This window comes from Falco rusticolus, chromosome 5, assembly GCF_015220075.1.
Source record: "Falco rusticolus isolate bFalRus1 chromosome 5, bFalRus1.pri, whole genome shotgun sequence".
Classification (NCBI taxonomy): Eukaryota; Metazoa; Chordata; class Aves; order Falconiformes; family Falconidae; genus Falco; species Falco rusticolus.
The window spans coordinates 8,589,548-8,733,726 of NC_051191.1; positions in this window are offsets into that span (position 1 = coordinate 8,589,548).

Here is a 144,179-nt window from a genome sequence, read left to right on the forward strand (position 1 = left end):
AAATGGAAGGCAACCGTCATGAAGCTGGATAGAGAGAACTAGTATTAAGGAGCATGATTTAATATACATATAGGTAAAGCATTCAGCTAAGAGAGAGGATATGTGTTTCTGTTGCTCTGCAAAGTCTGTTCATATTATTGGGGTGAAAAAACTTTTGGAAAAAAACATAAATGACCATTAGAGGGATGGTGAGAGCTTTTCTGTATCACCATAGTGCTTTATTAGACTATAGAGTTTTATCTGCTTAGGGCTTATTTTTCTAGGACATAATGAAGCCTTTTCAGGCATGGAACCACAGCTTAAAGAGTCACTTGTTAGGACAGTCTAATAAAACTGCAGATATGGTTTTGAATCCTTTCAGATGTAAGCAATATTGGGTTTCTAGCATCTCATTGCTAGCAAAAATACAAACAAAAATGAACCCTCTTCAGTGAAGGAACTTGGTAGCCACATGGAGAAAGTCAGAGTTATGGATTCCAAATATACAAAAGTATCTTTATGTATGTCTTCAGACTTGCCTTCGAGCTTTCATTTTCATTAACTGAAGGTGACAGTAGACCTACACTGTCAGGCAGGTATACATCAGGCAGGTCCTTGTTCAGTGTTTCTTGTTTTGACTTCCCTTTGGAGCTGGCTCTGGCCAGCCTACACATGGGAGAAGAGGTGGTCAGGAGCTGTGGTCATCAGAAAGCTCTTCTTGCATTTTGACCCTACCTCAGGAGGAGGCTGGGTTGTGCCTGCACATCTGACTGGCTTTGCTGTCCTTATAAAAGGATCATTAATAGATGAAAAGCATCTACCCAAAAGCAAGTTTGCCACATATATCCTGAATCCAGACCATGCTGTGAGCTGCCGTTGTCCTGGAGTACTGACCTAGTTTAACTCCTCCTCTGCTCCATGCACAAAGGCTCAACTGAAAGGCTCAGCTCCAACAAAATCTTTAGATTTTTATTTCTAAAGTCTTTTATTTCTATACAACAGAATGTGAAGTTAGGAATTTAAATGTGAGTTAAGAGACTGTGTATTTTCAATTTGTACTTAAATGGCAATGTTGCAGTCCTTAACTTTCAAGTACACAAGGCTTTTATTGAACTGATCCATTAGAGTTTGTCTTTATAGCTATCACGCATCTGTTCTGAATTAATTCTGGAATACTCTGAAAAATGAAAATATTTCTCCAAAGACTTTGCAAAAAGGAATCCTTTCATTCTACATATTGATAACTACCAGTAATATTCTCTTTGGATTTTCAAAAATATTTGTGTATGACTGTATAAAGGTCCCTGTAAGTACCACTCAAAATTAACAATTTTAATAAAAAATATCATATTTTTCAGCTTTTTGTACTTTCAAGGATTCTAGAAGGGATCAGTTCAATTTTTTTTTCAACAAGATATATGTCATTTGCAATATGTTTGAGAAAACTAGTGAAAAATTTACCTCTTAAAAAGATTGCCTAATGAATAAAATTTGTGGATAGGAATATCATAGTGCTGTAAAAAATAATGATGGAATTTAAGAACCCATAAACATTGGTGTTAATATTAAAAAAAAAAATTCCTTCCAATAAAGTGTGCCAATGAGTTATTTAAAAAGAGTAACACAGTAAAATACTTCAAATAAAGAATATTCATTACTTTTAGTGTCAGACTGACATATGGGAGGGTTGGTGTGTATTTGGATGCAAGAGTCAAGATGCAGGAAGAAGGGAATTTGAGTATCAAAGCTATTCCAGAGACAAACCAGTAAATTTATTTTTTTCTCCAAATATTTGTTTCATTAAGATAGCACAAAAGTAGTCTTTTCACTCAGTGAGTTTTTTTATAGTCTTAAAAACTTTTTTAGTAGTCAAACTTGTGAGCATTTGCTCTGTCACTGAAACTGAGTTAATAATGTAATTCTTCAATTTAGGCAGCCACCCAACTCCTACTGTTTCATTATTTTTACAAAATTATAGGTCTGAGATAGAGACAAAAACATCTCCCAAATCTAATTTCCCTCTGAACTCATAGATAACTAAGGACTTAGATATTTATATGACTACATCCAAATTTTCAAATGCCTAATCATTATTAATGGAATTTATCCTCAAAACTGCCCTGTGGATAGGAAAGTAATGATCCCTTAGTAAGTAAGGGATCAGGCAAAATAAATTACTTACCCAATGTTACATAGGAAGACAAAGAGGCCTGGGAATTCAAAACCTTTCCATTTAATCCAACACCCTTTCTACAGGTTGCTCTTCCTTTGGAATATTTTGCTGTGTTCCTATCAAAATACAATATAAAAGGATATTTAAGTCCTTGATCTGGTCATTGCACACTAGCTATCATACTTATTTTACCTTTCACCCAGCCACATCTTTGGCTATAAATGCTTCCAGTTTCTGATTATTAAATGTTTGTTAGCTATTAAGTTTCCCTTTTCAACCTTATCAGTTTACAGAATCACTGTGGTATCTCAAAGGTTCTGCCCACCTGACACAGTGAAAAATTTTCTAGGAACTCAGGAGATCTGTTTATTTAGATGTTTGCTTTCTTCAAATCTCACAGTACTCTAGAATTCATGAGTAAAGCTATTTAATTATTCAGAGCATGATGCTTTTGTAAGTGTTACGATTTGTCAATGCCTAATCCGGTGACATGCTCAATCACTATTTATATGAAGGCATGGCTATAACATTAGACTATGTATAGAAATGATGAGGAATGTGTGCAGTTTTCCATTGAGTCAAGTTCACAAAAAATGAGGGCAGATGTATTATTGTAATAAAAATAATAAGTAATTTGATTGACATTGACAATATTCTTAATGGTGGGAATTCCTGAAATTGTAAGTAAATCAAGACATGCTAAGATCCAGCCTGTCATTAGAAATTCAGAAACAATAACTTTTTGAATTACTGACATTAGCCAATTAACTATTTGAACTACTAACTTGGCATGTAGTATTTGCATGTAGTCCCATTGTACTTGGCACTGGTGAGGCCATACCTCAAATACTGTGCTCAGGTTTGGGCCCCTTACTACAACAAAAACACTGAGTGGCTGGAGCGTGTCCAGAGAAGGGCAATGAGTCTGGTGAGGGGTCTAGAGCACAAGTCTTATGAGGAGAAGCTGAGGGAACTGGGGTTACCTCACCTGGAGAGGAGGAGGCTCAGGGGAGACCCTATCAGTCTCTACAACTACCTGAAGGGAGGTTGTAGTGAGGTGGTTGTCAGTCTCTTTTCCCAAACAACAAGTGACAGGTCGAGAGGAAACAGCCTCAAGTTGTGCCAGGGGAGGTTTAGATTCGATATTAGGAAAAATGTCTTCACTGAAAGGGTTTGTTGTCAAGCACTGGAACAGGCTACCCAGGGAAGCGATTGAGTCACCATCCCTGGAGGTATTAAAAAGATGTGTAGATGTGGCACTTAGGGGCATGGTTTAATGTAGACTTGACGTGTTAGGTTTAGGGTTGACACCATGAACTTAACGGTCTTTTCCAACCTAAATGATTCTATGATTCCATGATTTTCTTTGTCAGTGGATGTCTTTTTAAAAGATATGTCCTAGTCATTCACTTGGTATAATTCTGATGACAAAAATGACATGGAGTGTAGAAGAGTGAAGCTGGGTTAATTAGCATTGATAATATACAGCTGTGGGCTGGCTTCAGGGGCGGTGGGTTGGCTGATGTAGATAAGGTGCAGGTGTCACTGGTGAAGTTAAGTGGTTGAGAGTCAATGAAGAGAGAGCAGCTGAGGAGGAAGTGGAGGGAGGAAGTAGCAAGAGGGGAGATAACACATGCCCTGGATGAGGAGAAGGCAGTAGAGGGACTGGTGTGAAGAGTGTGTTGGTATGAGATGGTAAAAGACTTTGTTGCAGCTTGATAGTTTGGAGAATGCTGTGACAACGGTGCCATTTTCTCTATGGTGTTTTTCAAAAAATAATGCTAGGTGATAGCATTATTATCAAATATCAAAGTATCAGTTCTTATTTTTGCTGTGACATTTATCAGCATGAAATATATATGTCACAGGAATAATCAAACAATCAAGGTATGGCTGAATGCCTCATGCTGATATCTGACCTTTATAAATACTGCCACCTGGAAAATAAATCAATCCAACTATCACAGTTGAGGTCCCAATCCATCATTCTTTCTGGTGTGTTATATTCTTAGATTCTGATAAGGTGTCAATTAAATATTGTGCAGATGCACGTGCTCAGAATGAAGTCTTGTTTGGAGATGAACTGAAACACATTAGCGTGGGGTAAGATCTGATCCGAAAGTGACTCTACATAAACTTTCCTGCCTTCTCTATTCACTAGAAAACTCGTGGTTCAGCCTACTAGCCACTTAGAGGAGTTTTCTTTGGCTAAGGACAGTGGAGAGGACTGTTAGACTCCAACATCTTCTCACCACTTTCACCTACCACCTGGTGTAGCTCCCTCCTCCTGCTTTGAAAGAGCAAGATATACAGAAAACCACAGCTGAGTCTCTGTCATGAAAAATTTTGCTTCTGAGAGGTAAAACCTAGTTCTAGACTGGAATTAACAAAGCTGAAGGTCTGAAATCCCAAAGAGCTATGAGGAAGATAACCTACTGCTTTGTAATATTACTATCATTTTCTACATTAACTTCTCCATTCCTTAAATGAGACAAAAGAAATAAAAGAACAAGTATGTTTTGTGATAGTAATAGAAACATGATTTTGAGAAGCAGTTTATAAACAAAAAAACTACATCACAATTGCTTTGTAAAATCTCATGAACCCTTTGGTAACAATGAACTATGTCTTATTTTCAGTTGCTATTTCTATTCCCTATGCTGGCACACTTTTTTATTTAAGATAGCTGTGCTGAAGAAAGGAATCAGAACTAGTGAACATGAAATGAAGTGTCCTGCCTTTGAATAATTGTACAACACAAGCAGTTGTAGATTACACAAACCTACATGTTCAGCCTGATAAAAAGATGACCAGAAGAGAAATATTTAATGGAATAATTTGTTAGAGCAATAAATATCAAAGTGCCAGACATCTCCTGGAAATAAATAACTGAAGGGGTTTACAGTTCTAGACACCACTTTAAGCCATTTACCTGTGTCATTATTAATGGTCAGGAAATTCTAAGCTGAGATGTACTCACTACTATTTAATATTTTATTATTATTTTTGGAGGTTTTTTCTTTTCCTTGACAGAAGACTAGGTCAAAATTCAGGACAGATGAAGGGAGAAGTTCAATATCATTTACAGTGTCAAGAAAAGGAACTATAGGGATGTGGGCACGTTAGGATTTTTTTACTAAGATTTCTCCCTTGTTACTACAGAGTAAGGGCTACTTTACCTGCTCAGTGGGGAAATCCTGACTTCTAATAGCCATGTAGACCGTTGTAATATTATAAGCACTGTAAGTAAACCTTTAAAACCATCTGGTTACTTGAATCAACAAAAGACATAAATTCTGAAATATTATTATACACCCACTAACCTAAGGAAGTCTTCTGATACACTTCTTGAAAGCCTGACGTGCACCAATGCTTTATCCAGTGCTTCCATCCATAAAACTCTATGGGGAGATTGCAGGTTTCTTAGCATAGAAATTATCTGAGCTGTGAATAACTGGATTACTTTCACCAAGTTTGCAACTTGTTCATTGCTTTACAGTGCAAAATAATATACCTTCTGTTTCTATATTACTGTAAAAGTCCAGGCCATGAAAGGGAAAACTCTGAAGCTATCTTTGTGATGGAAAGAAATTGTTTATTTGGGACATCTTCACAACTCCCTTTGGCTAATAGGTATATGGAGGCCTTTCAAAGTTACTATTTTCCATATATTGTCTAGATATCAGTTCATCTACTTACACCTTTAATCCACTGTCTAGCATCTGAGCACAAAGGCCATTGGTTGCATATCAAGCTCTGGACTTGTCCTATCAAAGCTGTAATTTTTTCTCTTATCGTTTTAAAATGAAATTATTTAAGTATGAAAAACACAGAAAAGGGGCAGGGGAAAATGAATGCATCATCCACTGAAATAATACAGTCCACAGTGGTAAAAACCTTGTCATCCACGGTAGGCAAGAGGAACTTTTTTGTGGTTTGATACAAAATGTTATTTCTTTGTGTTTCTGCAGCCACCTGAAAGAGTGGTCACAGAAATGTCATTTGAGGTACAGAATCTTGTGAACTGAGACTAAAATGATTTATGCTATTTGAGAGCAAATTCACTTAAGACTGCTCCACCAAGCACCTGCCTGGTGCTAAACTACATGAAAACCCTGTTGGAGCTGTCTCTGATATAGATGTACCCAAAATAACTTGACAGTACAGTCAGCTTTTGATTATAGACATAATACTTGGTTTGTAAATGGAAAGGGACAAAAGAATGATTTTTCTGGCATGACTTATTAACTCAGACACCATGCTGTACTAACATGCCTACACCATTTCTTGGTCTCAGCCGGCTCCACGCAGCCCCCCAGGGCTGTGGTTGAGTAAATCTTGGTATTTGTGGAACTAGGGTGGTGTTGCTGAGGTGTCTACACTGATTTGGGACAATCTGTGTAGATTGCAAAATAGTAATAGTCTTATTATATAGGCCTTCCATTGTCCAGGGTATCCTGATCATGAATAAGAGAGATGATTATGATTCAGTTGTCAGTGCTGGTTGGCCCCCAGACAGAACAGATCTCTAAGGCTGTTCAGAATTAGGGTAAGCTTTTGAATGTTCAGCTCAGTCTGACTTATGCACAGCTGCAACTAGCTGCTGGAAGTGGTTAGTTTAAAGCAGAGGAGGTACAATACCCCACACCCCAATCAGTTTGGCAGTATATCCATTTCCTATGTTACATGCTCTATTGTCCTAATACAACACCTTGTCCTTTAAATTTCCATGCTCAAGAAAAGGCCAGAAAAATACAGTGGCAGGGGACACAAGAGGAAAAAGATTATTTTACTATGAACTGTGAAGAAAAATCATCTTTCCTTAATGGTTCTCAAGGGACATGTTTATCTCAATGGACATGTTGTTGCTTTTATCTGGTGGTGTGAGTTTCTAAGATAAATTACTCATCATCTCAGAAGAGTCTCAGTTCAGAAAAATACATCATTCTTACAGAGTCAATATTATAGACTATAATAATTATTACAAAATCTGAATATTATATAGTCGGAATACCCACAAGTAGTTGAAGACCGTTCACTGTTTTGAAGACTGTTGCCTATTTTTTAAAACACTCATAATCATCCCAGTCTTTCAGATGGGGGATGGAAGCTTATCCAAATTGAAGTAGATCAGTTTAAATCCTCAAGTAAAATAAACTCAATCCAGACCTCAGAACCAGTTTATCCAGACTGCAGATGTCTTCACCAATGGAGGAAACTGGCGTTAAGACACTGTAGGACAGTTTGAGGTCTTCACCTTGCTGGCAGTTACTCCAACCATCACTAAGTATGCATGTTTTTACAAGTATAAGAATGTCCTCATCAACAAAACTATTTCTAATTTATCCTAGATCACTATATTTGAAGTATGGACTGAATATTTCTATGTGGTCATGATTGTGTCTGAAAGAAAACAGGGCCTTGATCTGTTGTGGAAGTGTTAAATGTTGCTAGTAGGTTATACTAGTACAAAACTGGGCTAAAAAGAAAGCCAGGTCCTGTAAGCATATGACTTGTTGTTCTAAGAAGTGTTTGTGTTTAAGCATTCACAAATTGCCCAGAAATGTTGTATCAATAAAGAAAGAAATCTGCTGCTATAAAAAGCATTATTCTGAGTTTTATCATGCATTACCTCTCTCCATATGCTACACTGGAAGAAAGTGCGGAAGAACTAGCTTATAGTGACTTGCATAAAAGAATTTATTACCAAGGCATTCTTTGCTTCCATTAAAAATATTAGCATTTTTAAACTATCTCATGAAACATTAAAGGGAGTCTCACTCAGAAACTTCAAAATGAAAAGCAAAGGAATGTGGTTACTGTTTCGTATTATGCATGATTGCAAAGCATGGGGTTGATTCTTAAAAAACCCAGTCTGCATAATCAATAATTTACCTCTGAAAACTAAACATATAAATAAGCTACAAAACCGTGATATTTAACTGCTACTGTGCTACCATTGTAACCTGCTTTGCAAAGATCATCTGCCTCTGGTGGTTAGTTACCTATAAAAAGACAAAATTGTTCTCATACAAAAGGAAAGAGAAAATGGAATAGAATCTGTTAAAAGTTTCTTCAGGTTATAGTAAGATGTGCAGCTTTTGGTATAATACAAACAGTATTTTCATAGGACTTTTTTGGGGAAAAATCATTAATAAATTGCCAACATTTCTTTATGACAATCTGAAATGAAATGTTCATTTTTTAGAAAAAAACACCACCAGCAAAAAAAAACAACCAACAAACAAAACCAAGAAACCCACACACACACTTGTTTGTTTGGTTTTTTTGAAAAACATGGAGGGAAGGAATCAAATGAAATTAAAATTTCCATATAATGTAAAATATTTTCTGATTAACACAATTTTGACAGAACATTTTCCAATCATCTCTATTTATGTGGAAGATTAGCTCATTTCATTGCTATTGTTCTGTGCAATCCTCCACGGAAGTTCAGCCAGATTCATGGAGAGGTAATGTTATTGGGATCAGTAATGTAGCTGCCAAAATTATTTTCTCACTTATTAAAACAAAACATAGTCTGTAATTGGCATTCAGTTTCCTGCATAATGGCTACACAGATGCGTCACAGGATAGTAAAGGTGCTTGTAAATATGGTGGTTTAGTCATTTGAAACGTACCTTAAAAATGAAAGCTTTCTAGTAGTGTGGGTATTCAGCCAAAGCCCAACTTTCTTTAGGTCCCATGCTTAAAGTGTTTTCATGGGGTTTCTCCACTTTTTAAATTTTTTAGCCAAAATATTTTAACAGAAAGGTATTTCATAAGAAGGCATGAATGTAATATTTAACCAGCAGTTCCTGGGTATATAATAGAAAGCCATTGCTCGTTCAAATTCATAAACACCATAGAATTATTTACCTCCATTTGTGCTCTTTCTATACTACTACACACAATAGATACAAGCCCTCCTTCCCTTTGTCACTGGCAAACTGGCTGTGACTATACCAGTCTCTTATGGCATCTCCAAACATTTGTTCATTTTTCTGAATTACTAAAATAAAGTATTTCTGCCATTAATTGCTCAATAGTATCCTGTGCATTCCATTTTCCTATTAATGTACTGTAATGGAATACCCGGGGCTTTCATGATAGGAGGAAAACTAAACAGTTTTGGAGTGACAGCCATGCATGCAGGACATTGTTTAATACCCAGACATAAAAGGGCAATTTGCTCACTTTTTAAATTGATCTTGACATTTATAGCACACATATTATCCATAAATAGGGAAATAATTGAATACTCCAGGTAAGTGGGTTAATATGTTTTCATGAATATGGATGATCATATTTTGCTTATTCTTTCACAGTCTACATAGCTTTTGTTGAATGTCTTTTGATTGCAAGCTACTGAAAAGTCGCATTTTCCTGCACCCCATTAGAAAACTATAAATCATTTGCTGGAAGAGACTTCCTCTGCATCTGTATGCCAATATACTGTCAGTGGTAGAGCTGAGACCAGACGTTTCAAATGAAGGTACAATAAGCTCTCCAGCAGAGAGGAATTATGGAAGAACTACACAAAGGGGATTGTCATCAGTTACAGGTTAGCTTCTGCCTTGGAGCCCACTGTATTTATATGGCTTTCAAAACACTTTTTGCAATTTTATTTATTTAACCCTCATTATTGTAACACAGGGTGTTTTTATTATCGAAGTAAATGTCTAAACTTTTAGGGAATGTTATTAACCTCATAATACCTTACAGCTGGCTTTGAAATGTATGCCCATTAGTAACCTAATTTAACGGTCTATTAGAATGACAGGGATCACCAGGACCCCATGGCATTGTAGACACATCCACTTCTCTAGGCACAAAGGCCTCCTTGACATCTTGTGCAGAGAACATATTAGAAAAAGATGACGCCGTTTGGCTTGAGCTTTGGTTTATGTATTAATACTGATGTTTTTGCAGTTAAAGAGAACAATTTAATTTTTTTTTTTTTATCAATAGCCTTTTGGGGTTAGCTTGACAAAGAGTTACTGAAGTTGAAAATTATAGCCTCCTTTATTTTCAGAGTTTTTACATAATTTGGTGTAATTCTGGGGAGGTGAAATAAACATCTTTATGTCCATATTTCCAGCTTTCCTCAGTAGTAACCACAGGAAGAAAATGGCACAACCATGTTCCCTACATTCAAAATTCCAATACAAAATTCCAGTAATCTCCATAGAGACAGGATCCTAGTCAGGAAGCAGAGCCATGTAGGAGATCAGCCTTCACGCAAGTCCGGTACTGCGAAGACTATGGATTGTCCTTTGTTGGCCTGACTTCCTTTTGCTTTTCTCAAGGTTGCCTGAAAAGACTTTTTGTTTTTGTTTTTTCCATTTTAAGATAAATGTTGAGAGAAATGGTATGACTGGGAAAGGAAATAATGTGCACAGAGGAAATAGAAGTTACTGGGTTTGGTGCAGGTGTCCAGATGGAATACTTAATGTGTATTCTTGTGTTAGTATGAAACTGGAAATGCTCCCCTTTACCACAGGATCTCTGCTATAGCTGTCTATATGGCATGCTTTAGAAGGCAGACTAGGAATATCATAGGTTATGGCCTGGGCTCCTAGATTATAGCCTGGTCCAAACAACAGTATCTACAGTTGATCCTCATCACAGAAGATGAATGGAATTTGTCTTGAAGGTACTACTCCATCATGAGTAGCCATGTACATTTCTTCATTTTGTGAGAACCCGTTCCTGTTGGAGACTGAAGTATACACTTCGATTAGTGTCACAAAAGGGATATCAGAACTTACATTGATGGTACATGTTAATTAGACATTAAAAAAATATAGACTATGTTATTTTTCTTTAAGGAAATAATAATAAATGTGAAGGATTAATTGCTTTCTTTCAGCTATTAAATACAGATTATGTGGAGTTTGGTTCCCTGGAGCTATGGGAGTGGGGCTTTGAAATCTTTGTGGCAAGTGATATGCTGTCCGTGTGTGTCTGTGCCACATGTGCTGGTAAAAGAAATTCCCTGCGAATTTTTGTACCAAAAGGTTTGCTTCAGGACATCCTTGCAGGTTTTAATGGGATTCACAAAGGATGTGAATAGGATGCCCAGTGCAGACAGAAACATCCATTAAAACATGGATCTGTGAGTTTATAGAGGTCACGACTTTGAACAAGACATGGAATAGAGAACTCTGAGCACTGCTGAAGATTATCCTCCAAAGCAGACTTATGTTCATGGTGATGTGAGTCAGGTTTACAAAACTCCCATGTATGATCCCCTTCCCCCAGAATCTGGGTCCTGTATTCTATGACTAACAAATTATATATGAATTTTTATTCTTTCAACTGAATTACTGGCTTTTTTTCCCCACTTCTTGCCTTGTACCACATGCTGTATATGCATGATGCCTCCTTAACATAAGGACAAAAGTTTTCTTGCATTTAAGAACTTATCTACAAAAAGGGCTTCCACTGAAACGTTTTTTTCAATGGGCTTATAATACCTAATTCAGGGACACCAGCAAAGAAACAGTGGGTCTTTTCTATCTTTATGTTGCTTATTTAATAGCAACAAAATAATTACTGGGAGTCCTGTGAGTGTCTTTTTATGGCACAGCAGCAATTAGAAACCTTGATAAACTTTAGAAATGTCCTTGTTAAGAACTGTATGTGCACTTAGTAACAACCAGTTGCTATCCTATCCCTTTTTGTAACCTAAAAGTAAATAATTGAAAAAAGGAAGGCGTATGAGGAAACTAAGACACAAAGAGATTGTGGTGCTAAAGTACAGTCTGTCAGTAGCAAAAATAGGCAGTTTATAGCTGTATCTACTTGTTAATCACATGTGAGGTGATGTTTCCTCAACTTTAGACCTTGCAAAATTATGTGTCTACATCCAAACTATGCTTCCTGTGCACCCATTATATTTATACAAAGAAGTTAGACAAGGAGAGCTAAGCACCTCTGGGGACAGTCACCTGGCCTATTTTAGACGTCTCTCTCCTGCACACCATTTTCTTTAGAAGGGGCCCAAGATTAGGTTTAAATTTAGCTTAGATTTAAGAAAAATGCATCCCAATTTTAATTACTACCCATGTCCTTGAAAATGTGGCCTTCCCAGGGTTGGTGGAATTTAAGCAGCTCGCAGTCCAATCCTGCCAGCATTAAAGAAGCCATCCTTTAGGTGCATCTCATAGTCTACAGCACACCAAAGATGATGGCACCTGATCACAAATCAGCTTAATAATATGGATTTTGTGGCCAATACATTGGCTTTTATTCTGCATAGTTCTTTTCGACCACAACAGCTTCCATTTCATCCAGTTCCAGGCTATATTATGGCTGCGTCCATACAATGGAGAAACCATCTTGAGGATGGGCTCAAAGTTGTATTTGTTTGTCATCTGCATTATCTATCTGTGAAGCAGACTGCAGGGCTGGCTTTAGGCTGACCCAGATGGAGTGTCCCTGGAAGAAAACTGGAGATAAGTCAGGAGCTTTAGAGCACACAGGAAAGCAATTTTCTTTCCCATCCAGACATAAATTTGGAACAGATGTGGAGACTGCTGCTGCAGCATTGTGCAGAGGAGACTGCCACAGAGGGCTGTGCAGAAGCATTCTTGACATTCTGTCTGAAAATGCACCAATTCTACTTGGCACAAAGGCAGATGGGATTTACAGTTGACAAATTTCAGGCTGATTGCAAGGTGCCTGTAAATGCAAGATGTGTGGTCTGGAGAGCTCCCCTGATTGTCCAGCCTCTATACAGCTCAGACATAGGTAGTATTTAATCTTTTTCATTCTTTTTTCTTTTCTTCATACATCATAAACATCTCTGAGAATGAAATTACTTTGCCTCTCTTTTTCACTGGAAAAGACAAAGAAGGTTGTCAAGATTTACGTGTTTGATTGAAGTCACTTTGAGACATCTAGACATGGCTGAAACTTTTGCAAAAATCAAAGTGAATTAGCCCATTTCATGCTTAGTCTTGTCACTTCTTGCTTCTAACCCTTAGACTAACTCACGGTGGGAGGAACATCAAAAGTATGTGTCAGGACGTGGTTCTGAATCCAGAATTAGAAGTCCACAAATCTCAGGAGTGGCTGCATTTGGGATGAACCCCTGTTAACACAGAAGAGCCAAAAAGCATAATGGAGGTGAACTAGTTTTTGCTTTGCTGTTGGATAAATTTGTCTGCATCAAGTGAGAAAAGAAGAGCTGACCTCTGCGTCTTTATCTCATCATAACATGAGGGTGCTTGTCTTTGCCCAGCACTCTCATCCTGGGATAGTTTACACTTCTGAGGAGCCCTGAGACAGGAATTCACAGCTCTTTTAACAAGACAAACCTGGAAGTTGGTATACAAGTGTGCTCTCCTTTCAGGACTTCAGAACACACTTTGTGACTAATGTGGCAGCAGAAGAGTCTCCTTGCTGTCATTTTGTATCAACGAGGATGGCTGCAGACAAGGGACACGTGCTTTCTGTTTACATCAGCCTGTTGATCGACAGCTTTCCCAGCAAAACTCCTACCACCTTCCATTTCCTGTTTTTCCTCACCTCATGTATAAGCAATATTTTCCTTTCTGTGGCATTTTCCTTCAGTTTCAAGTTAAAGGCCAAAGACATTTCAAATTGTTTCCTTTTCAATTAAAATTGTAAAGAACTTTGGCCAAAGGATGTGATTGCTGATATCTCTTTTTGAAGAAAGATCAGCAAAGCATCCCTGGATTTTACAGATGTGCTTGTATCCAGGTCAATGCTTGAGAGCAGTTTCATGTCTTTGCAAATATTGATTCTTTAGAATTTCCAAAGCCATTGAAATTCAAGGTGACCTGGTGTACCAAAGATGCAGGTCAATAAATTTCAAAATGCTTGAGTAGAGTGCCTTGTGTAACTCCTCTGTTTGTAAAATTCCTCTCCTATCTTTTAATGTCTCCATGGGTCAGATGCAAGTTTATTCTCTAGAAGTCTATTGAGAAGGATGATAAAAAGGTCTGTGTTATTTGGAAGTATTGGTGTGTGCTGAAGGGTTAAACATACTTTATGGTAAAGAAAAAAATACGTTTAGCCACCTATTGGCTGAATTCAGTACACAAAGTGCTAGAGGAATTTAATATGACTTATCCAACTATTATTCTGTGTCACGTTCTGTAAATTCTGGCACCTTCTTTTCCTTCTGTGTTCTCTGAGATTATCTAACAGTCACACTCATGAGTGAGGAAGTAGCACCCATTTGATCACCCTTGCAGCCACATATATTCAATTTGGCCTCCATGGTAGCTGTAGTTGGGAAACTTTCTGCTGAAATCTTTTTTCAAGATACTCCTTTAAAAAAATAATCACAGGAAGTGTCTGCTTACTGATAATTTGGGGTGGGGTGGGTGTTGTTTTATATTTTCCAGCACAAACCCAGACACTAGCTCTTAATTTCTATTATAAAAAACACCACACGATACTGTACTCTCTGCCAAATTGGAGAATTATTTTATAGGGGCGAAAAAATTTGACTGGCAGTGTTATTTATTCTCATTCAGTAAATGTGCTTGGGAATCTATCCTAATGAAAACATCTTATCAAGCAACCAGACAACAGTGTCTATCAACAGAGAAAAGTGTAATTTAGATTATTCTGAGTTTAATTCACACCTTCTTATACTTTCCAGCACTTTAGTTATATACCTAATGGCTTAGGGTTTCAAAAGTGATCCCACCCATCTATCTTTCTGTGTTGTCTGGTTAAATGTAGACAAGTACCTGGAACACTCTCATCTCAATGGTGTTCATAATAGAAGTCCACATGCCAACTGCGTAGCAGTAGCACTCCAGGACCATAAAGGTAATTAAGTGTTCTGCTGCTGGTAGTGTACGCAGAAAGAAGAGTCATTTTTAGAAAGACTGCTAAAAAGATTAATCATTATGTATTCTGGATTCAGCCAAGTATAGCCAAGACTACACTGATCTGCAACATAACAGTGAGCTAGTCTTTAACAAAGATCTTCTGTGGTAGTTCCTGGTACATTAATATATGTATTGAACAATAAGTCAAAAGTTAATTATTTTTTGTCTCTAGAAATATACAAGGTCTTTTTCCTTTTTAAATGACATTACAACGAACCACTTATCCACTTACTCTTTCTTAGAACTGTAGCAGAAAAAGCTGGATGAACAGAAGTGACAAAGACTGCCTTTGAACACCTTATTTTTACATGGAGTATACGATTAATAAGAAATGAAAAGAATGAATGCTCTGACTACAGTAACAAAAGTGGAACTGCATTTTTCGTTATATGGGTAAAGACAAAAACTGTGTAGAATACATGTTTACTATTGATTTTTGATCCAGTCATATGTGTACCTACAATCTTACATGTGCAGGATCAACTTGCGCTAGTTAAATACCCTAACTCCTGAATGAACATCACGGAAATGGACATCCATGTGATGTAAATAGTGCCCCAAATATTTCAATCAAGAATAGCAATATTAAAAATTCTGTTTCTAGTTCTCAGAGAACACAAAATCAGACCAGAATGTTTAGTTTATTCTTGGATTTCCTGATCTAATACAATGTTTTGAAGTTTAAAAGTTCCCTGGTGCCAATCGAGGAAACTGGATCTCAGTTATTCATGAAACATCTTTTAACCTGCCCTGATTGCAATGAGCAATCTGTTGAAAATAATTCAGGCACAGCTTTTGTAGAACAGTAATTTGAACGCTTTCACTTCTGAATTGGGAATCCAGACTACTGATGCATCCCCAAGGAATACACATCTGTGTCTGAAGCTGTAATGTGCTATAGGTTGTCATTCTTACTCAGTTTAAATAAGGCTGAATTGTAAAAGGTAAAATTTACCCTGGGGTAACGTCTTTGCAGGCAAAGGCGATGAATTTGGCCCTTGGTTCCTGGCTGTAGGGAATGGCTAGCAATTCAGCATATTTCATCATAATTACAGGCACATAAAGTAAACAATTGCTTTGACCTAAATGCCTAACAGAGGCAGAATACACTTAAAAGGATGACTTGATCTGTCTTGACTAGGCAGAAAAGGAAAAGAATTCTGAACATTCATAATCCTCTTGCTTTGTGATTCCATTAGGAAATTAATCTTTTAGCTAAATAATTAAATGTATTGTATGCCAAATCCTGCATAAGTTATGACAGCAAATAGGCCAGTAAACCATTTATGCTCTTAGTTACACTGATATAATTGTAGTAATAGATTGGTATCCTGGGCTCGTACACTATGGTATATGTGGGATAGTTTGTGCTTTCACAGGCTGTACGGTGATAGAAACACTGCCCATTGGCAAAGATTTCCACCACTGTAAGCAGGAATAAATCATTAATTTGAATACTAATGCTTGTGGATGTGCAAGGACAAAAAAAACCCATAAACAAAGAAACCCAGCCCGAACAGACAGGAGTATCTGATCCAGCCAAGTTGCAAGAATAGGCAAAGTAAGCACTTGCCTTGGGCAGCAGTGTGTAAAGAGTCTGTGTTCTGCATTATTTGTTCTATGGGAGTTCTGCTGCTGGTGGAGGTGAAAGGAATATGGGTGAACCTGTTCCTTACATAGCTGCTCTCTGCCTCATAACTATTTGTTGCACTGCATTAAGCTTGCAATATCAGCTCACCAGGCCTGCCCCCTTGTCTCTCTGATACTGTTCTGCTCCATACCTCTACTGTATCTTTTCCCCTGGCAGGAGTAATCTAGTGACCTGACTCCTCCACCTAGGGCAGAAAATTCAATTTTGTAACACTCCTGGGAACAACTGAGCTATCTCCAAGGAGTTCCAAAATACAGTGTAGTTGTTGAAGTTATGTTTGTTCACAGGATGCCCCAGAAACCTCTGAAAGAAGTAGTAAGAGCTGAATAGCCAAATAATTTTTAAGAGGCAACAAAACCCTTTCCAACACTTCAGCCAATCCATCTACATTAAACTGGAGATTTAATCACTTTAAAATGTTGTTTATAATGCAAAAATTGCCTAGGAATTTAACAGCTGAGAAACTTTACATGTACTAAGGACTTTGACACTCATCCCAATTATGATGCAATGATTAAAACAGTATAAGAATATTTCAGAGTGTCTATTTAACACTTTGCTGATACAGCAAAACACTGTAAGGCCTGAAAAGAAGTAAACTTAATCCGGGCTGCTCAGCTTTCCCTTTCATCATCCCTTGAACAGAATTCAGCAAAGTACAGTGGAGTAATTCTAGGTGCCAATAAAATAGTGTTCCATTGTTTTTCATGGAAATTAGTGATGCATAATAATGTGTGTCATTACTGCTAGTGAAAGCCATAGGAGAAATTATTATTGAATTTTAATGAATTAGTTAACTGCTTAGGATTTTCAGACACATAATTAGTGGAGAAAAATTAATTCTGGCATTCTGTATTTACTACTTCTATTATTGCAAGATTTCACTGAAAGGACAATCTAAAATAATTCCTCTAAAAAAACTAAAGGACATACTAGAAAACACTTTATATATGGAGGATGTTTGATTGTAATAGTGTGGATGTGATGGAAGCATAGTACAGAAACACACTCTGAAAATAAACATTCACCTTCTTACATCTGCTTCTTACATTTTCTAACATAGTATGAGCAAATACAGGCAAATTCGGCGGGGGGATTTCTTAACATCACTTCTTACTGCTCCAAAACTGCTGTTATCCTTAAGGAACTCTGATCTTATTGTTGATACAACCCTTTGCAGGCTAAATTCCACTCCAGAATTTCCTTACATACACACTTCTGTTAATTCAAAGATATATTAATAGTTTGCCTGGTCCTAAAGCCTAAGTGTGTTTAGAGTATGCTCCAGCTTGCAGTGAGGTCAGCAGGGGGAAGAGAGGCAGCAGGGCCAGCCTAGGAGGAGCAGGCAGCAGTACGGGGTGGCGCAATGGCGCCCAGCCCAGCTGCCTGCTCGGCCTGAGCCAGAGCCCCGTGGTGTGGTACTCTGACAGCGGAGGAAGGTTTTGCCAAGATGCTCTGCACTGGCTCGTGTTGTACTATTACTTTAGAAACATCAAGCCATCATGTTATCTTAGAAGCCTAGTACCACAATACCTGGCAAAGGTAACTCCACGTGTGCTACTCAGGCATCAAGAAGAGGCCTTGCCAAAAGTGGGCCAAAAAAGCAGTGGAAACTGTTTCTAACATAATCACTGCAGAAGGGGCTATTTCTCCCCAGGCATAAGAAAGGAGAAAATCTGTGTGACAGAATATGTGTTGTCTTCGGAGGCGTGGCGACCTGGTTCAGGAACGGCACGGTGACCAACCCCAGGCCGCTCAGGCCATCAGCTCACAGACACCAATGTGGTGGATGGCAAATGGCATTTATTGATAAGTGGTGCGGCCTTATATAGCTTGGGTTTACAACGTCACTTCCATCTGCTTACGTCGTAAGCTAAAAGCTATTGGCTATCCGGAGAGGGGCCCTATATTTCTGTACAGCGTGACATCTTCTGGCCGCCAAGCCCTAACTACCTACAAATATGGGCCAAAGGTACGTACTTGCAAAACGCACTGCCTCCCCTGGCAGGCCTAGCTGGAGTAGTGCTGTGAGCTTCTTAGAGACGTGCTGCACAGGACCGCACAAAGCGCCTCAAGTTCGGCAGGTGCCCGAGAACGCTGGCAATCTCATCACACATCCACGATCTCCTCTTTTGGAAGGTGTACAAACTTGCAAAATCACAAGCTTTTTTTTTTTTTTTTTTTTTTTCCCACTAGATCCATCAGCTTTCCACTAGAAAGGAAGACTTTCACGCCTATAGCTGTTTCCTTCTGATGTGCCATGATAGTGCTGTGTTTGTGGTCATCTTAGCCCAGAGGTCTTCAATGTGATGCTGTGACCGTGGCCTTTTAGGGCACTCTCATCTCCTGCTGGCTGCTTTTCTTGCATTTCTTTATGAACACCACAATACAGCTGATGGCCTGGAGTCTGATTAAGTAGAAAATGCAAAGCCAAAAAGGGAGACAATCCGCTTTAGGACACTTCTACACTCTCTTTATTGTCAGGCACCTTAAACCGGTTATGTATCTAAAAATACTTAAGCACTGCTGGAGGATGTGGGTTTAGGATGGTGTCCTGCAAACAAGAAAAAAGGATTTGGCTCTTGAAGACATCTTTCTTTGCAGTGGATAGGTCTTTGGATTTGAATTTATGACCAGAATTGGGCATCTTCAAACTTCATTACATATAAATAAAATGTTTTCTTTTGGAAAAAATCAGTTTCTGTTTGAATTGAATTGTTGGTCTCATGTTGCTTTTAGATGTTTCATCTGTCCTATTTAAAATTTGAGAAAAGCAACTGAAAATTAAACAAGTTTCTAGGGAAAATCCATCACAAATAACTGATATAACTAGGAGAAATGAGATTTATGAAGCAGCAAAAGGAGAAAAGCCTCTCTCCCTCAATGTAATTTTTTGGGTCAGATTATGGTCTCAGTTTCAGATCAGAATATGTTGAGTACCTTCTTTAAAGTAACGTATATTTCTGTGAAGGTGATATCAATACTGTAATAAGGTCCTCTGTAGCTATAAGTGTGGTCATTAAAGCTCATTACGTTTTTTACACCTGTATTACTGCACTCTGGGTTTTGATCTGGTGATATGTGTGACTGTAAAGAGTTAACAGGAAAATGCAGATTTATACATAGCATGAAACTGGTGATCCAGATGTAAGAAGACAATGTTACCCTTTGTTAAAGAAACTGCCATCTCATTACTTTATTCCCACGTATTTCTAGTGACATATCAGTAATTGGATGCATAAGCTGTCAGACACCAGTGTTCCCAAGTTCCTTTTCAACTTGGTGTTTCATAGAATGTCAAGCTTTTTTTCTCTGTTTTAATAAAATAGATGTTATATATGACACCATTTCGTTGCATTCAGAGTCATGCTAATATTAATCACTGAATCTGTATTGAAAGTGAGTAAAGCCACCTTATTATTTTGAAGTAATAATGAGCTCAGTTTATATTCTCCTTAGTGCCAAATAACAATATTCAGATGTTTATAATTTGGAAAATATTAGAAAAACAGACTTGAAAATAACAAAATTGCAGAACAGCCCTGAAAATACTATAATCCCATAAAATTGTCCTATTAAACAAAGTATCAATTAAAGCAAATGGATTCTAAAAAATCTGAGTTCTTATATTGTGCCACCGCATATGAGAAAAGCAGTGCTTTCTTTACAAATTAGATAAGAATTAAGGCCTTTTGAAAGAAAAGCTGACTGTGTTTTCAAACCATGGAGCTTTCACATAGAATTGCTCTCAGAAGATGGGTATTCACAGCTGATCTAAAATGACCTCAACTTTTTGCTTATTCATTTATCTTGAAGTTTGTTTTGCAGCATGAATACTCAAATGTGAAAAGTGATAGTCTCAGAAAGAGATTCTCATTTCAGTGTAATACACTATCAGTGTTTTTCTATCAGCTTAGAAATTGTCGGTTTGGTGAGTACTGGGACACTTGTGAATTTGGAGCATTATCTGAAAGCTCTGATTCACAGATCACTCCAAAAATTCCTTGGAGAAATCTTGCCCTGCACTGTCCCAAGGTAGGGAATGGAAGCTGTAATTCACCACAGATCACACAGTGTTCAATCTTACTGTGTTCGGACCAATCCTTGTGCTTGTCTAACTCATAACCTCAAAAAAAAGCAGCTATATTCTACATCCCCTTGTTTAATGTTTTCAGAAATTTAGCACACTTTTCTTTAGCCTTTCTAAGTAAAAGCAGACTAGCACTTCTGTGGAAAATTTGGAGAAGCTTGACATAAAACAAGAAACCCCCCTTTTTTTCTTGGTCTCAATTAAATCCACTCAGAACTTTTCAGTTTTAAAGAGAAACTGTGATTCTGCTCATGGAAATCCTATACAATGGATAAAATATTTTTCCTGAACTGAAACATTAGGGATAGATGCTTTCATCCGATATCTTTGTTTGTAGTTTAGGAATACACAGGATAAGTGAGAAGTGGGGGGGCAAGGAAGTTTTCAGGCCCCTCAGTAGTCCTTGAATCTTCACGAGTGAGTGAGTCAGGACTCTATCTGCTTGAAAAACACTTCAGAATATCTTGCCTTCCAACATGAGTTTCAAATGAATAGTTCCTTTTTAATTTGCTTAAAAAGCATGAATGAAATACCAGAGCACTTAAGATTTACCTTACCAGCTTTGAACTTTGATGGAGGATTTCGCCCAAATAAACTTCACCTAGCTAAGAGGGTGGATGAGAAATAACAATTACACAGGTCTTCCCTTTTGAAAAAAACACTGTCTCACTTTTACTCTAAGGAAAAAGGAAGCTTAAAGCACTGTTCCAGCAATTGCGGTACTGTCTGATTGCAACAGCCCCCCAAACCAAGGGTGACCTAACTATGGCAATCAATGGTTTGGAGCCCATAAATTGATTTATGTAGTTATACAATAAGTAATGCAGGAGTAGCAGGTGCCTTCAGCTTTCTCAATCCTCACCAAAAGAGCATCTTCAGAGCAAGAATACTGGCTTGTCCCTGTATCTGTGTGTACTTGGCACTGGTGAGGCTGCACCTCAAATACTGTGTTCAGTTCAAAAGGGACAAAATGGAGCATGTCCAGAGAAGGGCAATGAATGTAGTGCAGAGTCTGAAGCACAAGTCGTACGGAGAGCAGCTGAGGGAACTGGGGTTGTTTAGTCTGGAGAAGAGGAGACTTGGGAGATCTTATCACTCTCTAGAATTACCTGAAAGGAAGCTGTAGTCAGGTGTGGGTAGGTCTCTTCTTCCAGATAAATAGCAGACAGGACAAGAGGAAACAGCCTCAAGTTGTGCCAGGGGAGGTTTAGATTGGAAATTAGGAAAAAGTATCTTCACTGAAATGGTGGTCAAGCATTGGCAAAGGTTGCCCAGGGACCTAGTTGAGTCACCATCTTTGGAGGTACCTAAAGGATTTGTAGATGTAATGCTTTGGTGTGGACTTGGCAGTGCTAGGTTAATGGTTGGACTTGATGATTTCAAAGGTCTTTTGCAACCTAAATGATTCTACGATTTTATGTGACAGCCCTCTTGTTCCTCTGCCAGCAGCGCACTGGGTACCTTCCAGCATGCCCATTTCACTACAGATACAGTATTATACACCCAGGAAAGAAGAACTTGTGTTCTTTTATCCAGTCAACATCAACTTTATTAGGACTGAAAACAGACATGGAAGTGAAATGGTCTAGGAGCATATTAGTGATGTCATTTGCCATTATTGTGACAGGACAGTTATTTATTTATTGATGAGGCTTTGGGTACAGCTCAGCAAATTGTATACAAAACCATGTACTTCTGGGGCAAATATTTCATTCCAATACACAGCTTCAGCTACAAGAAAACACCAAGGTCTTAACTGTAGCGTTATCCTCATCTGTCACAGCTGATAGTAATGACTATATGAGACCTTGTAACTGTGGTGATTCTAACCAATTAATTTCACACCATCATTCTTTTTTACACAACTGTTAAGTTTTCGCCTTTTTGTCACAAATTGTCTTCCAGCTGTTCAACAAGCATCTACTTCTCTTCTGCAAATTCCCTCCCCCTGCCAGCCTCAGCAATCCAGCTTGACAGCTCTATTTTTATAACAGGGTGCAATTTTAAACATAACCCTAGTTCTTCTTTATGTATTATTTACTAACCACACATCACTGACAGAAAAAATGGAAAGGATTCTATTCTGTGCTAGAAAATTTGTGGCTTTCAGTGCTGATTCAGCAAATTGCCTCTCACCATTTCCCGTGTGAGCAGATTACTGAAGAATTTTTCCTTTATTAAATCTTAAGATTAGAGTGTTCATTAAATCAAGCATGAAACTCCCATTCAAACGCTGAAATACTGGTGTTGTTGAACGGAGCCTGTGGGTTTGGCCAACACTCATTTTATGGATTTGCTTAACCTTAAACATTGAAATCATGTATAAAACCATGTAAGTATCTTGCATTAGAAGCTGTCCTAGTTTTACTGAATGTCATCCCTCTTACAACAATATAATAATACACAATACAAAGAAGTTCTGGCTTCTCTTCTTGTCAAAGAAATCAGCTGTGGAGGCAAAAAGCTAGATGATTTGGGGAGTATCTCCTACATCCCTTTAGAGGATGTGACAGGAGAGAGGCAGTGGTAAGAAATGTTTCGCTCTTACTCTTTCCCTCCGCTGATCCTCCACCCCCAGTTTAATTTTAGATACAGGGATATTTTTAAGGAGAACTATTAAATCCTCCATGTTTGCTTCCGGTAATGATGATTAATGCAGAGGTGAGCTATGGGATGGGAAGTGCAACCTGTAGCTATTTTATGCCATTTGATAAATGCAGGAACAAAGGGGAGAGATCAATTCCCACCCTCCTGCTGCCTCAACACAGCACCCCCTCACAACCAAGTCCTGTTCTGTCCTCCCTTTTTTGTTCTTCTTTGCCATAAGATATCCAAAACGGAGACGCAGAGTACTTTTTGTCCTCTTTCAGGGGACTTTGTTAGGTGAAAGATGGCTTTGTGCAGTGAGAGTAGCGGAAGGCAGCATTGCACACAAGTGACCTGGAATGCCAGTGCAGAAGCTATGATACTTTTAGTGTGATCGCCTGTAGAAAATTGGTCAGTGATCTACAGAAAAATTTTGTAAGAGATGCTATCAAAACCCTGTGCACCTGGGTCACTGCTGATTGGCTGAAAGACAGGATGGAGAAGGAAATGAAATTAAATACTAGACTACGCAAATCTGTACAGCACTCTGCAGCATCCACAAGCCAGTTACCTGGTGCCAACCAGCCAACCCATGCTGCAGCTGTAGATTAACATCCCAGTTCCTTCATGGTGCTCTCTGTCTGACCTAGTGCTGTCTTCCTGACCTAGACTGACCTTGCCCCAGGGGATTGTCATGGCCACTAAAAGAAAGGGAAAAGATAAACCAAGGTGTCTCAAATGAATGTCAATGGTTTGCAGTTGCCCTGATTCCCTCATGTTCTTGAAGGAGACGAGGGTTCTGCTTAGTGGGTCCTTGCATACAAATATGGTACTATTGACACAGAAAAGTTTGGGAGTTAATATCTTTAATTATTTCAGATTCTGGGGAAAGAACATTTTTTTATTATTATTATTATCTCTTGATAACAACATGGACACTTTGACAAGAAACCAAATTCCGTCTCGTAATGTGTATTATATAGCTCCCAGCAGCATCGCTACAGCATTTGAAAAGGAAGATGCATTCTTCTCAGTCTCACTGGAAAAGGAGTAAGAAAATATTTATCATTCTGAAGATTTTTCTTACAGTGTAAGCTCTTTTGAAAACATGTTCAGGCATTTACCTGAGGACAGAATTTGACCTGATGAGTTTTAATATTTTGGGGCTGATTTAGATCCAGCAAACTAATGCCTTCCAGTGTAAAGCAAAATGTGCTTTTGTAAAAGCATTTATGACAGCTGAATATGCATCCAAGCCAAGAAACTTAACAATCACAGATTCATTGGTTGTTTAATTTGTTTCTTAGAAGTACTTTAAAATAAATTTAAAATTGTTTGCTACACTGGTTATGATTCTGATTATTCTGGACCATGAGGCTTTTCTTCTTTTCACTCCTTTCAAGATCTCCAGTGTTTTTTCCCATCTTTTAGCATTTTACATTAACATTTTTATTCCAAAATAAACATCTCCAGACTTCTACTTCATCACTTTCAATTATGCCATGGTATTACAGGGTTAGCTTGTTTTTTTAAGGCATTATGAATTATTTAGGAATACCACCACATTTTTATATAAATTGAAAACAAATATGGTGCCAGGTAATTAGTAATTTAACATGGATTCCTTTGTTATTCTTTAATACTCCCATGTTCCTGGCTTACATCCTCCAAACTGGAAGTTGTTAAAAACAGATGATATGTCTACTACTGTGTTTAAAACAGAAATAAATATAATACTGTGCTGAAGAATTATGCACCAGGACTTAAACATGTCACCTCTCTTAGTAAGTCAGGAGTTACAAAATGACCACTGAGGGTTACAGCTAGTATTACTTCACAGAATTGCAGGACCACAGAATGTTTGGGGTTGGAAGGGACCTCTGGAGATCATCTAGTCCAACCCCCAGCTAAAACAGCTTCACCAGCAGCAGGTTGCACAGGATGGCACGTTCAGGTAGATTTTGAATATCTCCAGAGAAGGAGACTCCACAGCCTCTCTGGGCAGCCTGTTCCAGTGCTCTGTCACCTCAAGGCAAAGAAGGTCTTCCTCATATTCAGAAGGAACTTCTTGTGTTGCTCCTTGTCCTGTCACTGGGCACCACTGGAAAAAAGCCTGGCCCCATCTTGACACTTGCCCTTAAGATCTTTGTAGGCATTGATAAGATGCACTCTCAGTCTTCTCCAGGCTAAACAGGCCCAGCTCTCTCAGCCTTTCCTCATAAGGGAGATGCTCCAGTCCCTTCATCATCCTTGTAGTCCTCCGCTGGATCCTTTCCTGTAGTTCCCTGTCTCTCTTGAAATGGGGAGCCCAGAACTGGACACAGAGCTCCAGATGTGGCCTCACCAGGGCCGAGTAGAAGCGCAGGACCACCTCCTTTGGCCTACTGGCCACATTCCTCCTAATTCCTCCAACCTCGTCTTGAACACTTCCAAGTATGGGACAGCCACAGCTGCTCTGGGCAACCTATTCTAGTGCCTCATCACCCTCACAGTAAAGAATTTCTTCCTAATATCCAATCTAAATCTACCTGCCTTCAGTTTAATGCCATTACTGCTTCTCCTATCCTTATATGCCCTTGTCAGAAGTCCCTCTCCAGCTTTCTTGCAGGCCTCCAATAGGCCCTGGAAGGCTGCAATAAGGTCTCCCTGAAGCCTTTTCCAGGCTGAAGAACCCCAAGTCTCTCATCTCTTCTCATAGGAGAGGTACTCTATCCCTTTGATCATCTTTGTGGCCCTCCTTTGGACTTGCTCCAACAGGTCCCTGTCCTTCTTTTGTTGGGGGCCCCACAGCTGAACACAGTACTCCAGGTGGGGTCTCACAAGAGCAGAGTAGACAGCAAGAGTCATCTCCCTCGACCTGCTGGACATGGTTTTTTGATGCATCCCAGGCTACGGTTGGTTTTCCAGGCTGTAAATGCACATTGCTGGGTCATGTTGAGCTTCTCATCCACTAACACCCCCAAATCTTTCTTCTCAGGGCTGCCCTTAATCCATCCTCTGCCCAGCCTCTGTTTGTGTTTGGGATTGCCCTAATCCAGGTGCAGGACCTTGCACTTGGCCTTGTTGAACTTCATGATATTTGCACAGGTCCATCTCTCAAGCCTGTCAAGTTCCCTCTGGATGGCCTCCCTTCCCTACAGTGTGTTGATTGCACCACACAGCTTGGTATCATCAGCAAACTTGCTGAGATTGCACTCGATCCCAGTGCCCATGTCACTGACAAAGATATTAAACACTGCCAGTCCCAATACTGACCCCTGATGAGTAGCACTCGTCATAGTATGCTTATAAAAATTCTCTAATACACTGGTGAGGCCAGTGTGGTCATAATTCTCAATTTTGTGAGAAAAAACATTCAAAGATTTATGCTGATAGTGTGTAAAAACAGAATCCCTTAGGTTAGTCTGCATCCTGATTTTATTCCAAATTCCCTGACCCTAACTCATCCAGATTTTATTCCTCCATTTAAACAGCAGGGAGTGAACCTTTTAGATGCGTGCTATTGGACTTTTCTACCAGCTTTGATTTTTAACATTCACACCATTGGGTGACAAAGGCTTTGACTGAGTAGGTCTGTGGTCTCTACACAGCTGAATGTTGTGTTTCAGCATAGAGGGAGAAGTCACACAGTTCTCTGCAGTCACCAGTAAAGCCACCTGTGTTCCCTTAGTCTGAGTTCACTCCCCCTAACTTTAGGTTCATAACTAAGGCACTTGCACTAGAATCCATGCCTCTCAGTCTTCTGCTACAGGTAGCATGGAGAAGGCGAGATGGTGCAGAAGGCAATACAACTCACTTGACTGCCAGATTGTTTCTATTTGTTATCAAAGAAGCTGAGGACTACTTGGTTCCTAACTTTATTACTTTGCTGAGTAACTAGAATCAAGTAAGATAATTCCAAGGTTTCTAAATGCACAAAGCATGACTGAAAATGAGCCTGCATGAGAAAATATGAAGTCAAAACTAACTGTAAGTCACATTCTGACTCCTTGCTGTTATTTCTTAACCACTCTACTGTAACATCGCTTTCTGGCCTGTTCATTTTCTTCATTCACTCCTACAGAATAAATCCATTATACTCACATCATGCAGGAGCAAAACCAAACTATTTCCCAATCATTGAAAGGAATTCTGAAGAGAGCTCAGAATATTCCAAGAAAGGAGGTTGATAGATATATGAATAATATCATCTGGTCCTCATCTTTCCATACAACATCTTGCCTTTGCCTCCTCCTTTCTCTTTGATGTAAAAGGTTCTTATCTTCCCTCCATCAAGAAAACCCCCTCTGCCATCTCCCTTCATATCCTTTGATCTCATCCTCCCACTTATCCCACTACATTCTTCTCACATCCATAATCTGCCACACATCCTCTGATGTCTTGTCTCTCGCATGTCTTTTTTTGCCACACTTCTCAGGACAAGCAAGCCTTTTTTCCTCCTAACATCCTGATGTACTGTTACGCATCTCCATTCCCTAGCATTTCCAGCAGCTTTCATTCTTTGCCTGTGTTAAATTCAAATCATTTCTTCATTCTTAAGACTCAGCACAGGCTGTCAAGGTTTCACGTGCAAGGCTCTACCTTGCTTACCTTTCTTACAATCTTTTGTTGTATTTCATATTCTTGCATAAAGATTAATTTCCCTATCATATATCAATTAGATGTTTCCAGAACACCGTGCAGCATAGCACTTTTCCTTCAAGTCGATCTTTCTTTGGGGTCTTTCACAGAACATATTGCTCCCTGCCCTCTTGTTCTGTTCCTCAGAGGGAAACTTACCTCACGAGGCTGAAGCTAGATTTTATTAAATCTTCCACCCACCCAAAGTGGCTACAAAAACTTTTTCATTGTAAATGAGCTCTGCTAAATTAATCAATTCTTGCTGACAGTAATCTCAGGTACCTCAGATGTAACATTAAGATGAATTCAGCTCTGTTTCAGAACAGCTTCTGATGAGGAAAGCAAGATGGCCCTTCTGTAACAGGAGTCAAGGAGCACTGGAAGGCCCTATAACCTCCTTCTAGAAGTTTAGCTGTTTGTTCAAGGCCAGCTGCATTGACAAGGGCTGCTGTGAAGAAAGATCAAAGCCTCAGTAGGCAGTCCTCCTTCCCTTGGGAGCTGCTTTTAAGCTCTTGACCTGGACCCCAGCTAAACTACAGCCCCAGCCACTCTGCAGCCTTGTGGTCCTGGGTGAACTCCATATTACCTGACTGTAGCCACCTAAAATTGTCGTGAGTTGATCTAAATAATTGCCCCATTCCCTTCACAATCAGTGGGCATTTGTGAAAAGAGACCCCAGCTGTATGACCACATGAACCACCCTTAGGAAGGGCCACTCTGTTGTCCCTGTTGTCTGCAGATGGATCCTGATTTAAACTTGTGGCTTACCAAGTACATGCTGGAAACTAGGTGAGACACGTCCCACCTTCAGTGACAGTTAGGTGACCAAGCAATTCAGTAGTTCCTTCTCTGTGTTTTTGCATTCTGCCATTTGCATTTCTATTAAAATCTTTCTACACAATACAAAGATTCATAAAGAAGGTTACTTGTTTTTCCACACACAGGGAGAAATGTTTTTTTAAAGTGTGAACAAGTGCTTTTGCATACTCAAGATTCTTGTATTTGTTTTTGCAACAACATAGGCTATTAACCTCACACTTTGTGCATTTGGTTGTATCTTTTCACCTGTGATTTTTCAGTCTGCTTAAGTGTATGAGAGAGCTATCAGTGACTCACTGTCTACAGCTGTGAATTTTGCACTATACATTTAATATAACTATGCTAATATTTTCTGATCTTGTTTTCTAATTTAGCTTGAGTTGCAATTTATTTTCAGTGATTTCTCCTTGCAGAACACCCTTCATCCATTCATTCATTTACTACATCCATTATACATGGCAAGCCAACAGTTTAAACCTAAGTGGGCAAGTAGTTTACAGTGTTTAAGAAGATATAAGCATTAGCACATTGCACTGTGACTTGTGTAATACTGATTTTCTCTTGGGAAGCAAGAGGATGGAAAGGCAGCACATTCACAGCTACGCACTGCAAACCATACTCAGATTGTCAAAAAAGCACAGACCAAAGGGCAGCTAATGGATTTCATAATTTATTTATTTTTTCCCGAAAAATATGCTGAAACCTTTAAGGAACTCAAAGTTATGATATGTGCACTTCTTAAATTAATTACTTGAGGTCAAGATTCTTTTTAAACTGTTAAATACTTAGACCTTTAAAAATTACAATTCATTGAAAGAATTATGCAGGGCTTTAGCTCATGTTTCAGCACAATAAAGTGGATGTTGCATAGTGCCAGTACTCTCTGATGGGAATAACGTCTTAGGAGGTCGCTAACATCCAACCTTTTTAAACTTTTTTCTTAAAAGTTGAAGGTGAGGAGATACTGAAGAGCTTTTTATGAGTTACTGCACTGGCACCACCCAGAACTACCTCACAAAAGGTTAGGAAGTTCAGCATAGCATCAGAACTGAGACACATGTGGCTTTTCTGCCCAAACTCTGGTGGTGCAGTCATGATTAAAGGTTCTTTTAGAAACTCAGAACATTCCCCAAGCAAAATGGAAGATAACACAGAAAACGGCCCCAAGGGATAATAAAGGCAGATGAACACTGACAAATGTTGCCAATCTGTTGCTTCTCACAGCTATTCTTCAAAGAGGAATAACTTAGCAGAGAAAAGAATTTGTTCCTTTGTGATAAAGAAAGCAATGAAAGAAACTGGAAACACAGTGTTATGAAAAAAAAAAAGAAAAAATACAATTATCTAAATGCTTATTCGAATATAAATCTTTTCAAAGAAACATGACTGAGCCAAATTCTGAGCCTCTGTTAACTGATGTAATTCGCTTGAAACCAGTAACGATTGTCATAGTTTAACCCCAGCTGGCAACTAAGCACCATACAGCCATTCACTCACTCCCCCCTGCAGGGCGACTGGAGAGAATTTCAAGAGTAAAAGCGAGAAAACTTGTGGGCTGGAATAAAGACAGTTTAATAGGGAAACCAAAAGCCATGCACTCAAAAAAAGCAAACAAGGAATTCATTCACCACTTCCCCTCAGTTGCAGGTGTTCGGCCATCCCCAGGACAGCCGGGCTCCATCACATGTAACAGTTATGTGGGAAGACAAACACCATCACTCCAAACATCCCCCCCTCTTCTTTCTTCTTCCCCCAGCTTTATATGCCGAGCATGACATCCCATGGTCTGGAATATCCCTTTGGTCAGCTGGGGCCAGCTGTGCCAGCTGTGTCCCCTCCCAGCTCCCTGTGCCCCCCCAGCCCACCCGCTGGTGGGGTGGGGTGAGAGGCAGAAAGGGCCTTGGCTCTGTGCAAGCGCTGCTCGGCGGTAACGAAAACATCCCTGCGTTATCGACACTGCTTCCAGCGCAAATCCAAAGCACAGCCCCAGCCTAGATACTATGAAGAAAACTACCTCTACCCCAGCCAAAACCAGCACATTAGTTAAATTAGCAGTACCTCTGGCCTCAGACATTTTTTTCCTTTTCCTATTATCAGAGAAGACATTTTACTTGAACAATTTTGTCTGTCCTCCTGCACCCCTTCACACACCTCCCCTGCTTCTCATTTTCTTGTAATTCCAAAAACTGGAAAGAAAATGTGTCTTAAGTTTTTTCTCTGAATTCTCCTTAGCTTCCTTTCTTTATAGAAAGGCTTTTATGCCGTTCACCTGCTCCTTCAAAAGCTAACTTGGTGACTTATTTTGGAAACTTCAAGCACTGAAGGGAGATGGTGATGGTTCATATGCATATTCAAGGACTCAGGTGCTTGGTTCCTTGCTAGGTCAGGTCCTCTGCTTCTGTGTCTTCTGTCCTGTTTTCTATGGTTTCTCTCAAGTTTTTTGTTTGGTTGGTTGGGGTTTTTTTAAACCATATAATAAAAATATCTGCAACTGGGTAATATTTTTGTGTACAATATGGCATCCAGCACATAATTCAGTACTTAATGGTTCAATGCCTTACTAGAAAGAAAACAATGCAGCCAGGTAAAGCTAATTTTTTCCTTTTCCTCCATACTTTCTCTGCTTTACATGCAAATTCACAGAAAGAGTAGCAAGAATATAGCCTTTTTTTCCTTTTGGAAATACATTGTGGAGAACTTTCTTCTCCCTAGTCTCCGTTTTCTCTGCCAAGCTCAGACTTCTCATACAATACCCAAATGATATCAGATATAAGAAATGCTGAACTGAACTGAAATCTAACCTTTCTCATTGATTTTTGGAATCGCCCTGCAATGTGGTGTTACTGGGAGCTTTTTTAAAGACTTTTCCTTCAGCTTTTGGGTAGAAATAACTGCTTCATTCCTTCCTTGTAAATTTTTAAACAGAAGTAGGACTCAGGTTTTATATAAATGCTCACGCTGTCACCAATGTCCCTCCTTTCTCAGAACAGTGCCATAGCACACCAGGCTTTTAAACCAGGTAGAAGTGGGGGAGAGAGAGGAAGGAAAGGGAAAATGAGCAGCTGACTTGCACAGCTCATGTGAAAGCCAGGCACTTCACAACAGAGAATGAAAGATTTTTAGGGTCAGAGAAAGAGCTCACAAACAAGGAAGGGCATAAATCTGTGGCTTAAGCATTAACTCCCTCTCAAAACCCATTGATTCCCAGAAACCAATTTGTCTTGGATGCCTTATGCATTTTTCATTAGACATTCATTGAATGAAATGTAAAACTAATCAAAGAGTGGGCTGTAGTCACCTCTGCCAGGGACTGCCTTGCTCTGCAGGTTTTGCTCTCTGATTTGCACCACTCTCGTGTTCCCTCACTTTGACCCTCTGAGTTTTTTGTGTTTTCTGATGCCCAGTTTCAACAGGCACATAAGGACCACAGCCCAGCCCTGCCTCTATACAAGTAATTGCAGCACTCACCTGTGAAAGTCAGCTGTGAGATACCCTGAGTCAACCACACAAAATGGTAAAGAGAGGATCTGAAATCATCTGAGTTTTGTACCGAGTTAAAGCTATAAGTGCCTCTTGAACTGGCACAGGGATAACTCATTGGTATGACCTGGATGAATTAAGTGGGAGTTAAGCACTGAGAGGAGGCTCTGCTTTTTCAAACTGGGGACTGTTCTTGGCAATATCAGTAACCTGGCAGTACTTTGTAATAACAGCAACCTAACCGCAACCCAGGCAACCTGAGAACATTAGTAGCCCACTAATTAGTAAATATTAAGCAGTCGTAGCCTTTCAGGAGTCTCAGAGTGGTAAATCAGGGCATTCATGAATAAAAAAATCATCTCCTAGTCTTAAACTTCAGGTTTTGGTAAAAGTGACCTTTAGGGCTTGTCTATTGGGAGACTTGTCCACAGAAAGACAGGGTGGGTTACAGATGCTGTTCTGGCTAGCCTACATTGATGTGCCCTGTAAATGCTTCCACTGTGCTCTGCATCCCAGACTGGTTCTGCCCAGCGTTTGGTGCCTGGTGGAAGTGCCCACAGCAGGAGCCTGCTCAAACTTAGCTCTTCCAGGTTCAGCAGAGAGAGATGGACACCATCAGATGGACCATGAGGACACTTCCAAATGGGAAATGATTAATAAATAAGTTATAAGTGAAAGAAAAAATACTGCTGGTAGTTTTAAATGAGTACAAATAACTGAGTTACAGTCTAATTATTCCGTATCTATTTCTTCTTTTGTCTTGTTTCCCAGTATTTGGAAGAAAAGCTATCATGTGACTCAATAACTTGAGTAAGGACTAATAAATTTGGTCTTATGAACTTCTCTTAATCAAGTTCAAATCAATACTTCTTAAAGGAATTATAGTGTAATTTGTGTAGGATTTGCCTCTCCCCTGCTCTCTAGAACATACCTGAATGCTTTGACTAGGTAACCTACAGTGAATGGCTTAGAATTTTCCTCTGGTGCTTAAAATATTCTGGCTTGGTTTGGTTTGCTTGTTGTTTTTGTTTTCCAAATAATGTTTATGTCATAGAAATACTCCTACTGTACTCTACTAAGTACAGTCTTTATGTTTTCTGGTGTTTCTGCTCTTTTAAAGGTACTGGGGGAAAATATCTCTCCAAATCAAGAAAGCTCCCATTTTCTGTTTTGTTTGGGGTTTTTTTTTGTTTTGCTGGTTTGCTTTTTTGTTTTGTTTTGTGGCTACTGTGTTGTAATGCAATTACTTCAGACAAGGGACAACAAGGCTGTTTCTCTGAGATGTTGGTAAACTGATGATGTCAAGTGAATATTAAATGGTCACTGAAGCATAACTCTTTAATTGCCTCATGGACACTATGGCAATCCTGTAATAATCCTGATCATAAATGGCAAAGGAGGGTGTGGTATCTGCTTCCTCTCTTGTTATTCTTTTTATTGTCTCTTTTGTCCCTTTGCCACTTCCAAGTAATTTCTTGGAGCTGAGCAGAAGATATATAGATAGTAAGCAGCAACTAACATTTGGGCTCTCTTCACTGCAATTATTGTGTGGGTGTTTGTTTTGTTTGTTTGTTTCCAATTGCCTTGTTAATGAGGCAGTGACCAAGCTGTGTCACTCACAAATGAGGGTTTGCTCCTGGCAGCTGTTTTGCCAAGTCCTTGTGCTTACTTAAGTCACTGTTGCATTTGTTGCCTGTGCTTTAGAGCTTCTTTTCCCAGACTATACACTGCATCTTTTGTACACCTTAGATAATCTTTTGTGCCTGTGAATATAAAACACTCTTAAACCAAATTAACTCTAAAATGCCACTTGCACTAGTAGCAGCATTTCCTCAGCTTCCTTCACTTCTACCCTATCTGTCATAAAATTAAATGACCTTAATAATAACCAGAACAGTAAAGAACCACCTCTAAGTTCTTTCTTCATGGTAGTGTTGGCTATTAATATATCGGGGGTAGAAACAACACAGGATGTATACATCTGTGAGTTCAGGATTGATTGTGGGGCAGGATTCAGAAGACAGCTTGAGGAGGGCTGGAGAAAACCCCTAGAAAACAGAACATTCTCTCTAGGACCTGTACAAACAAATCAGAGTTGTAAGCAGTCATATTTCCAATTGGAAAGTTTATCTCAGTATCTTTGTCTGCTGGTGCATTGATTTTTATGAAAAAGGAAAGCAGGACCCATCATTCTGGAGGTGGTAGGTCAGCTTTTAACATAATACTGTCTGACTAGAGCGAGCACCTCAGCAAAAACAGAAAACCATGCTTCAGACATTTTTTCACAGTGAAGGCCTACAACCTGTAACCACTAAATTATGGGACATGAAGACGCAACTCACAGATTCTGTCAAAAATGCAAGACTTAAGGAGCCAAACAGCAAGCAGAAGCCCTCAGCAGGAGTCTGGATTCTGCTCCCAGTACTGCTTCTGTGCTCGGTCAATTACTCAATATAATTTACCTGCATATTTTTGAAAGCAGAGTCTAGAACTCCCTTCTGTAAATGCACTACAGATATAATGAAGCTACTATGCACTGCTACTGTTTGCTGCTTATCTCTGTGGCCACACAACTTCTGTGCTGTAACTCAGCTCCAACAAAAATAGGGCAATTCCTTAGCATACTTCAGATTACAGCAGGTGGCTAGAGCACTCTCCTGCTCTCCTGAGAAGAGTTTAGTTCAAATCCCTTTGGCTGACATGGGTATAAATTCCCAGACTTTTACACTCTACATACTTGGCTGTATCGCTGATTTGCTATGAAATATGCAGGTAGGTGCATCACCTTTTCCAGACCTACTTTTATTTCTGCTATATTTTTTACACAGTCCATTACTTTTTGAAAAGACCAATGTGAGTATGCATAATATATAAACAGTCATCTTTAACTGTTATTATTTTGGCTGCTTTTCTCCTGACATAATTTTCTAGTTGATAAAAACTTACTATTTACTGAATTGTTTTTTTTTCTATATGTTTGATCATTCATATTCAGGAATCAAGGTTATTAAATGTAGTGGTCAGAAGTCCGAGATAAACTTGCTTAAGGAGAGTACCTCAACTGACAATATGCTTAACCGCAGTCCAGCTATCACATTATTAATGTTTTAATAGATTTTAATATTAAAATGTGATGGATCTTGTTTGGAAATTTTATCATGACATTCCTGATATGGAAGTTCATGTAAATATTTCTACTTTAAGTTCATTTAACTTGCATCATATAAAAGTGCTGTTATAAAGAGCTATGGGCCAAACAAATAACTAAGAAAGGAGTTTTGTGTAATATGGGGTCTGCAGGCTTAAAGTTCTAGAAAGGCGTTTTTATACACAGATAATTTTTTTTCATCTTGGAAAAGGAAGAACTGAAAAGTTCTAGAAAAAGTAGAAAAGATTCAAGGTCACAAGCTAACTAGTTTTCCTGTGTTTTTTCTTGTTCTTGTGTAGCTGCATGCTAGAACATTACAGGTCTCTCCTGCACATGTGACTCATAGGATTTCTATGAGCTATTCTAGCCACCAGTGTAACTAAGCAAAGTACCAGGACTCAAGTTATCCAGTTTGATAGCACCTCCGCACAGCTCCAACAACAGCTTGAAGTCCAAGTGTAGTCTGGACTGCTCCAGTACCACCAGAGGTTGAACTTCCTAATTCCTATTTCCAAGCGCCCTGTTTGAATGTCATGGCCACACCAATAATGCAAAGTAAACTTCAGGTCAGAGTCCTCATAGCTTAGGTGGCAAGTCATTTGCTAAAGCACAATGTAACCGAAAACCTAACAGCATGTGCTGAGGCAGTCGTTTACATTAGTCTGTCATTTCCAGTGGAATTCTATAACAACGTGGGTGTTCCAGAGTATAAGAAGAACAAAACAGAGAAAATTAAAAATTCCATCCTTCAGGAGATAACAGTGTTTGTAGTTGTTAAGAAGCCTGCAAGATCTCAGGTAGCTGCAACTTATGCCACACAACAAAATATACCATTATTCGAAAAATTTTGAATGGCTCCTGAATAATTTTAACTTCTGACTGCTTGTTACAAGCAATGAGAAAGCAGTAACAATCCATTCACAAGGTCATTCTTATGGAAAAAATGCACAGAGAATCAGATGTCCATCAGAACATTTGACTTGTGTACTAAATAGTTTGTGAGATATTTCTAATGCAAATAAACCCTACTTCCCCCCCCCCCTTACTATAATTGTTGTAGAAGCCAGATCATTATCCATTCTTTGTAAAGCTGCTGTAGCAGATGTGTACAAAAGCCAGTGACCTACCTAATCCACCCACAGGATCTAAGATATCACACCAAATTTCAGAATGGTGTGGTTTGCAATTACTGTTGCACTTTGTCATTTTATCATCATAACTCTTTAAAGGACAAATTATATCAGACATGCTTTATGAGTCTGTTCTAGTGAATTAGCAATTGGTGTGATTCCCCATGGGCATTAAAAATAGCAAAATGTACTTACCATCTCAGCAAACAAGCCTGGCATATTGTAGAATGGGGCCTTCAAACTCTATGCATCCTCACTGCAAATATTTTTTTAGATTTAATTTATGCATTTTATACTGGTTTTGCACATGATGTTCCACAGAAGAGACATATTATCATATTGTCTTCCAATGTAATTTTTTTAAACAGTAGTTTAATAAATCATTGAAGGATGTAAAAAGAGATACTGTAACTTCTCCATTAGTTTCACTCTTTAAATTGGGATTGTGTCAAATCCACAGTTTTTCAACATCTTTATATGGAAAAAAAGATATGTAAAAAATATGTGCAAACAGTTGTAATATTATATGTATGGTCTCAAAAATTTATTCTGGAAATATTGCTTTCCTTTGCTTTCTTGTTTTTCTTAAAAGCAATACTATTTCACAGGTTTCCCTACTGGACTTTCTGGGTTTCCTGTATTTTGAAGAAGGAAAGGGACCCCCACAAGTTAAGAAAACTTCAACAGAATGTTGTCGCTCAGCTTAGTCAAATCCATGGTTCAGACTCCTTGGATTTTTTTATGTATGACGCAAGAGCTAACAGCAGTGTCCTTCTAGAGTTTTAATGTGTGAAGCTTCTCTGAAAGATCTGGACAGTCCAGGAAACTCAGGTTTACTGCTTACCATGCCAGCTTTCAAGTTCCTTTATAGAAAGAAAGTAGCAAAGGTTTGTGTTTCTTCCACAGTAATCAAGTACGGTTGTAAAGATGGAAACAATTGACAGGGTTGGTTAGCTGCTTTAAGAAAGGATCAGTTAGATTCAGCATCATATCACCTCATTGTAATTAAACCCAGCTGGAACCAGTAATTATGTGTATCGAAATTACACAATGCTGAACTCAATTTGTTTTTTAGTTGTTTCACAAAACCACTCCAGCAGACTGTGTCCAGGTCTGGATGTAATAACATTGTTGACAGATCTGAAGGGAAAAATTCACATACCCATAAATGGAATTACCCTCTGTTTATAAATGCAACAGTAAAGATTGAGAACATATTTGGTTTTGAGTCAGTCTTGTTAGTTGGGAGTAACACTGAACCAAAATATTTTCCTGTCTTTAGAAATCTGTGAATAAACGTTTTTCCTGATAAGCACGTGTCCTGCCCTCCACCTCAACTATATATTTTTAAAAAATCTGTTCATCTTGTCTTCATCTGATGCTTACTGCCTCACTACTTACTTTGCATGCAGGCTCTATAGATGTGATAGAAGTCAAGCAATACCCACTGAAATCAGTGGAGTGACTGTCACAGGGGACACAGTTGCCCAAGCACAGACCCCTGTGGCAGGTGAGATGCTGTAGGATGCCCTGCAAGCCTCCAGCCCCAGCAGAGTAGGAGTCTCCAGTGGATTCATTGTCTTACTGCACCCCATACCTCAACCTTCAGGCATGAGGTTGACACTACCTGCCAGTCTTTAGACTACTGACTCCACCTTCTTTGATCAGTGAGAGGTTTTGGGGGGAAGAATGTAAATATCATTTGCTCTATGTGTGAGTCTTCTGCACACCTTTTTTTGAACACTGCTGAATTGAGTGGAGTTTACGTATCTTTGCAGCAGAACAGAATTTGTTTCACTGCATTAAAATTGGTGTAAATCCACAGAATCTCTTTGGCACAGTTTGTGAAGCTGTACGTCTCAGAGAATTGCTTCAGATCTGTGTCAAGGCTTCTGACTCAGAAACCCTCATATAATCACAAAACTCTCTAAATTTCAGATAAAATAATGCATTCTGTCTCTGGAGGGTTTTTTTTACCAAAATCATGTGTTTGTGAATGCAATTTTACAAGTCAGCAACCTTGATATGCCTTTGAAAGTTTTCTGAAACTTGCAATCCTAAGTCTTGGCCAGCAAGAACTTCATCATTCAGTCATTTTTACTTTCATGTTTTTTCTTAATGTTTTCCCCATTCCAGATGCTCGCTGGTGTCCAGTTTTGTATTTCAAAAGAGGACCAGAGAGATTGATGATGCAACCATTTTTGTAGATGTTGATGTTCTTGGCAGACTTTAGCTGAGTTTCTGCTGCAGATACAAGTAGGTGGGACACGTCTCAGAATGACCCCCAAAGCAGACATGTGGGAGACAGAGATACTTTCCAAGGTGAAAAGAAGAAGTGACACAGTTGTATTCACAACTCTAAACATCAGCAGGAAAGGCAGTTAATGTTCCCTCAGAGGCTGTCTATAGGGACATTCCAGAAAGTTCAGAAAGATTAACTAGCACTATAAAGTTAAATCTTGTAAGTAGAATACAGAAATTAAGGGCAGGTTTGTTGAGTTGAAAGAGCACATGGGAAGGCAGGAGACTTGGCTTCTGTTTCTGCCTCTGGCACTGACCTGCATTGACCACCAAAGCTGGATGTTGTCACACTTCTCTCAGCAAAAATGTAATAAGGGTATTTGCCTACTCTGAGAACAGTTTAAGAACCATCTAATATTATTATTGAGTTTTTATTTTATGGATGCTGTAATTCAGAAATAGTTGTGCTTTGGATCTTTATGAGACGCTTTTGAGTCATACAAGCAGGAAGGACAGCAAACTAAAGGCTGTCCTGTTTCTGAAGGAGGTGTTTACTTCTGTGTTTGTTGCCTGGGTTTGTGTTAGAGGTAATGAAGTCTTCTGTGGTTCAGATTATGTTCTCTGAAAGTAGATGCCTTAAAAACATCACGTCAGTCATGTCTAAAATTGGGGTTTTTTTCCTTTCTGTTAACTATGAAGAGCACCTAGAATGACCAGCTTCAGCTGACATTGGACATTAGGTGAAATGAGTTCCACCTTCTGAATTAACACCAAGCATGCTAAGACACTAACAGTTCACATAGCAACACAATTAATCTATTTTCCAGGAAAAAATTTTGCTACCTTCTCTATTAACTCCCTAATTATGTCCAAAAAATGTTGGGAGATGATGGGTAGTTGTTAATCTTAACCATTTTAAAGCTGAACAGCGTTTGCCTTTTGAAATTTGTTTAATTATATGATCAACCTATTCTTCCTTCTGATCCCATGTAAATATATTAGTTTACCCACTCTGATAGACTTCTACAAGTTTCATTTCTCCTTAAACCCAGGTAATGATGGATTATGTAGACATCAGAGGTAACATGGAAAGACTATCAGAAAAAAAAGTATATTTCATTTCTTCTTTAGCTTGATTGGACACTAGTAAAATGGATCCTTTATTGTTAGTTAGTTACAGCTTTTATAAGTTTATACTCTGTACACGTGCTGCTAAAAGCTTTATTATTGGTCAAACTCTACTGTCCACGCTCCCAGCTGCTGTTCACTATAGGCTACTCTTGGCTGTTCATGCTGTTTCCTTGTCTTCTAGAGGTGAGATCACATTCCTATTTTATTTCTCTTTCACCCAGGTTTCCTCTCATGCTCCCTCAAAGATATTTACTTTGCTGCAGGATTACAGCTGCACATCATGAAAACAAGGTCACAGCTGCATGTTATCAATGTCAAACCCACTGTCTCCATCCTATATAGTGCTGCATTATTGTGCCCAAGACATACAGGTGAGAGGCCCCTATAGTGTTTAACATGATAGTGCATATTGCAAAGATGTTGACAATGCTGGTTGAGGAGGTACTTTCAAGGCTATCAAATCTCCTGGTGCTGGAGAAGGAAAATGCATGTTCTTAACAGTGGATTGTGGACAGATAAGTCATCTTATTCTCTGTAGTCTTTTGTCCTCCTGCTGTCGTGGCATTTGCCTGGGGGTTGCTAGCAATGCTTTTGGCTGCAGTGTAGGACTCATGGTCACATGTCTGCAAACACATTTTCCCCTAATGGTTTTGTGCCTTTATTCCCTTGTTCTGACATCTCAAATCTCAACTTTCAATGGAAAGTGGAGGCTCATCCTATGTATTTTACCTATCACTTCTATTGTGTTGTCTCCTCACTGGAAAGAATTAGAGATATTGCCAGAGGGACATGTCAATTTCTACCCTGGACAATCAGGCAAACTGCAAAAGCAAAGCAACATCCACAGAACTGTTAAAAATGTTTTTAATGTTCTGTGGTTCATCAGAATCTGATAATTATGCCACTAGTGTAAATCCAGTGTGGTTTTTTTTTATGCTGTTTGAAATGAGGTCATAGAGCTGGCTTCTTATATTGGTTGTGATGTCACTTTTCTTTTTATAGATACTGAGATATAACAGTTTTTAAAAAGACCACTAACAATGCATTTGCAGCATATGCTATTGAAAAGGTTGCATTGCAGAGGTTCAGAAACATGAAAAGAGCAAAACCAACAGTGAAGCTCTCCAAAGAGAAAAGGTTAGCTAAAATTGCAAGTACTTCACATTGCAATATCTTGCCAAAAAGTCACAGATGTACAACACACGAGCAAGCGAAAAAGTGATTATGAGGGTTATAACAGCAGCCCTGAATCCATAATGCATAATGCATTCATCCCAAGGTACATTTCTGCATCTGTTAAGGTATTTTTACTAGTATTGTAAAAGCTTTTAAAACCATTTTCTGCACTGTTTAGATCATTTACAGTGTTTAATTGATATTTTATATTTTTGTCCTTATTACTTTCTGACATTAAGCCATGACGCAATGCATGAATGTATTATAGTGACAGTTGTTCCAGCTTCCGTTTGTGATTCACCCCTTTGAGCCCTGTCATCATTTTTACGTATTTCTTTGTGCCCTCTTCTTCTTTTGCAGAGTCCCTGCGACACTAAGTTGCCCCGGCTAGGCATGGTAGTGTGTCTGAGTCTGGGCTTGTTTCCCTAGAGGCTCATATAAGACAGAACATGGCCTAATGTCCTTTGCTGAGAAATAAAGTAATTTCTGTTCATTTCTGTTCTTCCTCTTGTCATACGAGCAGCATTCTGCTGCAATTTGTCTTTGATCTTTCTGACATTCAAGTAACACCCAGACAGTTCCTCACTGAGCTTATTTCTTCCTTTACCAATTTTGTACAAAATAAAAACTGAGATTATTCTTGATCTACAGCAGTGGGGGTGGGAAGACATTCTGGCCCAGTGATCCATTTCCACCCTCAGATATTATCTAGGTGCTGCTCATGCTGATTTAAGTGATGGCTGAGGCTGGTCTTTTGCCATTTGAATTCTAATTGCTCTTCCAACCCACCACACCTCCCTGCTGTATTTACAGAGACAACCAAGCCCTACCTACAGCTGCTGGCCATGAGGCCTAAAACTTATCTCATATTGTTAAATGAGTCTTTTTCTTTGTGTTTTTTTTTTTCTTTTTCTTTTCTTTTTTTTTTTTTTTTAAGTACAATAATCCCAAATTGCCAGATGCCTCATACAGCCATCTATACCAATGACACACAAGAATAAAGTGGACGGGAAAAAGCCTGAGTTATTAAAGTGACACTTGCTTGGCTCCAGTATAAGGTACTCTATATACACTGGAAGTTAGTGGAGATCCTGTCAGCATGATTAAGTCATTTGTAAGTGGACAGAGAAATACAGCTATATAATTCTCTATTTTTCATCTCCTTGAGCTGTTTCCTCCCACAGCGGTGATATCACCAGCACAAAGCCCTTCAGGCAGATTTTCATCCTGACCAGAACAATGCTCCCTGAGCTTGTTGCTGACCCCTTGTTCCAGTCTCCTCTGAGCTACAGGGTTGGGTTTTTTACTAGTCAATATAGATTATGTTCACTGTTTCACACCTCTCAGCTTTATGAATTATTTTCTTTAAAAATAACTCTAGCAGGTATGTCAGCTGTGACTTTTTCTGTATGATAGTACAAAAAATGTCTTGCATGAGCTGATACTTTGCCAATCATTTTGTGGCCTCCAGGCCCGAGTCACTCTGTGTTCACCACAGTGTAAAGGGAATACCACTGAATTCACTACTGATGAGCACAAGGGTAAAACCAGCACCTTTGGAAATAGAAAAAGGTCTTAAACTACCTTTTTGAAAGGTGATAAGTGATTTGGGGAATAAAATTTGAGAATGAATGAAATGCAACTTAAAGGAGTCACGGTATGACAAAGCACAAAAGGCCAAGTGTGGATTTATTTGGTGGACTAATGAAATATTAGCCTGTCCATCATTTAAGTTATCCAGTGAAGGATGTGGTACTACATCAGAGAGATACTGGAGAATATGACTGCAAAATCCCCTTGCTGTTCCTGGATGTTAGCACTACAGAGCCCCCACCTCTGCTCCTTTTCCATCAGTGGAACTCCTGCTGACCTTGACAGGAGCAGGTTTGTACTTTGGCAAGAGCTGCTCTGAACTGTTTGAGTCTAATTTACCTTCTTTATTCTATTGCATTGGAAGGCAATTAAGTACTTAAAGATCTAGATAAAACTATACTTACTTACCAGCATAATAAAAATGATTGATAGATCGATAGATAGACAGATAGATAAATTAATTAGGACCTAGTAGCCAGAGGAGTTGTGGAGAGTTGTGCAGGCTGGAAGAGATCAGTTTAAGTGTTAAACACACAAGATAGAAGGATGAAGTATAGTAGCAGTTTATTGGAAAAAACATATTGTGATAAACAAGAACAGTGAGCAGAAAGGTGGATGAATGTCTTGAAGCAAGTGCACAAACACACATTTAAAAATTAGAGTTAAGCCACATGTTTTTCTGAGGCTCTGAAATGTGGGATCTATAAAGAAGGCACAGGACTAGGACAGAACTTGCAGTTCCCTTCAGTGTCTGGAGGTTTTGCATCTCAAAGCAAAGAACACCCACACAGCCGGTGGCATGGGCACATATAACTGACAGCCCCTGCAGAGAATGCCTTCAAATTTATTGTGCAGCAAGGTAAGGTCTTTGCATCGGGTGGTGTGTGGGCCATGACTGCATGATCATGGTGCCATAATGCACCTTCCAAGTAACCTCAGCAACCTGTCTGGTCGTCTTTGCTACTGAGGGAACACAAAAGGAGTTGGTGAAGGGAAGAGTGTGAGAGTTAATGGGATGACAGAAGACTCCCTTGGCATACCTCATAAGTTTGTTCCTCCTCTGGAAGCTCTTAGCTGCCAGAATGAATATTAAGATTACCCATCTGAGACAGCCTGAGACCTACCTGAGGCAGTAATGTGTTTTTTCTGCTGTATAGGGTGGAGGGATGGCAGAAGGACTAGGAGTCTGATTGCATCAAGTTATTTCTACCTTTAGAAACCTGTATTTTGCACTAACAAGTTACTGGGCAAAACACAGAAATAAGGATCAAACTGTTTCTTAAACATCTTTAAACACATAGTCATTAGTATCTGTCTTTCTTCTGTCTTTTATCACTGTTTAAATGATGCTTTCAGATCTCAAGGTATAGAATATATTTTTAAACAAACTGCAAGTTTGCTCCTCATTATATCTTTATACAATATACAGTAACCTTATTGCTTGAAAATTGCCCTATTAAAATACAATGAATAACCTGAGTAACCTCTGTGTGAACCCTGATCCTTATTATCTTGCATTTGCAGTTGCTCCAGCGTACTTCTCCTATCATCTCTGTGACTAACAGCCATTTCCTTTGAAACCTGCCTAGTTGCTTCTCCTTTATTCCAGCAGAAAATGCATCTGTCCCCTACCATTTGCACAAAGAGTGTGGAGCTGCTGTCTGTGTGCTGCCTGTGCTGTGACTGAGGGATAAGTGTGGTCCTCCCTACTCTGGCCTCTGTTTCAGGAGTTGCTATCTCTAGTCCCATGACCTTTCTCAGCTCCACAGCTGGGAAGTGGAGAATGTGTCAGAGTGTTCTCTGAGGTGCTGGCAAAGGAACCCACTAATTTTACACCACCAGCACCTCCCCCGTAATGCTAGAAAATTGTTTCAAGAAAAAAACATTGCCAGAAGAGCTTTTGAAGTAAAAGACAGGCAGAATCTTATCCATCCATCAAGGTGGTTTGGAGGGGTCATTTCTTAGTAAGCTAACACTCTCTGTGTAAACATGTCTTTGCTTCAACAGTTTTACCCCTCTTTTCTTCTACCCTTATACCCCTTTTCTGCCTGAATCTTTGTTCTAGGACATCTATACAGAATCTTTCCACCTTTTCTCCCTGGAATATTTAAACTGATGTCCACTGGCCTACTATTATATGTCACTATTTATCATGAGGAGTACCTTTCCTCCTGTATCTCTTGATTGAAAGAACGAAAAATAGTTGGAATGAGAAGTGTGGAGGCCCAGAGCAACAGGGGAAGTCAAGTTGATTCCACTGTTTCAAAACACAGGAAAAGAGTTGTGCCAAGTCACAGTAAGACTGTTATTTTGATGGGTATTGGTGGAGCACAACGTACTGATGTTAATAGGTGGAAACAAACCCCATCTTACAAAGCTCATTTTGCTTTAAGCAGGAGCTGAGGAATTGGCCCCTTCTCTCTATGCAGCTTTCATGAGTCTGGAATTGGCACAGCCTCAAGCTCCACTTCTAGTCCCATAACAAGATTTTGAAAGCAGCATAGCCTTTTGGTTTTTCATCGTCAAGGAGACTGGGCCATTTCAAGACCCATTCCATAATAAATTACTACTAACTGCCAGCTGTTAACAAACTCAACATTGTCTCCATTCTGTATAAACAGCTGTGTTACAAGAACGAAAGAAAAAGGGAGAGAGGAAAGGGCTTGTTACAGCCCCATGGTGCCAGTGAACTTTGCATGCTCTGATTTGTGAAGAATTCAGTGATTGTGTTTGAATGGAACATGAAAGTATTGGAATAGGAAAGTGAGCAAGCATTAGATGACCCTTAATATTATGATATGATTTCTTGCAGCACAGCAGATCTTGGGCACCAAGCTATGCAGAAAAAACTCCTTGCATCCCCAAAGTACATATAGACTGTGGCAGAGTGCACTGCTCACTGGAATAACTCATTTGTCCTTTTGGTACTGAGTTTACAAGCTTGATAATGAAGCCTCTGGGAACAGTATCAATACAATCAATATACACAGTACTACTGAAACTTTGCAGCAACAATCCATCAACATACTAGAGAGAAAAAAGGTTCACTAAGTTGCCTGTATACTTCAGTAACTCAGAATTGCTCAGCTCTAATGCAACATTTGGTTGCCAGGTCAAACTGGTAATAGTCATTGTGACAAAATACATTTACATATGTGCATCAGTGAACAAATTTAATGATGCTGGATAGCACAGTAATAAGAAGTTGTGCAAAATGTTTTGCTGGAGACTACAATGAAATGGGCTAGGGATAAAGTATGAAAAAATAAGTATTGAAATTGGGCTTTGAAAAAGGGGTTTGAGAATACAGACCTCTTTTGTGCCACTAGAAATGTACTCTGCTGGCAAATCCAGAAACAAAGCAAAGCATTTTGAGGCACCATCAAGGGTTTGTTAAAATATGGCTGGACACTGAAGCAAAGCCAATTTACACAGTACCAGTTGGCAAGCACAGGGGTGTTTATTCTGCTTGATAAGCATCTCCTTAGTAACTCTCTGAGTCAATAAATTGGGTTGATGAGCAGCATGTGGGGGAAAAAACTTGAGTGCGATAATAGTAGAAGGTAGAGAATGTTAACCAAATGGTAGGGACAGTAAATTAAAAGCAAGGCTGCAGAGGTTACTTTTTGCATGGGGATTCAGGGTAAATACATGAAAAGAGTAACAAGGGGTATGCAAGGGAAGATACTGGGCCAAATTAGCCTGCAGCTCATAATCATGCTTATTTGCCTCTGCTTGCTCAACTTAGATACCGCATCGATTTTCCCTATTTGACAGTCCTTTATTTGAATTGCTATTGACTGAGTGCCAATAACTGTGCGTGGTACATAAGAGAAAATGAGGTCTTTGTTCAGGTGGCATACATCTGACCCATAGACAAGCTAACATTTGCAATTGTAGCTTAAAGTACTTCTTTACATCCTAAGGCTAGTTTGGTTCCTCTCACCTAACAACTGCTGTATTTGATGCCATTTACCAAGGGAGAGGTAAGAGAAAGATTAATCAGTGGAAATTCCCATTCCTGAGATGAAATTGCATAGGAATCCCTAACGCTACCAGGCCAGGCCTTCATCACTGATCACAGATCTATAAAAACGTTGATTCTTGTTATGTATCTCCCCTTTTCCAGCCCTTAACTTTTAGGCTAGCCTCTCTGGGGAAATTTCAGATGAGGTAACACTGCCTGAAATGATCAGCAATAGTAATAGCATAGAGAATGGAATTTTAAATCCTGGCCATATATTTAATAATCTCCATTGCTGTCTAAGGGAACCAAGCCTATTTAAAATCAAAAGCAGAAGGCCTAATGCGTAAGATGAATAGCCTATGAGGTCACAAAGAATCGTTATGATTATCTAGTCCGACCTTTTGAATAACTCAGATCCTGCAGTTTTACCTAATCATCCCTACACTAAACCCATAACTTTTGATTACACTATGACAGATATTTCAGCAGCACATCCAGAACAGATTTAAAGATTTAAAGTGACAGAGAATCAATTATATCATTGCTAGGTTGTTCCTGTGGTCAATTCCTAATTCTGATTCACAAAAAATGTTGACAGAATCATTCTCCCAAAGTGCTCTCTGATGAAATCAAAGCACTTCACAAAACACTGTAGAGTGGTGTGGGTTTGCTGTAGGTAAAAAAGAGCTTCAGGGAGGCACATTTAAAGTCTTCATGTTTTGAAATGGCTTCCCTAGAAATTCTATTATCATATTATACTGTAATTAAGTGAAATAAAAGCATTCAAACTTCTTGATTTTTCCTTAAGTAAGAAATTTTAGGCTTCATTCAGACAAAATACAGGAATATATAAAACCCAGATATTTCATATTCTAGTTTTTCAAGCCATTTTATTAATTACCCTGAAAATTAAACTATCTTAAAATCCAGGTTGAACTTGAGCTGTGATGTGACTTCAGCACTAGACAAAGGATTTTTTTTTTTTTATATAGTAACATGCCTGATGACCAGCTACTACAAATTCCTTTATTTCTCTTTTGTGAACAAGTCAATTTTTCTACTTTCTCCTCAAAAGCAGGATAGATTGATGTTCTCAACTCTCACCATAAAGTGGGTTTTGTACACTTTTAATCCTAATGGTGGCTTTTCAAAATTTCTTTCTGTTTTTTAGCATCCCTTCTAAACATGTGATTACATTCTTACAACAACCACTGAATTACTGGCACTTTTCCTTTCAGCGTACAGTCACCGCCACAAATTTCTAATAAGCCTTTTAGTCCTCTTCAGTAATGTATTAAGATTTATGTGATCAAACTTAGGGAGCATTGCATCTCATCCTAAAGATGCCTAAAATACAGTGGATGAATCATGCCCTAAAAATGCTGACTTCTTTTCATTGACTACCAGTGGAGTCTTGATGACAGCTCAAATGCAGACATCAGCACTGTAGATATTGAAAGGTAGGAGGAATTAATTCCCCTGCAAGAAACCAACAGTCTGAATCAGTTATTGGCTTGGAGACATGCAGTTTCTAAATCTTTTTTGTATTGTACTCACAACAGTTTTCTTGCCTTTGTATAAATGGAAAACGTAGTCCAAGGTGAAAATGCTGACTCATTTACCTATGAGTTTCTATCACTGATTTAAAATATTTTTGTTCTATGTTCAGCACTGTTTATACAGTCATTCAGGCTAAACAGAGGTTAAATGGTGAAATTAGTATGGGAATTATATTTTAAATTCAAGTCTCACCAAAAAAGGAAAAGCAATGGCAGGAGGGTAAGTTTATGTATCACTGCAAATTGTAAAGACACCTTTAAGTTGCACCTCAACAGTGAATGGGCATAACAATGTCCTTGTCTTACTGTTCCTGCTGCTTCCCACTACCACAGTATTTCACTTCCTACATGTGGACACAGTATTTCTGCTTCACAGAAAAGACAGACTCATTTCCCTGAACTCATCAGACTTTAAAGCTTTGTCCTTAAAAGGTGTTTTATCCACTCCACACCAAAAGGTCTCTCTAACAAGGCAGTCGGTAAGCATCCAGGCTGGATGATGACTCAGGAAATTTGTGATTTGTTCTTGTAGAATCATTGCATAGTTTGGGTTGAAAGGGACCTTAAAGATCACCTAGTTCCATCCCCCCTGCCGTGGGCAGGGACACCTTCCACTAGACCAGGTTGCTCAAACTCCCATCCAACCTGGTCTTGAACACTTCCAGGGATGGGGCAGCCACAGCTTCTCTGGGCAACCTGTTCCCGTCTCACCACCCTCATTGTAAAAGAATGTCTTCCTTATGTTCAATTTAAATCTACACTCTTTAAGTTTAAAACCATTGCTTCTTGTCCTGTCACTACAGGCCTTAGTAAAAAGTCTTTCTCCTTTAGCTCCCTTTAAGTATTGAAAGGCCACAATAAGGTCTCCCCGGAGCCTTCTCTTCTCCAGGCTGAACAACTCCAACTCCCTCAGCCTTTTCTCATATGACAGATGTTCCAGTCCTGATCATTTTTGTGGCCCTCCTCTGGACTTTCTCCAACAGGTCCATGTCTTTCCTGTGCTGAGGACCCCAGAGCTGAACACAGTACTCCATGTGGGGTCTTACCAGAGCAGAGTAGAGGGGGAGAATCACCTCACTCGACCTGCTGGTGTCTGTTCTTTTTTATGCAGCCCAGATGCAATTGGCTTTCTGGGCTGTAAGTGCACTTTGCCCACTCATGTCCAATATTTCATTCACCTGTATACCCAAGCCCTTCTCTGCAGGGCTCCTCTCAATCCATTTCTCCCTGAGTCTGTATTGATACCGTGAAATGTCCTGATCTAGGTGCAGGACCTTGCACTTGGCCTTGTAGGACTTCATGATGTTCACATGGGCCCACTCCTGAAGCCTGTCAAGGTCCCTATGGACAGTGTCCCTTCCCTGAAGCGAATCAACTGCACCACTCAGCTTGGTGTCATCTGTAAACTCGCTGAGGGTGCACTCAATCCCACTGTCGATGTCATTGATGAAGATATTAAATAGTATTGGTCTCAGTACACAGCATTGAGGGATGTCACTTGCTATTGGTTGCCACTCCAGCGTTGAGCCATTGACTCTAACTCTCTGAATGTGGTCATCCAGCCAATAAACTTCTAATTTTCTCAACTACAGCATTGTCTTATGGAAGTCTCTGAGTAAAACAATAAGTATTTACCTTCTCACCTTTTGTCTCTCACTATAAAGCCTGGAAAGTGGGTGTGTTTCTTAATATGCAAGTGCCTAAAGCAGTGGGACTTTTCTCTGGGGCTTCTAAATTTATTAGGATGAATAAATAGGTAAATAGTGTTAACAGTTGACTGAGAACTCACTTTACAGTCATAATGCTATTAACTGTCAATACAGGAAATCTTGAGATCCCAGCATGAGTAACTTCTGTGGAGAGAATTCCTCATGGCTTTAGCAGGACTTTTCCATACATAAAGGAATTAGAAGACCAGATGTTTGGGCAGGATCTGAGCTGGCATTAAAAGGGTAAAAAGCTGTACAACTCACAGTCATTTGTACTATACAGTAAGCTTGTCTCCATCACAATTAAAGCCTGTTTATCTTTCATCACAAGAGAATTATTGCTTTGTTCCATTCAAAAAGGGCTATATTGTGTAGTAATAATAGGAATACCTTAAAAATATTTTAAATGTTTTAAAATTTCAAGTATGGAGAAGAATTTAAAATCTTCTATTAACTTATTTTCATGGGGTTTTATTGTATTAAACATAAAAAATATAGAATGAAATCATCAGATCATTTGCTTTAGTCTATTGTGATCTTCAGCAGCTATTTCACCCTAAGGCATGGATTAAATGGTGTTCCATTATAATATTTTTTTCCTTCTTTGTTTATATCATTTATTATGGTATTTTCTAAATCTACCATTCTTGTTAGACCAGTATATTACTCTATTTTAGACAGAGAAGTTAATATTTTCCAATTTCTTGTGATACTATATCTTGATAAATGAAATAAAAAATGTATTTTTTTTTCCCTCTTTAATGAAAGACTGACTTTTTTCCAAACTATATTATGCTAAAATAAATCTATAGCTGAAGTCCAGATTTTGCTACACTTCAGCAGATATTTCATGGAGAGCACTGTAAGAAATAGGCATCAAGAGCAGGATTTCAAGATCCTGTTTGAAGTACCCTACAGTATTAAAGAATATAACATATGCAAATCTGGCAGGTATAACTTCCAGAAAAGTCAGACGTTGCATGAGGTGGAACTGAATGTGATGTCTTAGAGCATCTCAGAAGGCAGCAATATTTACATAAGTGCTGGGCCTCTGCTTTAGGATGAGCTGAGTTGCTCTCTATGGTCCATTGACTGTGTTAACTGAAAGTTCATTAACTTTGACAAGAGACTAGACACCTAATGGACAAGGAGACATCTACATTTAAATGACTTAATCTGCAAACTGAATCCTATACTCAGCCAAAAACAGTTGTTTAGGTTTCCAGTGTTGCCAATAAAGTGGCATCTTCTTAGGTAATTCATTCAGTCTAGACCCCATGACTCACCTCCTACAGGTGCCTCATTTACTTATACCTACTTTAGTTTATGTGCCATAGAAGCAATATATAGTCATGCCAGTAGAAAAACAACCTTTGACAAGAAATACTGTGTCTACCTTAGAGAATTTTCATTGCAGCTGTGCCCAGTGGGTGATCAGCCATATAGACATGCACTAAGATTTCCTAACAGCTGTAATTCCACCCTTCTGTGACTCTGAATTATGATGCTGCCTTTTAATTAAGTAATCACATTTCAGAGGAGTCCTGTATATTTTGGTGTGTTCTAATGGACAGACACAAACAGAGCCTGGTTCTTCAGGGCAGTGGATGGATGTCTTCATTAAAAGACCATGGTTTCTTTTCAGGCAATTCCCTACTCTTATTTTCCACATTGCCTCTACATTTCCTCATAAATGAAACAAAAGATTTGTGAACAAATACTCTTGAATGTGCCACCTTATTGTTCTTGAAAAGGATTTATTTATTTTATTTGTAAATTTACCCCTTTAAAAAGTAATAAAACATAAATGTTTTAAACTTTTTATCAAGAATTGTGAGGACTGATTCTTTCAGATCTACAGCACAGAGCTTTACTGCCTAAGTTAGCTGCAACTAGAAAGCCACAGGACTTTAACTTCCCCTTTGTGGGACATCCTCTAGCTAGAAAGAATATCTGCTGCAGGATGTCACAGTAGCAAACAACTGAAAGGAGAAATCAGTGGAAAATAGCTCAGTCCTTGCTTTTGTGAATTGGAGTAAGCTTATTTTAATTAATATGTAAGAACTATGAGAGGACAGAGCATATGCAGTATTGTTCAGTGTGTGGCCCTATCAGGCACAAAAAACCACTTTTATGCATGAGTAAGTTATGGTTCCCAGAGGTTTAGAGTTAGGCCAAATTTAGTTTTGTTTTATTTCTTAATAGCAGGGATAGCAAAAGGCTATTATTATTCTGGCAGTTTCCAGCCAAAATTTCAAATCTTTGTGGGCACCTCTTTAGGTGATTATAATAATTCGTGAGCCAGAGAAAACCACAATATTACCCTCTAACTTATCATTGGAAATGACTACACTACTGTTATTTAAACATTTTAGGTAGAAGGTCCATCTGTGGATGACGCCAAGTTGGGAGAATGATGGATTTTGGGTTAAATTATTAAGAAAATGAAAAAAAAAAAGCATTAATAGTTTGTGTTAAAAAGTTGTAGGTGCTGATATCTGTGCTGTTTATTGCAGTTTCAGTCCTGGTGTTATCATATGAGATGCCTGCCATTCTAGCACAACTCTTTTGAAGACAACAGGGTAGATGGATTACATACGTTTTGAAATTGGTTTTCACTCCTGAATCTAAGAAGCCTGAAGCTAGAATTGAATCACACTGAAATGTGCCTAACATACAATATTTCAACTGTAGAAATATAACCATAGCCTTTTTAGCATCTGCCGTGTATGAGTAACAGAATTTGTAAATTTGGTACTAAGGGGTAGCAGTGCATACTGAATGAATGCTATATAGTCTCATTGCATAGCAAATCTTGGAGTATTAACTTCTTTCCAACTGCTGCATCCTTATTTAAATCCACTGCTGCACACTGGGATTTTACACTCTCTAAGTGTTGCTGTTCTGTTATAGAAACCATCACAGCAGTGTTGGATGCTGAGGACTGGTCCTATAGGGCAACAAGTCAGTCATGCAAATTCTTAAAGTTAAAAGCTACAATACAGTTTTCTGGAAAAGAGTGTTTCATTTCCCCATATTGCTTTTTGGGTGATTTGCTGAGCCACTTTGCTGATGTCACATTGCTCTCTAAATCACCCAAGAAACTTCCACGTGATGTCACCATTTGATCTTGGTAAGAGACATCCACTTGCTATGAGAATGAAGAATTAAGGAATGGCATGGGGAAAGGGGAAGAAAATAGCACAACAGCAGTTTGGAATTTTGGAATATCCAATCATTCTAACATATACAATACATACTTTAAAACAATCATGCTTCAAAGTTGGGGGTTTTTATATACCAAATCAATCCTTGTTCCTCTGAAACCAGCTCCTCCTCTTGTCCCAGCTGTCTGCTTGGGCCATCTATTATCTGTCATAAAAGGTCTTTTAAAAAACTGTTCCTAAATGGGGAAATGCACAACAATCTTGATTTAATATTCTTAGTGAACTAAATGTTATTTGCCTATGGGCATGAGACTGCTGACTCCTGACAAAGGTCATGCTGGAACTGGACAAGCTACTCTGTATAAAGGATTGACAAAATAAAAGCATCACTGAGGAATTATATATTTCATTTTTTTACAGACACAAATAATTGTGTATTCAAAAGAGGAAATCTACAATTAAAAGTAACCTTGAGACATATGTAAACCTTCCGTTATGTTAGTAATAAAATTCATAAATATAAAGCTCTAAAATTAGTTTTAAAATTAAAAAGCTGTCTTGTAATAACATTTTATTGCTCTAGGGTTATAACAGCATTCCATCAAACTATACAATAGCTGGCTTAGAATGGACTCCTGAACAACAGCGTGCTATCAGTGAATACTACTATTTCTTAGAAATTATGGTCTTTAATAATAATTGATTTTCCTAGCTCCTCCTTATGTCTTTCATCAGCTCTGGAAAGATCTTGCTATTTATACAGTGAAATTCTCTTTGGAAGAGCTTCCTAGAACTTAATAAAGTGTTTTTAACCTGATGTAGGAGTCTTTTAGAAATGAAAACAAATATTTTAAGTATTGAAAAAAATGAATTCTCTGAGAACATATTTGTGTTTTACTTTGAATGTGGCTTTAAAAATTATTACCTGTGAAAGCCTGATGATTCTGTCCTACTAAAGTCCAAAATCCTGCCTCATAAAGCTAATGTTAACTTAGCCCAAAACCAAATACTTTCTATGAACAAAGGGGCACTACAAAAGGCTAAGTAGGTACCGGCTAAAAAATAAGCAAAAGTATATCAAGAAAAATAATCTTATCTCTTAATGGGATGGAAGTGTTATTGTTGATTTCTGTTCTCTGAAATAATTTATATTTTCAGCACAATGGAAATGCAAGTTAACAGTGAAGACTTCTAACTCCCTTTGGAAATGTATGTTGTTGCACACCTTTGATTTGTTGCTGGTTTGCTGTCATGTGAAGTGTTTTATTGAGTAAGTATTTTACCAATAAATATTTTCAGTAGTGCTCTGCCATGGTTGACTGGATGGCCCGAGACCAGATCACATTTGAAGAAGCTTCCTCTGTCCATTTCTTTCTGGATGGCTGCCTCGGGGAGACATTGCATTTGTAACCATGTTGAGTTATATTGTTGGGCTAAAATGTCTAAAAAGATAACGTATTTGTGAAATTAAGGCTGGCAAGGAGTGAAAAACTGACTGCAGTAGTCAACCTCCACATGGATTCCTCACAAACTTTAATTACAGATTACAACTTCTCTGTTTTAAATGCGGGTCTTTAGATCATTGCTTGGTGAATGTTTAATATTCACTTTATGCTGTCTCAGTAGCAGCCTTCCCGAGTTACTGGCAAAATTAAATTGCTTTTGTTGGCAAAAAAATTTCCAGTCTATGCAAAGAAATGAATCCTAGGAAACCCACTGACATTTATCTGACTTGCTAAAGAAATTTTTTTGAAGTATGAAGATACATTTTCCTGAAAAATGCCAAATCTAAGTTTCTGTTACTTAAATAAAAGCATTAAAAGGATAAAACCAGTGTGAAAAAGCTAAAAGTGCTTTGAAGAAAAGTAACACAGACCTACAAAGGAGTATTTCATCAGCGGGGAAGCACTGTGTCTGCTTTGTTCAGCTCACCTTTACCCAGTGCTGGGCCATATCATATCGTACACATCACAGGACATCAGACACCAGGATACAGTGGTGAGCACTGGCAAGGGCTCTGCCTGCGTTCCTCTGCATCCCTGTATGGGAGCACCCCAAGGGACCTTTACGGTGCAATTTAATTCTCCAGCATTTATTCAGAAGCAGAATCTTCCTCCCCAAACCCTGCTGAGGTTAGTGCCTGCTCCCTGCATGGTCCCATCCCACAGCCACATACTACAAGTAGCAGCCCCCACCCCAGCCTGCTCACACTTCAGCTGCATCTGCTGCTGCTGCTGCCCTTGTGCCCACGGGAGAGCTGCCTTCTTCCCTTGCTGAATCCTTTCCTTCTCCTGCCCATAAAGTTACAGTAAAAACATCTCTTGGGTTTTTTTTTTTTCTGAGCACTGTCTAGTTTTGGGTGACCCTAAGCAGAAAGACAGAAAAGGAAGCTTCCTGACTAGCTGTGGAAGGGATAAGCAAATTCTGGCCCTCAGCCTATGAATCTGACTTATGTCTTACTAGATCATTTTAATTACTTGGCATGAAAATACATGCTAGAAAGGAAGTACAGCCTGAGCCTGTGTAATAAAATAAGATTCAAGTGAGGAAAAAACCTTACTAAATAGGTCCTGATTTTGTTACTACTAGGGTTCAGTGGATGACGGTTTTCTAGAAGTCTTTTTGTCATTGTTGGAAACAGAAATAATTTTTGAGAGAATCTTGTGTATGGATATATGGATATACAATGTATATATCTATTTCTATGTACTATATATACATAAATATTTTTATACACATTGTGTATGTATATGTATATACCTATATACACTTTGTCATATGGCCCACATGAAAACTTCAAGAAGTGAAAAACATCTAGAGAACTTGGCTTGACTTCCCTGTAGTAAGGGGCTTTTTTAAATCACAAAAACTCTCTTTCTCACTGTTAACCACAGCACCTCTGCATGTATATACTTGAAAAATGTAATTCCGTGACTATGCAATGGCATAGCTTCCAAAACAAAGGTAATAATCTACATCCAGACAGGATTTTTCAATAACTGCTTTATATAAGCTATAGATGCACTTGGGTACATTATAGTATCATCTTCAGAAATGGTTTTCATTTAAATTATATCACACAGGGCAAAAGCTAATAAAATAAAAATGTGTTGGAGTCCAAATGACTTCCCACCTGTTTCTATCTGTGTAATAAAAAATAACTTGGTCTCAATCATGTTTAATTCTCCACCCCTCTACCAAACTAGGCATTTATTTCAGGTGCATTACATGTTTCTTCCTGGCTCTGCAATATTGCCACCAGTAAACTCAACAACCAGACGATAAGGGAACAGAAAAGAATAACATGCTGAACTCAAGGTTGTTTGATTCAGTATTTTCTTAGTGTATGGCAAACAAAGGAAATACTCAAAAAGCAGAATAAGACAGCCATGCTTGAGAGACAAAATATTTAATTTAGCATTGTGTGTAAGTGGATGCTCATAAATGACAGGTTTGCATTTACAATTCATTGATATATCTGGCAGCCTGATTCACAAAATATACAGAAGTGCATTTTGATCTTCCTTTTTCCACTGAAAATCTCTAGTGATATCGATTAATTTCCATGAAGTTACTCTAAAATTAGGACCTGAAGTTACATGACTTCAATGGACAGTTGGATCAGACTCCTTTAGCAATGAAACAGAGCAAAATTGAAGATTGCAGTGAAAATACTTTAGTTACTGTGCTCTTTGGATTGTGCATCTTACTGGATGTTCTTCAGTCATTGGACTAGGTGTTGCAAGATCATTTCCCATCCAACTTTATTTCAGTTGGTCATTTTAGCTTACCCTATGAGAAAGATGAAAGAAGGTTCATATACCTTTAAAGGCTTTGTGAACTCTTTGGGGAAAATCAAATCACTCAGAATTCTTCATATTGCACAGATTTCTTCAGCTAGTGGGGAAAAAACTACTGCAGCACAGAAAAGCAAGCTGAGTATGAATGGCAAGTACTAAGCAGATCTATGACTGCAGCTAAAAGGACACAACTGTTGCTAGCCACAGCTGCTTTCTTATTTTCAATTTTTTAAAACCTCTTTTAAGATTCATAGTTGGTTCTTGTCAAGGAAGTGTTCTTCCTTAATTGCAATACTCAGTTACTGATTTGCTAGTCTGGAAATAAGAGCTTTCCTGTATAGTGCATTTGATTATTTTCCCTCTCATAAGCTAATGGAGCTAAAAGTCATGTTTGCACTGCATTTGCTTCCTTACTGATGCTGCCTGTTGTCTTTGCCCAGTCCCCTTTCTAGATTTATTTGTTTATCACCAGCAAATCTATTTTTGGGTACTCTCCTTGAGAAAGGAGAGTGAGGAGAAAAAAGAAAAAGTAACATGGATGATCTTATTTAGGAAATTCAGCGCTGCATGAAAGTGTGGAATGAGGTGAAATAAGAGGGGAAAGGGAAGAGTACACCCAGCTGTCAGTGGTGTTGGGGAGGCTGTAAACTTCACCTTCTTTGTCTCACCAGTAAATCTGTTTGAAAAGCATTTGTAAACCTTTGATGTTCAGGGTAGAAAAGGTTTCCTATTGACTTTTGCTGTTTATCTTCTTACAATATGAAGACTCAGAGTAGAACTGCAGTGGGTGCCACAGACATACAGACTCCCTAGCAGAGCTAAGCAGGAACATTTTTCTTCCTCAGGCACTTTCTTTGTTTTCTCCTGACACAAACTTTCAGATATAAATACAGTAGAAGAACTCCAAAAACTAATTGTTTGCATCAAAACTGGCAAAGAAGCATGCTAGCCTCAGGACAATAGATTAAACATGCTAGAGAAACTCAATAGAAACCCTTCAAAGGTTAATTAAACATTTTTTGAAAATACGCTAGTCCCTGTGGACTTGAATGAGGAGTGCTGGTTACTCAAAGGCAGAGCCAAAGCCATGTAAGGTGCTCTCAGTATCATACCTGCCCTAATCAGCTGCCAGAAGGCTTGGGGATCTGGGGAGATCTGGTGCCTCTTCGCCAGCAGGGCATTCTCAAAAGGAAAAAAGTAGTTCAAATCACCTGAAAAGGCAGGTGATTCAGTTATGCAAAGTTGTCTTATAACACCCTTTTTCCTTGGTAGTGCCAGATAGAAGTAAATATGGTTAAATCTCTTTAACCTCTTAACGTTAAAGAATATTTCACCGCTTTTTGGAAAAAAAAAATGTTCTGATTATCTGATGGAATGTATTATTTAGGCAAGAAGTATTTTTAATTACTGAATTATTAAATTCCACTCGTTACAAACATTTGTGGTTCCAACTTCTTCCTTCTTGTCCCAATTGGACAACAAGGTCTTCATTTCTTACAGAAACGTCACACAAGATTCTTTGAGCAGAGGTAGGAGTAGCTGTTGCTACAAGAGAAGAGAACATTCTCAACTGAAGCTGTAGTTGTCCATCAGCAGATAGAAACCTATCCTGTGAAAGTTCTTCTTCACTTGCAGGTCCCTTCCTCATACATACATAGCCAACTTGTTTAATTAATGATTTTCTTTAGCCATAGTGGAAGAACTGTAGAAAAAGTTTTCTTTTTTTCTTTCCTTATTCACTCCCAAATTTCAAAATGTGTGGATTTCCAAAAAGAATTTCATCAACCCTTCTGATCGTTATCTCCACTGTTCTCTCAGTCAACACACAAACATTTCAAAGAGGCAAAAAACCAGCTCTTGTACCTCTATACTGTATCATCAGTTTAAGTCTCTCATTGTCTCCCATGATCAGGTTTTTTCCTCTCTTTAACATGTTCACGGTTAGTATCCATTCTACAAGGTATGAACTGTTTTGTCATCACCCTGGTCTTCTCTCCTGGCTGCAGGCCTGCACCACCACTACTCTCTCAAGCATTTCCTAGAGGAATTTCCTACCTGCTTTCAAATAACTTTTTTTGGCACTCTCAATGTACTGAACCCTAATGCCCTCCACACTACTCCAGCTAACTCTGCTCTGTAACTGTCGTTCTGTGTGACAGCCTAGAGCCCCCATTTCCTCTGGTCTTTCCTTACTGTGTGCTGTGGTAGTCCTGCTAAAACTGGATCTCATTACCTAGGGGTTGAAAGAACTCGTAACAGACTCAGAACATAACAATCCTACTGTTCAGAAAGCTTTTCCCAGCATTTAAATACATTGTTGGTGATTAATAACTGCCTTCTTGATCGAGCTCTTTCCTTGCATTATGGTAAATTTCAGATTTTTGTAGGAAACTGAAAAATTCGTCGTTTGCAGGGAGGAAAGACTTTACAGATAAATCTAACTGCAGCAATCTATACTCCCTGGGGTAATGTTTTCCATGAGAAAATTATTCCTATTATTTGTAATAGGTATTATGCAACTTATAACATTGCCAGAAATGTGATCCAATATGAACAAGGAAGTCTTTATTATGCATTGAAACTAAAGCAAGTTGCAGAGATATGGAAATTCCCCATCAGGAAAGCTACTGTAAAATAATCTGGCTGAAGTTTGAGGTTAGTGAGGAATTTCAGAGTCTGATATAAGTTTGACTATTTACACACCCACAGAGTCCATCAAGATAGTTTCACACTATCACAAATTTTAGTTTCATCCATCCATATTTTTACAGAGCTTAGTTGCTGTTCTTTTATGATTATATTTAAAATGTCATGAAAGATTGTTCTTAGGCATGTTTGCAGAGAAAAAATCTGCATGTTTTGTCTTTATTGTATATCCACCCTGTGACATTTTTTTCCCACAGTGCCAGCTGCCCAAGTTGACAGAAGCACACTGAACTTTTCTCCACCTGACACTTCTTGCAGCGGTCTCTATGGAAAAAATGGACTGAAATGTAATACATATATAACTTAACTTATCAGTCTTGTATACAGTCTGTCACAAGGTTTATCCACCATTAGAATAAAACTGCAGGACCAGGCTAAATCTCCTCTCTTAAGGGTTTTTCCATGTGACTTTACAACTCACAGCCATTTTGCTTTATCAGAGTGAACTCATGAATTCTCTGTAAGACAGTTCTGGCTTTTTTCAGATTTATTTTCAAATAAATCCAATGCCAAAGATACCTATTATACTCCTGGAGCTCCACAGAAGAAGCTATGTTGGCTTCCTGGAGCTCCACAGAAGAAGCTATGTTAGCTTCCAGCTCAAGGCCAAACATGACAACTGTACAACAGCCATTTTTATTGAGTGCCGTTGCAGAAGCCACCAAAAGGCACACGTTATGCCAATCCTTTCTAATTCTACAAAAGTAACCAGAAGAAGTTCTTCACCTTCCATCTTGGTGCTGTAGGGTTTGTTGATCCCCACTGACTCACTCACTTGCCAAAAACTTGTGAACATGTAAGATTTTTTTCCCTGTGATTTGTGTAAGTCTCAAGGTCTTGGCTGGGAAAGGTATTAATAATCCCTGCTGGAGCCACAGTTCACTCATTTCTTGGTGAATGGTCCTTGGACTTGATGTTAGTCCACAGCTTAGACTGAGTTCCAGCTTTTGACCCGGGCACAGGCTTAAATGCATCCACTGTGATGTATGCTTTCAGTGTCCTGAAGGGATATTAATATGTCTTACCAATAAAGGTGCTACTAGGCATCATTTACCAGAATACTATCTTTTTTTAATATAACAAATTTTATCGAAGCAGTTAGGATGTTATTAACTCCAAAAACATCCAGTGAGTTTAGAATCATCGTTCTGTCAGAACCTTTAACGTTTCTAATGCATTAAGCTGGTACTTGTGACTGCTTCATCTCCACCGTAGTAGAGTATTTCTTCTTTACTCTCTGATATTTTTCTACACGTAGCTGGGGAAATATTTACTATGGCATTGTGAAGGGTAGTCATGTATTTTCCAGTGGATTTTTTTAGTGCTTCTATTTTGATATCAGATTGCTCTGAACCAACGTTTATTTAGATTGTCATAATGGAAATGGAGAAAAATGTACTGATATCATTTGAGAAAAGACATGATAGCCCTTTGCTCTGAACCACCAGAGTAAAAAGTTGATCATCCAGTTACAATTTTGCAAACAGGGAGATTTTTATACACCTTACTCTGATACCAGCAGAATTAATGAAAATCAGCCACATTGCCACAACATTCCTCAGTTTTTCCATTATGGGCTACAGCTTTTAGTCGCTAAGGCCACTGAAGATCAATATAAAAAATTAAAGGAATCTCTGCTGATTCAAGACTGACCGATGAAGTTTAAATCCCATGTTCACAGATTTAACAAGAGGAATTGTGAACTGATTTTTTGTGTGTTTTTTCCACCAAAATAATTCCTTGATTATGCTCAGTAAATTAATCTCCTTCTCTGTGCCCAGCTTCTAAAATCCATTTATTCTTCATTTGTGGTGTAACTGAAGGCAGAAACTTCTGCAGCAGCTCATTCAGGAAAAAAAAAATCATAAAAGCAACATCCCGAGGTGAAGTAAATAACTTCATCAACTGTAAAGTCTATGGTGACATAATGATTTATGCCAAACAGAAATATGTGTCTAAAATGGACAAAATTGACAAACACCTAAGTTTCTAACACCACCTGCATACATGTATTCTACCTCATACAGACATATAAATGAGAGAAATATTTTTCTGAGGTGTTGAAATTAAAGGCAAGAGTAATCTGTAAATACATATGATGTAAATACATAATGCTGTAAGGATTGCAAAAAGTGTGTATTTACAGAAAAATGCAAATAAGCAAATAAATATATTGAAAATGGAAGCTACTCCTAATGTATAGCATTGTGGTGGACATTATATCTAATGAAGTGACCAGACAATCTGTTGTCTCTATGGTTTTGCTTTTTATCATCTCTTGAGTTCTGCTGGTTGAGCAGTTCAATTTCAATTGTATATAGAACATGATTTTTTTTAACAAAGTGCTTGAATGGAACAGCAGAAAAATGAACAGTGACGGTTGCTGACTTCATCTATGAATCATACTGGTCTGAGATTTGCATGCAGAAAGGCCTGGCACAAGTTTTTGAGAAAGCCGTAGCAGACTGACAAGGAGAGATTCAGCATTCTCCTATTCCTCAAAAGAAGATATTAAGTTAAAAAACCCCAAATGTTCTTGTTTATCAACTTGCAGCCATCGTCTGGTAGGAAAATGACATTAACTGTTTGAATTTGCTAGGATACTTTGCCTTAACATCATCATCAACAAAAAAAGCTTAGGGATGCCTGAAAAAATAAGACAATATGTAATTGAATTGGGAGGAAAGTCCATCCATGGGCACAATAACATGTAATTGTAAAAGTCTATTGTACCTTGCTGTGAAAGACTTGATATTTGTAACTGATTGATAGGGAGCCTGAGCAGGTGGGTTTCTCATTTCATTTGGAAAAGCATGTTCATGATAAAAGAAGAGAAGAAATTTTCAAGAAGATGAAGCCATAGTGTCACCAACATTTCTTTTCAAGCTTTGCACCGATACACCACAGATTTTACTTAATACTAATGGAGGAAAGATGTAGTATTATGCTATCAATCCTACCTGCCCTCCAATCACTTTGTCGCCTGAATATCTCTTCTTTGTTCCCTTAATTTTAAAGCTCTTGTATAATCAAGTCACTTCTGTGTATGCAGAGAATGATTCTACATACATTGTATTCTATGAACAAATAGTACTTTCAGGAGGATCAGGGTATGACTATCGAGAGAATAGAGACACGCGCATACAGCCTAAAATTGATGTCAGACCAGAGTACTTGGTTTACCTAACTTTAAATGTTTAAGCAAAGCATGCACATCAGGCCTGTAGTCTTCTCACGGAGTCTATGGGAAGAGCTAGATATATCCTATAACCACTCACTTCACCGAAGGTCTAGATCACTCTCTGTAAATAAACTGTTCTCTGCTCACCCTAGCTAATGTTAGGTGTTCTGAAGTCCATGTCCGACTTGTCAGTGCCTAAAGCTGGGTGAAATAAAATTTGGTCGATGTGATTTTATCTGAATTTCTTATATTTCGGTTTTACACCTAAAAATAGATTAGAAGTCCTTCAGCATGAGAATTACTCATTCATTATTTATGATAATTCTTTAAAATAACATGCAGCATTTGTGGAGGGACAGCGAGGAAGGGAGGCAAAGACAACACACGAACACATGAAGTTAGGCCAGGTTATGCACTGCTACTGGATTTTATAGACTCCATTCCATTTCTTAATAGGTTTGATTCTATCTTTTCTTTTGGCTACTGTGCTAATTGTATGCACAATTTTTACACCATTTGACTGACAGTTCTAGAAGTAAAAGTTGTATTTCCATTATATTTAATTAGATTCATTTGCTGCTTATCAAACCAAGGACCTATAACATACCCAAGAGACTTTATCATTTACTCACAGAAATTTTTGTTTTTATTTTCATAAGGAATGGCTTAGACAGTGCTTTTTAACTATAGGTCTTCTGCTTCAGGCTTTTTAACTACAAATCATTATAGCTCCTAACCCAAGTAGATTTAAAGAGGGATATTACAAATACTCTGCTGACAAAAAATGCACTAAACTGAAAACCTCATGCATAGTTGTTTATGATTTATTTGCCTTGAAAATGTATTACATCTCAAACAGAAGAACAACTTTTGGCTTCGGTAAGGTGAACAGAAACGATATCCAGGATAATTGGCACAAGGAGGACACCGATAGCTCAGTCTGGTATGACTGATGATGAGTAATAAATGTGGCTTTCTCTTTGCTGTTCAGCTGAGAAGCAACCACAGAAGTTTGGCCCGAGGCACAGTCTCAGAGGTGGCAGCCTGCACTGTCTTAACAGAAGGCCATTACAGTCGTGGGTTTTATCACAGCATACTGATGTCTCACCACACTCCTGCCCAGTCCACGTGCCCAGTGTATGAGCAGAGGAGGCACACCGGGGCAGCCAGGGTTTCCTACGTGACAGCAGCAACCTCTAAGTGCATCTCCTGCCAGACATGGTGTCTCTTCACAGCCCGTGACCACCATCAGAGGTGAGAGCAGGGGTCATCCCTGGTGCCACAGTGGAGACCCCAAACCCTGACATCTTACTAGGGTCACTGCTAGCGATCTGAATTTTCTGAAAAGTCAACATTATTTCCAAAGACTCTTGCATTAAAACCCAAATTTGAATCAAGGATTTGGTATAACCCCTGACACAATGTGAGGGGTATCACGGATCTAATACTGTCTTCCTCTCAGTCAAGCGAAGTGCTGACACAAATGTAACAAGGGGTAGAATGCGATAACGTGATCCTGTAATACTGTGTGCTTCCTCATTCAGAAAATGCTATGGCAAATCCCCCACAGTGGCAGATCACAATGAATTAAGGAGTTACAAACCTGACACCGCGCAAGTGCTGCTGCAGGCTTCCACCCCACACAAGCGCCATGCTCAGCATCCTGGCAGCAGCACAGCAGATTTTCTTGCTTTTGCAAAAGTGCATTCCTTGATAAAGAGGCAGAGCTGATTATTTGAACTGACAATTTCTAAAGCACATTTACCAACACTTTTTTTCCCAATAAATATTTAAAATAAATGTTTCACAGTTCACAGCACAGAATGCCAGCATTCAGTTAAAAGTATTCTGCTAAAATACTGCCATTTTACAATGAAATCTGAAGGTAAATGGACCGTTATGAACTAATCTAGTGCATTATAATTTTGTTCTACAACTTTGTGCTACTTTTATTAGATCTTTCTTTTTGGCTATTGAGGGAAAGGTGTACTCGTGAATACAAAGATATACAGTGAGTTGATACATTCATTTTCTTTTCATAGCATCCCTTCTTCCCTTGAAAATGTGACTTCAACTCCTATCAGCCTTCAGGACTGATTTACCATGACTAGTTCAAGCTAGCAATAGCTTAATAGCCAAAGGTTTAGAACTTCAGGCCAGAGAGTGGGGAATGGCTGTCTGAACTGGTATCCGTATGTCCTTGATTCATATTGGCCTTGAAGAATTTTGAAAATCCAGGTGTTTCACGATTTTACAAGGAATAAGTGGCAATGAATGCTCTGCATTTCTGCTTCACATCCTATCCAAAATTTGGCATGCAAACTTTATGAACTATTGTTAAAATGACTGTATTTTTTTTAAAAAATGACAGATCTTTAACTCTAGTTTGTTTGCAAGATATAGTTCAGCCCTGTTGCTGTGTAAGTATTCGCAAAATACTGCACATACATATTTTAGATGAGCTTCCATTATTAGCTTTTGTAAATGTCAGTGAAATCCCGAAGTTCAAGAGGCATTCAAGAACCCAGGCTAACAAGCAGCTCTTGGGCTGTTCTCTACTGTCCTATCTTTGCGAACAAAGATTTTTTTCCCTGTTTGCTGAAGAAAGTTATCTCCCCCTTCTAGAAAGTCTTAAGGAGTAACCGTCTTAGATACTCCTGTACTGGACAGATGGGAACGAGGTACGATGTCCCTGTAGCCAGTTCTTCTCCACTGGGCACAAGAAGCAAAGTTTTATGGATATTTAGTGATATTTTATTCCCAGTTAACACTTTATGTTTTATATGTGATATTATACGTGTGGGATCCTACAGCTATAACCTCAGAAAAGGGAATCACATTTCTGTGTAGCAAAAAGAGGGAGGTATCTGAATGAGGATCTTGAAATCTACTACCACAGCAATGCAAATTTCTTATTTCATAAGATCATTTCCTGGAGACATTTTCAATCTTTAGCAGCCACAGAAGACAAATACAGAAAAAAACATCATTAAAACAATTTAGTAAGGTTGTGGGGCATAAGAGTTTCAAATGTTTTCCTGTTTTGGTACTGGTGTATTTTGTTGAGCAAATTTTGTAAATCAATGATTTGAGTGTAAGAAGTCTAATTTTCACAAGTAAACAGCAAAAGAAACAAATCAAAACTAAACAGAGTAATAGGTACTGTCAAAAAATTCCCATCAAAATAAAATAAATACCAATGGGATGCTAAGCAGTTTCTTTTTGTTTTCCAAGAGTCTCACAAAAAGGAATGAAATATATTCAAAACACAGAGCAGAAGCAGTATCAAGTAAAACAACAACATGTAGCAACACTCAGGTAACTGACTTTTTGTACAAACACAATAATGAAGACAGCATGTCAAAACCTCTTAACAAATGAGTCTGTGGTTTTGCTTTTCTTTATATTGCTATTTATCAGTTTTTATCCCCTCTGCTGGTCTAGGTGGGCTTGCTAGTGAGCAATGCACTCATAAAACAACTACAGAGCAATTCTGTCCTAGTTCCTTCTTTCTGGTCAAATTCAGTGCTGTTTGGATTTTTCTGAGTAAGTCTCAGCCAGCAGAGTCTATATATATATATGTCTCAGAGTATGCCTACTAGCTAGTGTTGTCCAAATGGATCAGGTTACTAAAATGCAATGCAAAAATCAGGCTTAATAAATAGGTGATGTTTTATATTACAAGCAATGTTACTTACACTTGAAAACCCTCCCGTGCTTTGCAAGTGTAGACTACTACAGCTTTGGTTTTCTCTCTCTCCTTCCCCACCCCCCCACCCCCCCCGTCAGTGAGAATAAAATTAAAATTAGCCTGCACAGTTAGGAATTCCCCACTTCATACAATAATAATACAGATGGAAGAGGAAAATACTCTCTGTTCTCATACAAACACATACGTTCATCAGAATTTATGCAAAGAAGCACCAAATGGCAAAAATAGAAATATCAACATCAGGTAATGCTGATAAATAAATGATCATTTTAGCACATAGATTAGGTTGGGATAGCTGGAGGAAATCTTTGTGATCACCTAGAGGAAATTCCATCACCTGTATTACCAAATTGTATTTAGTCAATCCTGCTCTGAGCTCATTTCAGCCGGTTTTTATCTGGAGATCCTATGCACGGCCAGAACAAATGACATCTGTAGTGGTGCCTAAGCAAGCTTGGGCATAGACCAAAAAAAGTGCTATATCATTTCAGACAAATTTGAAAGTAAAGTGTTTAAAACCTCATTGGGTGGCATTGGATTGATGGGTATAGCTCTAGCAATCACCATGCCCTCTGACTTCACACTACATCCATCTCCATCCTGCCTCAGTCAACACTGGATATTGAAACCATCACAGCATACCTGTCTTTAATTAATCTGGACTAAAGGTGTCTGTGGCAAATTATTTTCAGTCTTTGGGTCAGCTGCCTTATACATGCATATTAAAACTTGAAAGTATGCCCTCCAGTAAGAAACTTGCACAACCTTCCAGAATAAGCAAGATTAATCAGACATGATAATATGATAATAAATGTAATACTAACTTATCACACCATACAAATGCAGTTAAATGAGCTCTGCAGCAATAGCAGTTAAGAATTAAGAGGAAAGGCAACGACAATCTACATTATTGAAAATAAACCCTTCAGAGGCTGAATCAAAGCCATTTTTCACAGTCCGTATACAGCTCATCTTATCTATATGCTCCACAAGTCTGGAGGCAGCAGAAATATGTGAACCTAAGGCCCTGGCAAGTTAACCTTAACAAGTTAAACTTTGACACAGCATAGAAAAGTGTAAGGTAGGGAATTGTTCTTGTTCTGGCTTTCTTAGAGTTGGATATGGGCTTTCCCTGACAAAATGGTATTAAATGCTCAATTAGAGCTCTGTTGACTGGATTCTGGTGCAGCCAATAGGCCTCAATTTGTCATTTCACCATTTCAAATGGCTCAAAACTCTGCTATTTCTAATTTCAGCTTCCTATGTGCATTTTAATGTTTAGTTTGTCTACTGGAGTCTGGAAGAGGCACATCGTACAAATACCATGTCAGTGTGTCGTGTACTGGATGGCACTACAGCTATAAGAGGCAATGTATGGCATACATTAAAAAAAACCTGGAAGATATACACTTTCTGGCCCTTGTAATCCTCTCAGCAAAGATTAGCTCAGCTTCTCCAGCCCTCACACCTGATATTTCTTACTCTAACCTTATTTTCCAGGTGATCAATTCCATTTCACAGCATTCTACAGTCTTCTTTGGTATTCTCAGTTGGAACAGACTCTGTCCATCAATTGTTATCTCCATGTCTTCAATTTCTATCTCCACTTCATTCAATTTTGCAGTGAAGCTTTCAAAATTCTTATCAGTTGTAGCTTGTCCAGCATTTTATTAATCTCTGTCATGTCTTTAATAAATGAAGTCTGACATTGCACTATAACTCAAATTCATAGACTGAAAACTATTAAAACTGAAAAAAACAAGACAAAATTTAAACCCTCAACTATTGGAATGTTGAATGTAAACTCCATCGAGCAGCCATTTTTATTTATTCAGACTATCAGTATCCAATAAAAATAAATTCAAAAATACCAAAAGCAAACACTAAATCTTACCAAATAAATTCAATGTTGTCAAAGATGTTCTCTTAATCTGACTAACTTCATCACGTAGATTTAGTTAACAGAAACAATATAGTATAAAAGTAATTAGGCCACAATTTTAGTTTGCCTGATTAACAGAGTCCCTCCTATAGAAAAAAAAATATAATTGTTGATTCAAAAAATGTTTTCCAAATGAAAGATTTGAATTAAATTAATTTGTATTTATTCTCCCTAACTTGCTGTCAGCAAACTAGATTAAAATATTTTGAATAGACTGTTTAGCATGTTATTTCAATGTCATTTTATTTGAGAAATTAATATTTACATTGTCAAGATTCAAAGTTCTGTGCAAGATAAAAAATACATTTTCATCACTTGTTTTACACCGTCAAAAGTTTTGGATAGTGGTTTTTTTCCTTCCAATTACATGAAAATTAAACCACAAATCCACAGCAAGGCATAAGTTAACTGAGGATGAAACAGAGCAAACTGAGAACAGATCTGCTGTAGCTACAATGACCAAAAACTGAAGACCGTAGTTCTGTTCACCACTGCCTCTAAAACAAGAAGAGGTTTGTGGGTCCCCTCTTGCTGTACCCCCTTGCCCTCCACTCCAGTAGCAGGGAAGTGATTGAACAGAAGCGTGGCTGGGCTGCTCCCCCATCTCTGTCTTCACAGGTTATGCCAAACCTTCAAATGCCCTCTGCCCCATCCCAGCAGAGACACGATGCCGTGCAGCAAGGAAGCAGACATTTCTCTCTACTGAAGGGGGTGGTAAGCATGTTCATAATGTGTCAAACGTGCATCATCAAAACCTATTATTCTCAGGCTAAGTGCAGCTACTCTATATGGGAGCACTGCATATTAGCATGCTTGATTGATCCATCTATAGATTGCACGTTGGCACTGTAAATGACTCCATGGCCAGACATAATATGTCAACCACTTGAGAAAGCTGTGGAAAGGTCTTTACTTTCATTAATATAATAAGGCAATATCTACATACCATTACATATACCAGTGAACCATAAATGTCAATATCAATGTTTTCAAAATTCAATACATCAAAAGGATGTCACATATCAACATGTTTTATAAAAGGGGCATTATATACTGAACAAAATTAAGATTATGCTGTGAAGCTACAGAAAAACCCAACAGCAGCAGTGTTCTTTCATACAGCTTGCACTTCTTTGGAGCAACTCATCATCCTCCTTGATTTAAGCAGAATGTTTTACAGTGTGATCAAGGTGGTGCAGTTCTCCTTCACCCTGAAACTAGCAAATTAAAAAAGGTACCAAAATATTATCCTGGGAAAAATCACATGATATATTTACCTGTGTTCTTGTTTTTTATGTTATGCCATCTATGTGTCTGCTTCTAGCATTAAAATTTTGGGGATGCAGAGTGTATATTTTTGCTATACTTCCTACCTCTTAAGTAGGCTGTGACTTTAAATTGAAAATAATCTAGTGAGATAGAAAACCCCAGCCAATATCCAATACAGGAAGTATTTCTATTTTTATTAAAATACCTCTGAAAAAATATTTTTATTATTAATTTCTAACATCAGCATTACCATTTGGATGGAACAAAAAAACAGATCAGTTTTTCTTCTCCAATATGTAATTTCAAAAACTTTGTCAAACTAGGAAACATCAGGGATTTTTGCCCTATGAGTTCTGTTTTGCTCTAGGAGAGTGAAAACCCTACATAACTGTCCAAATTCTCTTGGTTTGATATTTCCCACTTTAAAAGCATTCAGTATTTCAAAATAAAACAGCTTCTTAATGTTTTACATTCACTAATGCATTTGTTTTAAAGCTCTCAGGGTTTAATAAATAATTATACACAGATGAGAACTGTCCCTGCTCAACAGAGCTGGTGGAGCAGGCATGGACAGCTGCAAACTGATGGAGCCATGCAAGGAAACAAGGAGACAGTGGTAGTCAGCCAAAAAATTCATATGGTCTCTCACTTCTTGTAGACAAGAAATCCATTTCTCCAGAGAAGGACCATCCCTCCTCTCACACAAAGAAAGCACCGGTGTGAGGTGTCCTACTTCTAAGCTCCCCCAGCCCCAGGCATCTCCCACTGCCATGGCAGACAAGAGGGGAAGCAACAGAGAGCAGTCTTCATCAAGCTGCCAATATCAAAACAACTGTGAAGGCTTCACAGCCAGGGGAATAGCTCCAGATTCAGGGATGTCATGCTTACTTTTGAAAAGCAAAATGATACAGATCTTGGGGACTAGAGAGGTGCCTGAAGCTAGAAATTCAGTGAGAGAGGAATTACAGCTAGCTGCTGGGAGCTAGAGAGAAGACTAAGCCAAAATAGAACAGTGACAGCTTTTATACAATTAATACAGGCTCTTTTCCAACAAAATAACCTTTTCTGCTTTATTTAATCATCCAAATGAAGTGAATAATGAAGGGTGGGGGTGGGAATTGCCTTTGTTAAAGAACATCCTGGACGATGGAAATTTGCTGGACTTGGTTGCTGCTTTTTTCATTGTAATTTTTCTCCTCTGAGGCAAGGATGAAAGAAGAAAAGGGAAAGAATCAAAATCAAGCGACCTTAGGAGTGGACAGTTACTTGCTGTTGGGACATTTTTGTGTCTGCGTGGTCAAGAGAATGAAAGAGTCACATTGAGCACCAAGGGGGAAGCAGGGGAGGGACCCGATAGCCATTAGGGCCATTATTTCCACCTTCATGATGAATAGTCAGGGTCAGGAAAAAGGAAAATAATATGAAACCCTCATTGTTGTGCAAGAGCAAGGCAGCAAGATAGATGAGCTGGCGACAGCACACTGACCCTGCTATCGGACAAAGGAAGTGGTATGCAAGTGTTCACAGCTGCTCAAAAATATCACGGCAGCAGCAACAAAAACAGGACTTACCCCTTCCATCTCTTCTGCCTTATCTACTGAGTGTAAGGACTGAAATAACACTGAAAAATATGTGTAAAGGTAAAGAAAAATAATCATCTCCTGCAAAGAACGTATGGAAGAGTCAGCGTATACCAAAATGTATGCTCTGTTCATATGAATATTTTTAGTGGCAAGTTCTGATGCTGTTGCTCCTACTTTGTCTTGCAGATTGTTGTGTGACCTAAATAACTCTTGAAAAGACAGTATAGATACATTGGACTATCACAACTATGCATGTAAAAAACGTGTTATCATGGAATCACGGTTTCTTGCACTTGAAATTGTTATAAGCAGAAAATTTGAGGCATAAAATGGGAAAATGTGTAAAAAAAGAAAATAAAAATACTTTTTAGGCCCTAAGGAGGGATTCATCTCACTTAAATTTAGATGTCTGAAAGACTGAAATATTGAATCCCCCTATTCTGTCTCCAGGTGCCTCTGGAGGCAATAATTTCATCATAGGATAAATGTCTTAAATACCTTAGATCAATTGTCTCCTGGAATTGCTTATGTTTATCCAGTGAAACCAGAGGGAGACCACACAACTAACTTTGAAAGGCATAAAGTTATGCGAAATTACTCCATCATGAGGGTCAGCTGATTTATGTGCAATGGCACATCTCAGAATCTTATTATTATTAACATATATTTCATCTTCTGCTTCACATAGAAATGACAATACGCTAGTTCTATATATAAATATTGTAAAAGGGAAGGACTGGAAACAATCATTGGCTTTACAAGAATAGAAATGAGAAAATGAGAAAATAGTGTTAGTACAACAAACACTAAGTAAAATATTAAAATAAGATACTTCCATAAGTGTTATCTAATATTTACTGTGCAGCTTTCCAGGGCAAAAGTCATTGCCTTGAGGATAAAATTACAGAGTACTGCCTAACTCAACTCTAAATTATCCGAACATATAAGCAAAAAGTACTGTAGGGGTTTCTGGGCATGGCAGCATACAGTACAATACTATGACAAAAGTGGCATATAAACTTGTTTTCTACCTGTTTTGAAATAATATTATTGCTTCAGCTTAGTAAAATTTAGTAGAGGAGACTTTTGATTGCATTCTTCCTTAGTAAGACCCCCTCTGTTCCTTTTACAGCCAAAATAACATGATTCATCTGTACCATTGAATTATTTCTAGCTCACTAAACAAAGTCACTGCTTTTTTTCATGTTTATACACTCTTCAAAAGCCCCTGCAGACCATTAAGAGCCTTCTTCTTGAGTCTCACAGTAGCCAATATGTCTTTTGTTTGAACAAAAACACACAGTCCTGATTGTCAGTTTGGGAACAGGCATTTCTTTCTTTATCGTTGTGCCCAGATATTATTGCTCATCTTTTCCAAAGCATTTCTATCCAAAGTACCATGTGGGAAGAAATAAAAAGGCTCAGCAGGAGACGGATGTTAAGGATGGAGTTTCAGACTTTGAATTTGCTGCCTTTTATAAATTAAAATAAGATTATTTATACAGAGCGATCAAATGATGGTCAAACATGGAAGCACTCAGAAGTTCAGTTAGGGTCAGCTCCTAGGATTTGCTTAACCAAATGGATAATAATTCTTCCCTCCCATGTGCACTCCCATGACTCCTTTCTGAAATACCGTACCAGCTCTTTCACTCTTAGCTTCAAAACCATTTTTTACTTCAAGGGGACCCTTTAAAGGTTTCTGTTAAAGCTTGTAACTGCTCCGATTCCAGTCGTGACATCCTTCATGGTCATGGTTCCTAGCTCAATACTGCGGACAGGCAGGCTTTGTGTGTGACTACACCCCTTCTTCGCTGCGGTCACTACAGCCCTGCTCCCTCCATGAGTCCCAGCAGTGGGAACTGATCCCTGCGCTGGCAGCTCCCAACCCGCTCTCTGTTTCAATTGCAGCAGACACGCGCCTTTCTTATTTCTTCTTCAGTAGGGATCTGAACCTGCCTCAGTAACTCCCAGAGTCACTATGCTGTGTAGATTCATCTGAAAAAAAATAGAATAGGAAAGGAGCTGGGGATGAGAACTGAGGTGAGAGATGTTCTTGACCACAGTCATTTTTTATAGAGCCTAAACACGTAGCACAGTTCAACAGCAAAGATCTGCCTTGGTTATTCAGAAAAACATCTTGATATATGTATTCACTACTCTGCCCATTTGAAAACTCTAATGATTTAGCAGCAATGCAAGCAGCATGCAGACAATAAAAGGAAAATTTTACTTTTCTTCTGTTCCCTGGTAGTTTCCTCATTTGTTCTGCCTGCCTCTGCCCTCATCTGCACCTTCTTCCTCAGGACCCTTTGTCTTCTGTCTGCCTCTGATATCCTGAGCTTGCCTCTCTGATTTTGTGTTGATAACAAACATAAGAGTTACCTGAGCACTTATCTCCAAGGAGCAGTACTTCTGAAGGAATGCAAGTTACCTGAGGTGCAAATTATATATGTGAAAAATCTAACCATTCCATCAATCTAGAATGCCCACCTGCAGTTTTTAAAACTTATGTGTCTGAGCAACCTCACCTAAACTCAAACTTAGGCACCCTTTGAGCAAGATGTTGGACTAAATGATCTCCAGAGGTCCCTTCCAGCCTAATTTTTGTCTATAATTCTAGAAATAGGGCTTATCACTTTAATAAGTAGTTGCCCAGCAATATAATGAGAACTGAAACTACACCATTCTGTCAGTAACGTGCGTAACTTTGGAGATATTACCCTAGCTTTACTTTTTGGAAAGATTGGCCTGCATAGCAGTTTCAAAATAGAAAAAAAAATATACATTTGTCATTGTAGAAAAAAGCAGTGATTCTCTTACTTCACTGTCCCAGTTATGAGAGTGGCTACTAAGTATACAGTATTGTGACCGCATGAGAAGTGACTTCCTAGCTCTATTTAAGGGTTGTGCTTTTCAGTTTGAATTTATACCCCTAAGACACTTTTCTTCAGCCTCACATAAATGAATATTACCAATTATCTATGTAAAAACATATAAATTTCAGTGGAAGACCTATGTTTACCTACATTAAAATAACCCGTTTATGGCAAAAGCCAAGACAAGATCTAATAAACTACTGAATAATTCAACAGTACATCGCACAGATCCACCATGCAGATTATGAAAGTCTCAAATCCAGCAAAAAGTATCCCCAAAGCCCAGGATAAGCTCAGCAACACAATTTAAGCAATTTTCTCCAAAAGCACTTGTATGCACTTTTGTGTGCAAGTGTGAAGGCAGGCAACCATACTAACACTTCTTCAAAAGCTGCCACCACAAATGTCAGACTCCGATTCATGCAGCTGAATGAAGGTAACTAATGAAAAGTAAACTTCAGGTGATTTTACAATGAAGGGCTCATTGGATTTGCCCAACAAACCTCATCAGATAAGCTCAGCTCATTTTAAGATGATGAGGCTTCATTTATCACTTAGTCAGGTAGCAGATGCTTTGCTATCTGAAGAGATCCTGAACATGATCTCAGAATTAAAAATGTAATAGACTGAGAGTGGAGAAGACAATACTGCTGTAGCCCCACCATGGAAAAATGATTTTAGGGCAATCGTTTGTAATCCATATAACATGCTGAAGTAATTCCTCCTTCTCTATGTGTATTAGATAATACTTTCTGCCTTTTATTTTGATTTAACCAGTCCTTAGATTTTGGTAGTCGTTCCTTGGTGCCCTTTTCACACAGCCTGCTAGCTTCCTTTAGTGTGGGCAGGCTCCCTTTTTCATAGAGATTAATCTCTCCTCACAGCAGCTGTGAAAAAAGTATTCTTTCCCAGGAGCAAAGTTGATGACCTTGTCCCAAGAGATTCAACCCTTAGAAATTAGGTCAGATTGGTGTGAAAGCTTAGAATTTACTGAGGAGACACTTGTAGTGCTTGTGCTGCTAAGGACATGTTATTGAAATGACTGTTAGGATATAGTATTGGCCCCTCCAGGCTCCTCTTCTGTCGTCACATCAAGAGGGATCTTCACAGCCAGCACATCCAAACTGCCTGCTTTGACCACTTCTGCTGAATTGTCTTCAGTCTTTTCCACACTGTCAACAAGTGCCTACTTTACCCTGTGACAACGTGTCCCAGAATACTCTCCAAATCCTTCTTCAGGCTGCTTCCATACATAGACATTTCTGCTCAGACAGCTCGAGTTCCTTATTACTCGTTTCCTTTTCATAACCCATCTGAACGCCCACTTTTGCCATAACCTCCAGAAACATCCAGCACTGCATGAACCCAAGAACTTAATACAAAAGTTTAAGGTTTTGAATCAACAGAAAGCATAACATAGTGTAAACACACAAAAATTTGTAAACTTCATTAGCCTGCAGACAACAATACAAAATAATTTGGCTGATGGGGCTGACATCAGATTTTGTTCTCCCTGCAAGTTGCAGGAGCCTCTGTTAATTTTTTTTTTATTTACTGTGTCCTTCAGCATCATTGCAAACCCCTCAAAAGTGGAGGTTTCTGCTACTTTTCTGTGAGGTTTAATAGAATATTTTATTTCCCCCCCCCAGGGATCTTTACTGAATTATGGCATCTTTTTGTTTTTACATTTTTTCCTTTTTACTGCATGCCTTATTGAACAACCCTAAACAACAAGTAGGCACTAGATTTTACACCAATGAAACATTAACAGCCAATACCAGTACACTATAGACTTGCATAGTCACAGTACCTAATGCAACATGAAAGACAGCTGTCCAAATATTCAAGCCTTATATACCATTATACTTCTGAAGAAGTGTGTTAGGGGTATTTCACTTCTTGGCTTTCTAAGCATCTCCCTTTGAAACTTTTGACAAAACATTTGCTTTCCTTATAACACTCTAAGTACGTTATCTTTCAAAATGATTTTTTTTATGTACAATCAAACTCTTAATGGATTTCTACAGGACCTAGCTCAAGGAAACCAGTCTTGATTCCATTCACTAGGTATAATCTGTACAATAAAAATATGAATATTTTAATGCCTAAAAGTTAGTCTCTACTTTCACTTTTTTGCAGTTTTCCTTCCTCTGTTTCTCTATCAAGATATTTAACTCCCCCTAAAGTTTCCACAATTTTAGATATGGGGCTGCAGGCATCTACCTTGACCTGGAGCTGAGCAGCTGTGTCTAAACCTCACCAAGTGCTGCACTGTGTTAGAGGAGGTTGGGTAGGCACATGGCATGCTCCGACATGGCTTTCTACACTCTTTCTTCTCTAGTGTCTTCAATTAGATTTTCATGTTTGTTCTGCCTCTCCTCTGCTTCTTTTCCGATGCACTACACTCTTTGTAGCTCAGCAAGTCTCTCACAATGCCTTCCACGGTGAAGCGGGCAGTGGATGTAACCTCTGTCTGGGGCAATGCACAAGCAGGAACCAGCTACCAACCTGCTCCTTGTCCTTGTGTGGAAAGCAGAAAGGAATGCAGAAGCACAGACAGTTTTTAAAGAGGGGTAGCCACCTTTCCCTGGCAGATGATCTGTTTCCTGTGGGTGATTTCAGATGCTTAGAGTTTACAACCAAGCAGGGACTGGAGAAGGTAACAGGTTGCAAAGTTTGCCCTTGGCACCAAAAAAGCATCTGTGTTTAAACCTTTTGCTTTTATTTTTCCTCATCAACAGTGACAATGTATTTTTGTACCCAGGGGATTCCAACTGATAGAAGTGAAGCCTGCTGGGGAGGCTGGCTAAGCCTTACATGCTCTCTGTAAGAGATGACAAGAGTTTTGGAATATCTGGAGATACTATAAAATCGTAATTGGGGTTAGAAAATTAGTGGGTTTGGGTTTTTTTTTTAAAAAAGGAAAAGGTCTCTAGACAGAGACAATATGGATGGCCTTAATAAGCAATTCAAAATGTTTCCCATTATTGTGAAACTATGATGACTGTAGATACTAATCCAAACCTTGTCATGATAGCATCTGAACAACTTACAGCCTGAAGCAGTGTTTCTAAAGGCAATAGTAAAACTTGATAAAACAATAGAAAACAGCTTTCATAACTGGAAACCAACCCATTTCTATGATTACCAGGAACACTGTTTATCTGTCCATCTGTCTGTTAGAGTCTTAGAGGGCCATAATGTTGCCAAGGTAAAGGCAAAATGTAAATGGTGAAGCTGGTGCGGTTGCCTATTTCTGTTATGTTTTGTGATGTGTGAATGAATCACGATGTTATTTTCTCCTTTTTTTGTCACATGAATGGGTTTTTAGAACCCCACACAGCCTGTGAAGTACAGAAACGTATTGACTTCTTTGACCTTTTACTTATTCTAGACTTTGATTGACTGGTCTCCTCTCTTCTTGCAGCACTGGCAGCTGCCAGGAAGAACCACAGCCTCAGTCAGATTCCTGAATATTGAAAAGGTGAAAGCAGCACAGCTTAGTTATGCTATGATATCTCATAAGCCTATGTAAGCCATTGAAATTCAGATGTCTTGTTCTTGTAACATCAATAAGTGTGAGAATAGGGAGATGAACAAGAATATTAGAAGAATGAATATTCTTTCAATAAAGACATTAACAAAACACTCCAATGGTAAAAATTTTAAATCGCTTGTTACAAGAGTGTGTCAACTGATCTCTCTCAGATACACATCCAAATTCTCACTTTTCATCACTGTATAACAATGGTATTTTGTGCAGTTCTTATGTAAACTCATATATTGATTGAGTCAATATTTACATATTTTAGGAAGACTTCTTTAACAAATATAGCACCTTGCTAACTAATAGTAGACTATAATGAGTGAGACCTATCCCTTCTTCTGCTAAATACTCAATTTAGTTACACTCCAAGGTAATAAAATATTATGAAATACATGTGTTGCCTGAAAATCAAACTAGTAGGCCACAACAAGACTTACCATAGGTCAGATTCTACTATCAATACTGTATCTCCTCCCTCCAGAGGCCAAACCACACTGCCCTACCATCCTCAGGGCTATTTAACCACTTAGCAGGAACGAGCTACAGCTGCACATCGTCCATGTCAACCAACCCACTGCCTTCGAGGCAAGGCCACAGCTGCATGTTATCAATGCTGATCAACCCACTGCCTTCATTCCTACATACATGGAAATGTCTCTTTCCTTTGAAATGTGTAGAGTTCCAAGTGTGATACTATCTTCTGCAACAATTGCATTGTTGTAGTTCTTGATACCATCTTCACCCACACAGCAGCCAGACAGCATTGACCCTAACTTGGGATTCACTAGCAGAAACATCTCCCCCATGTGAAGACAGTATAATTAAGTCCATGCAGATGATCCCATTGTTAGTTCTCAGAAGGCAGTTTGCAGTGTACTTCAGGATAACATACAAGACCATAGGAATGATCAAATGTCTGAAGACGATATGTAGTCTGTAATATATGAAAAGCCTCTAGAAAACTGAGCAGAAGACAGATGTCCCAGAAAAGACAATTTTTGTAGGATTCCAATAATGAATCCCAAAAGATTGGTTCTAGTAACATGGGCAAGCAAGTCTGAACTATATCAACACCACAAGTAATATATTAATAAAATAAAAAGAGGTTAAACCCCATTGACTGATACAATTGCACAAAATTGCATTGTATTCTTCAACTTGATTAATAGATAACGCTTTAAATTACATCATCCTACTTAAGTAAATGAAGCATGTGAAAAAGGAACAGTAATCTCCAGTCCAAGAACAGCTAAAGGTAGTTGGTTTGACATTGGGGTGTAGGAAGCAGTGATAGATGTAATCATGGCACTTCCATGACTTCCTGAGAGGGACTTCTGCTGATTGAATTAACCCATGAGCAGGCTGGAGCTTGATGTTGATCCCCAGTGAACATTATACAATAGAAGACCAATTCACAAGTGGCAAGAAAACCTTGAGAATATTTTTAGTTCACATAGGTCTATACTTACTTTTATTTTGTCACCAGTTACTGATCGCTGTTTGGCATCTCAGAGACAATGATCTGCTCTCAGCTCCTCTGTTCCCTCATCCTTTTCTGCTAAAAGGAAGCTGTTTATTAAATACTTCCTAGCATGCTTTGCCAGCTTTTGAGTCTCTGCATGTTCTTTCTGCTCAAGTCCTCCAAGTAAAAAGCTTGATCAGGAGGAACTCTTAAAAGGCAAAATGCCTCCTGACAGCTTCCAAGAAATATTTTTCATACAACAGAGTATGAGTGAAAAGTTCAGAAGGTTTGACTGCTGACACAAGTTTTCCACATGTACATAAACCCCGAACAAGGCCTGTGGTTTAGTCTTTGAGGATCAAGTTGTTGAAGCAAGAGCTTCAAAATAACAGGCAGTCTTCCTGAACTTACAGACTTCATAACTGAAGCTCCTATCATCAATGAAAAAAAAGTTGTGTGTGAGTGCTTCAGTGTGAAGATGTTATAAAATAACTTAGAAGCTACAGGGGTTTGCAGCCTTCTTTACTGATAAACTGAAGGAGGTGAAAATCATTAAATAAATATTTTTTAATGACTCATCCCATGATAAAACTTGGCTACCTTCTTACTGTACTTTGACATCTGTGAATAAAAGTATTTTGCATAAAATTATTAACAGTAGTAACAGTAATAATACACCGAGCTATTAGGATGAAGAAGAGGCATTTCCTTGACAACATCTCTAGGAGTAGATTGAGTACTCTTTCTAACTGACTTTCAATGACTCTCAAGAAAAAGCTGGATATGAAGAACGTGGGCCATGGATACTCTTTGGATCAGGCTTCAGCTGGGCTTTAGCCAAATATAATATAACAGCACTAAGGTAAAAGTCATCCCTTATTTCTGTGAAAAAATAGGAATCGGTATATATATATATACACAGTGTCAAAGAAATTAATGCTTACTTTATCCCTTGTGTTTTGGCTGATGAAGTCTGTTGAAGTACAAGTAAAGATAGATAGTTGCAATACAACTAAGAAAAGAAAAATATCTACATGGATGTTCACTAATATGTATTTCTTTGTCTGCATTTCTTATCTGACAGCTTCATTTTGGAGATTTTTAGTAAAGGCATTAGGGGTGGGTTTCAGCTATCAGAGGAAGAAAACTGCTTTTCCTTAACTACAGGTATGTGAGGGTGCTTAAGTTACCATTACGATCACTGAAGATATGGTCAATATAGCCATGGTATGTAGAAAAATGACTGATCACTTGGTGGATTAGGCACCATCTTTGGTCAGCTAAGTGCCTTCACAGATTTCATTGGCTTTGCTGTTGATAAACTTGATTCAGTTGCCGGCAGGTAGGCATCTAGTATAGGGCATCCTGCCTGGACTGCAGCTGATTCTACAGAAGGAAACATACCTCCCACTGGTCCTTGGCCATATTTATCAGCAATGTATCATGTCATTGATACTCCACAGTGTCTCAAATGGCTCTAGAGACCTGAGTGTGAGCACCTTCATAGAGCAGAAGTTCACCACTCAGTATAGGCACCTCAGCTTAGATGTGTGATACTGTGAGATGAACCCCATCCCAGATGGGGTTCTTTAATAGCTACATGTTGTAAAGCAACAGCATAAAGACATGAACTACCAAGATGATTTTACATTCTGTTGAGAAATGAACTGCCTTTCTTATTATAAGGTTAAGACCAAGAAACTGTGCCAAGAAGGCTGGGAAACTGCAGAGACTTCTTCAGCAGGAGGGAAAGTTCTTCAATTCTTAGAATCCAGATACTGAAGAAAAAACTAATAATTTATTGCAACCAAGGCTGGATTATACCATAATTTATGTTTAATGTCTTTCATTGTAAAGGGCTCCTACATCAAAAGAAATACATGCCTTACAACTGTAACACAATTATCTCTCTACAGGGACAATCTCAATCAAGTAGCATTTAGGCCATTGCAAAAGAATCTTGGAAGAAAGCAAAGTTTGACAGAGGACACTAGGATATACTCTTATTTTTATCAAAAAATGTGCCTTGAGGCTGAATTTTCAAATAGAAGTAGTTGAACAATTCTCATAACCGCACGAGATACAGTGATTTGAAATGCCAATCAGGTAATTTCACATACAAATGCAGAGCTCAGTGCTGTCTGCATATGTATAAGCTGCTTTCCCTGCATAACTGTGGAGAGTGCATGGCATCCATGAATAAACATTTGTAGGCACTTTCAAAAAACACTTCAGCCTTGTCATCTGTCACTTGAAAGTTGTCTTTAAGTGTTCATGCAGTGAAAAGAAGAACCTAATTTTTCAAGAGTTGGTGGCCTTTTTTTTTTATTTATTACACGACTGGTCCATAGCTCTTGGTCCTCAGAAGGGCCACATATTCCTGTAATTATTTCAGTAGATACAGCTTCTTTCTTTAATGTGCATAGGTAGATCACCCTACCCTGAAGCAGTCACAGGTGCAAGTATTTCCAAGAAGCTGCATAAGCTTGACACCCAAGTTCTGATTATCCTCCTTTCAATTTCCCCATTCTGTGTCCTCTTAAGACATTTATTCTGTGAAAAGGAATAAAAATTGGTACCTCCATTAAAAAAAAGGATTTTTTACACTTCTTTCTATAATGTCAGGTTTCAAGTATGAAACAGTCCTAAGAGACTGACATTGAGAACTTGCAACATTATATTATCTTGTATGCTTAAGAATGGAAAACAGGTGAATATTCACTGAGTTAAAAGGTTGGTTGTGTGAGAGAATAAACAGGTAAACGGTAGGGCTAATTCATGGTTTGTTTCAGAATCAGACTTTCAAGGCTGCTTAAATAAGATGTAGGCATTCACCAGTCAGCGTGTATCACAATCCTTAAATCCAGGAGCCAATTTACACAGTTCTTCAAAATCTCCATGGAAAATCTAGTTAGAATAGTGAGGCTGAAACAAAATGGTCAATTAAGAACACAGACAATCTCTCATATCTTTCTACCTTTGCATTTATTGAACTTCAGCATACTGTTGATTTTTAGTTAAAATTCAAAGAGTGTATGAAAAATGGAACAGGTTTTGTCACTGGATTTCTCAAAACCTCACTACTAAAAGGCATTTTTATTATTTATTTTCCCCTGAGAGTTTTAGAACTGTACTGCAGCGAATAGCTTTTTCTGGTTTTATAATTTGTTAATTTATCATTCCCACAAAGAATCTAAGAATTATAAAATCAACTGCCTGTAGTAGCAACTAAAAAACCTAAACAAAAATACAATAGGAGACAATTTTGTGCATATACCAATATATCACAAGAGAGTGAATTTGAATATTCACACTTAGGTGTATATTTGAACAGACACATTTTGTCTCTCTTTTCCAGAGAATACCCTAATTTTCCAGCGACTTTTTAAGTGCATGATTACTTATTTAGAGCAGAACTTTAAATGTCTCTTCAGCGAACCTTCATCCTCCTCTTGAGTTCTCGATCTATAACAGATATGATATTCTTTCTATCTGCAGCATAGTACATATTTCCTCAGCTGGGCATGAATTATGGTATTAAGAGGGTGAAGACAGTGCAGTAGCTCCTGCTATGAGCCAAAGTTCTACACAGACTCTCTGCAAAAAGCTTCATCAAATCCTATGCCAACCCCACAGCTTATATTACACTCTCTTGTAACAGGGGCAGCTTAGATGAACTAAAAGTTAGGGTTTGTTCAGTTGAATGTGTACATGAGTAATACAATCAGAAAACAGTTGAGCAAAATAATCACATGGAAATATTTTGAGACAAAAAAAACATGTGCTTTGTTTTGGAACAACTCTGGTTGGAAGGATCCATCTGCTTTTTTTTTTTTTTTGATGTTGAATGAAATGTTAAAAACAAATGTAGTTCTTCTCTGCTGGAAGACCTTCCCTGCTATCTATGGGCAAAGAAAAAGGGAGGCAATGCCATTTATTGGTAAGTTTTGTGCCTTTCTTAAAATGCCAGAGAGCCAGAGTCCAGCTTGCTTTCAGAAAGGGCAGTGTGGTGAGGGGTGGGGTGGATAAATCTTGATGAAAATATACTCTTCTTTCAACCAGCCTAAGCTGCAGGTAGTAGCATGACATACATTTAATAATTTCCCATCAATATGCTTCCAAAGTAGAAACAACATAATAATGCCTCAAACCTTTCTTTTTATCCTCCTAGGCAAGATGCCTGTCAAGCTTTGTCAGAACTTGTTTATAGAAGTTTCTTTTCTTCTAAGTACAGTTGGTCAAGAGTACCAAACATCATCATATCTATCCTCTGGACGAGGCATTGCCACATTCAAGCCACTGTAAGGAAAATTAAAAATCAAGTACTTTCTCCTGCACGCACATCGACTATGTCTCCGTTGTAAAATAGATGTGCCTGAGGCACACCTCTGGCACCAAGGTGCGGCAGGGACTGCCCCAGTTCCATACTGTTGAACGCGCTCTCCAAAACTGGATGGCTTCATTCAACCTGTCTATGGAGAATGGCTTGTGACCTGTTACTTCAAAAAGATGAGGTGACCATTGCTCAGGACGTACTGCTATAGGACAAGCAATAACATTGCTTGCTACCTGTGAAAGCTTAAACTGTGGTACCTGAGCAGCTGTTTCCTAGTGAAAGTCTTTAGGTCCAAGGTGTGTGACATACTGCTGAACTATGTCAGGCACAAATGATCTTGCTCCAAGGAATTAATGCATACATACAACAGTGCTGCTCAGCTCTGTGCGGAGATACTGGCTGGGCTTTCAGAAATACCATAGCTGCATCAGTGCGGGAAGCTATCTCAAACATTATCATGCAGGGAAGAGAGGTATGAAAATCTTTGAAAATCTACCAGCCTATGACCAGTTTGACCCTCAGTGTAGTAAGGACATGATCTCTTCTGCTTTTTTCCCAGACAGAGGCCTCTGACAAAGAACTCTGGGGAGCTTCAGATGCATGCCTCTATTTTGTGCAGTGCTCTCTCTCGGACACATGCCCAGCTTCAAATATTCCCAAGTTCAAAATGAAAAATAAAGATAAAGCCACTGAATGTGCTGCCAGTAAATACACATACAATAGTAAAGGAACTTCATAGACTTTCTTTTCCTGCAGGCATGGGGCAATTGTATTCTTCATGAGATTTCCTGAGAGCATCATTTTCTCTCCTTTCTCCAGCATTCATCTATCATATTAACTGCTGCTTGGAGAAAAATGATGAAAAATATTATACTAGGCACAATCAGTTCATACTGAGAGGGAAAGTTCTTTTTCGAAGCCCTAGAAATAAAAGGAGATTTCAGTGTCACTTTTGGATTTCATTAATTTAAGTAAAAAATCAGATATTGCTGTCTTTTCTTCTGTCAGTTAAGCAGATGTCTGTAACAAGTGAATAGCACTTTTCCCTTTGGTTACACAATATTTACATCTGTTTCAAAAACAAGTGAATTTTTTTTTTCTGTATTATCAGATTAGGATAACACAGGGAGGAAAAAGAGGTCCAAGATTTCTAAAGAAGGAAAGATATATCAAGGAAATGCAAAGTTATTAACCCATTCTTACCCTTGTTCCTCTGTGTCCTGAAAAAAACAAATAATTTGAACTTTTGCCTGGGGAAAAAAAATGTTTAAAGCAGAAACCCTATCTTTTTCTGTAAGCTAAAGAAATTGGTATGATGTCAAGGACTGGCAGATATCAAATTAACTTATAAAAGAGATTTTACTCATCTTTTAAAGTCTCAGTGTAGGGTTCATGTCACCCAGGTTTATATGTCTGCTCTGTTGGCTTGCAAGTTATTCATCAAGGTTCCCTTAAAGGCATTGAAAAGAATTGGATTCACTGGTCTAATTCAGTGCTTTATGGAGGTAACTGGTACTTCACCTGTTTGGATTTGGTTGGAGATTTTATTAACTGCTAGTAGATGATGATTTCTTTGCCACTTTATTCCTGAATTTCTGAAGACATTGTCAGGGATTTGTTGCTGTGAAAGAATTAAGATGTCTTTCCCCTACTCTTATGTGGAAATAGTGGCAATGATGGATAAGGAGAGAGTCTTCTTTTTATGAAGGCTTATTATCTTTCTGACTGCCTGTCTAGAGTACATCTCTATATTAACCTTGCAATGCAGCCAAGGTACAGCAAATGCAATTGTGGTTTACAAAATAAGAAAGGCATTTTAATACTTCTCAATTAAAAAAAAAAAAAAAAAAGGGGGGGGGAGGGAAAAAGGCGACTGCAACGCTAGCTTCTCCAGTTATTGATTTCTGGACTTTACGTTTGTGGTATAGAATATTTTTTTAATTTATTTTTTTTAGGGAATGATTTCTCTGGCTGAGAGAGTTCTGTTCAGGTATCCAAGAGCTGTGATCTCACTTGTAGGGATGGATATTTGGTGTCTTTCCAATCTGCAGATTAGTAGCTCTTACACTAAGCTATAAGCTACAATGCAGCTCTCTTTTTGTGCATGCCTGTCAAAGAATTGGCTTTTCTCCTATATGAGGCAATATGCTTGACAGGAATTATGCTGGGCAGAGTGGCTCCTTCACTTTTGTTTTCTGTTGTTTTGACAAGTTGTGGTAACCCTGGAAACCACCTTGCTGCATTGTCCGTGCCCGTGTACAACTGCGGGTGCACGTGCCTGAAGGCTGCTGGGTGTTGTGAAAGAGTACTTGAAACACTGCCTTGGATTTTCTCTCCTGCCCTGTGCTGTCCAAGGGAGCTGCAGAAGTTTAGCAGCAAAACACTTTTTATTTAACAGTGGGAAGCCTTTTCACCTCCCAGTGGATGAAGCACAAGGATTTTGCCGTTTCAGTCGAGACACCTTATTTTATGGAAGTAAATTTTCACCCTCTGCAGAAGGCTACAGGACAGAAGTACCTATCCCCAGTCTCTGCAGTTATCCTGCCCAAGTTGTATTGTTGACATTGTTACCAAGCAGTTATTGCTTTCCCATTTTGGGATGCTGTGAGACAAGCTACCCCCACTCTGCCCAGAAAGGCCATACTAGGAACAAGGCCACCGCTGAAATTGCAGACCTGTGGGTCCTTCCAGTAGCCTGGAGACCTTACAGAACTGGAGGGGTGGAGGGAGAGAGCAAAGCATTTAACAGTCAAAGCAAATTTAGGCTTACTGTTGTGAGTTTTATTATTACTACTATATATTTGAAGAATGATGGCTTTATTGTGCATAGTTTCTTATCTACTGTTCTGTTTGGAAAGGGATTCCATGAGCCCCAACTATCTGTCTTCTCTCATGACAACGAATGCAATAAAGAACAAAATGGGGTATTTTTCTCAGAGCGGGGGAGGGGGGAGAGGGGCAGGCTAAAGGCAGAAACAAGGTTTTGTTTTCACTTATAGCCTGAATGAGTAAGACTGTCCATCTTCAGAAAACTTCATTAATTGTGAGGGGTAGCTATAGCAACACATCTACAAAACCCCAAACCATGGCTTCCCAAGAGACAACAATATACTGTTGTTTTCTTATGAGAATATGGATGCAGGTCATCACTGTAATGTGTACTTGGGGAGCAATTAAAATGTTTATGGTCATGGTCTCATTGTTCTTGCTTGGCAGGACAGTGGTATATTGAACAAGAGGTACCTCCTTTTTTTCCCTTCTCCACTAGTTAACTTTCCAAAACTGCATGGGTTTTGTGTTTTGAATGCCTAACTGTTTCATTATGGTTTATTTCTATAGAAAACAAAATGAATGTCTAACTACCGTGTTTTTGAGTTCCTTCTTTTCCCTAGCTAGACAACTTGTTATTCAATCTGATTTAGGCTTAACATCTCTACAGCACATTATGCATAGGAAGAAATCTTAAAACAGACTTGCCATTAAAGCCAGCACAAGATTCACTAAAACATTTAATGACAAGTGAACCTTATGATTGACTTTTTAATACAGAAATTCAAGATTATTGAGATGCAGAACGAAATTCATCTCAGAGGGAGGAGAGGTTTTGACATGTGTTTAACATCAAATTGAAGTTTGCTATGATCAGTACTGATCAACTTATTTCCATAACCAAAATTACTTGGATAAAGCATGATCATTTTCTGAAAATTAAGATAAATGAAAGTTTTATCTTCCTAAGGGTATCATTTTGTTGCACAACCAAACCCAGTACATAACAGGACTGTGCAGAGGTGCCTTGCACAACAGAGATAACAGGTAAAAGAGGCAGAAGTTAATGCTTAATGGATTGCCTGAACATACAGAAAAATGATGCTGCTGTTCCTGCCCCAGCTTACTGAGTATCTATCTTGTCAGATCAGACCAAGTCTATTGGCATACACAGGGAAAGCAGAGCTGCAACCCTGCCTCCTTGTCATGGCAGCCAGGAAGATGACAGTAAGGAAGCATAATTCTGCTTTGGCTGTGGACTGTTTGAGGGGCTGGAGGAGCAGGCATATAATAAACACTACAACTCTATTCACATTATGGCCATGCTAAAAGCAAGACTTCAGTATATGTCTGCAACCATAAACAAACAAACAAACAAAAAAAAGAAACACAGGGAAAATAACCCTAACAAATAAATAAAAAACTTGTTCCATTAAAAATAAAATTTGTGTTTGAATTTATGTGTATCTAGCATTCTCATTCAGGTGGGTCAACCAGTTACAGAATTTTAGCCAGCTTTGTATTTTGATTCCAATATAGTAGAAGAATTCAGTGCCAAAATATTATTGAAATTCATAAATTCCTTTCTCCTTAACACCCTAATATCAGTCAAATGTGCACATGGGAATGTGTCTGCTTTGATTAAAAGAAGAGAAAAAAGGCATCAAGGCACTCTCATAACTGGTTTGGTAAGAAAACCTTGGCTATGTGCACACAAAAAAAATCAGAAAAGAGACTAACTATGAGACAAATCTAAAAATGTATGCCTTAAAATTCATATTTTTGAAATACTTTCAGTGTAAGGGAAAGGGCAATCACATCAGCTTTTTAAGCACAGTGGTGCATTACATTGTTGATACAGGAGTGAAACTGGGAAAGCCAAAACTTGGCTGTAGTTGAAATTGTCACAGGTTGTGAAAGGGCAACAAAATGAGCTTCTGTGGTTACAACAGCGGCAAAAGGAAAACCAAGGAAAGAATAAGCCTGCAGGTGAGCTGGACAGGCAACCCACTGATGAGGAACACAGGAGCAGATAAGGTACCTGATGCAATTCTTACCTCATTATTTACTGGAAAGGTCTGTTTTGAGGCCTGCCACGACTCCTAGCTTTGTGGCAGGATCTGGAGGAGAAAAGTACACTTGACCGAGGAGGCTGAAACTAGTGCCTGCTTAGGTAAGACCAGTTAGAGAAATACATTAGATGATTAAACCATGATGTGGTGGACAAATGAGTGGACAGACACGCTCAGATCAATGGTTCAAAGTCTAACCAGCAGCATGTTACGTATTATCCTTCAGGAATGATACTAGCAGCATTGTCACAAACACCAGGATGGTAGGGAGGAATGCTCCTGCACAGAAGCCCACTCACTCAGTGACCTCAGTTCATGTCTGAGGACTCTTCCAGTGGATAGGAATGCCAGCATTCATAATCCACTGCCCAAGTCTCACAGTATAAAACTCTAGGTCTTTCCTTGCCCTTCTCCAGACCTCGCTGACTATCTCTGGTTTGAGTGTAGCACAAACAGTTCCTACTTAAACCATTCTTTCAACATGATCTCGAAGCACGCTGTAAAACTGTTTCCATCTAGAAATGTACATAGAAAACAGGCAGGTGCTGCATTTGAGTTTTGCACCTTTATTAGAAAACCTGTTAAAGGATTGGGTAACAAATTATTTTTAATTATCTTAACACTTCTAGAGACTCTGATAGTGACAGTCATTGTACATACATATAATAAGAAGCTAATACCTGGGAGATTGAATATTCCCTCTGATAGATGCATTGAACAAGTTCATAAACGTATATTAAGGGGATGAGACAGGGACATACTCTCGAAAGTCCTTAATCCAATGATTGTGGAAGCTGGGAAGGTACAAGTAAAGGCTACCACAGGCTGTGGCCAGTTACACATGCTCTCCCTAGGTAGCATCTTGTATTAGCACTGATACAGAGATGCTACAGGGCTAGGTGGACCATTGGTCTTACTCTTTTGGGTTTTTCTAATGAAAGTTAAATTAACAGTGTTTTTCTAGTGAAAGTTAAATTAACAAAGGATCATAAGAAGTCCCACCTAACAAGTAAGTCTAGAATCTACAGCTAAGACCCTTTGTGTCTTCTCATGCCCTGAATTTTTCTCTGAAAAAATGGTGTGGCCAGGCTCTGAACAAGTTCTTTGCAAGAACTGAGTCACACACAGAAAGAGCAGCAACCAAAGCTGTAAGTCTTTGTAGAAACTGCTGAACAGATTAATGTTATACTTTCTTTGTCACGAAATTTCATGACAAATCCAATGATGAAGATGTTAGCTGCCAGTGATTATCACTCACTGATTATCCCAATCTTAAAGCCTAGAAAATGAAATAATTAAATTATAATTGAAAAAAAAAAGAATATTTGTTGTTTGATTTGTCAGGCTAATATTGATATTTCTTCACCTATAGGTTTAATTCCTGCATCGCAAATCTCTTAGAAATATGCAGTCAGTCCTTGTTCAATGGAAGTCTTCCAATGATTGTGGCACATGGCTAGAGAAGGGCCAGTAACCAAGGAACTGCTGAGAGGCATGGACAGCATTTGGAGATGATACGTTGAGAACAGTCTTGAATGCCTGAGATCCTTCGTCTTTGGAGATCCAACGTACAAGGCATGCCCAGACTTGTTTGATCTAGCATGCAATGTAAGAAGTAAGGTCAAAGTGTACTATCCTCAAAACCACAAGAACCCTGCTACGTTATGGGCTGAAGGGAGAGATTGCTTAATTTTCTGTTTCAGACATTTCATAGACTCTGAACAGGTTGGTCCTTTCCTATGTGGGCTCCAGCTCAGAAAGGTAGTTGAGAAAATATTGAGAATACAGTGTTGCATCACCACCAGGTGAAATGATCAAATAGAAAGTTTCTGAGAAAAAAAAAAAGTCAGAAAGTATTTTTCTGACTTTCCTCACATTCTCACACCTTCAATTGCATGCCCATGACAGGTCCCCAAGAGCACTGCAAACACACCAATAATCAGTAATAGTTCTAAAGAGCCTTTGAACTCAACAAAATTATTCACCTGCAGAAATGAATTCTCTCTTCCAAAAAGGTGGCTGTATCAGGGCAGAGGTCAAGACACTGGCATTCGTTATAACCTTCCACATTAAGAGGCTGCCATCTTCCATAGAATGTAAATAATTTCATGCATTTCATTGAGAAACTACTAGTAAGTATGAGAAGGGTAGATGATCAATAGAATTTAATCTATGCATACAGCAAACCTTCTTTGAACATAGCTTTCCACAAATCACCGCTTGCTAGAATTTGTGTATATAGTATATTTTAAGGATACAATTTTCCAAATATATGTTTCACTTTTTCTACAGCAAAAAAATGAAACATGGATAGAACTATCATTTCAGCTTTGGAAACCTGCCCAAAAGGCATTCACAACATGTCAGTGTCATTATAATCATAGCAGACAAAAATTTCAACCTTTTTGCCCCATTTCAATCGTAGTGATCCTGAACTAAAAGAGAGTATAACAAGTATTTTGTGTGAAATTAGACTTTTACCAGAAAAATATTATAAGATATATTTATCTTAGAATATTGTGTCACCCTTTGAATAGAGTTTAATGTAAAATCTTGCCAGTGATACAATGCCTAGTTTTTTTAACTGACAGTGAAAGAAAGCATGCACAACAGGTATATTTTTTGCAGTATTGACATAATGATGAATACCATAGCTGTCAAGACTTTGGAGGTTTCATATGACATTCCTACACACACGAACAGCTGTTTCCTTCATGTCCTCCTTTCTATTTAGCATTCAGGATCCTGAATTTCCCAAGTCTGCTAAGAAGGCTTGGAGTTTATTAAAGCTCCACTGCCTTGGAGAATAGTGTTTTAAATACTGTGTCACCAAGCACTGCAGTACACTGATCTTCATTGCCTCCAGCTAGTCCCAGCTACTCACCACTGGCATATTCTCCCAGATTTGCTAGGGGAAATGGCTCTTAGTAGCAGAAAATATCCTTTTTTGATTGTGTGTTTCTTTCCTGTTCTGGTACAAACTGAAACAATGGAAGAAATGAAGTGTTAAGGAAAGGGGAGAAGGAGGGGGGTGGGGGGATGTGGGGAAGGGGTGCCCAGGTTTAAGATAGAGTAAATCTCCCAGGCTTGAATGCAGATTCAAAATTTAGATTGGGATGCATTTTAAAAATATAACCTGGGCTTGAAATACAAGAGCATAGTATGGTATTTACAGAGTTACAGACAGCTGCTTCAACTATCTGTTTGGGAAAATTCAGGAGTGCATTCTAGTCACTTGTTCTAGCGAAAGGAAGCTTCTGGGTGACTGAGAGGTGTTCAGTCATATTTTCCAGTACCAGACAGAGTATCTCTGCCTTTGGAAGTGCTTCCTGTTCCCCAAGCCAGAGGAATTACTCCCTGGTCTGTTACATGCAGCATAGTTGACTCCAAGTCAGGTCTTGATAGCCAGTCTTAATCACATCACCCGACTAACGGTGGGAATACGGGCATTCAATCTTCAAACATTGTCAGAAAACAAAGACAGGAAAACTGGTAAATAAATCCTTTTTTGTTCCATATTTTCATCTGTATAGGAATAAAGGAAGAGATTTTCAAGTACACAAATGGAAATTAGGTATCCAAAGCATCAGGTTTTGATGGAAGGCAAATGCTTAACTGTTCTTATATTCTCCCCCCTCCCCCCTTTAAATAGCATCCCCTAACCTAAATTAATAATCTCTTCAGTCTACATTTGGCTACATGGCACAATGACTGAGTGTATCCAACCATTTCTCCACTGCTTTCCATGACACAAAAAAAAAAAAAACCAAACAAAAAACCACCACAACAAAAAACCACCCCAAAAAATATTAGCTAAAGGCATCGGAACCAGGACTCTCACTTTTCTACCTTTACAACCGTGCAACTTTAATTGCTGTACTGCCTGAGTGATCAGTGTCATTAAAACAGGGTTTAGTCTAAAAATTTCCCTGTAGCTGAGGCATGAAAGGCCATTATATAGAAAGCAAAATGTTAAAGTTCACACAGGTGTCTGAGTGCATCAAAATCTCCTGTCTCACAGCTTGGAGCTCCATACATTATATTCTTTTCTCCCCACCAAAAAAAACTTTCCAGGCATCAGTATTTCCGTCTTCTACTCTTTGGGAGAAGGCATCTGTATTGCTTATCAAACTAGGCTTTTAATTATGTTTGGCATAAAATGTTCAGCAGTCACAGCCACTCCTTGCTTTGCCATCAGCAGAACTTCAGCATCACGCCAGGCTCCCCAGGGTCCTGCGCTGCAGCCTTCCCTCATACCCACACAGGGTCCCTCACAGCACAGCTCACCCCCTCACTGCCACCCCAGACAATGCTCCCACACCAACCAAGGTACACCATCCCACCCTCTGCGTGCCACAGCACTCCCTAGACCCCAACACCGATCTCTCCTACCCCTAACCTGCACACACCTCCCTAAACAGCCCCACCAGGCTGGCATATCCCAGTCCCCACATCCTAAGAAAGCTCCTCCTGGCCCCTTTGGTGAACCTCTCCCTCTGACTGCGCGTCTCCTGGCATGCAATAGCATCACCACAGTGTCTACAAACACTGTCTTCTTCCCATGAGAGCACGGAGCTGGAAGGAATGGTACAGTGTGAAATTACATGGAGCAAAGAAGCTCAGGCTGAAAGATCATGGAGAAGTGCATGGAAACGTGGGGTCTGACAGCATGGGGGGCACTGGCACAGGGAAGAAGAGGGAGAAAAGAGGACTGCAAATGGACACAGGAATACTGGAGGAAGAAGGTGGGGTTAGCATGGTAGGTTTGTATGGCCAAAAGCTATGCCTGGCTCACTAAGGCTAATTCTATTTGCTGATTCTTCCATCTTATTTCTCTTTTTCTTAATAAATTCTGGCTTTACTTGCCACACCCCTTTGGTGTATTTTCCTACCCATTTTACTTTCCTTTCTGTAGTTTTTAAAGTCTTCACCTCTCTTTCACCTAGTCCTGGACTTCCTCCACTCCCCCCTCCCTCTCTTTCCATTATAACCTTCCCCTTTCTCCCTGTTAAGGATCCCTGTCCTTATCCCTGTGCCGCTCCTTCCTACCCACCACATTTTCTTCATCCTGCTAAACTTCCAGCTGCCACAAACATCTCTCCTGGTCTTTCATGAATCATGTGTGATGATTAATTCCCATCCCTGCTGTTGAAGCAAACATGCCTCTCAGAAGCCATTCTTTCTATAGCAACCTGATTTGGGAAGTGATAGAGACAGGCTCAGCTGCTGCGGTGCCTGGATGGGGGTGCTGAGTCACCCCGGGGGAGCAGGAGCAGCTGGGAGGTGGTGTTTGTGCTGCTGACTGAAGGAGCTGGGAGGTGGTGTTGAGCACCAGCTGAGTTGGTGGAGAACTATGTCATTTGAGAGACGTGTTCCACCAAAGCGGCTTGCCTCAGGCCAGTCGAGCAGGTATGTCTCCACACAGATGTGCCAGAGAGGGAACTGTGGACTCATTTTCTGAAATTAATGATTAACAGATTAAAGGCTGCATTTCAGCCTTCTCCTGTCACTTCGGGGAGATAATGCCTGACATTTTAATGGGCTCACTGGCTGATGTCTTAATTCTTCTCGGCCATGTCTTTGAGCCAATTATTTTCCTCAATCCTCTAATAGAGCTTTGAGGCAAGAAGGGGTCTTGGAGCAGACCCTTCTTGAGTTGGGAAGCTCGTGGAAAATAAAAGAAGTCACAACCTGGGCGAAAACAGAAAATCTAGGGCAGGCTTGTTAGGGAGAGAATACCTGTCTCTGCTTTTATGAAAAATCACCTTTGAGGTATTGATTTATTTAAATGTATTTAAAATATTTAACCAAGGATTGTCTGCTGAACATGGGCTACCACATTTTCAAAGCCAGGAAAGCTGGTATAAAATGTGCCATGATTTTGGGTTGCAAGAAAAGAATCACACAGCTGCTGACTGGAGCAACAAAAAATTGTGCAGTTCTCTGGAGCCTGAACCCAAACACAGACAAACCCTGGGGAAGTCTAATTTCAGAAGAGGAAAAAATATCCTTTTATGCTTCCCTGCAAAGTATAATATTGTAGGTATAGATCACAGTGTGTGAGTCTTTTTATCTAATCAAAAAGCTCCTTAGCTGCTCAGCACCGGTCACAGATCACAAGTAGCAAAACAGGAAGACATTATAGTAGAGGCTGAGTCCCATAATCCATCACATTTTGTATGACCAGGCTGCTTTCAAATGCAACATTAAGCTTACAACAAAATCTTTCACCACTGTTCTTTTTTTATAGCCTTTCATTTTCTAAAATTTACTTTCTGGAGTTCACATTTCCTTTCTCTGATTTAAAAGACAAAGAGTTTTGTCAGATTTCTTTGATTAATGAACATTTAGCTCTCTTGCTTAACACACAAATCCCAGCCACTTATTTCTGTACCATGAGCACTGCGAGAAAAATCTAGGACATGTATAAATAGTTAGTACAGATAGAATACTATTTCAAAGGAATACCCCCAAACTGTTTAAAACTTCATAGCTGGGATAAATCTGAAGGAAATCATGCAGTTACTTCACTTCAGATAACACTTCTTTCACAACAGCATGTTGCTAGATAGACTGGGCATGAGCAGTAGAAAATCATATTATGAATTTACTACTGACTGCACATTTAACTCAAAATTCTTTCCTTCTCTTGTACAAGAGGGCTAAGAGCATACAAGGTTTGATTACACTTCTGTTGATAGTGTAGGACAGCTGACTAGCTTGTTCAATCATCATAAAAAACAAATAAATAAAACTGCTGATGAATTTGTTGAAGCTAAATCCTGAAATCCACATACTTCAATAGGCAGATGAGAACAAATACTCTGTAAAAAAACCTTATTTCCCCTAGATTTCACAGGATAAAGGGTCCTGCACTTCTGCTTCTACTAGAAAAAAAGATGATTAAATTAAAATACTTAATTGTACATACATACTGTTTTGTAGTTAGGTGACGCAATACTCAAAATTAAGACAAGCGATTAAACTAGCCAATTCTTCTTCCACTCTGATTTTTTTGATAAAAGTAAGCTTGTATGTGTTATTTGCCATTTTCATTGAAAGCTATAAAATATTCCAGGTATGCTGTGTGATTGTTGATAAGCAAGGAGAAAGGAATTCTATTTCATGAATTTTTAAACAAATGAACTGAGAACAGTCACAAATACTTTTGTACATGGCATGATTTTTGAAGTACTGCATAAAAGACTCTTAATCTTGAAAAACTAGCCACCTCTTCGAACTCAATCTTTACTAAATTATTTTTTAAAATAAAAATCATATTTGAAACAATGCATTACAGGTGTTTTCTACTTTTTAATATATATTGCTACAGATAGAGATTATTTCCTAACTGTCATTGATCAATGGTAAAGAGATTAGGAAACTGACCTGAACTTAATTAATAAATGATGTTGTCTTGATCTACTGAATTACATTAAAAAATGTTTTTTTCCTTAGCACTTCAGCAAGGTCCAAGAGAGCTTGCCTGCCAGTGCCCATAACATTGTTGTACCTCTGATGTGAGTTATTTCTGATTGATTCTGCCCTGAATGGGAAGGTTGCTCGTTAATTTCTACAGCATCCCAGTGCCAGAGCTCACCGCTCGCAGGGCAGGTGAGCATGTATGTTCATGCCTCAGTTACGTTCAGAGCCTGGTGAGTAATTTAAGGTAAATGTGTACAAAAATATTGGAGGGGTGTGGACTCCGCAGAGAGGACAGCAACAAAAATGGGAAAATGGTAACACCCTGGGCACGGCTCAGCCAAAGCAAGTCAGGTCTCTAATAATGAAGGGCCCTAAGCATCAAGGACTGGCAAAAGCACACCAAGGGCTGTACAGAATAAAGTTATTGAAACATACTGCTGGATGTAGAAGCTTTATTTCAGAAGAGCCCTGAAAATTATGGAACGTTTTCATATCCTCCCTGGGTAAGAGAGTCTCTTGCTGTCTCTGTCAGAAAGCCTGGACCATGATGACTGTATTCTCAGCCTGCCTACATCAGGCAACAATCTCAGTATTAACTGAGTAAAAACGTGGGTAAAATATGCTCCAAGCAGCACATTTTTGTTAGACCAGATCTGTCAGTAATTCTTATCAAGGTTTCTGAATTCTTTCCTGCTCAACTTTTTGGGGGGATATGTGGCACAGCCCCAATCCTGAAGACACCTATTTCTTATTCTAGCCTAATTTAGTTTTTCATTTTAAGGATCTATGCAAATTGTTGCCGTGGGCTACTGAAGTCTACTCATGAGATAGACTAGGGTGGGATGCTTATGTGTAAGTCCTCTTAAGAATTTGTTGACTAAATAGAGGAGTAAAACATTATTTACATGACCCTTTCCTCAGCGCCATAGTGATTGGCTTAAAAAATCCCTGTGTGTGACTGCTTCCTTTGCCCCCCTGCTGGTAGCTGAGCAGACCACTTTGAAATTTCTTTGTGGGGGTTCTTAGAGGAGCTAAATCATATAATTTCTAAGTGTCATAGAGAAAAACATGAAGAATACCAAATAATTTCATGAATCATGTCCTTGATCTACTCCAGGACTCTTACTCCTCTTGACATAGGCAAAGCAATGATCCACAAATGAAAGAAAATCCTTCTTTGAGACAGAGCCAAAGACATGTTTTGGTCATCAGCCAAAACATGTCTTCAAATTGTTTAATACAAGGCTCTCGTGGTGTCATTTCTGATCACTTAAACACTAGAAACAAGTCACAACTGACTACTGAGAAGAAATATTAATATAGTGCATATGTATGCCCCAACTGCACCAGCCTATTTAGGAATATTAGTTTACTGTTTAAGTTTCCCCCATAATGACCATTTTCATATGGTTACATAATCCCTTGTGATCTGAGTTAGTAGGAACAGTTTTAACAGAATTAAATATATTTTAACTCACCTCCTGAGAAAGCCATGTATGATTCAAAAAGCAAACTCTTTCAAAGTACATAATGGGCTTAGTGTTGAAATCTACTAAAGCTGATGTCCAAGAGAATTCTGTGATCCCTACTGATCTGTGTAGCTGGGAAATGCCAGTTTGTAGTAGTTATTTTTATCTCTTCAACAGCTGAACCCTGCCTCCACAAGGGCAATGTATTTTTAATGCATATGATGTTATTATGTAAATTGGTTTAGCTGTGTAATCTACTAAAGGTGATTTCTCTGTCCCATGTGAACAACAAAGCCAATGATCGCATAATATTCATTAAAGATAAAATTGCCTTACTTTCCATAACCAATTCCCAAGCACATTGCTCTGACAACTTCAATTTCTGTTCGATAGTGAACCTGATGCTCATTTGCAAAACTCTAATGAATGTACCAAAGAAGAGGTAATGCATTTTTCCAGCCTGCAGTCCCAAGCAGACTATAAATTATTTCCCAAGGAGCAACAGACACAGTAATTAAAGAACAAGTAAGGTCCCATCGAAAGTTCCATCCATATTTTTTTTTCTGCATCAACCTATAAATCTATGCCAATAGTGTACCAAAAAAACCTGCTTTGATACATTTCTGAAATTAGGTAGACATCAACCTCATTTCCATCTATAAATGGAAGTACAAGGTCATGTCCATGCAAGTGAACCTACCAAAGCAACCCCCTTGAACAACTGTACAGCTAGGCTCCCAAATAAACTTTTATGATCTGCATGCATGGACCTACATGGACTCCTGCAATTAATTCATTTAAGAGGGCACTAAACATAATTCTATGCAAAATTAAATTACAATAATTTCTTTGTTAGCAAAAAATCAGATAATACCAGTGGCTATTACAGTTTTATATGTAACTACTGTTGTCTGTATACAGAAATGAACAGGTGCAAAGTAAATGCCTGGGTAAGCCCTCTTAAAATACAGTGTTTTGGGTTAAACTCTTAATTGCATCTCCACCCCCAGGGGAGCAAAGAGGTTCCTAAAAATAATTAAATGTATTTACATAGGGGTTTATATCTTGGGCTCTATACACCTTTTAAAAATGCAAACAAAATCTTGTGAATAAACCTTTGAAAAGACCTCTGAAATATAAGTAGTATCTAAGATAACATTAGATAGTAATAAAATATTTTTCAGCGAAGACAGATCAACTTAGAAGTTCATTGTTTCAATAAATATTTAAAGGCCAGGGAACAATGTTCTCTGAATAGTAAAAATGTATTTTCCAAAATAGTTGTGCAAGAGTAGGTTCCCTCCCTGCATGACACATGTAATTTAAAAAGGAAAGCATGATTTATTCTGAATAGGAGGTGACTTAAAATTTTGAAATTCAAAACAAGTTCTTGGCATTTTTTCTGTTCTGAAAACTGCAGTTTTGCAGTGACAGAATGTGAACATAAACATTTTTATGGAAGGTTATTTATATAATTTCTTTAACCACTGTCATAAAACTGCAATATAGCCATTCTCAGAAATGGATATCCAGCGAGAATTTCATTCAGCTTCCAGTGATTGATTCTGGACCAGTTTTTTTAATTTGAAAGACAAGAATTAATGCTTTTCTTTGATTTCAAGAAATTCTGAGGTTTTGCTTTGGTGAAAGTATTTGTGAGGATGCGCTCCATGTGAGATGCATGTGTGGACCATATTAGCGAGTACTTCATTCTTATGTTTCTGGGTTTTTTATCCTTTTGTTGATAAATTTTGGTATAATATTCAGTGATGTATAAGATAGAAAATGAGAATACAATCACATATATTATTAGAATATAATCACATATACCACATTTTATTGGGTCTGGCTGAGGTGGAGTTGATTTTCCCCACAGCAGCCCTGACAGTGCCATGCTTGTACTGGTAGGTAGAAAGGCGGTGACAACGCACCTCGCACAGCACCCAGGCTGTCTCTCCAGCATTCCTGCCCCCATCAGTAGGCTGAGGGTGGGCAAGATCTTGGGAGGGGACACAGCCAGGACAGCTGACCCAAGGTGACCAGGGGGATATTCCATACCATATGACGTCTGCTCAGGTATAAAAGCTAAGAGAAAGGAGGAGGAAGGGGGGGCATTTGTTATTTATGACATCTGTCTTCCAGAGCAACTGCTACATGAACCGAAGCCCTGCTTCCTGGGAAGTGGCCGAACATTGCCTGCTGATGGGAACTAGAGAAGAGCATCTCTTATTTTCCTTCTCTTCCACCCACATGACTTTTGCTATTGTTTCATTAAAGTGGCTTTATATTGACCCATTATTTTTTTCCATCTTATCTTCTCCCCTGCGACTCTGTTGAGGAGGGGAGTGATAGAGCAGCTAGGTGGGCACCTGGCATCCAGCCAAGGTCAGCCCACCAGACAAATATATATATATTACATAGCATAAAAAGCAGATGAGAAGCTTTTTTTAATTGCAGCCCCCCCGGCTCACTATCATGACTAATGCAGAAGATGCAATACTTTGGAAGGATTCAAATACTTGTGGACCTATGATTATATGGAAAGAAGTAGAGAGATAATAACAGGGAAAAAAGGGACAGTTTTTGCCTTTTTTCTTTGAGACTGGAATATTCTGTCCTACCAAAGGAAAATATTGCAATACAGAATTGATTAATAGGGACTTACTGATATTGGTTGTAACAGGTCCACTTGTTCAGCACTGAATTAATCAATCATGTAATTTAGTGTTTGCATCATATAGCCCTCATTAGACTGTTGAAAAACTGGGAAACTAAGGTGCTCACTGTTTGTTGAAAGTCTTTATGATTTTATACTGATTGTGCTTTATTTTATACACTTTTTCTGAGCTTTTCTTCATCTCAAGCATTATAAGGATAGTCTTAATTTGTTAAATTGAAAGGAATAAATATTGTTTAATTGGGTAACTTTTTACTATTTAAACCACCTGTATAATGTCCTGCGTGAATGAAACTCATCACAGCGTAATAAAGTCTGTGTATCAGCCTGAGCCGCCTTTAAATTCAAAAGGTGAAGTCAAGTTCTTGGCTTTAATTTCTGGGCTGCAGAAAATGGAGAAGAGATGCTATTGCAGACAAAAAGCAAGGAAGAATCCTCCTTCCATGCCCCATGAGCAGAGAGGATGTCTTTTCTTACACATGCTGGATCTTTTAGCTGCTGAAAACAGCATCTCTCTTGCAACAGATCAGCTGATCACCATTGCCTGGTGACCTGGCACAACATGGGCACTCATCAGAAGTCTTCCTCTTCTTCTCTTCAGGTTTGTTGGTTCCATGCTTCCTCTTCTTGAAAGTGAAGACTGTAGCTTTTATTTTCTTTCTAAGACTTTGAGATCTGAGATCTGGATTTTGGTATCATTCATGAGGTGTTTATTATCTAACTGGCCTGTCATAAGGAGCTTGCTGGAATTTCCTGCTGTTCAAGACCGAATTCTGAATTTTACATTCCCAATGATGGCTGTCACGTCCTCTTTTTGAGCCTGCTTTAGGCAAAGCCATCATTTTCTTCTTCCAGAATGGGGTAACATCACTTCCTTGTGTGTGTCGTCTCATGAGATGTAAATTCTTGAATAGATTAATATTAAGCTATTGGTCCATCCACAAATCATGTCTTCTCCAGCCGCTTAATGAAACAGTGCAGTTCAAGAACGCAGGATCTGCATTTTAATTTCCATTTGTATTCCTCCTGTTTCTTTCCCCTCATTATTTGGTTACCACTCCTATGCTGAGTTGTAAACATTACAGACAATGGATATAAATTGTCAAAGAACTTAGATGTAAATAAAATGGAGGGTGGAAAAAACAACTAAAATTAATAAAATTAAACTCTGAGGCTTCATACTCCTGGTTTACTTTTAATATCTTCAGGAGAGAACAAGATGTGAAAAGAATATTAAAGCAAATCACTTAACTATGAAAGTATTTTACCTTGTCAAACTGGAAAAGACTTCTCCACTTTCTGGCTAAACATAATCCTGTAAGTATGATGTAATTAAAAATATATGGAACCATCCTTTTCTCTCTGGATCTACATGTTGTTACTGGATGGTGCTATAAGAAAAGAAAAATGTGTTTAAAAAGATCTTCAGGAGATGGATAACTACAAAAAATCTACATATAACTAAAAGTCATGGATAGAGTTCTAACTGAAACATTTCTTGGTATCTATTTTCCTAAACATAGGCATTAGAGATCCTCAGGTAGCCCTCCTGGCCTCTGGCTGTCTCTTCACAAGGACACAGTTTTCCTGTATGTGCTATGTGCTATCCACAAGTATCCTGAACATCTAAGACTATCTGAAAACATTACCAAATATATTTATTTAGACATCTAAGTGGGGTTTTTTTCTGTCCTGTACTGGTCACTCTGAAAGCCTTTTTACACAAGTTCATTTTCAGCGCCCCAAATTATACTGAATTGCTTGACAACAGTCTCTGAATGTTTTCAGGGTCAGTTGTACACAACTGCGAGGATCTTGTGTCCAATACTCATGTACGTAACATAAGCCATTTGTGACCCCAAATCAGGTAGAAACACAATATATTGAGATATTACTGGGAAAAATCAGGGCTACATGGAGTTAGTCTGGGAAAGATGTACACCATTCTGGATGGAAAATCCAAGAAATGTTCAACAGGATCATTGTGAAGATCATCCTTTGTTCCAAATCTTTTCTATTTTAGTTTAACCTCTTTTTCTTGTTTTATATATATTTTATTTAATTTTAATTCTCCTGTAAGGGAAAGAATTTCCAAATTATTTTTACTTCTTATATTTTTTCCTTACTTAAAGCAAGGATCCTGAAAGAAATTGTATTCGGCTGCTGTGAAAATTAGTGTAATGAGGCAGAGGCAGCTTCTGTTTAGGTACAGTGAGATAGGGTTTGAGTTGCTTACTTACGGTGACAGGGCTTTTGTTCACCGGAGGCTCCCTGTGTTACCCTGTATAAAACAGAGCCTTTTAGCTATTTATGCATAGATAACAAAACTTTGATTTCCACCTTAACTTTAAGCCAAAGTTTTAAGCACCCAGATACATTGCTGAATCTTCAGATGCATGCTAAAAACCCGCAGTCTGGTTTTTGAATGCATTGGGAACCCGACAGTAAGAGCTGGCCAGTGCTGGCTGATCCAGATCCACATGCTGGAGGAAATCTGTGGGCTGTTCTTAACAGCCTACAGCTCAAATAATGTAACTTGGAGCTTTCTTTCTCAAGAACGTCAAGGAGTTTTGCACATTATATACAGATACCTAGACATTCAGATACTGCAGATATTTAAGTTTTGGAAATAGATAGCTTATCTCCAACTTCTAGCCTTTAAGTATCAGTAGGACATTAGCTTGAAAAGTAGATTTGCTGTCCTCAGGTTGCAGTTTCATTTCTGACTCAAGCAAAACACACAGGAAAGTACAGGCACTGGGCTCTTGGTTGATTTGGGGCTTTTTTCTTCCAGTAAGGTAACAGGAATACAGAACCTGCATGACTGATTTTTCTCTATTGAATTACAACACTACCTACATGACGGGAGTCTTTTTGTGCTCAGTATGTTTGTGTCTCAGCACGGTGACAGTGACTAGGCTGCTGGATCAGCTGAAGCCAGGAATCAGTCACCATGGGCTGCAGGTTTCCTGGGAAACATATGGAGTATTTGTCCTGCAACCACAAGAAAGCAAATAATGCTCAGGGCATCATTAACTTTCAGCCCGTGACTTCTGCCTCCCAAAGGGCTCAATTCAACAACTCTCTCTCTGAGTAGCACTTATTCATATGAGTAGGTCGATTACTTTCTAGCCTTCCATTGAGCACTTCTCAGCCAGACCACACAGCCGAGGATACAGGTACTTAAGACAGGTTTTCATACATGCCAGGTATCAATGATATATAAATCATAAAAACTTGCAGGTCCTCAAACTGTTCTCAAAGACAGATGTCTTCCCAGCTGCATGACCAAGAACCCTTCCTTCCCAGCTTCTCCCTCCCATAAACAGGAACACCAGAACTCTGGGGCAGGCACTTACCAGCATTTACTGGTTTCAATACATGGATTTTTTTTAAGCTGAGTTTTAATCCTATAATTAACATTTATAATAAACATATTATAGTAAACAGTATTTCTGCACTACTCCGTGTAAATCCAGTACTGCATGGAACAAGAAATAATCTGACAGACACCCTACAAAACCCAACCTTATTCATAAATTAACAGGATTCATTTTCAAAGTAATTAGGGTCCTCTCCCACTCCCATTATTCCTACTGGAACACGGAGCTAGAATTTTGGCGGATGATTAGACTTCTCTTCAAGTAGTTTGTCTTAGGTTTTTTCCCAACCATCATGTTCATTTTAAGTCATACGGCATTTGCAAATGCTTCTTACATTACTTCAAGAGGTGGGCTATTAGCTGAAATCTCAAGCTCAATTAAAAATAAAGAGGAGTTTTTAATATACAGTCTCAAGGGCAAAAAAGAGCTCAAATATATTACAGGAATTAACTTTAAAGACTCAGACCCATAAAATAATAAAAAAGAACGCAACCTTACGTTATTATTAGAACCTAATTGGAATATTTCTTAGGGCATGACTTATAATTTTACATGGTCATGAATAGTCTACTTTATTATGGCCTTCAAAATTGCTGCAGGGGATAACTGTATGAAATACAAGCATTTTAGGCTTTTCTCCTCAAACCACAGAGCTGCTTAGACTAAACCAGGATTCAAGATGTGGTACATTCCCTAAGCCTGTGACAAGAACATCTGAAACAGCCACTATGCTCGAGTGCATATATCCTGACACCTCATATTTTGTGTTGAATGATGAATAACACTTGCTAATTAAGCTAGAGTGGTGTCAGGGGAATATTGGGGTACCAGAAGGTGTCAGAATCCACCCCCCTCCAGGAGCAGGTTGCATTCATGATGCTGATAGGGAAGAAAAGGTCACCAACCACTTCAAGATCAGCTTCTCTTTCCTCTCCTCATTAGACAAAATGTGCTCCACATCAGGTTGTGTAAATGGGGGAGAACATTCACCTCCCCTAGCCTGTCTCCCTCCTTATTCAGTACATTCCGGCTCCTAACAATTCATCTCTTTTTTGGAGAACTGCTCCACTGAGACAGTATGTCAGTAAACATTTAGAGTAGCTCTAAAGAATTAACACTAAATATCTAGCTCAGAAAAGCAGCTACAGGCCTGGTTAGTCATGGAAGTATAAATTACATTTTTAGAAATACTCTTCCTCCTTTTTCTGGCCTCTCTCGGTCATTGAGATCATAAGGATTTTCAGAAGCATAAGCAAATGTCACCCCCCAATTAAGTTCAAGAAATTAAACTTTTACATGGTAAAGTCAGCTTCCTATTGAATTAAAGTCTCTCCTTGCTGTGGAACATCTAAAAAACAAGCACCGTTTCCTTCCAGAACTGTACTTCAAATACTTAAGCATTACGTAGGAGTCTGAGAAACATACTGGCATGAGCATGTAACTAATTAAATAATGAAAGGGAGAAGGACAAATCTTATCATTTTCAGACTTGGAGAAATGCCAAATGCATTCCCAATTAAAGAAGAAAAAAGCCTATTGGTAACTTAAACTGAAATTTATGCCTGTAAGCACTGATGGCAGGGTACACAGACTTGCCTGTTTATCTTGTGCTGTTTGTCAAGCCATGTCTGGTAACCACGGGGATGTTTTGAGATTCCTGTTCAGGAGTGGGAATCCTTGGCACTGAATTCTCTGAGCCTTCCACCACTGGGGTCATGATTCCTGCATTCAGAAAGACACATTCTTTGAAAAGATATGACTGCAAAAGGTTGACCGCAGTCAGTCAGTTCAATGAACTTTCATTCCAGCTCCTCCCTTTGCTCTCTTCTTGCATAGTTTGAAATGATCTCTTTCCTGGTTGCTACAACTATTTTCCATTATCAATGAGTCTTGCTTAACATAAGGCACAAAGAATCCCACTTCATCTATCATGGCACTAGGTCACTTGCCTGCTCAGCCACCTGAGCCTCTCTTTATCCCAGATCAGTACAGTCACTTTTCCCAACATAAATTACACCTTTACATTTTACAGTAGCTCCTAAGCAACTGTGTTAACCCTTCTCTAATTTGAAGAGACAGGCTTTTAGGAGGTGTAGCACTATTTATATAGAGAGGAACATGACTTTTAAAAATCCTTTACATGCACCGTAATCTATCTCTGAAGAACTTAGCAGTGATTTCTTCATTTATCATATATCCCCAGAAATAAAAGTTCAGAAGAACAAGAAAAACATATCAAGAGAGAAAAAAAAAAAAAAAAAGAAAGAAAAAATTTATTTTCCCTTCTGCTTCAGGAGCAATGAAAAATTAAGTGTAACCGGCCTTTAGGTGGAGAGAAATAATCCTCTGTTGTTTAACCTTCTGCAGAGTAAAGATTGTGGAAGAAAAAGATCTGGGTAATCAGAATGTTTTAGTTATAGAGGGTGATTTGTAGCCTCTAAAAGTTCTGTTGCTCACATTGTATTTTTTATTTCTTGGAAACTTTGGGGTAAAGGGTGTGGGGTTCAAAATATTGTAAGACCATATCAAATCACTATTATGTACCCTTGCATTACAGGTAAAAAGGGGTATACATATAAGCTTGCTGGAAGGTGCTGTGTTCAGCAGGCACACTGCAAATATGCAAGCACAATAAGAACAAGAATCAAGTTAAAGCTTCATTACTGCTTATGCTGTCTTGATAAACTTGATCTGCACTGTCCCAGTACCTGTTTCTTACAGTCAAAAAGGAAAGTATGGGACAAATTCCTCAACAACAACAAAAAACCACACCAAATTGTTAATGAATTCCCTCCTCACTGTAAGGATTTGTTTCTTAAAAAAAGCCAACACAATAACAAATATATATTTATTTTTAGGACAACATAAACAGAAAAATAGAATAGAAATCTATTGCAAAGTCATCAGGAGGCACTGCATTCATTTCTATTCATATCGTTACCTGAAGACAGAGAAAGAAGGAATAAAGGTTTGTGGTAAATAAATATTGCCTGAGCCTACAAACAATTAATTTCAATGGGAAGGCTTTTATATGTGTGGATGACTCAAAAACAAAAGCTAGCACAGTCAGGCTGAAACTGAATGCTAATGTTCCCTGGAAAAAAATCTAAGACTTAACTCCATTTCATGCTGCATTCCTTTGTGTAGTAGCCAAAGCCACCAGTGAATTGCATGAAGAGTTCAGGTATGTAAGAAACACATATCATGTAGTGCATGTCAGAAAACTCCTGACAAATGGAAAGTGCCATTTCATCAAAATCTAAACTCTCTATGTTAACACATGTTCTGCCTTCAACAAGGACAGAAATGAAGGTCAAAGTGGAGACAGACAATCCTTCCCTTGGCCTGGAGCAGTCAAGAGCTCCGGAGTTAGGACTATTTACTTAACTTAGATGTGATAAAGTGAATTTCAAATCTCTGCGTCAATGAAATAAATCAGGAAAATGTATTTCAAGAAACAGATCCAAGCATTCATGAGACAGACACCTGTCCCCAAAGGAATCAGTTAGATTTAATATGAGAAACGATCACATTTCATTCAACACAGCCTGCTGATTAGGTTTCCAATGATATACAAATGCTATTGATTAAAATAGTAAAATGTGAGATTTTGATTTTAGAGAACTCCAATTTCAGCTAAACTACACTTTCCTGAAGATCTTCCAGCTTGCACATGTGTATACTATAGTGACATTTCAAGTAGATCGGGGGAAAAGAGCAAGCAAATCAGAATTTAATATACAGTCAAAAATCTCCCTTGCACACTTGCAACACTCTAATCCTGCGTATCCATACACATATCTGTGTATGTTTACTTCTACATTACTGGGTACTCAAGTTTCATTAGTTTCCTATTAACTCCCTGGTGCATGCAAGATCAGGTTGTAAATGTGTCTCAAATAACATGAACAGTCATTAGAGGTATTAAGCTGCCTGGGATGTTGGACTGTAGTCTTAAATGACAGCTAGTGCTCTCAGCTTATGTTGGAGTAAACATGAGTGAGATGCCAGAGCCCTCAAAGTTGAGTCCACAGTAGTCCACATTAAGATAATTGTTTGCCTTCCCCTGTACCTGTAATTTTATTTTAAAGTCCAGAGTTCTAGAAATAGACTTCAGTTAAGGAAGCAAAAAAAGACAACTTAAGAAGTAAATAAAGACATAATTTTGGATTAGTGTAGCTGTTCTCAAAGGTGACTTGGTACAGGACTTCATATTCACAGTCACTTAAGAAATTACCATTTGTGCAGAAAAAAAAAATCATGTAGATGAGAATTTTTAAGAGCAGGCAGAAAGTTAGCAATGTGCTATATTGATTCCCAAGATCCTTATGATAGAGAAGATACAGAAATTTAATGGCTGCAAAAAACATATAAAATCAAAGAGGGGGAAAAAATTACACAGAAGGCCACAAACATTCACCTTGGCAACCATCAAGTCCACAGACTAGAGTCTTGAAAGGAAATTGGAAGGGGGAGGTGTCTGCATACATTTCTTTGTCATTATGAGCATTTTAAGGTACTATATATAATGTATTCTTTTTATTTGAATTTTCATAAACAAGTAAATAAATTGGTTGAATTTTTGACACTTTTGCCAGAGCCTTCTGCAAAGTTCTCTTCATGTCAAAGAAAGGAGGGGGGGTGGGAAGAAGAAACATAAGAAAGAACAGATTTAATGATCTCCACATAACAGGCTGACTTTCCATTAAAACTGAAAAAGCAGACAGTTAAAAAGAAGCTGATTGGCAAAGCAGAAAGCACTTGTCAGAAAAAGAGGTAAACAAGGTTAGAAAAGGGCATATATGCCATTGGCAGTTGGAAGAGATGGGAAAACCAGTAGGTTTCATTAAAATGAAATTTAAAGATTCCCTCTTCCCCATTAGTTCCTTTTTCATACTTTATACACATGACAAAACATAAAGGCAGAAATATGAACTGCACTTGTCAACAAAAGGGTATGACTGGTAAGCTTGGGGAGAGAGAGATCTCAAGTTTTGAAAGAAATTCCTATTCTTATAAGATTTCTTATGAAAGAACAGATCTGAAGACATACAGGGAATGCAAGAAATGCAAATCTGAAGACATACATAGGAAGCAAGAGACTAGGTGTTCATTCAGTCCCTTCAGAAGCATAAATCGGGGCCTAGGCCTGGTTAGTGAGGGCAGAATGGAGCCTTTGATGGTCTACAGCTAACTAGGTTACCTGCAAACAAGCTCTTTATTGGGAATCACTTCATTTCTCTTTTTTTTTTTTTTTGTTTTGTTTGTTTCATATTACAAGTTTCTGCATCTGTGTGCTGTTTTTTCTCTAGACATTCTGCCACTTAACCTCAAAAACCTTGAATTTCTTGCATAACATCTTTCCTAAACATCCATCTTCTCCAAAGAGCTTTTAGAACCAGATATAGGAGACCAGCTGTGCCCAACAGCACATGCAGCGCCTAAAAATAAGTTGGGAGTCTTGAACTGGTCTCTTGTCAGCTGGATAAATAAGCTCCCTTTCAGCCAGTGTAGAAAAATCAGGTGACTCTGAACTATAAACCAGCAGGTAACACCAAGCACAGGGTTAAAAAGTTGCAGTACCCAGAGCTCAGGTCCCCAGCTCTGCACTGAATCCCTAAGGTGTGTGTGCATGCGGTGCAGAATATCAAGACATGTAATGATTTTGTACCTTTATTTTTATAAGACAGAAACTGTAGACAGTACTAGTACTGCTCACGTTTCCCATAAATGCCAACTGGCTGGAGCATCTCATGAGTAAGTGAACTTCTTGCCTGGAGGGATTCAAACCCATGTAGGACATGACCCGTTTTCTATTGAAATTGGTCTACTGTCAGCCAGAAACATAAAACCACTGCAGCTAGAAGAGCAAGCAAGGAGAATGACTCCAGCTCAGAGGTTGAAAATCTCATCTGGAGAAATGGCAAAGGTGCATTACCATCCTAAGCATAGGGACAAGGCTGTAAAATCTACTGTACTTAGAGCATTATTTAAAGTAAGGATAAATCAGAAAAAAAACAGCTTCTAACCATTTTTATTAACACCATCAAGAGGGGAACTTCTCTCAAATAATTAGCCCTAAGGCACCCACCTAACTTTAAAGATTACCTCTTAACAGTATCAAGGGGGAAAGATAGGCAAAACGGACAGTCCATCAAACAAAAACAGGCACAGCAATGGGGGTAGGAGGGAGATCCTAGGAAAGTTGCCAAAATGCAAGCATCATTACAGATATAAGACTAATAATAATAAAATTCTACAATAAAAATACCTTTCAGAGAAAGTGAGGATGGTGATCTCCTGTGGCAATGGCAAGTCACACCACCGTGGTATCTCATCATGTACCAGTGGCTTATTTAACAGTAAGGAAAGAAGAATGTGCTTACAAATGTCGCTTTCTGAAAGGAAGCTGTTTACATTTTTGTGTAGGGAGGGCACAGAATTAATTTAAGACCTTTGCCTTTAGTCATCAGTCTCCAAACCTCTCTTCCTGCACTGGTTCAAAAGCTGATGAGCAGATGCATCAAATTAACTCCTCCCCCCCACCTTTTCTCTCTTTTCCTCCTTGGTTACCTATGAAATTTGATTTGCTTTATCCCTCCCCTTAAAAAGCAATTCCTTTGGCATTTTTTCACCATGCTTTGCTCTGTCTCTTCTTTGTACAAGTCTAGAAGCAGTAAAAAGAAACCATTCAGATGTCAATAAACCACTCACTTGTGTCTAAAGCCAAACTCTTGCTGTGGTGCCTCCTAACTACAATTAACTGGGAAGGGAAACCATTGTTTCCTCCTTTCCTGTCCTAGTCTCCTCCCTTCCCTGGTGTGATGCATTAGGTATATTTCTGCATGTTCCATTTAATCTTTAATTGTGTGTCAAAGTCCAAAGCCACCCTTATTTCCTACACAGGTTTTGACAAGAGCAGGATTGAACTCAACACACGATCCTCGGTCTCTAAAACACTGCATAAGGTGTGCTAAGATCTGGAAAGCTATTAAAATTAATGATAATAAGATAGTCTCCTGCTGCTTTACCAATACCTGGCAGGGAACAACCAACACTGCCTGAGATGGTGGTCATGGCAACCAATATACTTGCCCTTGCCCAGTTTCTAAGGCTTTGGAAATAAATGCTGTTGAGCTGATATAAAATGCCAAGACTGATGTGGCCATTTGTTCTGGCTGTCAACAAATCTTTTCTTCAAATACATCACTACAGCTGACTCATGCTACTACTATAGTTCATCCCATATTACATGTCTTCAAAAGGCCTAACGGAGTTGTAAAAAGCAGCACATAAAGGAGCTCAGCAAAGTCTTTAGAAAGAATTGCAAGTGCCATGCATATAGGATGGTTATTGTAGCACAGAATAAATTAAAGCTATGTTTTTTCTCAAGTTCTGAAAATAAGAGCTATATAAAAGTGCTGTGTCTCATTAGTAAGGCACAAGACAAATCATCCTTACCAAAACTTACTCACTGGATATTTACTGGGAACAGTGTCCACACTAGTGTTTTTTAGATGTCTGTCTTTGAACTGTGCTGCATTAAACAACAGCTTCCAATATTTAGTACATACAGATTCAAATCTAGATCATTTCTCATCCATCCAGGTCGGGAAGTGATGCGTCTGTGGTATTTCCTTTGATATATTTCAGAATTGTGATGTTTGGATCCATTTCTATTTGATGCTTATGTTTTTTTCAAACTCATTTTAGTCCTTTGCTCAGAGAAGAGTCATAAAGAGTGGATAATCACTGGGTCAGAAGGATTCTTACCTGACCTAAGAAAATCCTTCTTATTCTGCTCCTGATCAGTAGTTAATCCAACACAAATTTCACAAGTTTTTCCCCATGATTTCAACTGGTATGGTATTATCTGCTGCATAAGGGAAGCCTTCTTTCCTGACGATATATAAGTTCACAGGATAAGAGTAGATGTGACTGAAATAAATGAAGTAATTTTTAATGCCATGTAAAAGTGTCTTACTTGTATGGCCATCTTTTCTGTATATCAAGAACTTTCAGGGGATTTGGGAGATGAAGATGTCAGCGTGCATGACGAAGATGAAGTCAGAATACAGTGAACAAAATGTGTTTTCTTTATATCCCAATACACATCCTAGAATGAAAAAGATAATTAATTAGTAATTATTTCTTCCAGAAATCTCACCAGTTAACACAAATATTGGATACTGAGGTGCCAACAGTCAACTCCAGGAAGCATGATAGAGAACAAGCTTGGCTGTTACTCCCTTAGATTTCTTTTTCCAACAGTTCTTTCTATAAAAGCACTGCATAACAAAGATTGAAGAGCATTTCCAAAAAGTGAAAGCTTGCTGACTCTTTAAGGAAAAATTTCTGGAGGACACTTCCACAAAGATTTATTTAATATAATGAATACTGATCTAATTTTTTTTCCCCTCTCACAAACACATTTGGAATGCATGCAGAATTCTTGCAGACTTTCCTCACCTCCCTCTGTTCCCATTTTTCAGTAATACAGTAGCACATGCTACTTTTCTACTGATCATAGTTGTAATGACCATAACATCCCAGAAATGCTTCTTAATTTTAACATAGTTTTCTAGGTATGTCTTACAGCATGTGGAGACAAGTCTGTGACATTGGAATGAATGTTTCTGAAACTATTCTGGACTACAGTTCTCATTAAATTATCTGCAGTTGCTGGGAACTCAATGACTCAGATCTTCCAATCCAGTTCTTTATTCAATATATGCAAAATATGCAGAATTAAAGACCAAATAATGGATGTAAGTAACATAAAACAGGGACACTATGATGTTATAGTTAAGTGGAATACTGATTTCAAAGCTAGTAAATATCTCCTAGTGAAACTCTTAATTCCTAAAGCCGATTAGGAGAGGGCTGTAAATGTATTTGCCTTTATCATCCAGTTTTGAATTTTTTCTTGTGTTTTCTTTCATACATCCTTTTTGACATCCCTGTCACTGCTATAAAGGCTTGGTAGGAGTACAGATGACATCTAAACTGACCTACTAAAGCTTTAAGTTCTTGTATTTCAACAATACAGACATCATACCATTTGCTATGCTGCTCAAACCCTCTCCAGAGGTTGCACATGTAGCTGCAATCTGAATGCTGCTGGTCTTCCCCCAAATTATTTAAGCTGATCTTGCATTAATTGCATTTACATAGACAAATATTCAGTGACATTTTTGATGCACATACTTGCCACTAGAGTTACGGTAGATTAACAGTAATATTATTAATAGAGCACCACTTGAATGTTTTTGCTTCCAGAAATTTCAGGTATTGTTCCACATGAATCAGATATGTTAGCTTTCATGTACGCGCTAAATCCACGGAAATGGCATGTGAATGTCTCGTACATCTGTCAGCTGCTCCAAAAGAGAGACCAAAATATTCCTCCATTCATGGTTACAAAGTTCCTTCTCTATCTTCTAAACCTGATTTTGCCCTGAGCAGCCCAAGGGGGTATTGGTTTAAGGTATACATAATGTGGGGCTTTCGATCAGATGAAAGAGAATTGCATTTTTACCCGATTGAAGTTTATCTCCTCAACAGCAGAAGTCCTGGAACTGGCTGTAAAAGTACCTTTTATTTTTTTTTTTTTATTAGATAAAAAGCTTTGATTAAAAGCTATATTCAGCTGCCACATGCTTTTCAAAATACCTACTGTACACACATTTGGCAATGACAGTTCTGTAAAGCAGTGATGTTTTGAACAGATGAAGTGGATCTCCAGCAGCTTTACATGGTCATATGGCCTCTCTGTCATACCTGGCTGGGGTGTCCTCTCAGTCTAGAATGCGTGTCATCATCCTCATTACATTCAGGTCATAGACAAATGGTGCAAATTCCTGACATGACCACTATGTAGCTGAAGCTAGATCCTCTCCTCCAGCTGAACAATGGGAAGAAGCTGATTTAGTCACATTTGTGTTCCCTAAACCTGAATCTGGCTGCAAGATGAGTTAGCCTCAGGCATCTGTCACACCGGCACCATGTCTGGTTTAACATAGTGAGCTGGTAGCTGCATCGGTTTTACAGTTCAGAAGACTCTCACCTTGGGAAGAAATGATGACTCAGTTTGCTCCTGTCTCCTAACTTGGAAGAGAGGACAGAAGCACTGTGATGGCACTTTTCCAGCCACTCTCTTTTTGAAGCTACTATCCAAGTCCTCTCAATAACTCCTTTAATTACAGATTACTAACAGACATTGCAACACAGGCAATAGGAAACACTTGGATAGATGACAGACTTCACATCGAACATCTCACAAACAATCAGGACTAATCACAGATGTACCAAACCTTTGCAAATCTGAAAATCCTTCTGCTTTGTGGGCTCAGTAGATCCTAAGGTAAAAGCCATGAGGTGCTGGCACTTACATATATGAAGAAAAATGACATACTTTAGATTGTCAAAATGTATTAGTAGATAAAGTTTGTCTCTCCTTCTCGTGTCTGGTGTGACTGATTAAGAGGATAAGGGAGCCTGACAGAGGTGTAGGATAAACAGTATATACCAAGTATTCTGCAATAGCTTTAAACATTTTCTGTGGCAGCTTTTTTCTAGTTATGGAATACCCATTACAAAATGATGGTACAGAAAAGGGTTTGTGGGTGTCTTCCCATGAAAAACCATATCATCCCCGAGGTCTTAGCAGCATCAGACAATTTTGACAATTTTAGACTTTTGCATGATTAGAATTTCTTGCACCAATCAGTGATTTTCAATCACCACCGTGCTATGGCTACAACACCGCTTACCACCCCACCACTCCAGCTCTCTCCTAAAACTTTTGGATTAATCAGGCACACCACAATTACTTTACCACTATCAGCAATCTGTTGCTGTATCTTACTGTCTATTGTGCCTTTTGAACTTTTATTCAATAAATACTGAAGTACACTCTGGTCCTCAGGGACTTCTCTACCTTTTTAACTTTATGAAGTTAGTCTCACTTAAGTGATCTAAAAAACAAGTGCAAGTGTAAATTTCTGCAGGACTGGGATCTTTAAATGTCACCTCCTTTAGTAGGAAATGTCACCCTACATAATGAAATGTAATACAACAGTCCTTTATTCAGAATCAGGTCTCTGGAAACTACCACAGGGAAAATATATTCATCCAGGAGGCCATGAAGCAGATAGTTTCAGTGAGCTATAACTGGGTAATACGTTCTAAATTCCACTTCTTATACAACAGTAAAAATATGTCTAGCAAACTCCATCAGAGAGTGAGGCAGCACAGTGCATTCTGTACCAACCCAGATGTTTCCAGCCTCTGTAATGCTAAGTTTTGCTCAGAGAGTAGAGCTATTCCCACCATTAAGTACACTGAAGACAGTGTTCTGGGTTATAAAACACATAAACTGCTGTGGTGGGTTGACTTTGGCTGGCCTTAGGTGCCCACCATGCTACTCTATCACTTCCCCTTCTCAATAGGACAGGGGGAGGAAAACATGACAAAAAGGCTTGTGGGTCAGAATAAGGACAGGGAGAAAATTCATCAATTACCATCACAGGCAAACCAGACTCAGCTTAGGGAAATGTAATTTATTACTAATGAAATCAGAGTAGGATAATGAGAAACAAAAAAAAAATTCTAAAAACACCTTTCACCCAACCCTCCCCTCTTCCCAGGCTCACCTTCACTCCCAGCTCTTCTGCCTCCTCCCCTGGTATTAGCAGTCCTGGGGGACAGGGAATGGGGACTGTAGTCAGTTCATAATGCTTTACCTCTGCTGCTCCTTCTCTCTCTCTTCACCTCCTCCAGAATGTGGTCCCTCCCAAGGGATACAGTCCTTCGTGACTTTCTTCAGTGCAGGTCCTTCCCACAGCCGCAGTTCTTCAAGAACTGCTACAGCATGGGCCCTTTCCACAGGGTGCAAATGGACTGCTCCAGCATGGGTCCCCCAGAGGGTCACAGGTCCTGCCAGCAAACCTGCTCCTATATGGACTCCTCTCCATGAGCCAAAGTTGCTGGCAGGAGCCTCCTCCAGTGCAGGCTCTCCCCTGCTGCATTTTCCTTTAAGAGCTCATCCACCTGCTCCAGTGTGGGGTCCTCCAAGGACTGCAATGTGGATATCTGCTCCATCATGAACCTCCATGGCTACAGGGTCACAGCCTGCCTCACTGTGGTCTTCACCATGGGCTGCAGGGGAACTTCTGCTCCAGTGCATGGAGCACCTTCTCCCGTCCTTCTTCACCGGCCTCAGTGTCTGCAGAGTTGTTTCTCTCACATGTTCTCAGTCCTTTTTCCTGGCTGCTGTTGTGCAGCCTTTTCTTAAATACATTCTTACCCTTTCTTAAATACATTCACACAGAGGTGCTACCACTGTCACTGATGGGCTCAGCCTTGGCCAGTGGTGGTCTTGTCTTGGAGACAGCTGGAACTGGCTCTTTCTGACATGGGAGCAGCTTCTGGTGTCTTCTCACAAAAGACATCTCTACAGCCTCCCTGCTACCAAAACCTTGCCATGTAAGCCCGATATAATTGCACACAACCTGGTCCACTGATGTCAAATACATTCTCTTCTACCAAAATGTTCAAGTACTAGCACCCTGTTTCTGTAAAATATCTTTTAATGATTTTGTTCAGAAGGGACAGACCATTACATGAACTATTTTTTTTGTAACAGAAGCCAAGCTGACTTTATAAAACTTGCATGAAGACAATTGGAAAGTTTTAACTGAATGTTTTCTATCACTCTTAGTAACGTATACTGCCAGTGAGTGACTAACATCATGTATGTGCGTATATGCAGCCATCAGATGCTCAGTGGTGAAAGGATGTAAGTAAAATATACATTACTTCTATACTGCAGTTAACAGTATTAATAAATAAAAGAAATAGACATTTCAGCATTTAAGTGACATATTATTCTTTGAAGCAGGACCCCAATGTGTTCAATAATATCAACTCCATGATGTTATGCTCAGCATATATATTATAATCCCGGTGTGAGACGTGAAATACTATAAGAAAAGTATTGGTGTGGGTGAACTTATTTCAAGTTCCAGTTGTTGAAGTCTCTATCACTTACATAGCAATAGGTCATGTTTCAAGATGTTCAAGACCTTTTATAAGTAAATTTCCTTAAAAAAGTCAAAAGAAGCATTTAATGGTCTTTGAAATCTTTTTCCTCAGATCTTGTTATTAAAAAAAAAAGGGGGGGGGGGCGGGGGAAGCACCAAAGTTTAAATAATTCTTTCTTATTTCCTACTCCTTGTCTTTAAACCTCAGTGGTATGGTAAGATGTGGTAAGGTGTGAAATTTTGCTTGCTAAGATCTGAAGTGGCCTTCTTGACATCTTTTCTTACTTCTCTGACACTGAGAAGGGTTAGCAATTGCTGAATTTAGGTGATATTTCATATACATTGGCAACAAGTATTCCTCTAGTTATTTTTTTTTAATTTTTTCATGCATTTTCTTAGCAGTTTTCATTTCTACAATTGAGCTGAAATATAAAACCATTTACATAATTTTTCATAGGTAGAAGATGATACATGAAGGCTTTTCAGGAAATACTGCAGAGTTGCTGTTTATTGTCCACTCACATCTTTCGTGGAATGAGCCAAACCTGTGCAAGTTTAGCTAGTCCATCTTGTCTCTGAAATAGCATATTCTTCACACTGAGAAATACCAGTTCTTTTGGAGGTGGTCCAGGCTGATCACACTTTGCCCTACGCACAAAAATTCTCCCAGCCTAACATTTAGAAATATATTACAGGTGACATTATTTTTAGGGCATGCTGTGGCACACAAAGGTTATTTGGGATAGATACAGATGGAGATTATAGTCTCCCAAATTGCCTTCTGTTGGTATTGCCTCTTTTCTGAAAGCTATCATGACTTCAGAGGCCACAAAATAGACAAAGAGAAATAGAGGGGATGCAGAGTTTATAGTAGAGGACAAAAGATGACTTAATGGTTAGATACAAGAGCCTTTAGAAAAGTCTGAACAATTTATATAGACTCATGCAGAGATCAGAACAAGTGTCTTTGTATATCAGGAATTTGTCTAGAGAGGCAGTTCTCAGAGCCTTTTATACTATATCTCTGTAGAAAACAAAAAGACTTTGTAAAGAGTTCACCTGTAAGTTTGTATTTAGACACTATCACTCCAAAATACAATCATTCATGCAGATGCACATGACACTTGCATTAGACATATCACACAGCATACTCTGTACTTGTATATTCAAACCAAAGAAAACTTTTGTGATTCTCACTGACTTTTCAAAGCAATGGCTTGTTAGCATTACCATTTGGCCATTTGTCCATTAGCCTTGGTATCAAGCTAAAACAAAACCAACTAGTATATCCAACAACAAAGCAAGAAGACAGCTTGCCTTGATGTCAAACCTCTATGCAGTGAACTACACAGCTTGTACGATTCAGCTTGAATGATATCGTACTTGGGAACTGGAGATGGTCATGGGTTGGGGTTTTTTCATTCCTTATCTGTTCTGGAGAAATGGCCTCCCTTTTTTTCAGACATAGATTATTCTGTCAGCTACAGGAATAATACTGAAATCTATCACATCTAGCTTTAGCAAGCATATTCTTAAGTTTGTTCAAAGCCAGCATATAAATTAGCAACTATATGAAACATTGGCCTTATTCTGTACCACAGCCACTTTGGTGCCCTGCACCTGATACCCAACTGAGGCACAAGCTGCACCATGGGGAGAAGAAAGAGAAAGCTAATCAATCTCAGCAAATCTAACACCAATGTAACATATATAAGTTGTGTAACACCATTTCCTAATTACTCCAACAACAAACTGATTAACATATATTATAGCAGGAGAAGTTATGGACCTTGTCACTCCCATCATCTGCCAGGTACTGCTTCTTTGTTAAGTGTGTGCTTGGCATTGTTGAGTAACTCCAGTTACAAACTAAAAAGACTTCTGTGTATCTCAGACTCAGGACATACAGGGACTACGTACATAGACCCACTATGCCTCCAGCTTTTATGGAAGTAATGAATTTGGTTTGCCTTGCCTTAGCTTCTTATTACACTAACTTGCATTCTCTCCCTGCCTGAAAGTGCTCTCATTCATACTTCATACTCAATTACTCTAAACCCTTGGAGATCCTGTACAGTCTTCTGCTTACAATTGTGCATATTATACTAATCAGCCACCTCAGGCTGACACAATTAGACTTAATTAGTTGAAATTCTTGTTTCTAAGCCTCCATCTCTAAAGAGATTTAATTTTGCATTGTAAACCTACAATAGTAGTAGCTCTATGTGCCAAATCCATCTGCACCACAACAACAACAAAGCCAGAGTCCTGACTCTTACATCTCAGTAAGGTTTTACCTCTCGGTAGATGAACCCATGAAGGTGAGGAGAAATTGCTGCATTCTTAAGTGACAGCCCCGTCTGCCTTTTAAATGTTGGCCCCCAGCATCCGTCTCATTTTCTGCCAAAGCTTTGATGCAGAAAATCTACTTACATCTTACTATCCGAGTTCTTGATGAGTCTGGCTGGAACAGCATTCTCAACTGCTTTTAGAGAAGAAGTCAAGCCAACAATTCACAATTGCTTTGTTTTTCCTCTGGAGTAAGGAAGAGTACTGCTGTAAGTCAGTCTAAAACTGAAACAACCTGAGAAAACACCATGAAAAGATGCATGCTCTACTAACTAGAAAATCCCTAAAATGGAACTGTTGAAAAGCTGAATTTCAGTTCAGCAAAACCTTATTCTATAGCCCAAATAGTGGAGCAAAGAATTAATATGCTGACAAAAAGAAAAACAATAGCTGCCTCCTCATGGTCAGTCTCTGCTGTCCATATTTCATGGACAGATATTTGGATCCAGTTCATTTTATTGTCCCAGCACAGCTGTCATCACATGCCAGCAACATGAGGGTGTTGCTTCCTCACAGAGCCCATGATGCTGTTTTAGCTTTTAGACTGCTTTTAGACACCTGATTTTTCTGAGTTTTTTTAAATCACTTCTGCAATGGCTGGCTGTACACCTGCAATGAGGAAGCCCACCACTATTGCAGTTCAATAACTGAGTATGTTACAAGCACCTTCTTGTGCCTCCCAAGCCCATTTTGACTCCTTTTCACCCCAAACCATTTGCTGGTTTCATTTCCTTATTGATCACTTGAGCCGAAATCTTTTTGAAAATCTCTTTGCCCATTCAGCTGCTTAGTCTGCTTTTGAAACATCACCTCCCTTTAAGGTAGAATATGAATGGGGGCGGGGGGGGGGGGGGGAACAAACCACAAACCATGATATTTAGGTCTGCAAAACTTAAGAGATCTGGCATTTTCAACACTATGCTTCCCACCAGATGTATGAGTCCCCTTTCAGCCTTCCCAGGACAGACTCACTGTTTCTTTCTAAAGACTTCTCCCTTAATTTTGATAAGCCTAATTTGTCTGCAGCTACTTGTAACAGGTTTCAAAGGTTTGCAGCACTTTAAAACATGAGCTGTAGCCTGTGCAGAACTCTGTCCTGCTGGACCTACAGGGGTTCCCTTGACAGTCACATTTCCTGGATGTTTTAAATACTTGTTTCTAATCCTGTCTTTTAAACCTGTTTCACATGGCTCACCAGGAAAATTCTCTCCTCATAGGATCTTCTCAGGCTTTCACTTCAATTAAGCTAATTGTCAGCAATTTAAATTCCCTTTTTAATTGAAAGTGCAAATGTTTTGTAAGAAAAAATCTGAATTTTAAAACAAGTGACAAAAATATTTCCAAAGAAACACTAAGCACCTGAAACAGAGACTAAAATTAGTGCTGACAAAACATTCTTTGAAGTGAAATGTTATATATGTATTTACATCAGCCTTGCCTCTCCTTTTTTTTCTACAAGAGTTTATTTCAAAGGTCACATATCTCTCTCTCTCAGACGCCTATTAATAGTCCATACTTCACCCACCTGTGAGCTCATTTCCCCAGGCTCTTACCCCTTGCTGTGCTCACCTCTATCACTTCTCACTGCCACAGTTCCCTGATTTTAATGAGTTCCTGACAGTCTTGGAAGCTGCTTGGCTTAAGGAGTACCACTAAATCTTTTCACATGTCACTTACGAACTGGGGGGTTTTTTTCTGTGGTTTATTTGCTTTCACAGAGGGCTGTGTAATGCCCCTTCTTGTACTGTTCGTCCCCACTTTATCATCTCTTAAATTCAGAAACATATGGGCCTTGGAGATCTGCTGCTACCAAATCTGAGTGTCATGGTCTCTGGGGTTATACACTGCAAAGCACACTGCATGTTCAGTAGCCTACATAGTTTGATGAGCACGCTGCTTGGGAGGCAGCAGGTAAGATGCTGCGGATGCTGGGTGACACAAAAAGATCAATGTCAGATCAGGAGACTGCAAGAGAAGTAGGTTAAAATGCAGATGCTCCATGGGTCTTGGAGAAATCATGATGGTGAATGTTTACTGCTGACCTGGAAGAGCAGATGAACAAAGAGGTGGAAGAGGTACAGAGAATGCAAAATTATTTAGGCTAATTGAGTCAAACTATTGCAAATCAAACAAGGATAATGAAGACTATCAGAAGAATTTAACACAGCTAAGAAAATGGAAAGCAATAGCAAAAGAATCTCAGCGAAGACAAATGCAAATAACATACAGAGGAGAAAAATGTGAACCAATCGTACGTAGAGATGGGTTTTGACTTCACTCAGGGAAGATGCTTTCAGTTAACTCATTTGTATGCTGCAGTGAGTATATGTACACATATACAAGGCTGTATTGAGAAAAGAACTCATTGTAATATTCTAAAAAATGTGAACACATAGGAGCACCACGCTGAGGTATTTAATTTATTTTTTTTTTGTCTAAAGGCTGCAACCATAACCTAGAAAGCACCAAAAAAAAAATAAAAGCAAGAAAAGAATCATATTGGAAAACAGGTACAGGGACTAACTAGTAGTTGCAAGAGGAAAAAGTCTGGATGCTTACGGGCAGATATTCTTACCAACCTCACCACATGACACAGAGATGAATTGGGAGACACAGACTGGTGACTGGACAGAGGGATGCTTGAACTTCAATAGTGCTGAAATGAGGAGCCAATGACAGTAGCAGATTTCATCATATCTGAAAATGAGACACCGAAGTTTAGGTCCGCAGCTTGGGTATCTGTAGCCATAGTCTGACCATCTGTTGTAGACACATGGCCAAACACCATCCCACTGGAGACAAAAGTTTGGAACTTGGTAATTTGTGTTGCCAGAAAAGGAACATGGGTTTCTTAAAGGGTGATTAGAGCAGCAGTGAAGAGCAGAATTGATTCTACATTGAGTATCCCAGACTGTTTTCTGGTGATTTCATATCTTCACCCCACCTTTAACTTGCCTAAATTTGGAATTTAAGCCTAATGGAAGAATGAAAGGAACTTTCATTCCTAATTTTGTCTTACTTGGATGATGCTGTTTCTTCTCAAAATTTTATGAGTGATCTTTTCCCTATGGAAGTTTAAACAAACATTCTTTTGCCAACCCTTTTGAGAGTCTGGGGAAAAAAAGATAAATAAGTAAAAGTTTTTTAGTAAGTGATCATTGCTTCCAAGCCCTTTAGTTAGAAAGGTCTTTTTATTTGCCTGGTTTCTGCTGCATTGCTGTGTAGAAAGTTCTTCCAAGGCCAATCACCTGCCTTCTAAGATACAGTACCTAACAGTGCACCCACACAGAGAGAGGTAAATCAATCTCATCAGAGCCATATCAGCTTTTGAGTTATGGGCTGGCCCGCCTGTAGCTTAACAACTGTTTTGTTTTCTATAATGCAGTGAAGGGGACAAAAAGGAGAAAAAGAAAATTCTAAAACCCTTTTTGTAATGTCTTTTGGGGGACTTTTTGTACAATGTATATTTGTTCTAGGACCAGTTACTGCTTGTGTTTGCTCTTTGCTTGAAAATATTCAGATTTCTAGCACTATTTGATCTATATTTATGTAGTAGAAACTTTACCATAAATTTTAGGTAGTATTTTATGCTGAATAGCCTTCTTCTCTAATGTAATTTTGCAAAGCATGAAGAATGCATCTATTCTACACTTGGATTCTGAAGCACATGCACTTTATATATTAAAAAAGGATTAGAAAGCCAAACATGTGAAAGACGGGAAATGGCCATGCTTGTATCAACAATGTTTACATAATAAAAAAATCACTCTTTAGTATCTGTGAAACATTTGGATTCTGGGATGAAAAGCCTGCGCATACTAATTCTTTCTTCATAGTAGTATGCAGTAAATATGCAAGGGGTCATAAACTAAATGATTAAACATGAAACAAATACCAAGTACTATTTCATTAAGTAGCTACCATCTATCTTGTGCACTGAATAAGGCTGAATAAACAGTGAAGGATAATGTAATTTAAGACTGTCATAGTTGGAGCTGGTCAAGTGACAGACTAAAATAACAAAGTGACTTCTCCTTTGTAAAGTATTGGATTTTTCAAAATTCCAGTGAATGAGAAAAACTTAGAGGCAAGAAAAGCATTTAATGTTAAAGTTTTAAAGACATTTGGAAATACATTGATCCCAAGAGAGATCCCAAAGTGACCCCTGGAAGCCTCAGCACTGGGAGTCAGACCTGCTAGAGTCTTGTTTACGTAGCAGAAGTACTCCTACACCCTCCATTTCTTTTGAGGGTGGGGGCTCAGGGTGCCCTGAAGAAGAGACACAGGACCCCTGAGTCTGGCATGAAGACATGAGGCAATGACAGACATGAGAAGTCCTGAGCATGTAGGCACTGAGAAAAGCTGCACCGCTGGCCAGTGGCAGCTTTTTCGGATGTTTGATCCCAGGTTCCTACATGCAGGTCCATGAAAAGGGCAGGAAACCTTTCCAACTGCATTTTGACTTGATTCCATTCCGTCTGATAGGGCTCTACAAACCATTTCAGTTTTGAAGGATCAGCAGTTTCTGACACTGTCTCGTTAATTATACCCTGGAAAATTACCAACCCTCTGTAATCGTATTGCACGTGCACCCAGGGATCGTTGCATAGAAACCCCCAAAGTCATATCCTAAATTCCGAGCACTTAATCTTGATGATCTTTTACAGTGGCTTTAGGGTGTTTTGTGTGTTTACATGTATGTGTGTGCTTCTAGTTTCCTTTAAAACAAAGCAAAACAGACAACAACAAAAATTAACAAAGAAAAAAAAAAAAAAAACAAACCAGAAAAAACTTACAACATAGACAGGCCACAGGAGGATTTGTGCAGCTACAGGTCCCTTTCCAGGCCCTGGGAAACCACGTTCTTTAGTGACCACAGGCTCATCCTGGCCTGCTTCTAGCAGAGACCTCTTCTGCCATCTTTTCAACCAGCTCCTGTACAGCCATCTTCCCTCTTTTCCCTCCCACCCACCATCCCAGTTACGGTCTTCCCCACCCAGCCCCAGCCTGCACCCCCTGAGCAGTTTAGCTCAGCCAAGATGCTCCTCCCTGCAACACCACCTCCTCTTTGCCCATGCCCATGCTCCTGTAGCTCCTTTCCTCATTGTTACCGGCACTCCTAGCTCCCAGCTGCTTGCTGGACTTCTCTGTAATGGTAAGAAGAAATAACAGTGCTAGTTAATTAATGAGTTAATGTCCTGACTGAAATACAAGAAGAGATCCAACGTCCTTCTTTGGAAGGACTCCCTTTTTCTCTGGTAGTAATTTACCTGTTCTTATATTATAGCCTTCTTAAAAATCATCACTTAAAAATATAGTAGATCACTAAAACAGCAATAAGTTTTATCCTCACACTAATAAGCAAGTAATATGAGCACTTGATCCAACCCTTTGAGAAAAAAACAGATACTAAAGGGTCAGTGTTGGATGGCCAGAATGTGGGAATGAACATTTTGCTGCTACCAAGGCTACTCTGGGTCCTGAGTTTAGTATGTGTTCAGACAGGGCTGTCTCCAGCAGCGGAGCTTCACTTACCACCTCGCTGGGGTGTTATTTGTTCAACAGTGACCCAGAGTATGCTGAATGCCAGCCACTGGCTTCTGAGGAACAGCAGTTTTCTTTGGACTTCTTCCAGTCACACCACAAACCCAGCTATTCTTCACTTGCACTACGTGCTGAGATTGCAGCTCAGGGCTGAATCATTAGTGTACAGGCAACTTTATCAACCTGAAGTTTTGTGAGCCTAGATAAAGGTTCACATGAATGCCTGGATAATGCTGATGGTAGAATCTCCTACATAACTTGTGCATTTTCAGAAAATCCTGAGCAGATTGCTGTTTGTACCCTTGCTATCTCTGTCTCTGTGGCTAGATGGCTAAAGCTACAATAAAAACTCCTTTAGCCAAGGAGTGATTATTTTATTTTTCCATTATTGTAAATGGTGCTCTTCTATCCACCACTTCATGAATCCAAAACTGCAAACCAAGCTTTTCTGAACAAGAACATATTACTGCTCATGGTAGAGGGGCTTATTTTTTTCTTTAATAGAATTGAGCCATTTAAGGCAGAGCCTAATAATTATTTTTTAAAAAATTGTCTTAGCTAAAAATAAGGTGGGTTTTTTTCCTTTTTAACCATAAAGGCAAGTTTATTTGTGTTGCTCAAGATATGATTGAAATATACCTTTTTATTGAATTTCAACAGTTACTTAGGTTATATTTGGTTACTCTTGCATTGGCTTCTTGTCATGTCTATGCAGGTCAAAACACCTGCTTGCACACCAGAGTTTCATTCACACTGACTTATTAGACTTCAATACAGGTTGTAACAATCAGGTAATGATTTCAACCGAAAGACAATTTAGGAATCTCTGAGGCACAACGGCTCTGGTAACTGTTAGATTCTGTGTGACAATTCCCAATACCTTTCAGTGCAAGGTCAGTTATATTGTCATTAACCATCTTTAGCATGTCACAGAATTTTAACTGGCACACCACAGTGGTGCCCCGTCATGGTCCTGACCAGGCTGGAACTGGGGTAGAGCCAAAGCTGGGATGTGACATGCTGAAGAACCGGAGTAGACAAAGATTCTTCCAGTGCAAGGTCTGGATTGTAGGTGAACTTACGAGTCAATCAACGAAGCAATAAGATGAGTCACACTGAAGAACAAGGTAGGAGCATATGCTAAAGCACACTGAATACTGTGAAATTAAGGAACCTAGGGAGGTTTTGAGATCCAGGGAAGAAGGATATCCTGGAAGAAGACCAGGACTAGGAATGAAAAACTAGACTTGTGCAAACTGCAAAAAATCTCAGAAGAAATTGCCAAAACTCAGAAAATAGACTCTGGAAGGCTATACAGGCAGGCAGCCTTTTGCCCTTGTGTCACCAGAGGCCTTTTAATACTTGAAGTATTTGTGTGAAACCAAACGTATTGCTTTGCGCTCCTTTATTTATACACAAAATGGCTAGTTGTATGAATTGATCACCTGAGGGTAACAGTTAACCTACTGACTTAGCTAAATCTGATAAAGATATAATTAGGCATGAGCTGTAGCATTTGAGCACCTAAGCAACATAAATTAAAACCTCATTACTCAGTATTTTATTTAAGATGCTTACACCCAATTTTAGTATGCAAAATTTCTCAGCATCAGACTCAGAAAGCAATAAACAGCTGAGATGATAGCCATCACACCAGTGAGATCAAGAGTTAGATGTGATCTATAGCCCACAGAGAGTGGCAGACACCTCCACATCAGACCTCTTGTATCTTGTATCTAAATAGCTTCAGGAGGTATCCGTTCCTGTGGTTGCAATACTAATTTAAATACCGAGTGTATAAATGTAGATTAAATTAATCTGAGCTTTAGACTGCTTGCAGAGTAGTGACTAATGAAGGCATGTTTAAGGAGGTGTCATCTCTTTTACTGCCTAACACTGGCGGTTGATTGAGAAGATTTCTACTGCCTGTGAGCAGAGCATAGTGCTAGTTCAATTTTTACAGTCCAGCTGGCAGTGGTTCCATCAACAGGTTTTTCTCTAATATACAAAGCAATTTTTGTCATTAATTAAAATTTCACATTTCCTCTACCTTCTAATGAAGGTTATGATCTTTTTATTCAATTGCTTGGCAAGCACTGACATAAAATAAACACAATTATTTGAAGACTTTGGAACCATGTTTTTAAAATGTCCAGTTATCCTGTAGTCTCTTGAACTGTTTCAAATCTCATCATGTCAGAGTATGTGAGAACAACTGGATTTCTCTGCCTGGATAATGCTTGTAGGAGATTATGCAGATTTTTCTTACATTTGTTTGCATCCCAAGACATTTTGAGGTCTTTATCACAGAGATGCTTATTTCCATTTTTCTTATATTAGTCTCAGATGCTTTTATGATTAGTGTCTTGATCTAACACAGATTAATGAAAAATGTAGATCTTCTGCAATAATAAGCTACTAAAAATGATAAATCATGTTCTTTTCAGAATATCAAAGAGAAAGTATACAGTAGCTGGTATTGAATTTGCAGGAGTAATCCTCTGATGTGCTTACTGCTTAAACTTTTGTTAAATTCATTGGAAATTGTTAAAACTAAACACCTAGCTGGAGCTATTGATTAGCTATACCTTTTGTACAGCGCCCCCCCCCCCCCCGAAACAATAGATAGTGAAATTTCAAGGTGAGAAACAGTGGAACGCAGTCATGAAAACAACAGTTTGAGTTTGAGTTTGTCCAGTCTTGAGCCCCAGTTGTGCTTTTAAAATCATAGAATCATAGAATAGTTTGGCTTGGAAGGGACCTTGAAAGATCATCTTGTGCAATCTCCCTGCCACAGGCAGGGACATCTTCAACTAGACCAGGTTGCTCAGAGCACCATCCAGCCTTGCCTTGAACACTTGCAGGCATGGGGCATCTACCACCTCTATGGGCAACCTGTTCCAGTGTTGTACCACCCTCACGGTAAAGAATTTCTTTCTAACATTTAATCTAAATCTATCCTGTTTTAGTTTAAAACTGTTACCCCTTGTCCTATCACTACAGGCCCTACTAAATAGTCTGTGCCCATCTTTCTTGTAAGCCACATATAAGTATCAAATGGCCATAACAAGGTCTCTGCAGAGCCTTCTCTTCTCCAGGCTGAAGAACCCCAACTCTCTCAGCCTGTCTTCATAGGAGAGGTGCTCCAGCCCTCTGGTCGTGTTCACAGCCCTCCTCTGGACCTGCTCCAACAGGTCCATATCTTTCCTGTGCTGAGGGTTCCAGAGCTGAATGCAGTACTCCAGGTGGGGTCTCACCAGGATGGAGTAGAGGGGCAGAAACCTTACTTGACCCGCTGGCCATGCTTCTTTTGATGCAGCCCAGAATACATTTGGCTTTCTGGGTTGCAAGTGCACACTGCTGGAACATTCTCCATAGGGCTGCTCTCAACCCCTTCATTCCTCAGCCTGTACTGATAGCAGAGTTTGCCCTGACCCAGGTGTAGGACCTTACACTTGGTCTTGTTGAACCTCATGAGGTTCACAGGGGTCCAATTCCCAAGACTGCCATATTTTTATTGTTGTTTAATGTTTATTTTTTAACAATTTTGTATCACTTTTCTTTTATAATACAGATCGGTCCTGCTGCCCAATGAAACATGCTGCCCAGTGAAATGAACGGTACCTAATCTGGTACCAGTCTGGTGCTGGTACAAGAGCCATTTTGGAAGCCAGTCTGGGACTGCTTTCATTTCAATGCAGAACACACAGCTCATCACTGGACCAAGTTAATTTTTCTTTTTATCTTTCCTTTCAGCACAAATTCTTCCCCAAATGATGAAAATAACATAGAATGGTAATAAGAGTCTGATCAATATCTCAGTGCAATACCTCAAAGGTCTCATCCTAGTGAGGAAAAGTCTCAAAATGAAACATCCTAAAAAAACCTTTTTAATCCCTCAAAAATAACAAGTACAAAACCCTGACAAAAGCAATTTTTGGTGCAAACACTGAAACTGAGAGCAGGTATTTCTGAACATCAGTTAATATCTTTTCTTCAGATATGTCATTACATTTTCCCTAGAAAATGCCCAGTTCCTTTTGGATGCTTTCCAGTCCTTTTTGACCTACAGGGTAAGCAGTACAAAGGAGGTTTTATAGCACGGTAGTGGAAGAAAAATCTGCTGATATTGGCTAGTCAAATGCCACAAAGAGGCAGACAAAGACTCGTTGAAATGAAGTCTTAAGATTTGCTTTGCAATTTTTCATGCATACATTTTCAGTTTCCAAGATTGTTTGTAAAATGGGACAAGGTCCAGGAGATGTGTATAAATAATGATTTGCAAAGATTTTCCAATCAGAAGTGCTCATCTAGTATCACTGAATGTGTCTAATGACTGGAGATCAGAGTAGGGCAGAGGAAGTTGGCAAAAGCAGGAATGGATGCAGCCATAAATCAAAGAGGAGAGCTGAAAAGCCAAATAGCTACTGCTTGGGAGAGGGAGGAGGAGCTATTAATATCTGTGGTCCCACAAGAAATCCAAGCCTTGAATTTGGAAAAGCAAACAAAAGTTTCACTGAGGAGAGCAGCTGCTGGTAGAGGATGAAATGTCCAATATCAGCATCTAAAGTCAGTTAAAACTAAGGATCCATTACAGCGAATGAGATGAGGAAATAAATGATTTATATTGAATATTTCAGTTGGCTATTCATGTGACCATGCAATAGTCTACCATGGCACAGAATCCGGTATTATCTCTGTCCTTGACTTCCAGTCTTCGTCAAGACATATTTTTATTTCCTCTACGCCACCAGTGCAACATGTAGTCCTTATTCAAATTAAAGCATCCATGACCTGTATAAAAGAGAAGTATTGCTGTTTGGTATGGTAGGTTTTGGACTTCATAACATTTTGAAAAATTGGGCTTTAAGTGAGATGTAGCTGACCATTGTCTACACCAAAAGAAAGGGGAGGAGCTATAACTAGAGTACTGCTAATTGAAATCACAAAGGAAAAATTGCTGAGGTAGAGTAAGCACTGCTGCTCACCTTCTGTATATGAGGACAAAGTTCCAGGCAACAGATTAAAACAAACAGCACTGCTGAAAGCCATCAGAAAGCTAGATGAATCTGCATTCCCTTGTTTGTGCTCATCACATCACCTGAATTTAAATGCCAAAGGGTCTTAAGGACAAGTTGGACGTGTTTCTTCCAGAAATTACATAGGCTCAGCCATCCTCCTCGCAGGCTGGCTGGTTTGGTTAGTGTTTGAAATCTCTTCAATAACTATTTTCTGAAGACTCTGACTTTTTTGATGATGTACAAATGCTGAGGAAGACACACACGCAAACCCACTGAAGTCCCCAATAAAGAGAAAAATGCATTGGTAGCCAGGGGTGTGACGGTTTTATGTCTCATGCTGCGGAATAGGTACTTCACAACAAAGGAGTCTCTCTCACACGCAGCACTACGGAGTGACATCCAGCCCATGGAACTGCATGCAGAATGAATCTTCATGAGGTGAACATAATCACGTTGAACATAAAACAAGAGTGAGCATCAAGTCTTGGAGGGATGTCACAATGTAAATGAGTCCTGATGGAAGATGAATTGATGGCTCTGAAAATCTCCAGTCAGGGAGAGCGATGAGTTACAAAATAACTACCCTATCATGCCAAGAGGTTCATGACTGCCGAAGAGACTAATAATCTCCACAGTCATTTTCATTTTGAAAAACATAATAAAAGCATGTACTTAGTTGTCACAGATATTTATGTCGGGTGGTAAGGGAGAGTGCACATGACAAACACTTCTGCTGCTCAAGGACTGTCTGTGCATAATAAATCACAAAATACCCTATTTTTTTCAGTACAAAAGTATATATGGACCTCATATTACAAAATTCAAATGTTCTTACTCAACCTCTTTACTCCGGTTAATGAAATAGTCCTCAATTTAGATAATGCACTTGTAGGAAAGGTTTACTTTATACAGTGTTTCAAGTAATAGTTCTCTGTTCATTTAAAAATCATTTCCTAGAAGAATTTTAGCAAAATAGCAGCTCATTACTTGCAAATATGTTTCCCAATGTATGGTGGTACAAACACTCTGTTTGGAATACTATAGCCAACTTACTTTAAAAATATAATTTAGAAATAACATTTGACTGGCTTTGGTCAGAACAAACACAAGAACTGAAGGGTGGAAAGAAGAAAGGAAAAAACAAACAAGTGCAGAACTGCTGTATCTCAGTGGCAGAATGCCTTGCAAAAGGAATTTGAATGAGAAATTAAACAGGAGTCAGACAGAAAACTGGCGAAATGTGCTGTCAGAAAGGTGGTGGAATGAGTAACACACCTGGAAGGAAGTTTGAAGATATGATAATGAATACGAAATGTCAGGGGAAAATGAAAGCATAGAAATTGGTGCATAAAAACATCAGTGAAAAGAAAAATTCACAGGAAAAGAAGCAAAACTGCTTTCTCTGTTGGAAAGTTCCTTCCAGTTCCTTCCAGGACCTCGCTGCAGGTATGAGTAACAGAACTAATCCTTTTCTAGCCCTCTCAAATTCATTGTTAAGACAGCAAGATGTATTAAAAAAAACCCTGATAGTCTGAACAATGTTCTTTACATAATCATCAGCCACTCAAACTAGAAGGATAAATGATGCCACATTACTACTCACATGACCCTGTTACCAAACTCTAGGATGCTCAGAGGAAAGTCAGAAGGAATAACTTGTGATTAACTGATAAAGCTTGAACTGGTTTACACATGGGATTTGCCTTCTAAATACAAATAGGAAGCACATTTATAGAAATAAGAGTGTGTAACAGACAATTTAAACATATATACGAAGGAGCAGGGTAAATATATTTGCTGAACAAACTTGTTATCCAGCTGTAGAAGTTATGAAGATGCGATCTGTAAATCTGGACTTCTGTATTCCAGGCTGGAAGGAAAGAGACAAGGTGTTAAGAGGAAGGTTTCCTGTTTGCAGGCTGACAGGCATCAGTATCAAATGCCAATGCATGAATCTATTTTTACTGATCTAATATATTTTTAATTACACCTGCAACAATTTCATAGTCCACTAGTTACATGTTTTCCAATCTGCCAAAACCTGAATGTGGGTCAAAACTGGCATTGGATATGTGAGAAAAATATGACAGCGAGAATGACAGAAGGCTTATCTCAGTAGCCTGAACATTACTTTCTGTGATTTCAAGATGTTTCCACTTTTCCTGCCCATGCCAAAGGATAAGAGGCAAACAGGAGGTGAAGGCAGAAGTTCACAGTTTAAAAGTTTCCTTTTTGCATTCTGCAGACACCCTGGGAGAAAATCTGGACTCTGCCCTCCAGGTTAGCAAAGATAGGATTCCCGGCTTTGAAGCCAGTGTCATTTTAATGGATTTGAATTCCAATGAACTTAAAAGAAATAGTGTCTACCTCTGCTCTGGCCAAGCCACCAAGCCACCCCCTAGTATCCCTTAGTTACTATGGTTTCTGCAGAACTGTCCTCCTTGGGTTTGGTCTTACCCACTGGAGGAAAGGACTATCTACAGCAAATCCAGGCAACACAGTCTGTCATCAGTTTTTCAGTAGGGATGCTGATATGTCATATTGCTTTATGGAGGAAAGAATATGGAGGCATTTGTTCCACCTCTCAGATCCTCCAATTTGACAGTCTCTGGTTGAATATGATGAAGCGAGAAGAGGAGAGAAGAAAAAGGTAAAATAAGAGCAAAGCCGACAGACCTCTTAGTGCTCTTTCATGGGGATAAAGGACAACACAGAGCTAGAGCTGGGAATGAGTCTTTATGACCAAGGTAAATTAATGAACATGGGAGGAGAAGGCTAATGCAAGAGGCAGGGAAGACTCTTTGTTTCTGTCCCAGCAGGCTGCCAGCCAAACTGATAAACAACAACAGGTTCAAACCAGAATGTTCCAGGGAGTATTGCATTTCACCCCCATCCTCTTACAGGGCCTCGTAAGCCTTTGAAGCAAAAGAGAAATAATTTCCCCTTGCGAGTTCAACTTCTGAGCCACCAGAACTGCAGAGACAGGCATTTAGTTAAAGGTGGTGCTCCACATCCTCGGGACCATGCTTATTTCAGCTGCAAATTGGGGACAGAATTATGTGTTGATTCATTAAGCTCTTTTCCTTGCAGAATTTGAGCTGCACAGCTTCTATGGCAGAAGCTCACATACGGTTTACACGAGCTCTTGAGCAGGGTCCTTTCAAAATTCTCCATTATAGACTCCATATATATACACACACACACACACACACACACACATACAGCATTTTCCTACCACCCCCTCACCTGCACCCCAGGAATCTGTAGTGGCTTTAAAGAAGCTTTGCAGCAGCCTGCTACCGCCGCTTTGCTGCAGCAGCTGCCTGAACTGACAGCATTATAGATAGAGCGCAAACACGAAAGCTTGTCAGTACGAGTATTTAGCGCAAAGCCTCCGTATCAAGGGTATGAGTCTGAGTTCCTGGAGCCTCTGCAGCTGTCAGCCTTCAAATGTGAAAATGTAGATTTCAGTTTTAAGACATAAGCACCCAGCTAGGAAATGTCATTCCATTCCATAATAAAATACATATCTGCTATATTTAGAAGAATCAATGATTGTGATGCTTGGAGTAAAATGATTTCTAAGTCACAGTCAACATGTACACTAACTCAGATTTTTATTTGAAGACATAAGCACCCAACTGGAAGATTATATTATTCATACGCATAATAAAATGGCTTTTATGTTTAGGAAAGTTGATGACATTGAGACATGGAACGAGTGAGTTCTCCCTTGGAAAGAAGGCATTTTTCTCTGCTTCTGAACTCATGCTTTGATCACATATAAACTCATAAATAGTGTTTTTTCTTTTGGGCTCATTCTGAACACTTTCTCATTTTCCTTTATCTGTATCTTTATCATCTTAGCGAGTGAATCCCATGTCCATGTAGCCCTGGCTTTTTCTGTTCCTTGAGCGGCTTCTTAGCAAGTGTATTATTAAGTTAATAAGGTTTAACTTTGATCCTTTTTCTGAACAAATCAAGCTCTGTGCTCAATTTCCTCCATTTTATGCTTTCTCAAAAGCTTCAGCACTATGAATAAATTTATATACCTCTCCGATAGGCCCCTTTAGCATTTATACTATGAAACGTAGCAGTGTTGACCAACGAATAAGCTTTTCTAGTTCCTTTCCATCTAGGCCTTTTTCAGGAAAGGAAAATAAGACAAATATGATATAGTCTCTTTCCCCTGCAATGAGCATTTGCATGGATAATACTTATGAATTCTAATGTGAGTTACACATTGTGTGCAATGACGTCATTATTCAAAATTGTATGCAGCAGAGAGCCTGTTCAGAAGACCGGTCTCTTATAAAGATAAAAACGCAGTGTAAAAAGAAAGCTCTTTAGTCTTAGAAGTATTTTATAACAAAATGAAATAAAATTTTGCTTTCAGTTCAACACATAAAATATCTAAATAATGTATAAACTTTATTATAAGCATTAAGTAAATTTGCTTATGTTTTAAATAATAATTCCACAGAAGCTGGAAGACTCTTTTCCTTGAATATGATTTCCTGCTTCAGACTGCTTCTATGGTTCTTTACAAGGGGACAGTTTGGGGTTGAATTGATGGCATACTTCTCCATTTGGAAGATTTTCCCTTAAGCATAATTTCTAATATCGGCTGTCTCTATTTTGTTTATGCAAGCACTTTCTGAGAAGGGATGAGCAAATAAGGAAAAAAAAAAAAAAAGAGGTATATATTGCCATTCAAAAGAAGTAAACGTTCCAGAAGAGATTAAAAGAGACAAGAAGCAAAGTGAAAACAATAGACAGCTAAGATCTTAGCAAAATCAGAAAACCAGTCTGAATATATAGTTAACAAAGATGTACAGCTTACAATACCAAAGTTACAAAATATGCCTAAACATGCTGAAGGGGGCTCAGATCCCCCTGTTTCAGGGATGGCCTTATTTATAACAAAGAGAAGCTAGGTAGATGCTTTTCCAGAGTATGTCCTTCTGTTGGTGAATGCTTGTGGGATCGTTTCAAATTCTTCTGTGGCACAGAGCAGTGAGAGCCAGCACACAATACGAGCTGGGCCACCAGCTGTCTTAGCACAATAAAAATACCTACTTTGCTATGGAGTTGATTTGAAGCAGCACAGAGAGATTTAAAATGAAGAAAATATTATTTTGCAGGGAAAGGATGGAAATGTTTCAAGGGTTACTGCTGAAGGGCATTTTTCCTTCCGAAATCAGAAAGAAAATATTCGTAGGAAATCTAAGGCTTCTAATTCCCACAGGGACATGTGACATGGGACCTGACGCTTCTCTCCAAATGTCAGGATTACTGACATTTCCCGCAGAGCTCCCAATTCAACAGAAGCTATGACTTCACCCAAAGGCAAGGGTACTTTTATGCTCACCAATACATGAAAATAGCTGTACCTTATAGCTCCACACCCTGCCTCAGCTCCCTGGTGACACTAGTGGATGCCAAAAGAGGAATACAGGAACACAATTAAAAAAAAGTAACTCCTTTTTAGAGTATTTACCCATTGTCCGGTGATTCATGGCTTAGGAGATTCCTGACCCAAAACATTAACTTTGTAGTTGCTCCTGCTGTGCGTTTTCCCTCAGTGAATCTGTCTAATTGCTTAACCCACAACATTATGTGGAAATTTGTGCCACAGTTACCCAGCATGAAGCTGTACTGTCTTTTGTTTGTCTGGGACCTGGCATCTACAAGTTTTGCACAGTAAGAGTCAAGAAAACATTTTCTTGTTCTCCTGTGGGAGTGGGAAACCACAAGACCATACTGACCACACGCAGTTCTCTCACTGTTCAAACAATCCACCTTCCAAAAATGCCACCTGCCAGGCGTACTGGCTTGCCACCGTTTGGGAAGCAAAGTAGCTGAAAGGACATATAAGCACCTCAGAGGTTCTGACACAAATGCACATTAATTTCAAGGAATAAAGGAATATATGGAGTGAATGACACAGGAATGACTTGATAGATCTAGAAGTAGATGCAGCAAGAAAGTGTCTATATGGACTGTTTTGAACTGAGTCAAAGGATACTTGAGGGGGACAGAACTGAGGCAGAATATTTTACAGCGTTGTGTTTGGAAGATTTCATTTTCTCCACAGCACACTCTTTTTCAAGACCGCAGAGGGTCCTTCGCCAGCACCAACCATCTTTTGGTCTCTTCCCCTAGGCCGGTGAGTTACTCCTTCCCTCTTTTACAATCCTCTGTTAAAGCTCCCCGTTGCTCAATGTCATCACATGGCTTTTACTCTGAGGTCATCCCAACCTCACTCCAACTCTGGGTGCCCAAAGACAACCACTGTTTTTTCCACTCTGAACTTTAACCTGATATTAATAAGAAAAATCATCACAGTTGGTAGGAAGGCCTCCATGCAGAATGAAACTTGTAGTTTAACAGTGATACGGGAAGAATCCCAAATGACATCTAAGAGAATTTGCTAACTGAAGATTTTGCAAATCACTGTAAGTAATAAACATTGAAATATTTTTGAGCACTCTGCTGACTCCATTGTTTTCTCAATTTAAATCTAGAAAAGAAGTTAGAGAAGCTGTGTATAAACAAAGCTCTTAGAATTTGCATTTACTTAAATGATAGAATTATTCTGAGTCCACTTTTAATTCTGTGTTTTTTACGTAACAGGAAAGCAACAAGATATAATTCTGAAATACTATGAAGTCTGAAAGGGAATCTGAAATGTGTTGAAAATAAAAGAAAATTAAGCATGCTGCCATTAAGTTTTTGAATAGCCTCCTGATCTAAAGACATTAAACATCTTTAAGAACATCTGGGCTCAGAGACAGGAGGACTAAGAGCACAAGCTCATCGAAACCAAAGAAATAGAGCAAGATTTGATAGCATAGAAGGGGAGAAAAATAAGGTAGTTTTATTAGGGATATCTTCTAAAACCTATAATTTGTTTAGCTTAACAACCTCTTTCAAACCATGATATAAATGTCAGGACAGTAGAGATTTCACAGAAACATTTATCCCCAAATCCAGTGGTAAATACCCATGTAAAACTAGCTCTTTCTTTGTCCTGCTCTCATTACCACACGTCATTTAAGTGCCTTTCTGTAATGTGTTTACTAGGGGATGGTCATATGTGAAATGTATTCCATTCCCTCTCTCCTACACTCGAGGACCATCATTTTCTAGGCAGTTTCCTACCAAGTTTATGTGTCTCTATTTGCAGCCAGCAGTCTTAGGAACTGATTTAGTACAAATCAGGCAAGAAGTCTTTCTCTCCTCATGTACATCCTATTATAGAAGTAGTGTGCACTTTTCACAGGAAAGATCCAGCAGAAGTAGGACTAGCTGGGATCCATGGGCCATCAGACTGCCTTCAGGACAAGCCTAGCACTCATTGCCCAACAACAGAAATACATGGATGAATTTTTGCACCCTTCCAAAATGAACTGAACTTTTAGATAGTTCTTCTAGGATGGCATCAGTGTGGCAGAGTTTGAGGTTAAAGATTGGTCAATTGAAACTGAATAATTAAACTGTCTGGTCTTCGTAACAGTTTCAGTGTTGAAACTTGGGAAAGCAAAAACTGTGCTTGGAAAGAAGGTAATATACACATCTTCAAAACCTGCACTATTACATTCTGTGGTTTGGTCAAAGGGAGAAACAGAAATGAAATGACTTCTAGACCTCAAGTTATGTCTAAGGTAAGCTGGAGTGAATGATAACCACTGTAGTTAACACTAGGAAGTATCCAGGCTATTTGTTTCTGTGGTTTTGAAATTCACAATAACCCAGCACTACATGCAAATCAGTGACCTCTACCAAGAACGCAGGATACATTTCGCTCATTAGCTGGTAATAAACATGTTATACAAAATGTACACACTGACATAAAGGATTATTTAAATATAACAAGCCAGTGTTAATGATAATATTCTCATCTGCAGCAAAGTGAACCTGCTTTACAAAATATTCCTAATATTAAGACTTAGGGTCTTTCTACAAGATAAAAATGTGGCGACAAAAAGGCACCAGGAAATAATATTAACTAAGATGCCTCATGTAACCTCTTCACACTGAATACCACACAGCAGCTTCATTCAAATAAACAACTGGCTTTTACTTCATTGCAGTTCATAGCTTATTCAGTGGAAGAATTCACCAGGAAGTTAGGATTTGGGGCAGATGTCTCCTTTTTTTGGAGCTTATGCATTACAAGTGTTCCACTGTAAAACAGGGCTCACATCCTACTTCAGATGGCCTCCAAGTCCTGTTATCATTAAGGCAATATCTTCTGATGCTTATTGAGCTGGAAAAACATTGCCACTTATTCAGAAACATGGACAAAGACATCCTGCCTTGCAATGTGAAAACTTTCCTGCAGCACAATATACACTTTAAATTGTGTTTTATAAAAACTGTACATTTGCTTTGCCAATAATGAATTTCAGGTATATTTGAAGATAAAACAGTGCTGGTGGTAGTTAAGAGTATTCATTATATAGGGATGGCTGTTTGCCACAAGGTGGTTTTATTGCTAGGTTTGTGCTAACAAAAGGGACTTGTTAAAGCTTTCACTGATACAGAACCAACTTGCTGAGATCTGTACTGAAGGAAGAAAAAACGTGCTAAGATTTCTTTGGAGAATGCACACTTTGCTGAAATTTGTTACTGGGGACAAATTCCTTACTAAAATTCATACTGCCTAAAAATGACGTGCATTGACAAAATGAATGAATTTTTAATATGATCAAAGCCATTGAATGCTCCACTGTCCATAAATACAACTTCATATTTTCAGTTAACCTGCCACAGACAAGGTACAACAACACAGCATGGGACTGGATAGGGCACAGGCAACTAGTGTTAGGGTGCAACAGGGTAGCCAGCAAAGAAGCCAGCCAAGGCAGAATAAATAATTTTAAGCACAGAGTTTTCCAAGATGTTTATGCTACTTTACCTGTATATAAGCTACCTATCGTTACGTTGCTGAACAAGAGAAGAGAATGACTGATTAAGCCAACACTTTATATTCTGCTAATAAAAGCACAATGAAAGGCAAAGAAGCCGCTGCTGAAATTGTAAGAGCTTTCTGTGTGGTTTATTCCAACATAATATTCACTCCAAGTGTGTAAACTGAGTTTGTAGGTGCTCTGTATCCAGTAGCCCACATGGCTCCACTGAACTTTTGGTCCCTTAGATGACACACCTCCCAGATGTCAGGGACCATCAATGAGATGGTCACCTGTCAACCTTTTATACCTAATGTAGAGAAAGAGGCACTTTTAAAGTGAATCTTCTGATTTAAGTAGTACATCTGCTTTTAAGGAGATTAATTTCACCATAAAACGTCTTTTTCATTCTCAGTAGAGAAAAGGTCTAAATAGGATTTTTTTTTTATATATAATAAGCTTAACTATAGACAGATACATTGTTTATACCTTGTTGAGATGAATCCCAACTTTTTATCCAGGGTGCATAAAAATAAAAATAAAAGCAGTAGGATTCATTGTACTTCTGTTCCCCATCCATGTCCATTTTTTCTGTTGAGCAACCTCAATTTCACTTCAAAATAGGGATCACAAGTGTAAAATAAGTAACAGAAGGATTTATTTCAAAAGTCTCAGGTAATGCTTTATTGCCTGTCTCTAGGACTTCCAGGAGTCAAAGGTTTTGACACCATCTACACTCATTTGACATACACCAGAAGTTTCCCTGAAAAAAAAAATCAGGGTCTTTTCCTTTAATCAGTATTGATATATTACAAATTCACGCAGCAAAAATGGAATAAAGAATGCAGTAGGGGAGACCTGATGCACAAACCTATGGGTAAAAGCAGAGAATAAGCACTCCCAAGATAACCTTCCATATTGAAGCCAGTTTACTATGACTTCTTATGCTCTTTTTTGCTACACAGGGACTCATTTGTTGTATCACTATGTGTGTACTTTACAGTGCCAGAGCTTCTTCACAGCACTGCCTCATCTTTAATGATAACAGTAATGCAGAGACTGGATCTACATGGTCTTTTTCTAATGATCGTTTTTCTTTTCCCTGTCATATTCCTAGTAGTAGGGCAGCAATTATTTAAAGAAAGGGATTTTATTATTTAAGGATGGTCAGTGTGAAACTAAAACCTGAGAAATATAAATTCCACTTATTTTACACCCAGATGTTCCTATAGACTTTGAATTTCAATGCCTACCTACCTTTAATCAGTCTAGATAAAGACTTTCAAAACTAAAATACTCTTAAACAAGCTTTGTGCAAAAGCACAGAATCATTTACTTGTCTTTACTGCACTTCTACCGTGATCCGACACATCCTTACATGTATATAAAACAAATGTTTCTTAAATATTAGAGCAGTTTATTGATTGCTAATTCTGATATGTGATCCTATTTTTTGAAAAAATAAAATTCATTTCAGTGCTGGGAACAATGATTTTCACATTTCACTTTTCTAGAAACTGAAATATGTATTTTTGAAGGCACATTACCGGTTTGTTTCCTTTTCCAAAATTACTCTGAAGGATTTGGGGGTTAATAGTAATTCACTTAATGAAGTAATTAGTCATAACTAGTCTTTCATTTATAATTGATATAATCATTGCTTTACTATTATTATCACTATTATTACTATTGTTGTTTTTATTATTATTATTATTATTGTCGTTATTTCTATTACTGTTATTATTACTATTATTACTATTCTTATGGTTACTTCTAGAGGAGAAAGGGGATCCTAGATGTAGTGAAATGAGAAATTCTGCAGTGTACTACTCTGAAATCTTGCAAGTCCCAGAGGCTATAGAGAGAGATAAAGACACAAAATGGGATATTAATTAAAGAATATGTAGTCCTGAGGCAATGCACGGCAAATTACTTAGGTGTGCTGTAGAGAAAATATCAATGCGGGCCGAGGCATAAAGAAGGCCGTAAAGGAATTTGGGATAAAATGCAATCATGCCGACTGGTTAAAAGTTAGAAGCAGAAACTGCCTTGTATGTTAGATGTTAAAATAAAGTGAGTCCAGCCCACAGGTGGGGAAGGCTAGTGATGCTAAGCCTGTAAGAAACTGCGGCCAAATGAAAGGGTTAACTTTTGAAACTTTTCCAGAGCTTAGTCTTATTGCTGGCGTTTGCTTTTGATGACAGGCTGGAAAGCACAAACAGCAGGGCATCATTAACGTGCACACATTGTAATTAAAAAAAAAAAAAAAAAAAGTTGAAAAATACAGGGAACATCTCTTATCTTCAGAGCAAGGATTTAACAGCAAAGCACTGCAGATCGAGATCCTACCAATCTACCAGTACTTCCTAAGGCAAAAATGGTATTGTACAATTGCCAAGATAAACAACGAGGCATGCAACATTCTTGACTTTTACTGTGAGGCCATATACCTGCTAATATAGCAAATTCAGTTTCTCATTTAGGGTTCATGCACTTATAGCTGAGCGGTGAGGATTATATACCAAGCACTGCTAACACCTTCAGAAAGCTCATGCATTCTGTTAGCATACCAAATAAAAGACAACCTAAAGGGGTAACATACTGTCACCCTCTTAATTAAATATGTATTTCTATTTCCTAGCATCTATAGTCAGTTTACAGTGCATCTGCAATGTGAGTTTGCATGCAGAGCTAACAGAAAGAGTACTCGGGAATTACAAATCTAGTAATAACTCCAGCAACTGCCACCTTCTGCAAACTCCTGTGTGAACCATCACACCGAAACCAAGGAGACTGCTCTCATAAGGACTATTCTTACAGTTACATGGTTTCATAATTTGTTTTAACAGTGTTATAATCTGCACAGCAAATGTGTTACTCGGTGTTTTCTTTAAGAGCCATATGGGTTCTCTGTTTCTGCTTTACCATTTATTGGAGCATTGATGTATTCAGAAGAACAGCAGCCCCTGTGACTCAGTATGGGTCTTTAGAAACTGGTAACTTCTCCAAAACGGACACTTCATAATTCCATTGACATGGAGTATGCTAGTGTGTGAGTTGTCCTTGGAGTGTGTGAAGTAGTGTGTGAAACTTTAAATGACAAAAATATGAGCTCAGAAGGTATTTGTTTTGGTATCACATCTGAAACTGCAGCAGTCAATTCAAGAGTGCTCTCATATTTGGGAACTGTTGTGGTTTTTTGAAATACAATTTTAAATGGCGAAAATCCTGGGAAAGAAATGAGGAGTGCAGAGAGAACCCTCTAATGCTTGAACTAAATGTGACTTGTTGGGATTATAATCATGTATGCACTGCATTGGAGAAGACAGTGTTATGAGATATTTTCACAGCTCAAAAGAGTAAAAGAAAAGACTTGAAGGTCAGTCTGAATTTACAGAAGTTGAAAAAAGACAACAAAAATCTGCTGGTAGCTCACAGCACATCAAGAGGATGAAGAAGTACCTTTGTGCACTCCTCACTTTTGAAGGCAATTCCATCTAGAAGTTCTGCACAGAAGAGGCCTCTGGGTTTCCCTTTCTGCCTGTGACATGGCAAAAGTCACATTTCAAAGTGCAGGAGAAAATTTCCTCAAGGTGTCTGATTTGAAAGAAACTTTAGGTATTTCTGATTATTAGGTGATAAATTAGGTATTTAGGCTTTGCATTAGTTCATGCTTTTCCCGTTTGCTTTCTGTAGCTCCACAGCAGCTCAGTAACAACCATGTCTTGCAAGTCAGACAGCGACTGATACAGAGCACAGCTAGGCAAAATGCCGTAAACAGTTAAGCCCACAGCAACCAAAAATATTGCAAACAGCAGAGAGGACTGCTTTCATGGGGCTGGCATTCAGTATGCAGTACTTCACAGGGATGCTTCAGAGCCGGGTGTTGTAATTGGAGTATGTGCCCCAGCCATCCTGCACAGCTGATGGACAGCTAACCATCAACTAAACAGAAGGAATGATTTCAGTAAAGCAGTTTAAAAAGCCTTTCGTTACAGCCAAGAGTTTTCAATTCCCTTTCAAAAGCAACTTTCTCGGCTTGCATATACTATATATCCCCAAAAGGTTAGAAGATCAATGAGAGGCTTTTCTGTATGTTCAAATACCATTTCCTTGTCCTTCAGAGCATTCCTTCCCTATTTGAATACAAAGCACGGCTAGACATTAATTGCTGCATTCTACCAGCAAATCATCTTTAAATTCTTCCCAAGAAAGGTCTTTTTGTATACAGCAGTTGTACATTCTGTTTTTCCCATCGCTATGCCATAGTGTGTTTCAGCATATTCTTTGGTCCAGGAACCCACAGCAAGCAATTGCTTTTCCGTAGTTTACCGATGACATTTCATCAGTTGAAAATGCCTCTTTCAAAGCTTTTTTTTTTTTTTTTTTTCCTGAAAGCAACACCATATGGTGTACCCCATGCACAGAAATCAACATTTAAAAGCCCCTGCTTCATTATTTTGCCTTATTGCCTGTCCTGATCGAGCGAGAAGGGCAAAGGGCAGGGAGCCTGACGGCATGCGATTATGGGCAGACCCCAGACAGCAGCAGTGAGGAAGCTGTTCAGAGGATGCTGCTACAGAATGAATATTTATGATTCCTTATCCTGTAACCTATTTCAAAGCACAAAACCCACGGCACAATAATGCTCAGGGCTTGGAAAAACCCACAAAGCAATAAAAATCATTTATTCTGTGAAGGAGAGACTTGTGTGGAGGTAATTGAAAGGAGATTTTGACCATGTCTTTGATACTGATTCTGGCTTAACTCTAAATCCAAGGGCTAAACTGTGTTGCAGTTACCCCTGTAGTAAAGAACCAGCAGATCTGGGTGGATGTAGATAAGAATAGAATCTATCCAATGATGGGAAGTTTGGAAAGTAGGTTTATTTTCTGGGAGAAAAAACATATAGAAAATCACCTTTATGTTTTCGTCAATGCTTTATCAAATTATAGTTAAGCATAGTTTAGTTTAGAATTAATCCTTTTAAAAATTGAAAATACCTTTAATTTGAAATTTTTCCATTTTTTTTTTTAAGTCCCAAGTACTTTGATTAGAAGGATGCTTTTGTGGCAAACTGTTCCATTTCATCCCCAGAGTCACTTGTCATCAAAATGCAGCAGATTAAAATTGGTCATGCTTTTCTCCAGGCATCTCTAGTCTCAGTCCTCAAGAACACCAACCAGAATGATATTCAAGGAGTCCTACTTCAAATCAAATCAAATACCTCACATGGGAATTTTGTATCTCCTAGACAGGTGTCTAAAGGAGATGTCCAAAATAGTTTGGATGAGTTGTTGTCTGGAAATGACTCTTTCCTGCACATCTGAAGGAAGCCTACAGTGACTGAAACACACTTTAGTTTTAGCAGTGTTCACCTCTGCAGGGTGAGAAGTATCTCAGTATGGGCACAGCTGGGCAGCCAAACACCTGCCTCAGGCTGAGAAGGCAAATTCCAAATGTCTTTCCACCTGACTGCCCTCCATGGCTTGTTCCATTCCAGTTTTCAATGGATCTGCAGGCAGTCTTGGTCTCAGCGCAGAGTGGAGTGGTGGCTATCATCTTCTTCACAGTCAAGGCAGACATGGCAACACATCATTTGACATAATGACTTCATGGTACAAGAATGGAATAAAGAAAGCAAATTCCAGTGCCTTCCTCATTTCACTCTCACCCCTGTGGCAGGTGGAGTGACCTGGTCATTAGGCAGTAATTATTCCCAGCAGTCCTTGGCAAGGGGAGGTGTTGAGAATTTCATGCCCTGGTTGGCAGCCAGCTCCTTCATGAACAAATCCATTTACTTGCTGCTTACTCTGAGAGCTTTCTGTGGATCCTTCTCTGAAACTCCTCAAGCTCTCCTCTTCAAATTTAAGTTCAGGACCTCAATACCTATGGCCTTTTTGGGGCTCTCTGCTTAAGTACTTCACAGCATTCCTCTTTCCTAGGTATAAAAATTATGGGATTGCTCCTTGTCAGCCCGGTGGTAGCACTGCAAAGGGTC